This window comes from Rhinopithecus roxellana, chromosome 3 (assembly GCF_007565055.1).
Source record: "Rhinopithecus roxellana isolate Shanxi Qingling chromosome 3, ASM756505v1, whole genome shotgun sequence".
Classification (NCBI taxonomy): domain Eukaryota; kingdom Metazoa; phylum Chordata; class Mammalia; order Primates; family Cercopithecidae; genus Rhinopithecus; species Rhinopithecus roxellana.
In genome coordinates, this window is record NC_044551.1 from 165,883,849 (window position 1) to 166,021,609 (window position 137,761).

At 47.0% G+C, this 137,761-nt stretch overlaps 2 protein-coding genes and 4 pseudogenes across 21 annotated transcripts; 2 read left to right on the plus strand and 4 right to left on the minus strand.

Moving 5' to 3' along the window:
• Positions 1-18,457: 18,457 nt before the first annotated feature.
• On the minus strand, positions 18,458-21,215 carry LOC104676234 (annotated as a pseudogene).
• Positions 21,216-26,800: 5,585 nt separating this feature from the next.
• On the plus strand, positions 26,801-92,348 carry RUFY1 (RUN and FYVE domain containing 1). 3 transcript variants are annotated; one of them, XR_004056236.1, is made up of 19 exons: positions 26,806-27,108; positions 37,169-37,342; positions 37,991-38,108; positions 41,604-41,705; positions 44,057-44,180; positions 51,570-51,631; positions 54,358-54,423; positions 59,082-59,151; positions 62,771-62,872; positions 64,894-65,010; positions 66,730-66,897; positions 76,098-76,195; positions 78,476-78,595; positions 80,407-80,536; positions 83,867-83,961; positions 87,935-87,983; positions 89,641-89,718; positions 90,329-90,505; positions 91,706-92,348. XR_004056236.1 is itself a non-coding variant. In XM_030926691.1 (18 exons), exons 1-18 carry the CDS (start codon positions 26,811-26,813, stop codon positions 91,847-91,849), a joined length of 2,115 nt encoding a protein of 704 aa, XP_030782551.1. In that variant the 5' UTR covers positions 26,801-26,810; the 3' UTR covers positions 91,850-92,348. The 3 variants fall into 3 exon arrangements, 1 of the variants encoding a protein (XP_030782551.1); XM_030926691.1 differs by lacking the exon at positions 90,329-90,505 and having other exon boundaries at positions 26,801-27,108; XR_004056237.1 differs by lacking the exons at positions 87,935-87,983; positions 89,641-89,718; positions 90,329-90,505; positions 91,706-92,348 and adding an exon at positions 81,370-81,588 and having other exon boundaries at positions 83,867-83,960.
• Positions 46,386-48,378, plus strand: LOC115896378 (annotated as a pseudogene).
• A 3,797-nt stretch (positions 92,349-96,145) lies between the features above and the next one.
• On the minus strand, positions 96,146-105,977 carry HNRNPH1 (heterogeneous nuclear ribonucleoprotein H1). 17 transcript variants are annotated; one of them, XM_030926705.1, is made up of 14 exons: positions 105,840-105,976; positions 105,239-105,366; positions 103,445-103,600; positions 103,095-103,238; positions 101,479-101,617; positions 100,357-100,535; positions 100,201-100,272; positions 100,011-100,144; positions 99,411-99,546; positions 98,944-99,003; positions 98,791-98,850; positions 98,025-98,117; positions 97,518-97,567; positions 96,146-96,926 (listed from the first exon to the last, which is right to left on the minus strand). In XM_030926705.1, the coding sequence occupies exons 2-13, from the start codon at positions 105,333-105,335 to the stop codon at positions 97,518-97,520; spliced, it is 1,320 nt and encodes a 439-aa protein (XP_030782565.1). In that variant the 5' UTR covers positions 105,336-105,366; positions 105,840-105,976; the 3' UTR covers positions 96,146-96,926. The 17 variants fall into 17 exon arrangements, with proteins under 17 accessions (XP_030782565.1, XP_030782563.1, XP_030782564.1 ...); XM_030926703.1 differs by having other exon boundaries at positions 98,761-98,850; XM_030926704.1 differs by having other exon boundaries at positions 98,761-98,850; positions 105,850-105,952.
• Positions 105,978-116,996: 11,019 nt separating this feature from the next.
• Positions 116,997-118,520, minus strand: LOC115896338 (annotated as a pseudogene). Its single transcript, XR_004056226.1, has one exon. The product of XR_004056226.1 is annotated as a nuclease-sensitive element-binding protein 1 pseudogene (transcript).
• Positions 118,521-119,875: 1,355 nt separating this feature from the next.
• Positions 119,876-120,434, minus strand: LOC104676231 (annotated as a pseudogene).
• Positions 120,435-137,761: the final 17,327 nt, after the last annotated feature.

Genomic DNA, 137,761 nt, shown 5'->3' on the forward strand with positions numbered 1-137,761 from the left:
TGTTTATTTCTTAACGATAATGGAATTTTTACATGGTGATATCTAGATGGAATTAAAAACAATAAGAAGCAATAAAGGGCAAATGCCTGTATAACTATGAATTATATCTTTGCTGAAACCAACATATTTAAAAATATGATTGGATGAATTAATTGGATGAAATTTTGCTTTGGTGTGAGAGTTAAAACTTGTATCCTCTGAAAGAACCATATGATCATTGATTGTAAACCTACATTACTTGATAATTAAGTAGAAAAGACTTCCTATGTCAATAGAAAATCATCTGCATTTATTTTGGTGTAGTAAAGAACCCTAACAAGACAAAATAAAGTTCTCATAAAGCTACAATGTTCTTGATAGGAGAAAGAAAGAAAGAACCCAATGTAGACATAAAACTACTATACTCATTGGGGAACATGAAAAAAAATAAAGCATCAGAACAGCAACTTTCACAAAGAGAGTTTTACAGCTCCATATTAACATTAATCATTCTTCAAAAACAAGTTGCTCCAATTCCTTGTAGATTTCCAAATGTCCTAATGCATGGTCTCTGGCGTTCTAAATTGCTTATTAAACACTTCAGAATATACTTCTGGAAATAGCTATAATGAAATAGGGTTAGTGCAACAGTTATTTCAGTACCTAGAATCTACTTTATCACATGCACACACTCTAGACACATGTGTTTCAGAATACGATCATTGCTTTTACTTTTCAAAAGTCCACTGGTATAATTTTCTCTATAACATTTGTTTCTGACACGTAAAAATTTGAGATCCCAAGAGGCAGATTCCCAGAATAAATAAGGCTTAGCCAGTGATGCCCCCCACTGTGACAATGTCAGCATTCTAACACAATGTTAGAATTACAAACACAAATGCACGCGATGTGCAGAGCATCGCAGTGCTGGGTGCGCTGACATCCAAGACTCCAGGAATTACACAGTTTAGCAAAGAGAATGTTTTTACCTAGGGCGGATCAAGATGGCCGAATAGGAACAGCTCCAGTCTCCAATTCCCAGCACGAGGGACACAGAAGACCGGTGATTTCCGCATTTTCAACTGGGGTACTGGGGTCATCTCACTGGGGAGTGCCGGACAATTGGTGCTGGTCAGCTGCTGCAGCCTGACCAGCGAGAGCTGAAGCAGGGCGAGGCATTGCCTCACCTGGGAAGCGCAAGGGGGAAGGGAATCCCTTTTCCTAGCCAGGGGAACTGAGACACACAACACCTGGAAAATCGGGTAATTCCCACCCCAATACTGCACTTTAAGCAAACGGGCACACCAGGAGATTATACCCACACCTGGCCGGGAGGGTCCCACAGCCACGGAGCCTCCCTCATTGCTAACACAGCAGTCTGCAATCTAACCGCAAGGCAGCAGCGAGGCTGGGGGAGGGGCACCCGCCATTGCTGAGGCTTAAGTAGGTAAACAAAGCCACTGGGAAGCTCGAACTGGGTGGAGCTCACAGCAGCTCAAGGAAACCTGCCTGTCTCTGTAGACTCCACCTCTGGGGACTGGGCACAACTAAACAACAAAAGGGGAAGCAGCAGAGGCCTGTGCAGACGCGAACGACTCTGTCTGACAGCTTCGAAGAGAGCAGTGGATCTCCCAACACAGAGGTTGAGATCTGAGAACGGACAGACTGCCTGCTCAAGTGGGTCCCTGACCCCTGAGTAGCCTAACTGGGAGACATCCCCCACTAGGGGCAGTCTGACACCCCACACCTCACAGGGTGGAGTATACCCCTGAGAGGAAGCTTCCAAAGTAAGAATCAGACAGGTACACTTGCTGTTCAGCAATATTCTATCTTCTGCAACCTCTGCTGCTGATACCCAGGCAAACAGCGTCTGGAGTGGACCTCAAGCAATCTCCAACAGACCTACAGCTGAGGGTCCTGACTATTAGAAGGAAAACTATCAAACAGGAAGAACACCTATACCAAAACCCCATCAGTACGTCACCATCATCAAAGAGCAGAGGCAGATAAAACCACAAAGATGGGGAAGAAGCAGGGCAGAAAAGCTGGAAATTCAAAAAATAAGAGCGCATCTCCCCCTGCAAAGGAGTGCAGCTCATCGCCAGCAACGGATCAAAGCTGGTCAGAGAATGACTTTGACGAGATGAGAGAAGAAGGCTTCAGTCCATCAAACTTCTCAGAGCTAAAGGAGGAATTACGTACCCAGCGAAAAGAAACTAAAAATCTTGAAAAAAGAGTGGAAGAATTGATAGCTAGAATAATTAATGCAGAGAAGGTCATAAACGAAATGACAGAGATGAAAACCATGACACAAGAAATACGTGACAAATCCACAAGCTTCAGTAACCGACTTGATCAACTGGAAGAAAGAGTATCAGCGATTGAGGATCAAATGAATGAAATGAAGCGAGAAGAGAAACCAAAAGAAAAAAGAAGAAAAAGAAATGAACAAAACCTGCAAGAAGTATGGGATTATGTAAAAACACCAAATCTACGTCTGATTGGGGTGCCTGAAAGTGAGGGGGAAAATGGAACCAAGTTGGAAAACACTCTTCAGGATATCATCCAGGAGAACTTCCCCAACCTAGTAGGGCAGGCCAACATTCAAATTCAGGAAATACAGAGAACACCACAAAGATACTCCTCGACAAGAGCAACTCCAAGACACATAATTGCCAGATTCACCAAAGTTGAAATGAAGGAAAAAATCTTAAGGGCAGCCAGAGAGAAAGGTCGGGTTACCCACAAAGGGAAGCCCATCAGACTAACAGCAGACCTCTTGGCAGAAACTCTACAAGCCAGAAGAGGGTGGGGGCCAATATTCAACATTCTTAAAGAAAAGAATTTTAAACCCAGAATTTCATATCCAGCCAAACTAAGTTTCATAAGTGAAGGAGAAATAAAATCCTTTACAGATAAGCAAATGCTTAGAGATTTTGTCACCACCAGGCCTGCCTTACAAGAGACCCTGAAGGAAGTCCTAAACATGGAAAGGAACAACCAGTACCAGCCATTGCAAAAACATGCCAAAATGTAAAGACCATCGAGGCTAGGAAGAAACTGCATCAACTAACGAGCAAAACAACCAGTTAATATCATAATGGCAGGATCAAGTTCACACATAACAATATTAACCTTAAATGTTAATGGACTAAATGCTCCAATTAAAAGACACAGACTGGCAAACTGGATAAAGAGTCAAGACCCATCAGTCTGCTGTATTCAGGAGACCCATCTCACACGCAGAGACATACATAGGCTCAAATTAAAGGGATGGAGGAATATCTACCAAGCAAATGGAGAACAAAAAAAAGCAGGGGTTGCAATCCTAGTCTCTGATAAAATAGACTTTAAACCATCAAAGATCAAAAGAGACAAAGAAGGCCATTACATAATGGTAAAGGGATCAATTCAACAGGAAGAGCTAACTATCCTAAATATATATGCACCCAATACAGGAGCACCCAAATTCATAAAGCAAGTCCTTAGAGACACAAAGAGACTTAGACTCCCAATACAATAATAATGGGAGACTTCAACACTCCACTGTCAACATTAGACAGATCAATGAGACAGAAAGTTAACAAGCATATCCAGGAATTGAACTCATCTCTGCACCAAGTGGACCTAATAGACATCTATAGAACTCTCCACCCCAAATCAACAGAATAGACATTCTTCTCAGCACCACATCGAACTTATTCCAAAATTGACCACATAATTGGAAGTAAAGCACTCCTTAGCAAATGTAAAAGAACAGAAATTATAACAAACTGTCTCTCAGACCACAGTGCAATCAAATGAACTCAGGATTAAGAAACTCAATCAAAACCGCTCAACTACATGGAAACTGAACAACCTGCTCCTGAATGACTACTGGGTGTATAATGAAATGAAGGCAGAAATAAAGATGTTCTTTGAAACTAAGGAGAACAAAGATACAACATACCAGAATTTCTGGGACACATTTAAAGCAGTGTGTAGAGGGAAATTTATAGCACTAAATGCCCACAAGAGAAAGCTGGAAAGATCTAAAATTGACACTCTAACATCACAATTAAAAGAACTGGAGAAGCAAGAGCAAACACATTCAAAAGCTAGCAGAAGGCAAGAAATAACTAAGATCAGAGCAGAACTGAAGGAGATAGAGACACAAAAAACTCTCCAAAAAATCAATGAATCCAGGAGTTGGTTTTTTGAAAAAATCAACAAAATTGACAGACCACTAGCAAGACTAATAAAGAAGAAAAGAGAGAAGAATCAAATAGATGCAATAAAAAATGATAAAGGGGATATCACCACAGACCCCACAGAAATACAAACTACCATCAGAGAATACTATAAACACCTCTATGCAAATCAAGTAGAAAATCTAGAAGAAATGGATAATTTCCTGGATACTTACACTCTTCCAAGACTAAACCAGGAAGAAGTGGAATCCCTGAATAGACCAATAGCAGGTTCTGAAATTGAGGCAATAATTAATAGCCTACCAACCGAAAAAAGTCCAGGACCAGATGGATTCACAGCTGAATTCTACCAGAGGTACAAGGAGGAGCTGGTACCATTCCTTCTGAAACTATTCCAATCAATTGAAAAAGAGGGAATCCTCCCTAACTCATTTTATGAGGCCAACATCATCCTGATACCAAAGCCTGGCAGAGACACACAAAAAAAAGAAAATTTTAGACCAATATCCCTGATGAACATCGATGCAAAAATCCTCAATAAAATACTGGCAAACTGGATTCAGCAGCACATCAAAAAGCTTATCCACCATGATCAAATGGGCTTCATCCCTGGGATGCAAGGCTGGTTCAACATTCTCAAATCAATAAATGTAATCCAGCATATAAACAGAACCAAAGACAAGAACCACATGATTATCTCAATAGATGCAGAAAAGGCTTTTGACAAAATTCAACAGCCCTTCATGTTAAAAACGCTCAATAAATTCGGTATTGATGGAACGTACCTCAAAATAATAAGAGTTATTTATGACAAACCCACAGCCAATATCATACTGAATGGGCAAAAACTGGAAAAATTCCCTTTGAAAACTGGCACAAGACAGGGATGCCCTCTCTCACCACTCCTATTCAACATAGTGTTGGAAGTTCTGGCTAGGGCAATCAGGCAAGAGAAAGAAATCAAGGGTATCCAGTTAGGAAAAGAAGAAGTCAAATTGTCCCTGTTTGCAGATGACATGATTGTATATTTAGAAAACCCCATTGTCTCAGCCCAAAATCTCCTTAAGCTGATAAGCAACTTCAGCAAAGTCTCAGGATACAAAATCAACGTGCAAAAATCACAAGCATTCTTATACACCAGTAACAGACAAACAGAGAGCCAAATCATGAATGAACTTCCATTCACAATTGCTTCAAAGAGAATAAAATACCTAGGAATCCAACTTACAAGGGATGTAAAGGACCTCTTCAAGGAGAACTACAAACCACTGCTCAGTGAAATAAAAGAGGACACAAACAAATGGAAAAACATACCATGCTCATGGATAGGAAGAATCAATATCGTGAAAATGGCCATACTGCCCAAGGTTATTTATAGATTCAATGCCATCCCCATCAAGCTACCAATGAGTTTCTTCACAGAATTGGAAAAAACGGCTTTAAAGTTCATATGGAACCAAAAAAGAGCCCGCATTGCCAAGACAATCCTAAGTCATAAGAACAAAGCTGGAGGCATCATGCTACCTGACTTCAAACTATACTACAAGTCTACAGTAACCAAAACAGCATGGTACTGGTACCAAAACAGAGATATAGACCAATGGAACAGAACAGAGTCCTCAGAAATAATACCACACATCTACAGCCATCTGATCTTTGACAAACCTGAGAGAAACAAGAAATGGGGAAAGGATTCCCTATTTAATAAATGGTGCTGGGAAAATTGGCTAGCCATAAGTAGAAAGCTGAAACTGGATCCTTTCCTTACTCCTTATACGAAAATTAATTCAAGATGGATTAGAGACTTAAATGTTAGACCCAATACCATAAAAACCCTAGAAGAAAACCTAGGTAGTACCATTCAGGACATAGGCATGGGCAAGGACTTCATGTCTAAAACACCAAAAGCAACGGCAGCAAAAGCAAAAATTGTCAAATGAGATCTAATTAAACTAAAGAGCTTCTGCACAGCAAAAGAAACTACCATCAGAGTGAACAGGCAACCTACAGAATGGGAGAAAATTTTTGCAATCTACTCATCTGACAAAGGGCTAATATCCAGAATCTACAAAGAACTCAAACAAATATACAAGAAAAAAACAAACAACCCCATCAAAAAGTGGGCAAAGGATATGAACAGACATTTCTCAAAAGAAGACATTCATACAGCCAACAGACACATGAAAAAATGCTCATCATCACTCACCATCAGAGAAATGCAAATCAAAACCACAATGAGATGCCATCTCACACCAGTTAGAATGGCAATCATTAAAAAGTCAGGAAACAACAGGTGTTGGAGAGGATGTGGAGAAATAGGAACACTTTTACACTGTTGGTGGGAATGTAAACTAGTTCAACCATTATGGAAAACAGTATGGCAATTCCTCAAGGATCTAGAACTAGATGTACCATATGACCCAGCCATCCCACTACTGGGTATATACCCAAAGGATTATAAATCATGCTGCTATAAAGACACATGCACACGTATGTTTATTGCGGCACTATTCACAATAGCAAAGACTTGGAATCAACCCCAATGTCCATCTGTGACAGACTGGATTAAGAAAATGTGGCACATATACACCATGGAATACTACGCAGCCATAAAAAAGGATGAGTTTCCGTCCTTTGTAGGGACATGGATGCAGCTGGAAACCATCATTCTCAGGAAACTATCACAAGAACAGAAAACCAAACACCGCATGTTCTCACTCATAGGTGGGAACTGAACAATGAGATCACTTGGACGCGGGAAGGGGAACATCACACACCAGGGCCTATCATGGCGGGGAGGGGGGAGGGATTGCATTGGGAGTTATACCTGATATAAATGATGAATTGATGGGTGCTGATGAGTTGATGGGTGCAGCACACCAACATGGCACAAGTATACATATGTAACAAACCTGCACATTATGCACATGTACCCTAGAACTTAAAGTATAATTAAAAAAAAAAAAAGAGAATGTTTTTACCTGAGATCCAGGTATTCAAAATAATTTCTCCAATCTGCTCTAGCCTGTTATTATGTATGTATTCTGTTGTAAATGAGAAACAAGACTTATTTTCTCCAGAATAATAGAACCGTAGTGACACTGAAAGTACGCCCAGATTCTTTCTTTCTCTTTCTCTTTCTTTTCTTTCTTCCTTTTCTTTTCTTCTCCCCCTCCTTCTTCTTTGTCTTCTTCTTCTCCTTCTTCCTCTTCCTCCTCCTCCTCCTTCTGCTTCTTTCTCTTCCTCTTCTTCTTCCTCTTCCTCCTCCTCCTTCTTCTTTCTTCCTCTTCCTCTTCTTCTCTCTCCTCCTTCTTGTCTTCTTCTCCTTCTTCCTCTTCCTCCTCCTTCTGCTGTTTCTTTCTTCCTCTTCCTCTTCTCTCTTCTTCTTCCTCTTCCCCCTCCTCCTACTCCTCTTTCTTTCTTCCCCTTCCCCTTCTCTCTTCCTCTCCTTCTCCTCCTTCTTCTTCTATTTTTTTGAGACAATGTCCCACTCTGTCACCAGGCTGAACTGCAGTCGCAGATCAGTGCTCACTGCAGCCTCCAACTCTTGGACTCAAGTGATCCTTCTGCCTCATCCTCCTGAGTAGCTGAGACTATAGGCATGCACCACCATGCCCAGCTAAATTCTTTTGTATTTTTTGTAGAGATGGGGTTTCCCCATGTTGCCCAAGCTGGTCTTGAACTCTTGGGCTCAAGTGATCTGCCCACCTTGGCCTCCCAAAGTGCTGAAACTACAGGCATGAGCCACTGCGCCCAGCCTATCATTATTATTAATGATTATTTAAAAGACTAAGATTTCCGCTGGGCGTGGTGGCTCACAACTGTAATCCCAGCACTTTGGGAGGCCAAGGCGGGTGGATTGCGAGGTCAGGAGATGGAGACCATACTGGCTAACATGGTGAAACCCCGTCTCTGCTAAAAATACAAAAAAATTAGCCGGGTGTGGTGGCGGCACCTGTAGTCCCAGCTGCTCGGGAGGCTGAGGCAGGAGAATGGCATGAACCTGGGAGGCAGAGTTTGCAGTGAGCTGAGATCACAATCATGCCACTGCACTCCAGCCTGGGCGACAGAGTGAGACTCCATCTCAAAAAAAAAAAAAGACCAAGTTTTCCTTTCAGGGTCCGCTTTTTCTTTGTATTTTAAACTTAGGATAGCATTTCTAGTATCATTTTTTAAACCACCAAAGCTAGTTTTCAGAATCTCCTATATCGTTTCTAATCATTTATTCATTATTTCACAGTGTGATTTGAGAGTTTTTTGGGCTGAGAATATGGCTCTAAAGGACTGATGATATCAATTATTCGGGAGTACAGAATGTTACCATTCTCGATTCGGTTATCCCCTTCACACTCTAATTTCCACATGGATATTAATAGCATTATTTGAAGTAGAGGAAAAATGAATTCAGTGAGTAGCATTCCTTCAGAATTCTGTGGCAAGCCTAAAAAAAATCACATTTACAAAAACAGAGTTAATCGTTACCCTCTTAATTTATGTCAATACCTTCCTGTAATGGTCTGAATTCACACGCTTTGCAAAGTGATCAATTTACCAAAACAATTATGATTTTCCTGGCTGGGCACAGTGGCCACGCCTGTGATCCCTGCACTTTGGGAGGCCGAGGCAGACAGAACACAAGGTCAGGAGACCGAGACCATCCTGGCTAACATGGTGAAATCCCGTCTCTACCAAAAATACAAAAAATTAGCTGGGCATGGTGGCGGGCACCTGTGGTCCCAGCTACTCGGGACGCTGAGGCAGGAGAATGGCATGAACCTGGGAGGCGGGACTTGCAGTAAGCCAAGATCTCACCACTGCACTCTAGCCTGGGCGACAGAGCAAGACTGTGTCTCAAAAATATACATATATATACATATGATTTTCCTGCATTCATATGAAATACTTTAACACACCATTTTATGTGTGTGTGCGCTCATATATGTATACATACACACTAAGGAACAAGCTAGAAATCTTTTTTTTTTTTTTTTTTGAGATGGAGTCTCACTCCATCACCCAGTCTGGAGTGCAGTTGCACCAATCTCTGCTCATGGCAAACTCTGCCACCCGGGTTCAAGCAATTTTCCTGCCTTAGCCTCCTGAGTAGCTGGGATTACAGGCACGTGGCCCCACACCTGGTTAATTTTTTTGCTTTTTTTCTGTTGAGATGGAGTCTCACTTTTGTCACCTAGGCTGGAGTGCAATGGCGTAATCTGAGCCCACTGCAACCTCCACCTTCCGGGTTCAACGGGTTCAAATGCTTTTCCTGCCTCAGCCTCCCGAGAAGCTTGGATTACAGATCCCCACCACCACGCCCAGCTAACTTTTTTATATTTTTAGTGTAGCAGGAGGAGCTGCAGACAAAACTCCTCAGACATCGGATTAAAGAAGGAATAGGTTTTTTTATTCGGCTGGGATCATCAGCAGACTCACGTCTTAAGAGCCGAGCTCCCCAAGAAAGAAATACTTGGCCTTTTTAAAGGCTTACAACTTTAAGGGGTCCATGTGAAAGGGTCGTGATAAATCGAGCAAGGGTGGGAAACGTGACTGGGGGCTACATGCATCAGCTAACAGAACAGAAAGTTTTACAATGCTTTTTTCATACAGTGTCCGGAATTTACAGATAACACAAGTAATTTAGGTCAGGGTTTGATGTCATTATTATTACTTTGTTTAACTCCTAGGGCTGGGTGGTGGTGCCAAGGTTGTCTGGCTATTGATCTTACTTTTGTTTCTTTTTCTCTTTACTCTTGTCTTGTGAACTAGGCAAGGTGGGGGGCGGAGGGCAGCAGGAGTAGTACTGGTCTCCTTCCTTATCCCCTCCTTTGAGAATTTTCACTAATTAGTGGGAGTTCTCACTTTTGTTTTTACTTTCTGAATCTCTGTACAAGACAGAACGATAGTGTTTTATGTAATATACTTGTGCTGAAGTTTTCTGATGAACCATGGTAGCTACAAAACCTTTTCTCATTTGAAGGAACAAGTGTAATACACAAGGGAGCAGCAAGCAAATTTCTATTATCAGTAATATACTTATAATAAGGGTTTTTAATTTTTATAGCTGGAAACTATTTTCTAAATGAAGACCTAGGATCAAACCTGTGTTAAACCTGTACAGGCACATGTATCAAGTTTGTCATGTCCCAAGCAGGTTAGTTTTGTCACTGGGTCTGAAAAGCTTTTTCTTAGCGAGTAACACAGTATTTTTTAATAACAGAAGTTTTTTTTTTTTGAGGCGGAGTCTCGCTCTGTCGCCCGGACTGGAGTGCAGTGGCCGGATCTCAGCTCACTGCAAGCTCCGCCTCCCGGGTTTACGCCATTCTCCTGCCTCAGCCTCCCTAGTAGCTGGGACTACAGGCGCCCGCCACCTCGCCCGGCTAGTTTTTGTATTTTTAGTAGAGAGGGGGTTTCACTGTGTTAGCCAGGATGGTCTCGATCTCCTGACCTCGTGATCCGCCTGTCCGGCCTCCCAAAGTGCTGGGATTACAGGCTTGAGCCACCGCGCCCGGCCAATAACAGAAGTTTTTTTCTTTCTTTATTTATTTATTTATTTATTTATTTTTATTATACTTCAAGTTCTAGGGTACATGTGCATAACGTGCAGGTTTGTTACATATGTATACTTGTGCCATGTTGGTGTGCTGCACCCATCAACTCGTCAGCACCCCTCAATTCATCATTTATATCATGTATAACTCCCCAATGCAATCCCTCCCCCCCCCCCTCCCCATAATAGGCCCCAGTGTGTGATGTTCCCCTTCTCGAGTCCAAGTGATCTCATTGTTCATTCCCAGCTATGAGTGAGAACATGCGGTGTTTGGTTTTCTCTTCTTATGATAGTTTGCTAAGAATGATGGTTTCCAGCTGCATCCATGTCCCTACAAAGGAAGAGCCAGATGCTTGAACTTGTGGCATCTGTTTGGGGAAAAAGTTAAAATAAAGTTATCTTGAGGCATTAACTCTTTTGCTTTTCAAGGCCGTTGGTCTCTTATGTTAACCTTTTTATAAACATAACAGGAAGAAACATCCAGGCTGCCAGCAATGTTTTCAGCCAACTGACCAAATAGGCTTTTTCTGTTTTTGCTAAAGGAAGAGGTTCTGGTAACTTCCGGTTTATATGTTTAAAGAATGGTTGTAAGACTCGGAATTGTTGCTGGGCTGGATGGGTCTGGGTTTCCTAAGTAATATGTGTACAGTGGGGACACCTTATATAGGTGTTTCTTCTAGCACAGTTATGGGGGGTAACAACAACAAAACAATGTACAGCAAGGACAAAAGAGGTCCTTACCTGGGAAAAAGGTTGAATACAGCAGCAGAACAATAGGGAAACAGTTAGTATTGCAGGAAAACTCTTAAGATTTTCAACTACATTTACCTGCTTGATGAGTCCTCAAGCTTCGGCCGTGCATAGACTAGTCAGCTGCTGGTGTTGACTAGAGCAGGGCTTGTTGTCTCCTCAAGCTTCAGTCATGCGCAGACTGGTCAGCCTCCAGAGTGACCAGAGCAGGGCTGTTGTCCTCAGCAGCAGCTTGGTCTCGTCTCAGAATCAGTCGGGTTGAATGATCTGTGTCCTGCTGGCTGGTCCACTTCTCCTGAGCTGCCGGTGTTAGCTGACTGTGGTGGATCCAAGACACCACACCTGCAAGTTTAACAGCAGTGGGACTGGACAAGGTTACAGTATAGAGCCCATCCTATATGGGTCCTAGAAAAATTAGATTTTACTTTAAACAGAGTCACTAGATTGAAAGGGGTGTCAGGCTTATAGGCATTTCTATTTATTTAATTATGAACACTTCGTATGGCTACTTTTAAAACCTGCAGTTGCTTTTTTAAGGTTCTTTAGTTTCTGGAGGTCACCTTTAATTTGACCTATGATTTGGGGGTGGCCGACCAAATAAAATCTTATAGGGCAAATACCTAGTTTGTTTGGTGGGGGTGCACCTGACTCGGAGACCATAGGCAAAAACCTGGTTTTATCTTAAACGAGCAAACAAGCACTAGCATGTACTGATAGTCTCCAGCACAGGGCAGTTCTGTAAAGTCTATAGGCAAGTTTCACAAGGTATGGCTCTTTTTACTGTTTTAAGTTTCTTAGAGGAGGGGTTCTTCTCCCCCCATCCCCCCACCTTTGTAACCCTATTTAGTGGCTTAGCCTTCAGTGAGAAATTGGAATCCAGATACAGCAGAATCTTGCTGCTTTTAACTTCTAATGTGACCATGGGCTCCTGGGAGCCTAATGAGAAGGTGTCGGGTCTGCCCTAGTCTTTCCATTCTTCAGCTCCTGTCAGCCTGAACAGATCAGTATTTGGTTCCTCCAAGGTGCGGCGGCCCATGGCCGATGGCCTCTTCGTCTTGCGGCCTTGGCCATTTCCTTCATTGACTTTTGAACATTTACTCTCCTAGTGCCCTTTCTTTTTGCGTCTCGCATATTAATCTCTCTCTTGCCTTGTCCAGCTCTTGAATCCTTGCCTAACTTGACTTCTTTCATATCTACATCCTCGTCCACGTCCTCTTACATTGCTAATTTTTTTTTCACACTTACTTTTAGTCTTTCTTTTTCTTTTGTTCTTTTCCAGTTTTGTTTCTTGGTCACAGCTAACATACACCTTGGTGGCCACTTTCATAGACTAGGTGGTACTCGTGCCTGCAGCTTCTGCTTGATGTTACCATGGGCTTGCTTTACAAATGAAGTATTCACTATATACTGATGTTCAGCAGCCTCAGGGTTAAATGGGGTGTAAAGCCAGAATGCTTTATAGAGTCTCTTATAAAACTGACTTAGGCTTTTGTCAGCTCCTTGAAGCATTTTTGAAATCTTTTTTTATATTACTTGCTTTTTTCTACCAACTCTTAGCCGCTGCAGAAGTGCTTCTCAGTACCTCTGCAAACGCTGAAGCTGAGTTGCATTCTCTGGGTGTTTTTTCCCCTTTTTTCTAGAATTTAACAGGCTCTTTTCTTTATATAATTCTTTATACACTTGGAGGGTTAAACAGGTATACCGAGAGTCAGTGTAAATGTTTAGTCTTACCTTCACTGAGTTCTAAGGCTCGAATTAAAGCAATAAGCTCAGCTTAACGACAGTATCCAGGGTTACCACCGCATATTCTGCACATCGCTCTCCTTGTGGGTTGATGAAGCTGTTCCCGTCCACGTATAGCTCCTAGTCTACTGATGCCCAAGGCTGGTCCCGGAGGTCAGGTCTGCTAGAGTAAACTTGAGTCCAACACCTCTACACAGTCATGCTCGACAGGGCTCTAGCTGCCAGGAGCAAGGTGGCAGGTTCAGGTTGTTTCCAGTTTAGTAGATCAATGGTTGAAAAGGGCTGGTAGATGAAAGTCTGCTGTCCCCCCGGATGTGGGCCTGGTCATTGTAATAGACAGGTCCTCGCAGCTTCCTGAGAGGCATTGGCATAGCTCGAGCAAGACCAGATCTGAGACGGCCACTTGACTATCTTGACTTCCTTCCTTGGCCTATTGAGACCTGGGGCGTGTTAGCTCCTGAATCTCATTTCTGAGGGGGCTGTTGGCCTCAGTAAAGTGGGGTTGGCTGGGACATATGGAGAAAGAATTTCTATGATCTCTGGAGGCTCCCGCCAAACTGACTTCTCCTGCTGTTTCTGGGACTCCCTTTTCAACTCTGTGTCTGCTGGCGAAGCTGCTCTTACTTTTACTTTCAGCTTTTTTGCAATAAGCTGTTAAACAGGGCTAAATTTATGCTGGTTTTGTCTATATTATATTTAACCATGAGTCAATATAAAGGAATTTGATCTAGGTACACTGGCTGTCCTATGACCCCTGTCACCACCTTAAATACATGGCCAGTTGTTCCCTGTCTATAGTTCCTTCGGTGGGCCATCCAACACCAACAGAGGGCAATTCTAATTTACACAGAGATCTTAAGCTCTAGGGGGTTAACTTAACTCTATAATCTCCTGCAAAACCTTTTTTAAGGTTCTATAACACGCATTTTAATAGAGTAAGTTTTGATGATTTGATGACTTTCATTTTTTTGAAATTTTTCTTTTTGAAATGTTTTAACACAGTTCCTGGCAGAGTAGGCTTACTTTGTGTCTGACCTATTTTTTTCTAGAGACAAAACAACATTTACACTACAAGAAGGAAAGGGTAAAAGGTCACTCACTCATCCAAGTTACACTAAATTAAAATCAAAACTAAAACCAAAGTGTTGTTAAAGGCACACCTGTTGGTCAAGCAATTTAAGCCAAGTCAAAATCAGAACCAAAACCAAAGTGCCAATAAAGGCACGCCTGTTTATCAAGCAATTCAAGTCAAGTCAAAATTAAAACCAAAGTATCAAGCAGTTAATTCAAGTCAAGTCAAAAACAAAAACCAAAGTATCAAGCAATTAATTCATAATTCAAGTCAAGTCAAAAACAAAAACCAAAGTATCAAGCAATTAATTCAAGTCAAGTCAAAAACAAAAACCAAAGTGCCGGTACAGGCACGCCGTGGGTGATCAGGCCACGCTTCCACTCAAATGGAGTGGGCAAGTTCCAAAGACCAGTCTTAGCAAGTTTCAGATGTCCAGACTTAAAGTGCCAGTACCTTCCCGGTGTTCAGCCACTGCGTTGATCCTCCGCGGGGGCCTGCTGTGCACTGCTCTGAGGAGGCGTTCCACCAGGGCAAATGCCTACCCGGCAGCGCTCTCAGGATCCGCATCGCTCAAGCTGGCCAGAGTCCCCCGCAGGGATGCTCTACAGGGCAGGCATAAGCTGCCTAAGGGGCTGCCTCCACCATCTGTTAATCACCTTGCTTCCTGGTCAGGGAACCAAGAAATGTAGCAGGATGAGCCGCAGACAAAACTCCTCAGACACCGGATTAAAGAAGGAAGAGGTTTATAATTCGCCCGGGAGCGTCGGCAGACTCACGTCTTAAGAGCCGAGCTCCCCGAGAAAAAAATACTTGGCCTTTTTAAAGGTTTACAACTTTAAGGGGTCCACATGAAAGGGTCGTGGTAAATGGAGCAAGTGTGGGAAACGTGACTGGGGGCTACATGCATCAGCTAACAGAACAGAAAGTTTTACAGTGCTGTTTTCATACAGTGTCTGGAATTTACAGATAACACAAGTAGTTTAGGCCAGAGGTTGATGTTATTATTATTACTTTGTTTAACTCCTAGGGCCGGGTGCTGGTGCCAAGGTTGTCGGCTATTTATCTTTCTTTCGTTTCTTTCTCTCTTTCCTCCTGTCTTGTGAACTAGGCAAGGTGGGGGGCGGAGGGCAGCAGGAGGAGTACTGGTCTCCTTCCTTGTTAGTAGAGACAGGGTTTTACCATGCTGGCCAGGTGGGTCTCAAACTCCTGACCTCAGGTGATCTGCCCGTCTTGGCCCCCCAAAGTGTTGGGATTACAGGCATGAGCCACTGCACCTGGCCATTTTTTTTTGTATTTTTAGTAGAGATGAGGTTTCACCATGTTGGTCAGTCTGGTCTCAAACTCCTGACCTCATGATCCACCTGCCTCAGCCTCCCAAAGTGCTGGGATTACAGGCGTGAGCCATCACACCCGGCCAAGTTGCTCCCACCTTTTATCTATTGTGAATAACACCGCTATCAACAGGGATGGGCGAGTGTCTTGATTTCCTTGCTTTCAATTTTTGGGGGATATATGCCCAGAAGTGGAATTGCTGGAGTGTCCTTAGGTATAATTTCTCGAGGAACTGCCATACTGTTTCCTAGAGGGGCGGCACTGTTTTACATTCCACCAGCAGTGCACAACGGTTCCAGTTTCTCCACATCCTCACTGGCATTTGTTATTTTCTGGGTTTTCTTTGATACTAGTCAATGTAGTAGGAGTGAAATGGTATCCTGTTGTCATTTCCATCTCCCTAATGATTAGTGATGCTGAGTATGGAGAAATGTCTATTCAAGTCCTTTGCTCATTTTTTTTTTTTAAGACAATCTTGCTCTGTCACCCAGGATGGAGTGCAATGGCATGATCTCGGCTCACTGCAACCTCCACCTCCTGGGTTCAAGTGATTCTGTCTTAGCCTTCTGAGTAGCTGGGACTACAGGCATGCGCCACCACACCCGGCTAATTTTTATATTTTTAGTAGAGACGGGGTTTCACCATGTTGGCCAGGCTGGTCTCGAACTCCTGACCTTAGGTGATCTGCGCACCTCAGCCTCCCAAAGTGCTGGGATTACAGGTGTGAGCCACTGCGCCTGGCCTTGCTCATTTCTTAATTTGATTGTTAGGTTTTTCTTGTTGACTTTTTTTTTTTTTTTTTTTTGAGATGGAGTCTCGCTCTGTGGCCCAGGCTGGAGGGCAGTGGCCGGATCTCAGCTCACTGCAAGCTCCGCCTCCCGGGTTTACGCCATTCTCCTGCCTCAGCCTCCGGAGTAGCTGGGACTACAGGCACCCGCCACCTCACCTGGCTAGTTTTTTGTATTTTTTAGTAGAGACAGGGTTTCACCGTGTTAGCCAGGATGGTCTCGATCTCCTGACCTCATGATCCTCCCATCTCGGCCTCCCAAAGTGCTGGAGACTTTTTTTTTTAATTGAAGCATAATATTCATACAGAGAAATCACCAATCCCCAGTGGGCAGCTTGGCAGATTATCGTAGAGTGAATACGTCTGAACACCAGCCCTCAGATCAAGAAATAGAATATTATCAGAGCCACCCTCCCCCAGAGCACTAAGACAATTGCTATCCTGACTTCTCACCAGATGTTTCTTTTGCTTGTTTTAGAGCTTCACAGAAACAGAATCGTGCAGTACCCATTCATTTGTGTCTGGCTTCTTCTGCTCAGCATTATGTTGCTGAGATTCACCAACTGTGCATGGCAGCTGTTAATCCATTTTCAGTGCTGTAAGAATTTTACTCTATAAATACACTGAGAGGTACTTATCCATTCTCCTGTTGGAAGTTGGAGCTATTGTGAATTGTGCTGATACAAACATTCTAGTGCACATCATTTGGTGAACACATGTACAGTGCACAGTTCCTTTGGGTCTATGCATAGGAGTGGAATGTGGGGATCACAGGTGTGGTCTCCTTCAGTAGGCATTACCCAAGGGTTTTCCAAAGTGGTTGTGCTATTTTACATTCCCAAAAGTAGTATATGAAGTTTCAGTTACTCCACATTCTTGCCCAAACTTGGTATCAAGTGTTTTTAATTTTAGCCATTCTGGTAGGTGTAACATTGGTTTCTCACTGTGGTTTAAATTTGATGGCTTATGAGGTTAAACATGTTTTATATGTTTTTTGGCCATTTGGATGTTCATTTGTTCTTTCCTCTCCCTTCCTCCCTCCTCCCTCCTGCTTCCCTTTTTTGTCCCTCTTCATTTCTTTCACCCATTGTCCTATTGGTCTGCCAGCTTTTTTAATTTTTTAAAAAATTTTATTTTACTATAAGTTCTGGAATACATGTACAGAACATGCAGGTTTGTTGCATAGGTAAACATGTGCCATGGTGGTTTGCTGCACTTGCCAACCCATCACCTAGGTATTAAGCCCAGCATGCATTTTTCTTATTAATGTACAGGTATTCTCTTTATACTCTACCTGTGATTCACCCTCCTCCATTTCCGCCTCTTTTTTTTTAAGAGACAAGAGTCTCACCCTGTCACCCCGGCTGGAGTGCAGTGGTACAATCACGGCTCACTGCAGCTTCAACCTCCCAGGCTCAAGTGATCCTCCTGCCTCAGCCTCCCAGGTATCTGGAACCACAGGCATGCACCACCACACCCAGCTAATTTTTCACTTTTTGTAGAGACAAGATCTTGCTAAGTTGCTCAGGCTGTTCTCTAACTCCTGACCTCAAGTGATCCTCCCACCTTGGCCTCCCAAAGTGCTGGGATTACAGCATGAGCCACCACACCCAGCCCCATCTTTTTACTCTCTTAATGATGAAAAAATTATTAATTTTACTATCACCCAATGTATCAATCATTTTCTTTGGGGATAGTGTTTTGTCTTATTAAGGAAAATTTTACCTGCCTCCTAAGAAGCCTTAAAAATCTCCATATGCCTACAAAGTCCCACTGTTCTAATGCCTATTTTGTGCTAGAAAATAAACGAGGCACTGTCCCAGAGGCTACGTCTATCTTGAGGGAAAACTGTCTTCATCATCATTTGCCAAGCCAGGAGATGATCAGGATGAGGACAATTTCCATGGCTCCCGGCATCTGAAACCCTTCCTGTATTAGAGAGAGCGGGCCTGATGCCATCGTGGGCCAGGCGGGTGCCCCATCCCCGCCTCACCTGCACCCCACAGGGACAGAGCATGAGGAATGGAGAAGGTGTGGTGTCCTTGGGCAGAGCCAGCTCAGAGATGTGGTTCTGCAAACAGAATGAGGGTACAGATGAGTCTGCCTGCATCGCCATGGGGCTCCAGGCAGGCGCTGCAGGAGGTGGGAGAGAAGCAGGTAGAGGAGGGATCCAGCAGGAAGAAGAGCAGAGCATTCTCCCTGGGAAGGGAGAAAGAAGGATGCACCTTTCGTTTAACAGCTCAGTGTTACAGGGACCGGAGGTGAGGTCACACCTGCTGGTTCCACAGCGCCTGTCTCTGCCATGAGTTGTTCAGATGTCAGAATTGGTGAAAAGTTTGAGATTGTACCAGCTGGTCCAGGAAAAGTAATGGGGGAGCTACAAAGCTTGTAGAAGGGCAGCAGGGCTGTCCTGTGCACAGGGGCTCCAGGGCACGTGAGCCACACTGTGGTTAGGGCCAGGCCTCCCAGGAGTGACCCAGACCAGCCTTTTCTTTCTCATTCTCTCATCCTCTGAATTCAAAAGCTTAAATATGCCATGAAAGGTCCATCCAATAAAAAGAAACTATTTGCCTCCTGGGCTCAGAAATGGTATGTAAGGAAATTGCAAATCTACTGACTGTGACAGAAAGCAAATCAGTGGCTGCTTGGGATGGGGTGGAGTGGGAGGGGCTGTAGGGAGGGATTCCAAAGAAGCATGAGGAAGCTTTGGGAGTCATGCTGCTCCTGGTCCTGACTATTGTCATGGTTTTGCCGGTGCGTACGTGTGTCAAAATTGATCAAAACAAAAATTTTTTTTCAGACGGAGTTTCACTCCTGTTGCCCAGGCTGGAGTGCAGTGGCACAATCTCGGCAGGCACCCACCACCACGCCTGGCTAATTTTTTGTAGTTTTAGTAGAGATGGGGTTTCACCATGTTGGTCAGGCTAGTCTCAAACTTCTGAGTGTGATTCACCCACCTCGGCCTCCCAAAGTGCTGGAATTACAAGTGTGAGCCACCATGCCCAGCCTTGTTCTCTTGTATGTCAGTTACCCCTCCATGAGGCTGCTAAACATCCTCCCAGCACACACACAGACAGACACACACCTGCCTGCCCTCACGCAGTTTGCAAGGCAGTAGTTGAAGTTACACTATAATCCCTCAAGCATGCTCACCTCGCTCTCCAAACCTGCCCTCTTGCAGGATCTACGGTTCTTCTAAGTGTCCTGGTCACAAGGCAGCTAGATCAACACTCAGAGGTACAGAGCAGGGCAGAATGTGGTCCCTGCATCTGTCTCGCCCCCACGATCTTGACACACAGAGACCTTCCCAGGAGCTGTGACTTGAACTTCACAATCTGCAGGGCCCACCCAGGAGCCGTGTCCTCCTCACAGGCAATGAGATCCCCTCCTCTCTCCACCTGTGTAGGAAGATTGGCAACAAAACAGAGAGAACGTGGGAGGTAAAACACTGAGGGGGTGGATGGACCACAGCTGAGAGTTCCCAGGGCACACATAAAAACTATTGGGATAGACCAAACCTGAGAGTCCCCAGCATGAGGTAAACACTAAAGGAATTAATAGACATACCTGAGGGTCTCGAGGATGGAGGTAAAACACTAAGAGGATGGATGAACCACAACGGAGAGTCCCCAGAATAGAGATAAAACACTTTGGGGATCGACCACATCTGAGGGTCCCAAGGCAGAGGTAAACGCTAAGGAAATGGATGGACCACACCTGAGGGTTCCCAGGATCGATGTAAACACTAATGGGATGGATAGACCACACCTGAGAGTCTCGAGGATCACGGAAAAACACTAATGGGATGGATTGACCACACCTGAGGGTCTCCAGGACCAAGGTAAACACTAATGGGATGATGGATGGCACCTGAGGGTCTCTAGGAAAGACGTAAAACACTAAGAAGATGGATGGATCACACCTGAGCATCCCCAGTACAAGGACCACACTAATAGGATTGACCACACCTGAGGATCTCCAAAACAGAGGGAAACGCTAAGGGAATGGATGGGCCACATCTGAGGGTCCTCAGGACAGAGCGAGGGACGGCTGTTGTTGGGATAGTAATTCCACATCTTTGGAGAACAAGAATTCCAGGTAGTTCTCTTCTCTCCAAACAGCGTGGTTATGAACTAGCTCTCACTCCAGGAGGCTTTAAAGCTTCAGATAACATCTGTGGTAATAAAGAAAAACAGGCCGGGTGCCACGGCTCACATCTGTAGTCCCAGCACTTTGGGAGGCCAAGGTGGGAGGACCACTAAGGCCAGGAGTCTGAGACCAGCCTGGGCAACATAGCGAAAGCCCATCTCTAAAAATAATTTCAAAAATGTAAAATAAATAAATAAATAAATAAAAAATAGGGGTAACTGTCACAACTAACATATTGTTACAAACAAAAATTTACACGAAGGTGAAAAAAATCAACTTTTTTTTTTTTTTTCACCAGAACGATGCCTCAGTCTAGGGAGAGGTATTTCCTCTACTGAAGCAGCTGAAGCCCTGAGCTGCTGTCCACAGGCGGACGGACTCTCCAGGAGCCCTCAGTGGGCCTCGGCTCCTCCACGTCAGCTCCTCTCTTGTCCCTCTGCTGGTCCACGGGCGCCGCTGCAGCTGGCCAGGTCTCTGGGAGTCAGAGAGGGCCATGGGTTCCACCCCAGAGCCCACCTCATCAGCACTGTGCTTTCACCATCTGAGCACCAGCCCGAAGGAAAAGGAGAAAGAAAGGGTGAGGCTGATCCCCCAAGCAAAATGGAAACGCCTCCGCCTCCCACCCTCAAAAGCAGCCAAATGGACCCTGGGCACCGGGGGCCTCATAGGGAGTTGTTTGCATCACAGTAAAATCTACAAAGTTCCCACGGCGCGTGAGTGGATGCTTCCTCGATACGGGAATGTCCGGCTGCCCCAAGGAATCTCCGGTAATGTCGAGATCTTTGAATAGGAGCAAGGGATCAAGGCCGACGGCATCTCTGAGGGCCTCAGTTTCCATCCATAATTTAATTTATTAGCACAAAAGCTAGTGTTAAAAATGTGTGTTAAAAATTGAGTCCAGGTGGGGCACGGTGGCTCACGCCTGTAATCCCGGCCCTTTGGGAGGTCGAGGCGGGCAGATCACTTGAGATCAGGAGTTTGAGACCAGCCTGGCCAACATGGTGAAACCGTTTCTACTAAAAATACAAAAAATAGCCGGGTGTGGTGGTTCATGCCTGTAGTCCCAGCTACTCAGGAGGCTGAGACAGGAAAATTGCTTGAACTGGGAGGCAGAGGTTGCAGTGAGCCAAGATGGCGCCACTGCATTCCAGCCTGGGCAACAGAGTGAGACTGTCTAAAAAAAAAAAAAAAAAAAGGGTCCCATCTGAGAAAATAAACTGAATATTTAAGTAAATTTCAAATCTTTTTTGCCACGTGATATTTAGGGGTTTCTACTAACTGACTTGGATGTTAAAGGGCTGTTTTTGTGATCCCAAAGCCATTGCCACTTACTTTGAACAAGTTGGACTTCTGGGGTACTTCAGAGCCAACTGTTTTCTCCACGCAGCCTGCTCCTTGCTGCTGGTTCCAAGTCCCTAAATGAAATCTGGGATCTTCATGGCTTACCTACTTACGTTCAGGAAAAAAAAAGAAAAAAGAAAAAAAAATCCTCCAGTCATCTCCAACAACAAGAGGTCTGATTTCAGTCATTAAACTGTGCAGTGTGATATCATAGCCAAATGGCCACACTGCATTGGAGAGCCAAGCTTCCTCTTCCAGAACAGCCTGCCTGGGCGTGGGCCACTATGCCCGGCTAATTTTTGTATTTGTAGTAGAGACAGGGTTTCACCATGCTGGCCAGGCTGGTCTCAAACTCCTGACCTCGTGATCCGCCCACCTCGGCCTCCCAAAGTGCTGGGATTACAGGCATGAGCCATCCTGCCGGGCTGCTTTTCGTTTTCAAAGAAGGTTTTCTTTATTTTTGCAATATCATTACTTGCGCTATTGACAAGTACCAAATGCACACTGTGTAACTACATCAAACCCATCCACCTAACAGCCCAATTCAACGTATTCGACTGTTCAGAGCCCTGAATGACATCTTGATAAAGCACCAAAAGTTGTTTCCATAAAGATCTTCAAGGTGTTTGACTCTGAGCACATCTTGTCAGACGCCCATAAAGGAAGTTGACTCTCACCGGGTTCCAGGTATTACGTGGTTACATCCAGAACAGCCCATCTGACAAGTGGCAAATACCTGTGGAAAACCAATTAACCATGCTCCTCAGTTTACCCTGGAGGATGGTGGGGGATGACGCAATAAGTTTGCTTGGAGCCTGCTTCAAGTTCCAGCTTCCTTGGAGTTAGTCCTATTTACAATTTAAAACACGCAAAAATCCACGCTTGTGCATGAAATATGTGTTTCTTCAGAACATGAGGCTAAGATAACATGCATATGATGGGATGATGGGCTGTTCGCAGAGAAATCCCCGTCCAGGGCACACTCAGGCCTGGCGCCTGGCCTGCCCCTCACCTGACAGGAGGAAGGTTTCTCTGGGTGGTCCCAGGCGGCACAGGTGACCCAGGGCGAGGAGCCTCTGGGGGGCTCAGCGAACCCAGCGTCCACTCAAGCTCGTCCTGCGCCTGCAATCCACGCGGTGCCGGGTCCCCCCACCCCGCCAAGTGCCTGGGGCTCCCCGCTGCTTTCGAGGTCTACAGAGTGGGTTTCTTGCAAATCACATCCTTCAGCTGGAGGACCCCAGAAAGGCAGAGCTCCCGTTCGGAGTGTGCTGGTCCCGGACGCAGACCTGCTCCCAAATGCCCTGGGGTCGGGGCTTAAGGCCTGGGGATCGCAGGAGCCTGGTTTCCTCACCGCGGTGCTCACAGCCGCTGCCTCTTCCCCGGGCGCCCAGTCTGAGGCCGCCGGGTCTGTGGACGCGGATCCGAGGCAGAGCTTCCCGAGGATGGGCTCCGCTCCAAAGTCACTCCTGAGGAGTCTTCTGCATCCTGCCCTTTGTCAGCGCCGGTCCTCATTCCACCGGCCCAGGGCCTTCAGGAGGGGCGGCACTCTCCGGCTGCGGGCGGCCCGGCGCTCGCCCCCCTCGGCCCCAGGTCCCCACTCGCCCCTCTCGCCCCGCCTCGTCCCGCCTCGCCCCCATCGCCGTCCTTGGCCCCCTCGCCGTCCTCCGGCTTCCCGCCCCTCCCCGGGGCTCTGCGCTTGCGTCCGAGGCGCCCTCTCCGGGGACAACGGGCCGTTGCTCCGCAGGCTGCAGTCAGGGCTGACTTCACCGGGCGAGGATGGGCGAGGCGCTGGGCCGAGAGGTATGTTTGAAACGATTCGCGTATGTGAATCTACTTTTTGAATTGTAAATTGTATGAAATCTAAATACAAATCATGTATTTTTTATGAAAATTTCGTGTCTGAATTAGGAAGTGCTATCAATATAAAATATCAGATTTCAAAAACGTAGTGCAAAAATAGAAGGTGAAATATTTCATTCATGTTTATGTTGATACATGTTGAAATGACACTACTTAGGACATATTGAATTAAATATATTAAAATTCATTGCACATATTTCTCTTTTTTAAGTGGCTACTACAAACATTAATCATGTGTGTTCTTGCATTATATTTCTACTGGACCGTGTGCTGTACAAGAAAATGGAAAAAGTATAAAAATTATCCAGCTCAGTCCAGGCGCAGTGGCTCACACCTGTAATCCCAGCATTCTGGGAGGCTAAGGTAGGTGGATCACGAGGTCAGGAGATCCAGACCATCCTGGCTAACACAGTGAAACCCTGTCTCTACTAAAAATACAAAAAATTAGCCGGCATGGTGGTGGGCGCCTGTAGTCCCAGCTACTCGGGAGGCTGAGGCAGGAGAATGGCCTGAACCCGGGAGGTGGAGCTTGCAGTGAACCAAGATCACTCCACTGCACTTCAGTCTGGGCGACAGAGCGAGACTCTGTCTTAAAAAAAAAAGAAAAAAGAAAAAGGGCATTTTCCTACGTAAGCATAATCCATTATCACATTTAACAGAATTTACAGTAATTCCATAATGTTATCTAGAATATCTAGTCCATATTCAAAGTTCCCCAACTAAAAAAATGTTTTTCCCAGCAGATTGCTCTGATCTCATCAGGGTTGTTCCTGGGGTTTACAACAGGTGCTGTTTTAACTTCCTCCTTTCTTCTCTACATTTTCTGCAAACTAAAAGCTAGATCTCAAGCTGTGCTGGCCACAGTACGGTAGTCACTAGCCACATATAAATTTAAATTAACTGAACTGAAGTGAAATTCAGCTCCTCAGTCAGGCAAACCACATTTCAAGTGCTCAGTAGCTGCTTGTGGCCACTGGCTGTCATACTGGACAGTGCAGAGGGAGAACATTCCCATCACCTCAGAAGGTTCTGCTGGACAGTGCTGCTCCTGATATCCGATGTGTTTTTAAGCAAACTTTTTTTTTTTTTTTTGAGACGGAGTCTCGCTCTGTAACCCAGGCAGGAGTGCAGTGGCATGATCTTGGCTCACTTCAACCTCCACTTCCCGGACTCAAGCAATCCTCCAGCCTCAGCCTCCCAAGTAGCTGGGATCACAGGTGCCAGCCACCACGCCTGGCTAGTTTTTGTTTTTTGTAGAGACAGGTTTTCACCATGTTGCCCAGGCTGGTCTCTACTCCTGACTCAAAGCAATCTGTCCATCACGACCTCCCAAAGTCCTGAGACTACAGGCGTGAGCCACCATGCCCAGCCTAGGCAAACATTTTTGGCAAGAAAACTTCATATCGCATCGTTCAGAAAATGATTTCACTGGCCGGGCATGGTGGCTGACACCTGCAATCCTAGCACTTTGGGAGGTTGAGGTGGGCGGATCACTTGAGGCTAGGAGTTTGAGACCAGCCTGGTCAACATGGCGAAACCCTGTCTCTACTAAAAATACAAAAATTCCAAGTGTGGCGGCAGATGCCTGTAGTCCCAGCTTACGGGCTGACGCTGGAGAATCGCTTGAACCGGGAGGCAGAGGTTGCAGTGAGCTGAGATTGTGCCATTCCACAAATTCCCAAAACACTCCTAGATGAAGTGGTATCCCTTCACTGAGAACTGGCCTTTCAGGGAACAGACATACCATGCAACCTAGTGAACTGGGCTGGACCAAGACAGGTCCAGGGAGCAGGTGGGCTTCTAAAGGGGCAGCACAGTTCATTCCCAAATTTGTTGCCATCAGGGAATATACCATGACTTACCAAACCTTCCAGTGATTCCAGAGAAAGCTAAAATCCAGATTCTTATGTGAAATCTTTTGATTTCTACATATCGGCAACAACTTTTAAGATTTTTAAACATTCTGGGAATCAAAACAGTTCTGCTGGTTTGGTGTGGCTCATGTTGCCTCACTTTGCAAAGTGTTAAGTGCTAGTGAAATTTTAGTGTTTTTTGAGACAGGGTCTCACTTTGTGGCCCAGCCTGGAGTGTAGTGGCCATGATCTCCGCTCACTATGGGCTCGACCTCCTAGGCTCAAGCGATCCTCCCACGTCTCAGCCCCCCAGGGAGCTAGGAGTGCAGCTGCCCCGCCACAATGTCCGGCTTTTTTTTTTTTTTTTTTTTTTTTTTTGGTATTTTAGTAGAGATGGGGTTTCCTCCTGTTGGCCAAGCTGGTCTGAACTCCTGGTGTCAAGTGATCCGACCGCCTGGGCCTTCCAAAGTGCTGGAATTACAGGCGTGAGCCACCGCACCCGTCCAAAATTTTCCTTTGAAATTCCCTTCTTTTCCAAGTGAGGAAACAGACTGAGTGTATAGTGACTTAGCCAGGCCACATAGTTGGATACTAGAGATAGTAGTCACAATCGCTAACATCTGCCATGTAGTCCTTACTGCAAATCTTGGTTAATAATGAGGTCGGCTTTTTGTTATCCCACTTAACTAATTAATAGGAGAAGCCAGCTCTGATTTCCGGTCCACTATCGTGCACTCTTTCTTGCCAAGCCGTCATAGTCATTAAAAAAAAAAAAATTCCCGCTTTCCTGCCTCGCCTGCGCGTTTCCTTAGTTGCCCTTTCGGGGCTTGTTCTGATGAGTGCTGCAGAAAAATGACGAAGTGGAAAATATAGAACATGAAATGAAAATTTAAAAGAGGAAATGGTGTCACAAAGAAAACGACGGCCACGGGACACCCCCTCCCCCCCCCCCCCCCCCCGCGAAGCGCCGCAGGGGGCACAACGGTCCTGGGAGAAAGTTCAAGAGGAACTTCCCCGCGAACACGTCCTGCCTGCGCCAGGGAATATGCACACTTTTTATGTTATTGGACCTTCCCGAACCTTTCGAAGCTGAAGGAAGGCGAGGCGGGTAGTGAAGAGGAAGAAAAATCTCGCCTATCGAAGGGAAAGGCGGTGGCCGGCCGCGCCCACCCCGCGCCCGCCCGCTGGGTCACGTGACACGGCCAAGATGGCCGACGAGGAAGGCGGCTGCGCTGCGGGGCGGGAGCTGGAGCTGGAGCCGGGGCAGGGGCCTGGGTCAGAGTTGGAGCCGGGAGAAGAGTTTGAGATTGTGGACCGAAGCCAGCTGCCCGGCCCGGGCGACCTACGGAACGCAACGAGGCCGCGGGCGGCGGAGGGCTGGTCGGCGCCCATCCTGACCCTGGCACGCAGGGCTACCGGGAACCTGTCGGCGAGCTGCGGGAGCGCGCTGCGCGCGGCCGCGGGGCTGGGCGGCGGGGACAGCGGGGACGGCACGGCGCGCGCAGGTAGGCTCGGGCCGGGTCTGTCCCATGGCTGACCCGCGTGTCCCCGCTGGCCGCTGGCGCGGGCGCGGGCGCGGTGGGGGCCGGGCTGGGAGGGCGCTGGCTAGTCGGGGAGGTTACGCGAGCTGTTTGTTGGCCGGCGGACGGCGCCTGGCTGCGCGTGGGTCTTTACTCCGGCGGCCCAGCCGAGACCGCCCCCGGCAGCCCCGCGTGCCTGAGCGCGCTCCGGCTCCCGCGCCTCTGTGCTCTCCCACTAACTAGGTGACGGACGTGTGCGCGTCCGGGCTTCGAAACTCTGTAGTAACTCTCCACACGGCACGGAGCCAGCACTGTTCTGCTTTTCAGTGGCTCAGTGCGGGAGTGGATCGCTGGCGGGTGTCGGGAGGGCGCGGGCCCGGTGCGCAGCGGACCAGCGGCGCCTCGGCTCACCTCTGCCTGTGAGATGGCGATTTTACAGTCACCCGATGATCTCTGAAGGACTTTTCAGCCCTTGTAATGAATAGAGTGCCAGCATATCAGTGATAGTAAGATTTTAACTTAGCCCTCCAACGCCAGACATCCAGAGCTGTGCTATCCAATACAGCAGCACGCATGTTTTTGTGTGTGTTTTTGTTTTTTGTTTTTATTTATTTTATTTTTTTTGAGACCGAGTCTTGCTCTGTCGCCCAGGCTGGAGTGCAGTGGTGTGATCTCGGCTCACTGACACCCCTGCCTCCTGGGTTCAAGCTGTCCGCCCGCCTCAGCCTCCCGAGTAGCTGGGACTACAGGCGCCCACCACCATGCTCGGCATGAGCCACCCCCCGGCCCCGTATTTTTGGTCGAAACGGGGTTTCACCATCTTGGCAAGGCTGGTCTTGAACTCCTGACTTCGTGATACACCTGCCTCGGCCTCCCAAAATGCTGGGACTACAGGCTTGAGCCACCGCCCGCAGCTGAATTCCTCAATTTCTAACTGAATCAAATTGAAACTGAGTACTTTTAAATTGAATTAAAAATTGAGTTCCTGGGCCGGGAGCGGTGGTTCACGCCTGTAATTCCCAGCACTTTGGGAGGCCGAGGCGGGCGGATCACGAGGTGAAGAGATCGAGACCATCTTGGCCAACACGGTGAAACCCCGTCTCTACTAAAAATACAAAAAATTGGCTGGGCGTGGTGGCATGCACCTGTAGTCCCAGCTACTCAGGAGGCTGAGGCAGGAGAATCGCTTGAACCCGGGAGGCGGAGGTTGCAGTGAGCCGAGATCGCACCACTGCACTCCAGCCTGCCTGACAGAGCGAGACTCCGTCTCAAAAAAAAAAACAAAAAAACCCCGGAGTTCCTCGATTACAGCGGCCACGTTTTAAGTGCTCAGTAGCCTGTGTGTGGCCAGTGGCTACTATATGAGAGAGCATAGCATAGAACATTGCCAACTTCATAGAAAATGCTGGGACAGAGCTGAGGAAAGGTGGTGGTGCCTTCCAGGGAGCATCATAGCACAGCCTTGAGGCCTCCTGATTCCTCCCCATCCACTGGTACCTTTGCTGTAGATGCACTGACCCCCAGGTAGTGAATTGTGAGATTTCCAGTGGTCAAGAAGGATTAATGAGTAAAGTTGAAAGGCTGACTGGTTTTGAGATCCTAGCAGTGGAAAGTAGTATTAGAGGGTGATGCGAGCCTGTGCAGCCCGGGAATCTACTTCCCTCTAGCTTGACACCTTTTCCGGAGATTTCCACACATCAGTGGATGCTGAATTGCATACTCGTTGACAGTAAATACTGAAAGTCAAGGCATGGCATCCCCTGGAGGCCTCTTAGATATTTCGTGGCAGGAGTAAGCAAATAATAAATGTTAATTCTTCCCTGATAGAATTTCTTTCCTTTAATGCAGAATCAAGGAAACAAAAAGATAAAATGATATGTGTCAGTACCTGGCACAGAATAGTAAGTGTTTGCTGAACAAATGCGTATTTGAAAAATACCTGTTTTCCATCTATGGAAGTGATATAAACAATAGCCAACACTTATATTGTCCTTCAAAGGTGCCAGGCATTAGTCTTAAATCTGTACAAGTATTCATTTATTCCTCACAACAACCCTATGTGATAGCAGGACTAGCTTCATGGGTGTACGGTCAATGCAGGCTTTGATCACTCTGGTGGAAAGGGCCAGGCACTCAGAAGTATCCCATGCTTGAAATTCTTAATTTTATCTTTGAATTTGTGTTTTTTAAGTGAAGGCAAATGGGACAGGTTCTCAGCTGCCCTGGCCCCCTAGAGCTGCCCTGGGGCTTCTCCCTAGCCTCCCTGATCCCACTCTTGCCCAGGCAGCGTTGGGATTGTACCCTCTGAATCTCAGGGCAGGGTTGTGGGTGCCACAGCACATTAGGCAGGCAAGTGGGCAGGGCCTCTCACCCGCCCCATCCCTGCAGGGAAGTTGCAATCCATTAGGGCTGTAGTAAGGGGGAGTCTGACTTCCACGCTCTGCTCCAGGCCAGGAATTTTGCACTGAGCCTTGTAAATTATGCAGATGGCACAGAGTGATGAGTACCATTATTATCCCCGTTTTATAAAGAGGTAAACTGAATTAAAGAGAAGTAACTTCATCAACTGCAAAATGTCAATATATATGCCCCATATGGATTTTAAAAAACTAGGCCAGGCATGGTACTCACGCTTGTAATCCCAGCATTTTGGGAGGCCAAGGCGGGTGGATCACCTGAGGTCAGGAGTTCGAGACCAACCTGGCCAACATGGTGAAACCCCATCTCTACTAAAAAAAAATACAAAAATTAGCCGGGCATGGTGGTGCGCACCTGTAATCCCAGTTACTCAGGAGGCTGAGGCAGGAGAATTGCTTGAACCTGGGAGGCGGAGTTTGCAGTAAGCCAAGACCATTCTACTGCAAGACTGTCTCAAAAAATAATAGTAATTAACTCGATTTAAGGAAAGTATTAATAACTGCCACTCACTCTAGCAAAAATGGTGACCATGGCTTAAAAAGAGATGAAATCTGGGGAACTGCTGGGTAGAGCCATGTGGCTGGTCCCGAAGGTCACCAGGATTTGAAGCCATCAGGTAGGACAGGAGCAGAGGTGGGGAAAGGAAATGGGCCAAGGGCGGTATGCTCTGCAGCGACACAAGAAAAACAGGTTGGGAGAAAGACAGTGACACCACTTCAGCCAGGCCCAGGCCCAAGGCTGACTCATGGTCTATTTCCCCACTGATCTGCCTACACAAGCACTGTGGACAGGCAGGACTTTCAGAGGGAGCAGTTTAGGAGCAGAGATTGAATGTGAGCAGCACTCTTACTGGATAATATTTTTTCAATGGTAGAAGCTAAAGGAAATGCTGCAGAATGTTTTGAATACTTGTTTTAAAATGTCCCGGTCAGGCACAGTAGCTCACGCCTGTAATACCAGCACTTTGGGAGGCCGAGGTGGGTGGATCACCTGAGGTCGGGAGTTTGAGACCAGCCTGACCAACATGGAGAAACCCCATGTCTGCTAAAAATACAAAATTAGCCAGGTGTGGTGGCGCATGCCTGTAATCCCAGCTACTCAGGAGGCTGAGGCAGGAGAATCTCTTGAACCCGGGAGGTGGAGGTTGCAGTGAGCCAAGATCGCGCCATTGCACTCCAGCCTGAGCAACAAGAGTGAAACTCCGTCTCAAAAAGAAAAAAGGTTGTCCCATGTGGGGTCTGGTATGTGATTGCATTGTCCATAGGTGTCCTGTTTGGTTCTGGAGGATTTTTTTTTAAGGTAATAAGTGAACATGATTTTTAAAAATCAAACCATACAAAAGCACATTCGGACAGGCGTGGTAGCTCATGCCTGTAATCCCAGCACTTTGGGAGGCCGAGGCGGGTGGATCACTTGAGGTCAGGAGTTCGAGACCAGCCTGGCCAACATGGTGAAACCCCATCTCTACTAAAAATACAAAAATGAGATGGGCATGGTGGCACACACCTGTAATCCTAGCTACTCGAGAGACTGAGGCAAGAAAATTGCTTGAAACCAGGAGGCAGAAGTTGCAGTGAGCCAAGATCGTGCCACTGCGCTCCAGCCTGGACAACAAGAGTGAAACTCTGTCTCAAAAAAAAAAAAAAAAAAAAAAGGGCAAATACTAAATCCTCCTTCCCAGAAATTTTCCGCAGTACTATTGTATCTTTGAGCTTTTCTGCACATCACACATGTGCTTTCCTCTCTCAACACTGGCTGTTTCCACACAAACAATAGGATGTACCCACAAGGAATACATCTTGCTTTTCAGAGAAATGCTTCCTAAAGGATGAGTAACAAACATGCGTGTTTTAAGAATTAACATGCTGGCGGGGTGCAGGTGGCTCACGCCTGTAATCCCAGTACTTTGAAAGGCCAACGAGAGAGGATTGCTTGAGCCCAGGCAAGCAATGGGCTTGTCACTTATTGCCAGTCAAGAGACTGGCCTGGCAATTTATTTAGCAATTCAGTAGGTGTAGAACTTCGTGATATTCTGTGTGTCATGTTGAACTATTATTAATGAAACTTAGAGATGTGAATGGTTTGGCCAAGGTCATAAAGCCATAAATTGAGAGATGGAACCGCTAAAAGATCATTCCGGGTTTAATTTTCCATGCCTCTAACTTGAGTACTAATGGGAACAGGTCACCCACAGTAGAGGATGCATGAGATGGCAAAATACTGCCAGCAGCACTTCCAGAGACAGCACCACTCAGCGCTGATTGCCTGGAACACTGGTCTTAACATTTTTTGCTCATGTAACCCCCTAAGAAAACTGCCTTTTTTTTTTTTTTTTGAGCCAGAGTTTCGCTCTTGTCACCCAGGCTGGAGTGCAGTGGTGAGATCTCGGTTCACTGCAACCTCTGCTTCCCAGGTTCAAGCGATTCTCCTGCCTCAGCCTCCCAAGTAGCTGGGACTACAAGCATGCACCACCACGCCCAGATAATTTTTTGTATTTTTAGTAGAGACAGGGTTTCACCATGTTGGCCAGGCTGGTCTCGAACTCCTGACCTCAAGTGACCTGCCCGCCTCAAGTGATATGCCCGCCTTGGCCTCCCAAAGTGCTGGGATTACAGGCATGAGACACTGCTCTCAGCTGAAAACTCCAACTTTTAAAGTTAACGTATAAGATTCTTCATCATATTTTAAAGTTGCTCAGAATTCATTTTCTGGCATAGTGTAAATATTGACTTTTTAAAATAAAACTGTTACATTGTGTTTTGAAATGTGTCAAGTGGTATGTAAATACCTTAATGAATTGATAATTACCACCATCCATCTTTAAAATAGGAAGTTATTTAATATTTGAAAATTTTACATTTTCCTTTTATTCATTGAACTTGAATTTCCATTCCACTTCTGCCATAGAATTAATGTAATAGATTTGTATGTTTTTAAAAGTGTTATTGGTCATCCTATAAGTCTCAGCAAAAAGTATGTAAATAAGTTAAAGTTTAATAAATTTTTATTATGACTAAAGCTCTAAGTGTATAAAAATTTTTCTTCTGGAGTGAATTATCATTAAGTTTATTAGTAATGCTACATTGGTAACAGGAACATAAATATAATTTTTATAAAGAATTATACATAAATTTTTCTTGAATTGCATTTTTTTTTGAGACAGGGTCTCATTCTGTTGCCCAGCCTGGAGTGCAGTGGCGCAATCTCGGCTCACTGCAAGCTATGCCTCCTGGGTTCAAGCGATTCTCCCACCTCAGCCTCCCCAGTAACTGGGACTACAGGTGTGTGCCAGCACGCCTAGCTAATTTTTGTATTTTTAGTAGAGACGGGGTTTTACCATGTTGTCCAGGCTGATCTCGAACTCCTGACCTTGTGATCCACCTGCCTCAGCCTCCCAAAGTGCTGGGATTACAGGCGTGAGCCACCACGCCCAGCCAATGAATTGCATCTCTTAATGAGATGAATGGTGTTGGTTTTTGTTATTAGCATATATCTGTAGACAAATACATATGATTTACTGCTAAAGTGTGATAGAATTCAGCATCAGTTTTAGTCCTGTTTTTTGTTTGTTTGTTTTAGTAATGTTGGTCATCTCTGAACTCTTTCCAAGTTATATGCCCCAAATCACACTGATCTAATGCCAAAAATTATTTTTTGTTCCCTTATTTTCTTTTTTTTTTTTTTTTTTATTTTTTTTTAATGTTTCTTTTTTTTTTTTTTTTTTTTTTTTTTTTATTATACTTTAAGTTCTAGGGTACATGTGCATAACGTGCAGGTTTGTTACATATGTATACTTATGCCATGTTGGTGTGCTGCACCCATCAACTCGTCAGCACCCATCAATTCATCATTTATATCATGTATAACTCCCCAATGCAATCCCTCCCTCCTCCCCCCTCCCCCCTCCCCATGATAGACCCCAGTGTGTGATGTTCCCCTTCCCGAGTCCAAGTGATCTCATTGTTCAGTTCCCACCTATGAGTGAGAACATGCGGTGTTTGGTTTTCTCTTCTTGTGATAGTTTGCTAAGAATGATGGTTTCCAGCTGCATCCATGTCCCTACAAAGGACGCAAACTCATCCTTTTTTATGGCTGCATAGTATTCCATGGTGTATATGTGCCACATTTTCTTAATCCAGTCTGTCACAGATGGACATTTGGGTTGATTCCAAGTCTTTGCTATTGTGAATAGTGCCGCAATAAACATACGTGTACATGTGTCTTTGTAGTAGACTAATTTATAATCCTTTGGGTATATACCCAGTAGTGGGATGGCTGGGTCATATGGTACATCTAGTTCTAGATCCTTGAGGAATTGCCATACTGTTTTCCATAATGGTTGAACTAGTTTACAATCCCACCAACAGTGTAAAAGTGTTCCTATTTCTCCACATCCTCTCCAGCACCTGTTGTTTCCTGACTTCTTAATGATTGCCATTCTAACTGGTGTGAGATGGTATCTCATTGTGGTTTTGATTTGCATTTCTCTGATGGCCAGTGATGATGAGCATTTTTTCATGTGTCTGTTGGCTGTATGAATATCTTCTTTTGAGAAATGTCTGTTCATATCCTTTCCCCACTTTTTGATGGGGTTGTTTGTTTTTTTCTCGTATATCCTTATTTTCATTCAAAGCAAATAACTGAAAATTGCCTGACCTGCAGCCTAATCATATTAAGGAAATTTCTCAACTTTTGGGAGTTACCAAAAAAAATTTTACCAAGACTTATCAAGTGTGAGCCAGGCACGGTGGCTCACGCCTATAATCCCAGCACTTTGGGAGGCTGAGGTGGGTGGATCGCCTGAGGTCAGGAGTTCAAGACCACCCTGGCCAACATAGTGAAACCCCGTCTCTACTAAAAATACAAAAAATTAGCCAGGCATGGTGGCGGGCGCCTGTAATCCCAGCTACTGGGGAGGCTGAGGCAGAAGAATCTCTTGAACCCAGGAGGCGGAGGTTGCAGTGAGCCAAGATCGCACCATTGCACTCCATCCTGGGCAACAAAAGCAAAAGTCTGTCTCAAAAAAAAAAAAAAAGAAAAGAAAAGACTTATCAAGGGATCATTTCACTTCTTATTCTTTCACTTAGGCACTTTGTTTAACCCAGAATACTCAGAATGGTTGCAGACATCTGAATATTGCTTATTTCATTCACCTTTGCCAATACAATACTTTTTGACAAAAATACTTTTAGTTTATCATGTATTTCAAATCCATTTTCATCAAAAACTTAGCTGCAGTTTGCACTCGTTTAATTTATGGAAAATGGCCATCAAGCTAATGGCATATCTTAGGGTTGTGGATAGCGACTGGTTGAACATAATTACATAGATTTGTGGGGAGAAAAATTTAACTTTCTAAATTCAGGATACCCAAGCAGAGGGTTAGAGACCACCCCTCTGCCCCAAGCCCAAGCTTAACTAAATACCATAAAGCAGTAAAAGATAGGTCTTCACATTTTCGGTTACTTAATCATCAAGGGCGACTCCCCCTCCATTCGGTGTGTGGAACCTAGTGCACCCCAGGTCACTGTATCAAGAGGAAGACAGGTTATGGAGTGAGTTGGCCTTCTTTAGAGGGAGGAGAAAGAGTGCCTGTGAAACTTGAAAATCTGGAAATTGAGTTCCTTAAAACATCTGGGCATACCTAGCTTTGGCAAGACTGCTGTATATGTATTCCAGTTTCAAGACCACTAGATTATAGAACTGGGCTTGGTGTCTTTAAGGATAGATCTTTACAAATTGCTTTTATGGTTATTGCTCTCTTCAGAGTTTCTCCCTTCTCTTGATGAAGTTTTACAACTTTTATTTCCTTTGCCAATCATCCATTAAAGTTTTAAAATTTATAAATGTAATACATAGGCTTCTCTCGAAGTATAAAAATAATTATACTGGCCTGACGCGGTGGCTCACACCTGTAATCTTAGCACTTTGGAACACCGAGGCGGGCGGATCACCTGAGGTTGGGAGTTCAAGACCAGCCTGACCGACATGAAGAAACCCCGTCTCTACTAGAAATACAAAATTAGCCGGGCGTGGTGGCACACACCTGTAATCCCAGCTACTCGGGAGGCTGAAGCAAGAGAATCGCTTGAGCTCAGGAGGCGAAGGTTGCAGTGAGCCAAGATCGCGCCATTGCACTCCAGCTTGGGCAACAAGAGTGAAACTCCATCTCAAAAAAAAAAAAATTATACCACCCCCAACCAAATGCTTTACTTAACCCACTTTTAACCCTCTCCACAACCAAGGTGAAATGCTTAGGCTGTTTCTTCTTGCCCGTCAGCTCTCCCTCTACCTTCTTGGGTTTTGCTGAGATAATTTTGAATTTTTAGTCCCAGGATGTCTCAATATTTATTTAAGGCCTTTACTACAAGTTCATGGCCATAATATTATCGTTCTTTTAGATTTAACTGTAGTTAACTATAAAAATATAGTACGTATAAATATGTTCTTTAATTGTCCATATTAATCAATGCTGGTGAAATAAAATAGGTAAACAAAGGATTAATATCCAAAATATGCAGGTCAGTAACACAAAGGCAAGCAATTCACAGAAGAAATACTAGGAGACAATAAAGAGAAGTTATTTAACCTCAGTAGTAATTGGACAGCTGCAAACCAAAAACAATACGATCCCCCGCCCCCAATCCAATTGGTAAATATTTCGAACACAATGTAACCGCGCTCCCGGGTGAGGGCCGCGCTTTGCACCTGGGGTTTTCCTGCCAGGACTCTTATTTTGGGACTCTTTGCACCTGGGGTTTTCCTGCCAGGACTCTTACTCTAAACTTTTCGTTTCTAGGATACCAGCTTACTGGGTTTAAGAGAACGTTTGGCCAGCACATATAAATATCTGATGATAATTGCAGACAGTATTATACCCTCAAAACAGTGCGACAAGATAATGGGAGTTGAAATGGAACTCTCTGAATTCATTTGACTCCAACGGTTTTCCTTACCAAAAAAAGAAAGTGTGCGTAAAACCTAAAATTGTCCACTAGTAGCGGACGAAAGATGGGCAACAATAATTTGAGCCTGGAACTGAGGGGAAGATGCTTGCCTGCAGGCACCCGGCTGGCACTATCCGGCAAGAGAGAAGGCTGGAAAAGCCTTCTGGGCGGGGTGTGCATCCGGCCCCGTGCGGGCCAGAGGATGCAGAATGGCGCCCACTACCTCCGTAGGCGTGGCCTTGGGCTGGACTCGCCCAATAGGAATGTCTGGGGGCGGGACGCTTTCCCAGCACGACCTCTAAGAGCTTGGGGCAGGGCTTCCTGTAGGTAGCGCCCTTCCATTGGTCGAAAATGGAACGGAGGTTGCGGGAGAAGCCAAACGCGGCGAGTCTTGCTGGAGCCGTCGCCGTAGCAACGCGCGGAGCCGCCTGGGAGAGGCCTCTGGAGCAGGAGGCCGAGTGGCTCTTCCGACCCGAGGCCCCGTTGGCCAGCTGGCGGGCTGTGGCCTCTAGGGATCAGGGACTACTTATCTGCGAATCCCGGTTATCCGCCCGCCAGCACGTCCGTTCCCTAAGCAGACCGCCTGGCCTCTTGCCTGACCCGTCTTCTCACTGTGGCCCGGAGTCTGACCTCCCCACACTGAGTCCACTAACGAAGCTATCCCTGCGCCTGCCCCACAGCGTCTAAGTGCCAGATGATGGAGGAGCGTGCCAACCTAATGCACATGATGAAACTCAGCATCAAGGTCTTGCTGCAATCGGCTCTGAGCCTGGGCCGCAGCCTGGATGCGGAGCATGCGCCCTTGCAGCAGTTCTTTGTGGTGATGGAGCACTGCCTCAAACACGGGCTGAAAGGTGAGCCTGAGGGGGCGTTTGGGAGCGTGGAAGTTCGGGCTGGGTGTTTGCTCAGCATTTTTTCATCAGTGCCGGACATCCTTCTAGGTGCTGAAATGCCAACAGTGTACAGAACAGACAAGGTTCCTGTCCTCAGAAGCGACTTTCTAGAGCAGCGCTGGACAATAGAAATATGCAAGCTACATAGGCAATTTTAAATTTTCTAGTAGCCAAGTTTCTTTAATAGTGTTAGATGAGGCCGGGCGCCGTGGCTCACGCCTGTAATCCCAGCACTTTGGGAGGCCGAGGCGGGCGGATCAGGAGATCAGGAGATCGAGACCAGCCCGGCCAACATGGTGAAACCCCATCTCTACTAAAAATACAAAAATTAGCCTGGTGTTGTGATGGGCACCTGTAATCCCAGCTACTCAGGAGGCTGAGGCAGAGAATTGCTTGAACCCGGGAGGCAGAAGCTGTAGTGAGCTGTGATGGCCCACTGTACTCTAGCCTGGGCGATAGAGCGAGACTCCATCTCAAAAAAAAAAAAAGGATTAAGCAGTGAAGTTGAGCAGCTTTCACTTTCACTTGGCTTTTGGGGGAGAGGCTGTGGGTCCCTGAAGAAATTTTGCAACCTGTTCTTATGAATAACACTTTTGTTTTTCCTTTTAGTTAAGAAGAGTTTTATTGGCCAAAATAAATCTTTCTTTGGTCCTTTGGAGCTGGTGGAGAAACTTTGTCCAGAAGCGTCAGATATAGCGACTAGTGTCAGAAATCTTCCAGAATTAAAGTGAGTGAGAAGTAGTTATGCCGATTTGATGATTTTAAAAACTCCCTCGTATTTACTCATTTCTCAATTCCTTGCTGATGAAGCCCTTTCTAATTGGAAAGAGCTCTACTGCTCATTATCCACATGATCTCGAGCAGGATTTGACTCTCTCTGAGCCTCAGTTTCCTTTTCGTTAAAATGGGGACAGTGATTCCTGCTTGCCACACCAGCCAAATAGGTTGAAAAGGTGTTGTCAACCAAAGGGCACTCACAGGAGGAAAAGGAACTACTGGTACACTCCTGGAATCACTGCTTCAGATACAGGTGGGCAGTTTTCTGAATAATACATTTTGGGCCAGATTGTAGATTCCAGGCCAAGGGACATTTGTAATTTGTTAGAGTGGGACTAACAAATTATTTGCCATGTCTGGATTTGTCCTTGGGATCGCTATGCTTAGGCTCAAAATCAAAACACAAGTAAGTCATCTTCATGGAATTTGGCATCTAGAAAGGGTCTTAGGGATCCGTGAGCCAATGCAAAAGAGCCCTCTGCACAGTTTCCCAGAGGGGACTGGACTGTTCAGCGTTTATTTGACCCTTCTTCTAGGGAGCCAGCCTATTCCATTTTCAGAGAATAATAACAGTCACTGCCCTCAGGGCCTGCTCTCTGACAGGCATTGTGCTGAGAACATTCCTTTTCATGATCTCATTTAATCCTCCACAACTGTCCTCTAGGATAGCTGTTAGTGTCCTCATCTACAAGTGTGGGAACTGATTAGAGTGGCTAAGTAACTTGCCCAAGGTGCCTCAGCAGGTGAGTGATGGAGCAGGAAGAAGACACGGGTCTGTTAGGCCCTGAAACCCTCTAAATCCCATGCAACTCCATTGCTGCCAAGTCCTGTGCATTTTTCTCAAGATTAGATTTAAGTCTTCTATGCAAATTCTGCCTGCCCAGCCTACGTGGCATATATTTAAAGTCTTTTGCACCTGTCAACCTTTCAAATGTTTATTTGATGACTTTTTTTTTTTTTTTTTTTTTTTTTTTTTTTTTTTTTTTTGAGACAGAGTCTCACTCTATCGGCCAGGCTGGAGTGCAGTGGCGCAGTCTTGGCCCACTGCAGCCTCTACCTCCTGGGTTCAAGTGATTCTCATGCCCCAGCTTCTTGAGTAGCTGGGATTACAGGCATGAGCCACCACACCCAGCTATGTTTTGCATTTTTCGTTGAGATGGAGTTTTACCATATTGGCCAGGCTAGTCTCAAACTCTTGACCTCAGGTGATCCACCCCTCTCGGCCTCCCAAACTGCTGGGATTACAGGCGTGAGCTACCGCGCCTGGCCTACAATATCATTTTTTAAATGGCCAAATAGTATTCTGTTGTATATCTAATTTTGTTTAACCCCCCTTGTGGCTGTCTTCAAATTCTTGTTACCACAAACCGTGATAATGATGTGGTGACCATCCCGAAACATACATCTTTGTGTCCATCTTCAGTTATTTCTCTAGGATATATTACTAAATGTAGAATTTTTGGTAACCTGTTGTCATCAAATTGCCACTAAAAAGTTGCACAGTTGACCAGGCACAGTGGCTCACGCCTATAATCCCAGCACTTTGAGAGGCTGAGGCGGGAAGAATGCTTGAGCCTAGGAGTTTGAAGCCAGCCTGGACAACATGGCGAAACCCCATCTCTACAAAAAAAAAAAAAAAATTAGTTGAGTGTGGTAGCGTGTGCCTATGGTCTCAGCTACTCCGGAGGCTTAACACAGGATTATCACTTGAGCCTGGGAGTTCCAGGCTGCAGGGAGCCATGATCATGCCATTGCACAGCAGCATGGATGACTGAGCAAGACCCTATCTCCAAAAAAAAAAAAAAAAAGGAAGTTGTAAAGTTTACAGTCTCACCAAGCAGCACTTGAGAGGCCTTTTTTCTTTTAATGTTTAATGCAGGCCTGTTCTTTCTTTCTTTTCTTTTTTTTCCTCTTCTTTCTTTTCTGCTTCTCTGGAGATAATGCTAGAATACAGAGAAATTACACCTTCAAGATTGGGGCTGGGCGCAGTGCCTCACGCCTGTAATCCCAGCACTTTGGGAGGCCAAGGTGGGCAGATCACTTGAGGTCAGGCGTTGGAGACTAGCCTGGCCAACATGGTAGATGGTAGAAACCCCATCTCTACTAAAAATACAAGAATTAGCTGGGCGTGGTGGCAGGTGCCTGTAATCCCAGCTACTCGGGAGGCTAAGGCAAGAGAATTCCTTGATCCCTTGAGGTAGAGGATGCATTGAGCTGAGATCACAATGGTGAGCCAGGATTGTTCCACTGTACTCCAACCTGGGTGACAGAGTGAGACTCCATCTCCAAAAAAAAAAAAATTGGTTCCACAACATTGTGAATGTACTTAACACTACTTAACTGTAAGATTAAAAATGGTTAAGATGGTAAATTTTATGTTCTGTGTATTTTACCACAATTAATAATAAAACATAAAATTGTACCTTTAAGGCCAGGTGCAGTTGCTCATGCCTGTAATCCCAGCACTTTGGGAGGCCAAGGCAGTCTGATCACTTGAGGCCAGGAATTTGAGACCAGCCTGGCTAACATGACAAAGCCCTATCTCTACTGAAAACACAAAAATTAGCCAGACGTGGTGACGCACGCCTGTAATCCCAGCTGCTCGGGAGGCTGAGCCACGAGAATTGCTTGAACCCAAGAGGCGGAGGTTGCAGTGAGCTGAGATTGCACCACTGCACTCCAGCCTGGGTGACAGAGCAAGACTATCTCAGAAAAAAAAAAAGAAAAAAATTGTACCTTTGAGCTAACCCCTTGGAGATTTTATAAGCTTCAACACTTTAGCAAGCACTAAGTTCTCTATTAGTCTTTTTTTTTTTTTTTTTTTTTTTTTTTTTTTTTTTTTTTTTTTTTTGAGACGGAGTCTGGCTCTGTCGCCCAGGCTGGAGTGCGGTGGCCGGATCTCAGCTCACTGCAAGCTCCGCCTCCCAGGTTTACTCCATTCTCCTGCCTCCGCCTCCCAAGTAGCTGGGACTACAGGCGCCCGCCTCGTCGCCCGGCTAGTTTTTTGTATTCTTTAGTAGAGACGGGGTTTCACCGTATTAGCCAGGGTGGTCTCGATCTCCTGACCTTGTGATCCGCCCGTCTCGGCCTCCCAAAGTGCTGGGATTACAGGCTTGAGCCACCGCGCCCGGCCTCTATTAGTCTTTTGAAAGAATGTTTATCCATTACACAAATCTAACCTGATATTTTCCTGTGATATTTTATGACTATAAGCAAAGCATTATCTAACTGTATTTGTAATAGTACTCAAAGGTGTGCAGTGAGCCATTTTCGATGCCTGCCCAGGCCACGTGCCTCCCTCCCCAACCCCAAACAGCCATTCTTTAGAGTATCCTCTGCATTTACAAGGGTGTGCTTCCTATGTATCTCCCTAGCTAAATCAGGTTTCTTTTCTGTGTTTGTTGTTGTTATGTCACAATAGTTTGATGCTCTGTTTGAATTCTAGGACAGCTGTGGGAAGAGGCCGAGCTTGGCTTTATCTTGCACTCATGCAAAAGAAACTGGCAGATTATCTGAAAGTGCTTATAGACAATAAACATCTCTTAAGGTATTTCATCAACTAGGTTTGCTTATCTTTTGCTTGGTAAATAATTAGAACATAGGCCGGGTGTGGTGGCTCAACGCCTGTAATCCCAGCACTTTGGGAGGCCAAGGCGGGTGGATTGCTTGAGGTCCAGAGTTTAAGACCACCGTGGCCAACATGGTGAAATCTCGTCTCTACTAAAAATACAAAAATTAGCCAGATATGGTGGCGGGTGTCTGTAATCCCAGCTACTCAGAAGGCTAAGGCAGGAGAATCGCTTGAACCCAGGAGGTGGAGGTTGCAGACAGCCAACATCGCGCCACTGCACTCCCGCCTGATCGACAGAGGAAGACTCCATCTAAAAATAAATAATAATAGGCCGAGCGCTTGGATCACACCTGTAAACCCAGCACTTTGGGAAGCCGAGGTGGGCAGATCACAAGGTCAGGAGTTCAAGACCAGCCTGGCCAACATGGTGAAACTCTGTCTCTACTAAAAATACAAAAATTAGCTGGGCGTAGTGATGCATGCCTATAATCCCAGCTACTCGGGAGGCTGAGATAGGAGAATCACATGAACCTGGGAGGCGGAATTTGCAATGAGCCAAGATCGCGCCATTGCACTCCAGCCTGGGTGACAGAGTGAGATTCCTCCTCAAAAAAATAATAATTAGAACATAGTTCTGTAGATCATTTTGAATTAAAATAAGTGTATCAGCCAAGTGTGGTGGCTCATGCATGTAATCCCAGCACTTTGGGAGGCCAAGGCAGGCTGATCACTTGAGGTCAGAAGTTCAAAAACAACCTGGACAACATGGTAAAACCCCATGTCTGCTAAAAATGCGAAATTAGCTGGGCATGGTGGCATATGCCTATAATCCCAGCTACTCGGGAGGCTGAGGCAGGAGGATTGCTTGAACCCAGGAAGCAGAGGTTGCAGTGAGCCAATACCACACCACTGTACCTCCAGCCTGGGCAACAGAGCGAGACTCTGTCTCAAAATAAAAAAATAAGTATATAATATTTACAGAAATTTATGACTGGTTCATTTTTCATATTTATAACTAAGCAAACATCATTATAAAAGGAATTTTCTCTAGACTATGGTGATTTATGAGGGAGGACTCTTTCCAGAGTTAAACCTCTGTTGTAATTGAGAGACATACTTTACAGCATAGCCTAAAACCCAAGCTTTTCAGTGTTTTCAAGGCATGGCTCATTATTGAACATATCTTTACACGACAAACACTGATTTACAATATTTCACGTACTCTGAGTACAGTTACACTGAGTAAGTTTGAGTTACAGATTTTGTTCTAATGAACTAATTCTTTTTCAATTAATTTTTTATTTATAATCAATACAAAATTATACATATTTGTGGGATACTGTGTGCATGTATATACTATATAATGATCAAATCAGGGTAATTACCATATTCCTCACTTTACTAATTAACTAATTCTTTTTTTTTTTTTTTTTTTTTTTTTTTTTTGAGACGGAGTCTTGCTCTGCCACCCAGACTGGAGTGCAGTGGCCGGCTCTCAGCTCACTGCAAGCTCCGCCTCCCGGGTTCACGCCATTCTCCTGTCTCAGCCTCCCGAGTAGCTGGGACTACAGGCGCCCGCCTCGTCGCCCGGCTAGTTTTTTGTATTTTTTAGTAGAGACGGGGTTTCACCGTATTAGCCAGGATGGTCTCGATCTCCTGACCTCGTGATCCGCCCGTCTCGGCCTCCCAAAGTGCTGGGATTACAGGCTTGAGCCACCGCGCCCGGCTGAACTAATTCTTAAGGGAAAAGTTCTTATGCACACACACACAGTGGCCTGGATGCCACTGGATTTGGTACACGAGCAAGTCATCGCTGACCAGAGCAGTATCAGGCAGGGGATGGACCCCCCCCCCCCCGGCAAATGGTCACGATGACTGGGCAATAAGGAAGTAAAGCAGCAGATGTTGCTCCGTGGGACGCAAGAAGGAGAAGTGTTATGCTTGGATGTGGGATCCCATTTCCTGTTTATATGGACATAAGTGGAGAAGTAGTTCATATCAACACAGACGAGGAGCCAGTGGAGACACAGGTGGGGAGAGTGACAGGAGTCAAGAGGAGATGAGGAGAACTGGGGTCCAGGGTCTGCATGGAGGAGTTCACTTCAGACAGCAGGAGGGACGAGCCCGTTCTAAGCCACAGGAAGAAAAGAGAGGACGGGAGAAAAAGCAGCCGTTGAAGCAGTGAAGGGAAATGAAAGGGAGGGAGGAAATCCACAGTAGTATCTTCTGGCTCCAGGGCACAGTTGAAAAGGCAGTTCAGGGTGGGGAAGGAGTGGGGATGGTGAAGCTGTTTCTGAGCATCCCGCTGTCCTGTCCATCTCTTGTAGCGAGTTCTATGAGCCTGAGGCTTTAATGATGGAGGAAGAAGGGATGGTGATTGTCGGTCTGCTGGTAGGACTCAATGTTCTCGATGCCAATCTCTGCTTAAAAGGAGAAGACTTGGATTCTCAGGTAAAACGGAATTTTGGCTCTAGACAGAACACTCATTAGCCAGGGACTTTACCTATGATCTGCAGGCAGGTACTGAACCCAAAGAAGGGCAGATGGCAAAGAGCCCACTGGTAGAGGACCGGCCAGGGGCAGGTGGGGAAGCAGCGGGGAAGGTCTTGGAAGGGTGAAGAAGTTGCATAGCCAGAGGTACACTTGGAAAGCTTGGCAGGTGTGGGAACAGGCAGACAGCTCTCCGTGGCTGGAGCAGAGGATGCTCTGTGGCTGAGGTGAAAGTGGAGGCTGGGCCTGGTTGTGAGGCCATGGGTGCTATGCTGAAGGGTGTAGCTGGAGTGCAGTGGTGCGATCTCAGCTGACTGCAAGCTCCGCCTCCCAGGTTGGCGCCATTCTCCTGCCTCAGCCTCACGAGTAGCTGGGACTACAGGCACCCGCCACCACGCCTGACTAATTTATTTTGGTTTTTTTTTTTGTTTTTTTTTTTTTAGTAGAGATGGCATTTCACCATGTTAGCCAGGATGGTCTCAATCTCCTGACCTTGTGATCCGTCCACCTCAGCCTCCCAAAGTGCTGGGATTACAGGTGTGAGCCACCGTACCTGGCCTGAAGGGTGTAGCTTTTATCCCCCTTTATCCTGAGCTTTAGGAAGCTGTTGGAGGTTTTTAAGAAGTAACTGAAATGATCATGCCTGGGTTTGAGAAAGCTCAATCTAGCAGCCACTCAGGTTATGAGTTAGAAGCGGCCAGGAATAGATATAGCAAAAGACTTGAGGTCGGGCGCGGTGGCTCACGCCTGTAATCCCAGCACTTTGGGAGGCCAAGGCAGGTGGATGACGAGGTCAGGAGATTGAGACCATCCTGGCTAACACGGTGAAACCCCGTCTCTACTAAAAATACAAAAAGCTAGCCAGGCATGATGGTGGGCACCTGTAGTCCTGGCTACTCGGGAGGCTGAGGCAGGAGAATGGCGTGAACCCTGGAGGTGGAGCTTGCAGTGAGCCGAGATCACACCACTGCACTCTAGCCTGGGCGACAGAGCAAGACTGTCTCAAAAAAAAGCCTTGAGTCTAGTCTAGAAGTCCCGCAAGGCTGGATGGGGAGTAGGAAGATAGAGTCAGGAGAGATTGGGAAGTCAGGTTGATAAAATGGCGCTAATGAGGGTAACCAGTAAGGTGTAGAGTCCTCTGTGGGAAGGACAGCCCTCTTGGGATGGGCTTTCTTCCTGCATGGGAGCTGGTAACCAGATCCAGGGCCTAAACTCCTGGTTGGCAGGGACTGTAAATGTGTGAGGGGGAATAGGCACGCTAACCCATTCCTCACTTCCACCCCCTCTTCAGGGCATCTGCAGCTGTGGCTGGGCCACTGCTAAGAAAAAAAGAGATTATTTTACACTGTCTAGCAAAATTCCCAGCCTTTTTCCTGTATTGTGTTTGATGAATCTAAAGATTCCCTGATCCCTCCATGTGCAGGTCAATGTTTTTTTGTAACCTCTCCTCCCTTAAAAAAAAAAAAAAGTTTGTCTTTGCATGTTGAAAAATATCTTTTTTTGAATTCAGAGAAGTATTTTTGAAAAGCCACTAAACATCACACATATTCTCATTACTCTGAGACAGATAATTCAGGGTTACGTTGTGGTATACATCCTTCCAGCACATGAATAAAGGTGTGTGCATGCATGTGTGTGTGTATATGTTTGTGTATTTTAGAGTGAGATGTTTGGAGGGTTTCTTTTTTTGTGAAACCAAATTATGATTATTTTAAGCACACCATTTTGTAATTTTTAAAAATGTAACTATGTTCTACACAGTTCTCAATAACAAGAGATATAAACCATTTTAGATGACTGTAGTTTTCATTTTTTAATGTACCATTATGTAACCAGTACCTTATTAATTTAGATCATTTCCTTATTGTGACAGTATTATTGCTGGGCACATGGCTCACACCTGTAATTCCAACACTTTGGGAGGCTAAGGTAGGAGGATCACTGGAGCCCAGGAATTTGAGACCAGCCCAGACAACATAGTGAGACCTTGTCTCTACCAAAAATAAAAAAAATTAGCCAGGCATGGTGGTGTGCTGCCTGTCATCCCAGCTACTCTGGAGACTGAGGCAGGAGGATTGCTTGAGCCTGGGAGATCAAGGCTGCAGTGAGCTATAATCATGCCACTACCATACACTCCAGTCTGGGCAACAGAGCCAGACTCTGTCTGGAAAAAAAAAAAAACCCACCAATATTATAGACATCCTTAAAGTAAAGTTCTCTGTACTCTTGTCCATTTATTTCCTTAGCATAATTTGGGGTTGTTGTGTCAAAGTATACAGCCTACATTTTGCTGGATAATGTAAAACCGGCCTCCGGAAAGGTCTTTGTGATAACCACCCACCAGCAGCGCGGGAGCCCATTTCCTCCCGACGCTGGATGTGGTGAGCATTCTTGGTCTTTTTCAGTCTCATGGATGAAACAACTCATCATCTCGAATTTACAAGTATTTTTGTGTTTTATTTGCCATTGGGGGTTTAGCATTTGTGATCATCTTTTCATACTTGGTCCATTTTTGAGTTTTCTTTCTCTGCTTCTTTATTAAAGACTAAGCACATTGACCTTTCTTCAGAATTATTTGTTATAATTTTTTTTTTTTCTGGTTTCTCAGGGGTGGTGTGCCCTGTACATTTTTTATTTTTAATTTTTGGCAACCAGATTGAGCAGGTGTTTCCTTTATACCTTCTAAGGGATTGTGCTGTGAAGGTTCTTCCCTATCTAAAGATTACCCTAACTTTTACAATCAAATGTGGGGCACCGGAACGCGGGTCCACGCGTGTGTTTGTCCGTCTGTCCAGCCTTTACCCCCATAGCTTTCAGTCATGGCCTCCGGTCAGTCACAGCTCGGAAAGCCAGCCCCTGACTTCAAGGCCACTGCCCTGGTGGGTGGCGCCTTCCAGGAGGTGAAGCTGTACCCTCTCGACTTCACTTTTCTATGGCCCACAGAGAGCATCGCTTACAGTGACCTTGCCGAGGATTTCCACAAGCTGGGCTGCGAAGTGCTGGGTGTCTCGGTGGACTTAGTTCACCCACCTGACTTGGATCAACAGCCCCCAGAAGTAGGCAGCCCTGGGCTCCCAAGCATCTCCCACCTGCTGACATGATGGGAAGCTTGTCTGAGGATTACGGTGTGCTGAAAACCCATCAGGGTGTTCCTACCCTGCCTTTTTATCATCGATGGCAAGGGTGACCTTTGCCAGATAACTGCTATTGATTTGCCTGTGGGGTGCTTCATGGCTGAGGCTCTGCGGCGGGGCCAGGCCTTCCAGTGCGTGGTCGAACACGGGGAAGTTTGTCTCACTGGCTGGAAGCCTGGTAGCAACAGTGAAGCCCAATGTGGATGACCAGGGATACTTCCTCAGTATTCCTTGAATACTGGAACTAGGCTGGCCAATGGATAGTGAGCTTGTACCCCTACCTGGGTACCCTGTGCTGACCCAGAAAAGGCCAGACCTGCCCCTCCAATCTCCACAGTCTGGGACCCTGGAGGGCTAGGCCAAGGCCTTCTGCTTCCACCTGGGTAATTTTTTACACACTTTATGTGTAAAAAATTTGTAAATTTTACACATTTTTGCCATTTATTTTGGCATAGTGTGAAGTAGGAATCTAAATTTCTTTTATAAATAGTTAACCAGTTTTCACAATATCATCATGTAATGTATTTTTTTTCTACTAATTTGAAATTCCACTTTTATCATATGGGAAATATCCATAATATGCATTCGTTTACTTCTGGACTCTTCTGTTGGAAATCTGAATCTCTGTTCCTATGCCAGTGGCACATTGTTTTAATGACTGGAGCCACATAGTATATTCTAGACTCTGGTAGTTAAGTACCTGCCTACTCTACTGTAGTTTTGTTTCAGATATTTCTGGGCCATCCGTTCTGCCAGATGAACTTGAACATTTTGTCAAATTCCAGAATAAAAACTCCATTGAGATTTTAATTAATTAATGGACGTGGTGAGCATTCTGGTCTAGTGCTGTCTTGAATGACAGTGCCTATAGTGTGTTGCCATAAAGTATACATGTTTGCTGCCGATGTCTGAGGGATGCTATGTCTCACGTTTAGAGAGTGCTATTCCACTCCAGTTTACTTTGTGTTTTGTTGTTGTTGTTTTGTTTTTTCTTTTCTTTGAGATGGAGTCTCACTCTATTGCCCAGGTTGGAGTGCAATGGCGCAATCTCCACTCACTGCAACCTCCGCCTCCCACGTTCAAGTGAGTCTCCTGCCTCAGCCTCCCGAGTAGCTGGGATTACAGGTGCCTAGCAACACGCCCGGCTAATTGTTTGTATTTTTAGTAGAGATGGGGTTTCACTATGTTGGCCAGGCTGGTCTTGAACTCCTGACCTCGTGATCTGCCCACTTCAGCCTCCCAAAGTGCTGGGATTACAGGCATGAGCCACCGTGCCTGGCCTACTTTGTGTTTTTATTAGAGATGAATGTTAAATGTGGTCAAATACTTTTTTTGGATCTATCAACATGTCATACCTGTTTTTAACCCATAATTATAATTGAATTAATCCATAGGTTTCTTATTGAATACTATCCCTGAATTTCTAAAATAATCACCACTTGATCATTGTAAACTCCTGGATTTCATATGTTTACTGTTTGGAATTTTTGTGTCTCTGCTTGTAAGTGAAACTATTCTGAATTTTCTATACTGCCTTTGCCACCTTTCGGTGTCAGAATTATATTAGCCTCATAAAATTAGAAGGCTGGGTACAGTGGCTCACACCTATAATCCCAGCACTTTGGGAGGCTGAAGTGGGCAGATCACAAGATCAGGAGGTCGAGACCACCCTGACCAACATGGTGAAACCCCATCTCTACCAAAAATACAAAAATTAGCTGGGCATGGTGGTGTGTGCCTGTAATCCGGGCTACCCAGAAGGCTGAAGCAGAAGAATCGCTGGAACCTGGGAGGCAGAGGCTGCAGTGAGCTGAGATCGCGCCATTGCACTCCACTCTGGGCAACAGAGCAAAACTCTGACTCAAAAAAAAAAAAAAAAAACATAAAACTAAAATAAACTTGAAAATAGCCTTCCTTTTCTTGTTTTCTACCACAGTTGATTAGATCAGGAATTATTTTTTCTGTGCAGGCTTGCTAGAACTTACTGGTATGAGCACTTCACCCTTATGCCTTTTTTGGTCTTTGTTCTTTGATCACTTTAACTTTTAGCATAGTTTTGATCAATTTATAGGTTTCCTAAGTCTTAAGACAATTTTTAAAGTCATTTATAATTTTTTTAGAAACCATTTCATTCAGATCTGTTAAGCTAGAGTTGTATGAAGGTATTCTCTTACAGCTTTTGAAAAATCTCACTGTTCTCATTTATAATGTGTATTCTAAATATGGATCACACTTAGTAGAAATATGTCTACTTGGTTGAACTTTGACAAACCAGCTCTCTTATTTATCAATTCTACTTTGGGAGTAGGGCTTTATTTGCTTTCTAATCTATTAATTTTTGCTTTGGGTATTAATTCTCATCTTTCTGTTGTTGGTTTTTTTCCCTGCATTTTTTTATGATTTTTTTTTTATTATAAAAGAAATACTTGCTTGTTGAAAAAAGTTAGGCAATACCAAAGTACATGATGTGAAAAGAGATGTTGAACCTCCTCACCCAATCCCCCATCCCAGCCCCAGTCCTTCTCCCTTTCCCACAGGTAATGGTAAAGATTCTGGGGGAAATTTTTCTAGAAGCTTTTCTACTTTTTCTACACATTTATGTTCACATAGGTTTTGTTTTAAATTAAATCTTTTCTGATCTTCTATTACTGTGTAACAAGTCAGCAACAGCACTTCAGCCGTAACAATCATGGTGTCTTTCACAGCTGGGGGCGGACTGGGTTCAGCTGGTTGGTTCTTGTTCCTGAGCGCATGTGATTACAGTCCGGGTGGCTGGGGCTGGAATCACCTGAAGGCTTGCTCTCTCCCGCGTCTGTCTGCCGTGCTGAGACCAAGGAGCTGGGGGCTGGAATGGCAGGGGTTTCTTGGACATCTCTCTGTGTACATGGTCTCCAGCATTGTGGCTTCAGGGAAGTCAAGACTTTTTACATGAAAGCTCAGAACTTCAAACGCATATGCCTCAAGAAAGAGCTGGGTGGAAGCTGTATTGCCCTTTTTAACCTACCTGCAGAAGTCACACGGCATCATTTCTACTGCATTTTACTCATCAAGACAGGTACTAAGACCTCCCAGAGTTGAAGGCTGGAAATATAGATTCCTTTTGGTAGGTGTGTCAGAGGTTGCAGACATGTGTTAGGACCATTACACATAGCCTTGGTTGCAACATAAGTAGGATTGTTATAATGAGATTGTACATATTATTCTTTAACTTGAAATTGTATCCTGTAGTTTTGTTGGGTTTTTTTGTTTGTTTGTTGGTTGGTTGGTTGGTTTTTTAAGGCACTGTCTCTCTCTGTCACCCAGGCTAGAGTGCAGTGGCATGATCTCAGCTCACTGCAGCCTCAACCTCCTGGGCTCAAGCAATCCTCTCACCTCAGCCTCCCAAGTAGCTGGGACTACAGGCATGTACCACTGCACCCAGCTAATTTGTGTATTTTTGTGGACACAGGGTCTCACTGTGTTGCCCAGGCTGGTCTTGAACTCCTGAGTCCAAGCCATCCACCCGCCTCAGACTCCCAAAGTGCTGGGATTATAGGCATGAGCCACTGGGCCCAGCTTTTCTATATTACTGCAAACGTATCGACTGCATTCTTTGTTATAGTTGCATCGGTTCTGTGATATGGCTGTAACATGATTGATTTCAACTTTATTGAACATTTAGGGTGCACCCAATTTTCCTGTATTTCACATAAGAATGACCTCACTTATTCATTTTCAAGTGCTTTATTTCTTTGCAAAGCCATTGGTGTTCAGATGTGTAAGGGGTCTTGGTTCTCCCTTGTACCTAAGGGGTGGAGAATTTTCCTGAAATACTGATTAGACCATTTTACCAAGATCTGGGGGAAGAAAGACTCAGAAATGTCAGTTAAGGTCACCAGTTTAGAGATCCACATCTTTTTTTATTATAATTACTTTGTACACAATTTTGTTGATCGTTGTAAACAATGTGATTATTGAATAAACAAGAAAACTAAACTAGGTCGTGAAATTTCAGAATAGTCTCTGAAATCTGATACTTACTAAGTTTTTCTTCTAAAAGGTGGTAGGGTTAGGTTTTTTTGGTTTGTTCAATTGATTGCCACTTCAAAGAGCTGGTTGGCCTAATTAAATGTTCCTAGGAAAGAGATAAGAATTTAAATACCCTGAATTTCAAAGGTTGTAAGGTTTATGAAAAATAGGACACTTTATTTAAACTTGTGCATTTTATTTCATTTAGGTTGGAGTAATAGATTTTTCCCTCTACCTTAAGGATGTGCAGGATCTTGATGGTGGGAAGGAGTAAGTACTGCGTTGTATGTCACTTTTTTTTTTTTTTTTTTTTTTTTGAGACGGAGTCTGGCTCTGTTGCCCAGGCTGGAGTCCAGTGGCACAATCTCCACTCAGCGCAACCTCCACCTCCGGGGTTCAAGCGATTCTCCTGCTTCAGCCTCCTGAGTAGCTGGGACTATAGGTGCACGCCACCACGCCTAGCTAATTTTTGTATTTTTAGTAGAGACGGGGTTTCACCATATTGGCCAGGCTGGTCTCAAACTCCTGACCTCGTGATCTGCCCGCCTCGGCCTCCCAAAGTGCTGGGATTACAGGCGTGAGCCACCGCGCTCGGCCACGTCACATTTTTAATAAAATTCTGGCAAAGGCGGGACTTCTGGCCTAGCCGAGCACCAGGTCTCCGGACGGAAATTGCCGAAGACTAGTGGAGGCCCCGAAGCCAGGAGTGGTGGGGCAGGAGGGGAGGGTGGGGGTGGGGAACTTCTTGGGCCCGGTGGGGGTGGGCTGGGCAGGTTAGGTGTGGCCTCTCTCCACACTGGCAGTGGGGCCGGAGGAGGCGGTAGGAGCGCTGGGGCTGGAGGTGTGCACCCTGGGTGGTGTTCCCCGCCTGCAGAACGGGTAATGAGGCTCTTCTCTGCAGCAAAAAAAAAAAAAACACTTTTCTTGTTTTTGCTTTGAGATTTTAGATTTTGTTTAGTTATTTTTAAGTACAGAAGCAATGCATTATTCTCATTGTTTAAGGAATTTGGCTCTGCAGAAGAATAGAGTGTACAGGTGAAATTTCCCCATTCACACTGTCCGCTTGCCTCCATGTCAATCCCATTCTTCCCCTCAGAGGAGGACTGTTTAATGCCTTGCAGGTATTTGTTTGTTGGTCGTGTATTTTGCTTTACCATTTGTTCAAATATAAATGGGATAGTAGTATATAAGTTGCCCTTGGACTTGTTCTTTAATCATAGTGTTTTAGATTTTTGTTTTGTTTTGTTTGAGATGGAGTCTCGCTCTGTCACCCAGGCTGGAGTGCAGTGGTGCAATCTCTGCTCACTACAACCTCCGCCTCCCTGGTTCAAGCTATTCTTCCGCCTCAGCCTCCCGAGTAGCTGGGATTATACGCATTCACCATCACGCCCGGCTAATTTTTTTTGTATTTTTAGTAGAGACGGGGTTTCACCATGTTGGCCAGGCTGGTCTCGAACTCCTGGCCTCAGGTGATCCGCCTGCCTTGGCCTCCCAAAGTGCTGGGATTACAGGTGTGAGCCACCGCACCGGGCCTAGATGTCTTTTTATGCCATTATGAAGCTCTCCCTCACCCTTGTTAACAAGGGTATTCTTTTAAAATAAGTTACCCAGGAGAAAAAATAATAATAACAACTATATATAACATACTGCCATTTATATACATATATATATTTTTTTTTTTTTTCTTTGAGACTGAGTTTCGCTCTTGTTGACCAGGCTAGAGTGTGGTGGCACGATCTTGGCTCACCACAACCTCCACCTCCCGTGTTCAAGCGATTCTCCTGCCTCAGCCTTCCTGAGTAGCTGGGATTACAGACATGCACCACTATGCAAGGCTAATTTTGTATTTTTAGTAGACATGGGGTTTCTCCATGTTGGTCGGGCTGGTCTCGAACTTCTGACCTCAGATGATCCGCCCACCTCAGCCTCCCGAAGTGCTGGGATTACAGGCATGAGCCACTGCGCCTGGCCCCATTTATGTTATAATAAAAAAGGATATACATACATATGTTTTACTTCCATATGTATTCATGGAACATTTCTAGAGTGGCATATCAGCCTCACAGTAGTGGTTGCCTGTGGAGGCAGGCATGGAAGGGGTTTTTCACTGTAAACCCTGCGATTGCGTTTGAATATTTTACCTCGCACATATGTCACCTGCCCTTCCATGTCTTCCCGAGGACTCTCCCGGTCTCAGTGCCTGGCAGTGCACCTTACCAAAGAATGGACCAGCAGGAACCACACTAAAGCTTCATGCATCCTAAGTACAAGGGCTCAACCACTTGAAATTTAACAAAATATATTCTTTTATTTCATATTAGACCAAATACTTCAAAGGAACAAAATATATTCCTTTTTTTTTTTTCTTTTTTTTTTTTTTTTTTTTTTTGAGACAGAGTTTCGTTCTTGTTGCCGAGGCTGGAGTGCAGTGGTGCGATCTCGGCTCACTGCAACCTCCACCTCCCAGATTCAAGCAGTTCTCCTGCCTCAGCCTCCCGAGTAGCTGGGACTACAGGCGCCCGCCACCGCGCCAGCTAATTTTTTGTATTTTTAGTAGAGATGGGGTTTCACTGTGTTAGCCAGATGGTCTCCATCTCCTGACTTCGTGATCTACCCCCCTCGACGTCCCAGCCACCGCACCTGGCCAGTTCTTTTGTTTGTAAGTCCGGTGGGCTCGTTTCCTTCAGTATAATAAGGGTTGTGTCAAAGCCATTTGCATGTGGCAGGTTGGTATTTTCACCTTGCTTGCTGATCCTGAAACCTTGGTCTGCAGGGAATCCACTCCCCTGGCAGCCTGGCCCTGGAGACGCTGGCTACAGTGCCCCAGGCCGGCTTTGCTGTCTGTACTCTGAGACTGGATGTTACTAAGCTCTGGCTGTCTCTTGGTTTCTTGAAGACACTGGTACTTCTACAAGGTGATTGGAAGGTTGGGGAACAGTTACAAAGTATTAATCATTAATTAAAAAAGTTCTCACTTTTTATGCTCCTTTTAAAAGGCATGAAAGAATTACTGATGTCCTTGATCAAAAAAATTATGTGGAAGAACTTAACCGGCACTTGAGGTAAGACTCCTTTTTTTCAATGTGACAGTTACATGCGTGGTATCCTGTCATTGTTTCATGGAACCTCTTTGAGTTGCCACATACTTATAAATAGCTTGTTTCCAAACCAAGACAAAAGGGTCATCATTCAGGCAACATTTATTTGTACAAACGGGAGAAGTATGATTTCTTCTTGATAAACTCTTGGGAAATCTTTATTCTGTGCTTTCTGCAGTTATATAATACAGAGAGGTAACTACATTAAACCTTGACTCTCTCCACTCCTCACCCCACAGCCACGTGGCTGGAAATCCCTTCATGGCAAGCACTGTTGCTGCTGGAATCAGCACACAGTACCCAGTGCATTAGGCCAGGAAAGAGAGTTGAAAACCACTGGGCTAGGCCCTCCAGAGCAATGTACTAGTGATCACAAGCATCTTTATCTTGATTTTTTTTTTTTTATCTTTGCTGGAGATCTGTGGATGTGTTTCATGAAACACTAATCCTTGGAGGTATTCGTGGGGAATGTGGAGAGACATGTTAGAGGGTACATTGCACATGACAGTTCTCCACAAGGGCAGCCTCTCTGGCCCCAAAAGCCAGGTGAGGAAGCTGGCATGTTCCTCCCAGTGTAGTCAGGGGCATATCGCTCTGGGGCTTTTTTCACTTTTGTTTTGTTTTTTTTTTTTTTTTGACAGGGTCTCACTCTGTTGCCCAGGCTGAAGTGTAGCGGCATGATCTCGGCTCACTGGAGCCTCGAATTCCCAGGCTCGGGCAATTGATTCTCCCACTTCAGCCTCCTAAGTAGCTGGGACTACAGGCGCATGCCACCCCTCCTGGCTGGTTTCTGTACTTTTTATAGAGTCAGCGCTTTGCCATGTTGCCCAGACTGGTCTCACCTGGGCTCAAGCAATCCTCCCACCTCAGCCACCCAAAGTGCTAGAATTACAGGCGTGAGCCACCACATCCAGCCTGGGGCTCTGCTTAACTGTGATGTTGGCTGTTTTTTGAAAGTTTTTTGATCAATTCCTAGTTTATTGAGAGTATTTATAAGAAATAGATATTGAATTGTATCAAATGCCTTTTAGTGTCCATTAAAATAATCATGGTTTTTATCCCTTAATCTACTGATGTGGTGTATTTTATTCATAGACTTCTTCATACTGGACCATTCCTGTGTCACAGGGATAAACACCACTTGATCATATTATTTTAATTAGGATTTTTTGAGACAAGGTCTTACTCTGTCACCCAGGCTGGAGTGCAGTGGTATAATCATGGCTCGCTGCAGCCTCCACCTCCCGGGGCTCAGGTGATTTGCCCATCTCAGCCTCCCAAGTAGCAGGAACCATAGGCATGCACCACTACACCTGGCTAATTTTTTGTGTTTTTTGTAGAGACAGGGTCTCACTTCGTTGCCCAAGGTGGTCTCAAACTCTTGGCCTCAAGCCTTCCTCCCTGGTTAGCCTCCCAACTGCTGGGTTATAGGCGTGAGCCACCTTGCCCAGCCAGGATATAGTTTTAATAATTCAATTATCCTTTTAATATGTAACCTGGCTGGGTGCAGTGGCTCACACCTGTAATCCCAACACTTTGGGAGGCCGAGGCGGGTGGATCACCTGAGGTTGGGAGTTCGAGACCAACATGGAGAAACCCCATCTCTACTAAAAATACAAAATTAGGCAGGCGTGGTAGCACACGCCTGTAATCCCAGTTACTCAGGAGGCTGAGGCAGGAGAATCGCTTGAACCCAGGAGACGGAGGTTGCGGTGAGCTGAGACTGCACCATTGCATTCAGCCTAGGCAACAAGAGCAAAATTCCATCTCAAAGAAAAAAAACGTAACCTGACTTGCTGGGAATTTCATAGTTTCCTTTCTCCGCCCTCATGTCAGGGTTATATAGTGTTGCAAAACAAATTAGTGAGCTTTTCCTCATGCCTGTGAACAGCTGGCTTCTAGATCATGGGCATTATTTGCCCCTTGCGAATATGAAGCAGCCAGGCGATTGTAATCCCAGCACTTTGGGAGGCCGAGGCAGGCGAATCACCTGAGGTCAGGAGTTCAAGATCAACCTGGCCAACATGGTGGCCATCTCTACTAAAAATACAAAAATTAGCCAGGTGTGGTGGCGGGCACTGGTAGTCCCAGCTACTCGAGGCTGAGGCAGGAGAATCACTTGAACCTGGAAGGCAGAGGTTGTAGTGAGCCGAGATTGTGCCACTGCACTCCATCCTGGGTGACAGAGACTCCATCTCAAAAAAAAAAAAGAATTTATGAAGCTCAGTGTTTATGAGGCAATACGTTGCTAGCTTTTCAGTTTTTACTTAGTTGTTCATCAAAAAAATATATAAATATATAAAATATATTTTTTTTTTAGACGGAGTCTCACTCTGTCACCCAGGCTGGAGTGCAGTGGCGCGATCTCGGCTCACTGCAAGCTCCTCCTCCTGGGTTCACGCCATTCTCCTGCCTCAGCCTCCCGAGTAACTGGGACTACAGGTGCCACCACCACGCCCGGCTAATTTTTTGTATTTTTGGTAGAGATGGGGTTTCACTCTGTTAGCCAGGATGGTCTCTGTCTCCTGACCTCGTGATCCACCCGCCTTAGCCTCCCAAAGTGCTGGGATTACAGGTGTGAGCCACCGTGCCCGGCCGGTCATTTATATTTTTAAGAAAAATATAAAATTTGGGGGTATTTTCTGAATTACCAAGTTGGCACAGAATTGACAATTATATACTCTTAAAACTTTTTACTCCCTCTGTATCTTTTGGTTTTTTTCCCTTTTTCATTTTGTGTCTTTGCATTTTTATATTTGCCCCCTGGTTCCTAAGCCTTGGTTCATCAGCCTTGCCAAGTTTCTTTCTTTGTGCCCCACTCACTGGCAACAGGGACCGGTGTTTGGCAGCATGGCCTGTCGCCCAGACGTGCAGGCTCTAAAGCCAGATTCCCTGGGTTCAGAAGCCAGCACCCCTTTGTAGATGTGTGAACTTGAGTGAATTCTTTTATATAAAATTATGGCTGCCTTGTCTGTCAAACAGGCTGACAATAGGATCTACCTCATTGAATTGTGGGGAAGATTAAATGAGTTGATGCATTTAAAGCGCTTAGAGGCCAGGTGTGGAAGCTCACACCTGTAATCTCAGCAGGTTGGGAGGCTGGGACGGGAGGAGGATCACCTGAGCCCAGGAGTTCAAGATCAGCCTGGGCAACATAGTGAAACCCCACCTCTACAAAAAAAAAAAAAAATACAAATATTAGCTGGGCCTGGTGGCACAGTGAGAGGCCAAGGTGGGAGGATCATGAGCCTTGGAGGTCGAGGCTGCAGTGAGCCACGATCACACCACTGCACTCCAGCCTGGGCAACAGAGCAAGACCCTGTTTCAAAAACAAAGAACAAAAAAAAAGTAGTACATATTATTAAGGAGTATTTTTTAAATGGGGAATGTGTAAAAGGGATTTTAAAAACATGTTGGGGCCGGGTGTGGTGGCTCACGCCTGTTATCCCTGCACTTTGGGAGGCTAAGGCGAGTGGATCACGAGGTCAGGAGATCGAGACCATCCTAGCTAACACGGTGAAACCCCGTCTCTAGTGAAAATACAAAAAATTAGCCAGGCATGGTGGCGAGTGCCTGTAGTCCCAACTACTCAGGAGGCTGAGGAAGGAGAATGGCATGAACCCGGGAGGCGGAGCTTGCAGTGAGCAGAGATCGCACCACTGCACTCCAGCCTAGGCGACAGAGCAAGACTCTCTCAAAAAAAAAACCAAAACAAACAAACAAAAATAACACCTTGGATCCTTCTACCCAAAAATAACAATACCATGTTAATGAATTTTACTTTAGGTATACGAATGCCAACATATTTTGGTTTCTATCACCTTTTGTGTTGGGAGAAAAATATTCTGTTTCCAGATGACTAAAAAAGAAATAGGCTCATCACAGTGGTTCATGCCTGTAATCCCAGCACTTTCGAAGGCCAAGGTGTGCAGCCTCACCTGAGGTTAGGGGTTTGAAACTAGCCTGGCCAACATGGTAAAACCTCATCTCTACTAAAAATATGAAAAAATTAGCCAGGTACAGTGGCACACACCTGTAGTCTAGGCTATTCAGGACGCTGAGGCTGGAGAATCGCTTCAACCCGGGAGGCGGAGCTTGCAGTGAGCAAAAAAAAAAAGATTCCTTTTTTTTTTTGAGACAGAGTCTCGCTGTGTCACCCAGGCTGGGGTGCAGTGGCGCAATCTCGGCTCACTGCAAGCTCCGCCTCCCGGGTTCATGCCATTCTCCTGCCTCAGCCTCCTGAGTAGCTGGGACTACAGGTGCCCGCCACCACGCCTGGCTAATTTTTTGTATTTTTAGTAGAGACGGGGTTTCACCGTGTTAGCCAGGATGGTCTTGATCTCCTGACCTCGTGATCCGCCCGTCTTGGCCTCCCAACGTGCTGGGATTACAGGCGTGAGCCACCGTGCCCGGCCAAGAAACATTAAATTTTAGGGATAAAACTTATTGAAAAATATGTTGCAAATGTGTATTTAGAATTCTCATCTTCTCTGAGTTAATTGGAGACCCTTTGCTTTTCCATTTCATACAGGAAATCTAGGAATCTGTCTTACTGTTTCCAGTTTGAGAAAACAGTCAGCTTTTATAAGTTTGTGTTTACCTAATATTATTATTTTCTACAGCTGTACAGTTGGGGATCTTCAAACCAAGATAGATGGCTTGGAAAAGACTAATTCAAAGCTTCAAGAAGAGGTTTGTAAGTTTTATTGAAATTTTTAGACAAAACAGAATGACCCAAGGTTAGAGAAATGGTGTAGTCGGTCTATGGAAGCAGAGCTTCTTGCTGGTAGGAAGGGGGCTTGCTAACCTCCAGTTGCCCCACATAGGACAGGGGATTGTCTGTGTTCTGCCCTGTCCGAGGCTCCCAGTGAGACACTGCAGCTGATCACAAGCCAGTTCTAAGTGACTTAGATTTTATCACCTCAGAGTCATCCCATAGAAGGAAATTGCTCTTTGGAAAAGCCCAGCTTCTGTTGTGGAAGAGCCGCGTCTTCCTCTTTTTCTTCCCTTCCTGTGATGCCGTGTGCCTCCCTGCTGCCCCAGAAAACACAGACTCTTGTCGTTAAGGAATAAGTATCCTCGCCCACCCCTTCTGCTTCGGCCTCAGGAGCATGCAGCCAGCCTCCCCACAGCGCGGTCTTGCTCTGCTTTCTCACTAGGAAGATAAGGAAAGGACAGGACAAAGGAGGGCTGAGCCGAGGAAGAGAGCTTGCTGCCAGCTGCCCGGCAGGCTCCTTGGTGGACACATCTTGTCTCCTGTTAGCAGGAGGAGGTGCGCAGCCCTTCTGAGGCTCTCCACAGGCGGCAGTCCCCGGCTGCCCAGGCCTCCCACCTAGAAGGACGAGGGCTGAGAGGGGCTTGAGAAGGAACATCTCCCCGGCATGGAGGTGGGTCACAGCAGAAAGGAGAGCCTCAGAGCCCACCTCTGTCACGAGGGACGCCGTGTAAGGCTCCTTAAAGCTGACTGCTCCCTCCTGAGGTGCCGGCCCTAACGGCTTTCAAGAAAGGAGCTCATATGCTGTGAGGAGAAGGAAATTCAAGACAGCGTCTTAGATGGGGGTGTCATGGGGGAAACTTCATGGAACTTAGGATTGGAGGCTTCACAGTCACCTTGGTAGGCAGGCCTTTGATCCTCAGGCTAGGTAGGTCGGTGGTTGAGCTCACTTTTCTCACCTCCAAATTAGGTAATAATACATACTTTACAACACTGTTGCAAAGATTAAGACTCATATCTTAGGGCAACGCTTGCCACATGGGAGCACTCGAGTTGTTTGATTTTAGCGCAAGCAGATTCACTACTTCTCAGTCAAGATGGCGTGCTTTGATGAAGGTCCGATTTAGCTTTTGAAACTAAACAGAGTTATGTGGGGTTTTCTGCTTTTTCAGACAGGGTCTCACTCTGTCACCCAGGCTGGAGTGCAGTGGTGCAATCGTAGCTTACTGTAACCTCAGACTCCTGGGCTCAAGAGACCCTCCTGCCTCAACCTCCCAGTAGCTGGGACTACAGGTACATACCACCAACACCCGGCTGATTTTTTAACTTTTTGTAGAGACAGGATCTCACTTTGTTGCTGAGGCTGGTCTCAAACTCCTAGGCTAAAGTGACCCACCCACCTTGGCCTCCCAAAGTGCTGGGATTACAGACGTGAGTCGCTGAGCCCAGCTTCGGTTATGTTTTCTTTTTTTCTTTTTTTTTTTTTTCCTTTTTTGAGACAGAGTCTTGCTCTGTCGCCCAGGCTGGAGTACAGTAGTGACGTGATCTCGGCTCACTGCAAGCTCCGCCTCCCAGGTTCATGCTGTTCTCCTGCCTCAGCCTCCTGCGTAGCTGGGACTACAGACCCCCACCACCACACCCAGCTAATTTTTTTTTTTTTGTATTTTTATTAGAGATGGTGTTTCACCGTGTTAGCCAGGATGGTCTCGATCTCCTGACCTTGTGATCTGCCTGCCTCGGCCTCCCAAAGTGCTGGGATTACAGGCGTGAGCCACCGCGCCCGGCCAGGTTATGTTTTCTTTAAAGGCAAATGATTGTAATGGAAAATGCTTCAGCCAGGTGTGGTGGCTCATGCCTGTAAATCCCAGCTCTTTGGGAGGCCAAGGTAGAAGACTTGCTTGAGCCCAGGAGTTTGAGATCAGCCTGGGCAACATGGCAACACTCTGTCTCTACAAAAAATGTAAAAATTAGGTGTGGTGACACACACCTGTACTCCCAACTACTCGGGAGGCTGAGGTGAGAGGATCACTTGAGCCTAGGAGTTAGAGGCTGCAGTGAGACAGAGTAACACCCTGTCTCAATTACAAAACAAAGAAATGTGCTTAGTGAAAAGCATCGCCCTCTTCAGGGTGTGCTCTCTGCATCTCCAGAGAGTAGAATGGGAATTAGCTTATGGTTTTTGCCTGCTTCTTCCCTTTGAGCAACTAACACACCCTTTGAAGCCTTGATGTTTGTTTTTTTGGGCACAGCAGTTATGTGTAGAAACCCCAGGCCGGGTTCTGAGTCTAAGTGGAGAGTAATTCTCAGGAGTTTTAGACACTGTTGACAGAGAAGGTGAGGAGTTAGTGCTTCGAGTCCCTCCACTAGCGAATGATGCTGAGAGCCAGCAAAGCACCAAGGACAGAGATCTTACTTCTTTCTCCTCAGCTGCACCTTCCTCTCTGCAAGCTGGGTGATGAGGCTGGAGTGAGGAGGGGCTGGTTTGTGTGTTTACTCATCTGCCTTGCCTCTTGAGACAACCTCTCCTTAGGCAGGTCCCTGACAGCGTCCTGCTTCTCTATGCTTTTCCCTCAGCCATGAGAAGTCCTTCCAGGGGAAGAAGAGGTCCTCTCGGGCATAACTCCAATGATTTGTTTTTTATTCCTCCCTGCAAATTCTTTAATCCTCCCTCTAGTGATTGAAATATACTTTTACTGATCATTAGCCTGAAAAACTGGAAAGAAAGAAGAGTCAGGACAAAAGCCCATAAGGCCTTCACTAAGTGACAGCTGTTCTTACCATTTTATTATTTGATATGTGTTGTTCCCATCTTTTCTTTTTTCTTTTTTGAGACAGGCTCTGGTCACCCAGGCTGGAGTGCAGTGGTGTGATCTCAGCTCACTGCAACCTCTGCCTTCTGGGCTCAAGCCATCCTCAGCCTCCTATGTAGCTGGGATTACAGGCGTGAGAAATCATGCCTGGCTGATTTTTGTGTTTTTTGTAGAGATGGGGTTTCACCATGTTGCCCAGGCTGGTCTCTAACTCCTGGGTTCAAGCCTCAGCCTCCCAAAGTGCTGGAATTACAGGTGTGAGCCACTGTACCCGGCCACTCCATCTTTTCTTAAGCATTTTTAACCTAGTTGATTTTTTTTAGTACAGGTGACAGCATACCATATGACCTTTTTTCCCTATTAGTATTATATCTTAAGTATGTTCTCAAGTGATTAAAAGCTTTTGTAAACATTTTATTGACGACATATTTATTTTATGCTTCCACTATGATTTGACTATTTCCCTAATAGTGAACATTCAGGCTGTTTCTTATTTTTTGTGTCTGTAAATCTTTGTCCACATTAAGCAGTATGCTATCATTTTTGTAGAGGGAGAAAATCTGGAGAGGGCAGAGATGGCTAGGGGCAAGGGCAGAGGAGAGATTTTACTACATATATTTTCATGTCTTTGGAATTTGGAACCATGTATTATTACCTGTTGAAAACAAGGAAATAAAATATCAAACCTGTGAACATTGTCAACTGTGAAGATGCCAAATTAATGTTTTTAATTTGAACAGTAAGATGAATTTTGATGTTAAGAACTATAAAAATTTTCCTTAATCAGCTTTCAGCTGCAACAGACCGAATTTGTTCACTTCAAGAAGAACAGCAGCAGTTAAAAGAACAAAATGAATTAATTCGAGAGAGAAGTGAAAAGAGTGTAGAGGTGAGAAATTGACCTTACAGCTGGGCAGCGTGTTCCTTCCTCAGACACAGCCATTGTCAATCTCAAGCTCATAGCTTAAGAACAAGCCCGTCTTCAGAATGCAAAGGTGCCTTGCTTAATGTCAGAAAGTGCCTCTCACCACCTTCCCTGCCCACATCACTCTAAGACCACCTGGATCACTTGGACGGTGACTCCCTGCCTGACCTGTGGGCCTTTGCATGCCAAAGTTCCTACTCGTTGTTCAGCATCCACTCACCTGCCATGTCCTCCGTGATGTCGTCCCGGGGGCCATGGGCAGTCATGGGCCATCCTCCCGCATTCCCGTTGCTAGAAACCACGCCTGGGCCGGGCACGGTGGCTCATGCCTGTAATCCCAGCACTTTGGGAGGCCGAGGTGGGCGGATCACGAGGTCAGGAGATCGAGACCATCCTGGCTAACACGGTGAAACCACCCCTCTACTAAAAATACAAAAAAATTAGCCGGGCATGGTGGCAGGCGCCTGTAATGCCAGCACGTTGGGAGGCCAAGGCGGGCAGATCACGAGGTCAGGAGATCGAGACCATCCTGGCTAACACTGTGAAACCATATCCTTACTAAAAATACAAAAAGTAGCCGGGTGTGGTGGCGGGCGCCTGTAGTCCCAGCTACCCAGGAGGATGAGGCAGGAGAATGGTGCGAACCCAGGAGGCAGAGCTTGCAGTGAGCCGAGATCGTGCCACTGCACTCCAGCCTGGGCGACAGAGCGAGACTCCGTCTCAAAAAAAAAAAAAAAAAGACCATATCTGATTCACTTATAAATTCACTCAGTTCTAAAAACATGTTCATAAGTACTGGATGATGGGCTGAATGAGGGCTTTTCCTGCTAATGAAGTCTTGTTCCATTTTTTTTTGTTGTTGTTGTTGTTTTCTTGAGACGAAGTCTCGCTCTGTCACCCAGGCTGGAGTGAGTGGCGCGATCTCGGCTCACTGCAAGCTCTGCCTTCCGGGTTCACACCATTCTCCTGCCTCAGCCTCCCGAGTAGCTGGAACTAAAGGCACCCGCCACCTCGCCCGGCTAATTTTTTTGGTGTTTTTAGTGGAGACGGGGTTTCACCGTGTTAGCCAGGATAGTCTCGATCTCCTGACCTTATGATCCACCCACCTCGGCCTCCCAAAGTGCTGGGATTACAGGCATGAGCCACTGTACCTGGCCAAGTCTTGTTCTGTTTTAAAGAACACTGAATTTAAATTGCTTTATGAAAGTCACTTTTTTTTTTTTTGGAAACAGAGTCTTGCTCTCTGTCACCCAGGCTGGAATGCAGTGGTGCAATCTCAGCTCACTGCAACCTCCACCTCCCAGATCCAAGCGATTTTCCTGCCTCAGCCTCCCAAGTAGCTGGAATTATAGGTGCATGCCACCATGCCCAGCTAATTTTTATGTTTTTGGTAGAGACGGGGTTTCACCATGTTGGCCAGGCTTGTATCAAACTCCTGACCTCAAGTGATCCTCCCGCCTCAGCCTCCCAAAATGCTGAGATTACAGGCATGAGCCACCACACCCAGCCTATGAACTTAACCTTTCAAATATCTATGGACTTACTCTCATTCTTTTTTTTTTTTTGAAACGGAGTCTCGCTCTGTCGCCCAGACTGGAGTACAGTGGCACAGTCTCAGCTCACTGCAAGCTCCGCCTCCCGGGTTCACGCCATTCTCCTGCCTCAGCCTCCCGAGTAGCTGAGACTGCAGGCACCCACCACCATGCCAGGCTAATTTTTTGTAGTTTTAGTAGAGACAGGGTTTCACCGTGTTAGCCAGGATAGTCTCGATCTCCTGAGCTCGTGACTTGCCCACCTCAGCCTCCCACAGTGCTGGGATTACAGGCGTGAGCCACTGCGCCGGGCCAAATTTACCTTTTTCTATCTTGCTTAAAAAATAAAAATTACTTTACATTTTTTAAAATTGTGGTATATTTTTAAGTACTTCATAATTAGCTTGCTTTCCACAAGCAAACAATTCCTCTTGGTGTCCTTGTTTGATACAGATAACAAAACAGGATACCAAAGTTGAGCTGGACACTTACAAGCAAACCCGACAAGGTCTGGATGAAATGTATAGTGATGTGTGGAAGCAGCTAAAAGAGGAGAAGAAAGTCCGGTTGGTGAGTGTGTAAGACTGAGTGTCTAAGAGTTTCCCAGTAGCCCTCTAAGTTAATTCTGTCAGCACTTTTCAAAGATATGCTTAACCATCCTGATGCTTATGGAAAGTCAGAAGCTGTTCATTTTTAAAAAAGTTATTTTAAGCCTATGGTTACAACTCAGTTGTGCATTGTCACTTATATATTTTCCCATTTTATAAATCTTTATTTTTGTTTGTTTGTTTTTTGTTTTTTTTCAAGACGGAGTCTCACTGTGTCTCCCACGCTGGAGTGCAGTGGCGCAATCTCGGCCCACTGCAACCTCTGCCTCCTGGGTTCACGTAGTTCTCTGCCTCAGCCTCCCGAGTAGCTGGGAGTGCAGGCGCCTACCACCACGCCCAACTAGTTTTTTGGTGTTTGGTTTTTTTTTGAGACAGAATTTCACTCTTTTCACCCAGATTAGAGTGCAGTGGCACGATCTCGGCTCACTGCAACCTCCGCCTCCCAGGTTCAAGCAATTCTCCTGCCTCGGCCTCCAGAGTAGCTGGGACTACAGGCACACACTACCACGCCCGGCTGATATTTGTATTTTTAGTAGAGACGGGATTTCACCATGTTGGCCAAGATGTTCTCCATCTCCTGGCTTTGTGATCCTCAGCCTCCCAAAGTGCTGCAATTACAGGCCTGAGCCACCGTGCCCAGCCAGTTTTTTGTATTTTTAGTAGAAACGGGGTTTCACCATCTTGGTCAGGCTGGTCTTGAACTCCTGCCTCAGCCTTCCAAAGTGCTGGAATTACAGGTGTGACCCACTGTGCCCAGCCATTTTATGAATCTTTTACAGGGATTGCTATGAGACCAGATTGATGGTTTATTTGACAATACAATTCTCTCAGTCATAACCTCTGACCTATTCCACTCAACCTGTGCATCAGTGACCAGGTTACTTGTAAACACTGTTCTTGTGCCTGCTTTATTTCTTTGCTTTTTTGCATGAATACAAAGAGACATGTCCTGAGTCAGGACGGAACCATTTCAAAATGGTTGCACTTTCATTGCTATAAACTAGCAAATCATTCTAGAAATTCTAACATTGCACTATCAGGTCCCTTCCAGCACTCAGATGAGACAGATATTCTTTGAGAACATGCATTCTGATCTGTGGGTATGGAAAACTTGGTTGCTGGAACCTAGGCTCATCCTGCCACTGACCAGCTTTCTGTTGACTTGATGTGGAGCCAGCTTTAACCGTACAGTGAGGAACAGGGGAAACAGCATCTAATCCTGCTCCAGACAGACTCTTTTCAGTCTCCCTAACTTATTCTCACCTTGTTTGTTTTGTTTTGGTTTGGTTTTTTTCTTTAAGACAATCTCACCCTGTCACCCAGGCTGGAGTATGATGGTGGTGTGATCTCGGCTCACTGCAATCTCTGCCTCCCGGATTCAAGCAATCCTCCTGCCTCAGCCTCCTTAGTAGCTGGGATTACAGGTGCATGCCACCACACCCAGCTAATTTTTGTATTTTTAGTAGAGACGGGGTTTCACCATGTTAGCCAGGCTGCTCTCGAACTCCTGGCCTCAAACGATCCGCCCGCCTCAGCCTTCCAAAGTGCTGAGGATTACAGCCATGAGCCACCACGCCCAGGCTTCAGTTTGTATTTTAAGCACTACTTGAGATTCAACCCCAGTTAAATACATTTCTGTGATCTATTTTAATAATATTTTCCTTGTAAATATCCTTTTAAGGAACTGGAAAAAGAACTGGAGTTACAAATTGGAATGAAAACCGAAATGGAAATTGCAATGAAGTTACTGGAAAAGGACACCCACGAGAAGCAGGACACACTAGTTGCCCTCCGCCAGCAGCTGGAAGAAGTCAAAGCGATTAATTTACAGATGTTTCACAAAGCTCAGGTGGGAGTTGGCTTTGTGTGTGTAGCACATCCTGGTTTCTGCTGCTCGTCAGTCTTGTGTCATTCTTCTTACAGAATGAGCGAGGAGACACATGGAGCCCCTCGTATGTGTCAGACCTGCTCGTATGATGATTTTGATCCTCATGGCAGTCCCTGAGAAATGGGGGGAAATGTAAGTGGCAAGGCAGAGCCAAGTCACTAAATCACATGCCCCTGGTGGCAGCTCATAAGGGGAGACGTGGGTCTTTTTAACCCAAACCCAAACTTTGTACATCCACCTTCGCTGTCCCTACACTGTCTGTTTCCTTCTATTTCAACGATTTACTGTTTACACCAAGCATGGAGGAGTGAATTAAAGATGTCATTTAGGGCTGGGCACAGTGGCTCACGCCTGTAATCCCGGCACTTTGGGAGGCTGAGGCGGGCAGATCACGACGTCAGGAGTTCGAGACCAGCCTAGCCAACATGGTGAAATCCTGTCTCTACTAAAAGTACAAAAATTAGCCAGGCATTGTGGCACGCACCTCTAATCCCAGATACTCAGAACGCTGAGGCAGGAAAATTGCTTGAACCCAGGAGACAGAGGTTGCAGTGAGCCGAAATCATGCCATTGCGCTCCAGCCTGGATGACAGAGCAAGACTCCGACTCAAAAAAAAAAAAAAAGTTATTTAGTATTGTCTTTTCAAACTTTGCCATTAAGTTAATCTTTCTGAGTGTTCTGGGCCACATAGGTAGCTGGTTGCCTCTCCTCTGTCATTTCATGGTGGTCCAGGGGAACTGTCCCAGACAGAACCAATCATGCCAGAGTTTGAAAAACAGCATCTAGGCCGGGCGCAGTGGCTCACGCCTGTAATCCCAGCACTTTGGGAGGCCAAGGCAGGCAGATCACGAGATCAGGTGTTCGAGACCAGTCTGGTCAACATAGTGAAAACCCGGCCGGGCGCGGTGGCTCAAGCCTGTAATCCCAGCACTTTGGGAGGCCAAGGCAGGCAGATCACGAGATCAGGTGTTCGAGACCAGTCTGGTCAACATAGTGAAAACCCGGCCGGGCGCGGTGGCTCAAGCCTGTAATCCCAGCACTTTGGGAGGCCGAGACGGGCGGATCATGAGGTCAGGAGATCGAGACCATCCTGGCTAATACGGTGATACCCCGTCTCTACTAAAAAATACAAAAAACTAGCCGGGCGACGAGGCGGGCGCCTGTAGTCCCAGCTACTCGGGAGGCTGAGACAGGAGAATGGCGTGAACCCAGGAGGCGGAGCTTGCAGTGAGCTGAGAGCCGGCCACTGCACTCCAGCCTGGGCGGCAGAGCAAGACTCCGTCTCAAAAAAAAAAAAAAAAAAAAAAAAACATAGTGAAAACCCATCTCTACTAAAAATACAAAAAATTAGCTGGGGGTGGTGGCGGGTGCCTGTCATCCCGGCTACTTGGGAGGCTGAGGCAGGAGAATCCCTTAAACCTGGGAGACAGAGGTTGCAGTGAGCCGAGGTCGCACCACTGTACTCCAGCCTGGTTGACAGAGCGAGATTCCATCTCAGAAAAAAAAAAAAAAAAAAAAAGGAAAAGAAAAACAGTATCTAAAAATTAGAAAGCTTTTATTGCCCAGAAGCTCCTCAGAAGGGGACCATTCTGCATCTTTCTCAAAACTTTTGACATTCTGGTTCCTATTTTCTTGCCAAAACAGTCCCATTTCATTTTCCATGGATATAGCTTCACTCTTACTTCCTGTAACATCTGTGTCACAGATAGTATGAGACAGCAATAATCTGTTATTTTTTCCTATCTTTTTAAAACTATTAATCAGTCGGGTGTGGTGGCTCACACCTGTAATCCCAGCACTTTGGGAGGCCAGGCGAGCGGATCACCTGAGGTTGGGAGTTTGAGACCAGCCTGTCCAACATGGAAAAACCCCATCTCTACTCAAAATACAAAATTTAGCCGGGCATGGTGGTGCATGCCTGTAAACCCAGCTACTCAGGAGGCTGAGGCAGGAGAATCCCTTGAACCTGGGAGGTGGAGGTTGTGGCTCGTGCCACTGCACTCCAGCCTGGGTGACAGAGCAAGACTCTGGCTCAAAAAAAAAAAAAAAATTATTAAGGTTATAATAGTAACAATAACAATTGAAGTAAAACAAAAGAAGAAAGGAAGAATTTGCATCTCTTCCCCAGTAATTACAAAAAAAAATTAAAGGAAGGAAGAAAGGCCAGGCACGGTGGCTCACACCTGTAATCTCAGCACTTTGGGAGGCCAGGGCGGGCAGATCACAAGGTCAGGAGATCGAGACCATCCTGGCCAACATGGTGAAACCTCGTCTCTATTAAAAATACAAAAAATTAGCTGGGTATGGTGGCGTGTGCCTGTAATCCCAGCTACTCAGGAGTCCCAAGTGGGGGAATCGCTTGAACCAGGGAGTCAGAGGTTGCAGTGAGCCGAGATTGTGCTACTTACACTCCAGCCTGGTGACAGAGCAAGACTCAAAAGAAAAAAAAGCAAGGAAAAAATAGGAAGAAAATAGTTTCACCCTCCTGATAAATCATCTTTTTTTTTTTCTGAGATGGAGTCTCACTCTGTCACCCAGGCTGGAGTGCAGTGGCGCGATCTCGGCTCACTGCAACCTCCGTGTCCCAGGTTCAAGCGATTCTCCTGCCTCAGCCTCCTGAGTAGCTAGGACCACAGGCACGCAACACCATGCCCAGCTAATTTTTGTGGTTTTTTTGTTTTTTTTTCCTTGAGACGGAGTCTGGCTCTGTCACCCAGGCTGGGGTGCAGTGGCCGGATCTCAGCTCACAGCAAGCTCCGCCTCCCGGGTTCACGCCATTCTCCTGCCTCAGCCTCCCGAGTAGCTGGGACTACAGCCGCCCGCCACCTCGCCCAGCTAGTTTTTTGTGTTTTTTAGTAGAGACATGGTTTCACCGTGTTAGCCAGGATGGTCTCGATCTCCTGACCTCGTGATCCACCCGTCTCTGCCTCCCAAAGTGCTGGGATTACAGGCTTGAGCCACCACGCCCAGCTGAATTTTTGTATTTTTAGTAGAGACGCGGTTTCACTGCGTTGGCCAGGCTGGTCTCAATCTCCTGACCTCGTGATCTGCCTACCTCGGCCTCCCAAAGTGCTGAGATTTCAGGCGTGAGCCGCCACACCTGGCCATCTATTTTAATTTTTTAATGTTTTCTTCTGATGTTGGTTAGTAAATAGACATAATGTAAATATGTGTTCGTTGGCCGGGCGCGGTGGCTCAAGCCTGTAATCCCAGCACTTTGGGAGGCCGAGACGGGGGGATCACGAGGTCAGGAGATCGAGACCATCCTGCCTAACACAGTGAAACCCCGTCTCTACTAAAAAATACAAAAATCTAGCCGGGCGAGGTGGCGGGCGCGTGTAGTCCCAGCTACTCGGGAGGCTGAGGCAGGAGAATGGCGTGAACCCAGGAGGTGGAGCTTGCAGTGAGCTGAGATCCCAGGCGACAGAGCGAGACTCCGTCTCAAAAAAAAAAATATGTGTTCATTAGGGGAAACTAATCTGCTGTGAGAATTTAGCAGACCCCAAAATAGAGTAGCTTAAAAGTATGGGAATTTGATTCTATTCTTGAAGGCGATGAAGAAAGAAAAACACACACACGCACACACACATATATATATATGGGTGTGTGATGTATATGGGAATTTGTATGGGAATTTGTATTTCTATTATGTAATGGTTGCAAGATGGGCATTTCAGGCTAGCAGTTTTGTTCCCTGCAGTCATTTAGGGCCCCAGCTCTCCAGGCCACTCTAGTTGTCACCATTCCTGCCATTGCAAGGTGGGGGAAAAAGCAGAGTCCAGAGCCGGGACCTCCTCTCAGGCAGTGAGACGGAAGTTGCACACAGTGCTTCCAGTCAGTTCCGTAGGAAGGGGTTGTCACCAGTGGCACACATTGGTCCGAGGGGGACCTGGGAGCTCCTTTTTTCCGGAGCTACAAGCCCACTGAAGGGCAGGAGAAATGTTGGTAGACAGATCTTTGTCTCTACCAGAGTTGGCCCACGGGAACTGCGTGACATCCCGGCTGGACCCTGCATCCTCCTCAAGTCTGCAGTCCCTGGCTGATGTGTAGCCCTCTCCAGCAGCCCACGGGACCTGTGGCCCAGAAGGCCAGCGTCTTCCTCACGTTAGCCTGTCACCCCCAGCATGAAACGGTGGAGGAGAAACAAGACGTATATAGTGGAAGTGCCCGTGTGGAAAAGGGAGACACACAGCAGTCGCCGGCCCCATTTCTTAGCATGCCTGGCCACACTGGTTCTGCCTTTGCAGGAATTTCTTGATCAGCTGACCCCACAGCCCCTCAGAGGTCTGCCATCATCCATGGCCACATCTGAAGGGGGCTCGGAGCATGCCCTCCTCAGAGCCTGCGCAGCTTTTTCGACCAGCTTCTTCCAGGTGTCTCTTGGCCAGCCTGGCGGTTGTAGTGGGCATCAGTCAAGGTGTTTTTCAGATCAGACTTGATGTCTTTGACAAGGCAGTTGCCTCAGTCGCAGTCTCTTTTCGGTTTATTTCCCCTTGGTCTGTGTGTCAGTGACCAGAGTTCCTCCCTGAACTCAACTCAGTTCTTGTTCCTGCCTTACTGCTTTTGCTTCTTTGGGGGGTGTGTGTGTGTGTGTGTGTGTGTGTGTGTGTGTGTGTGTGTGTGTGTGTCTGTGTATGTATGTCTCTTCCTTTCTCCCCCTCCCTCTGTCACTTTAATGACCAATCATCTGAAACAACAGATTTAGGTGTGAGAGAAGCACCTTTGATCTGATCTTCGCTGCAGGGCTGTTCTGTAGCACCTTCATTGCTATTCTTAGTCTTGTCTATTTTAGAGTCCAAAAGCAGTTGACGTTTCTGGTTCTGTGAAGTCCCTACCTTTGGCCTCTTTATTCCTGTGCGTCTCTCTGTGCCAGGCAGCTGACTTCACCTGCGCACGGCCCTTCCTCACAGCGCCTTATTCGGACAACAGGATAGCCAACGTGCAGTAGACTGACTCCTGCAGCTCTTTCCATGCATTGCTGGCACTGCTGGCCTGTGCTGTTTGCCAAGCTTAGGCAAGTGACAGTTGTACCCAGCGCTTTGCCATAGCTAACAGGGATCACCAGCTTTCCAGCTGCCAGTATCTACTTTGACAACACCCACCCCTGCCTCCCAAGTCAGTGCCGCATATGGTCAGTTTTATTTTTTATTTTTTATTTATTTATTTATTTTGAGACAGGGTCTGGCTTTGTCGCCCAGGCTGGAGTACAGTGGTGGGATCTCAACTCACTGTAACCTCTGCCTCCCAGGTTCAAGCAGTTCTCCTGTTTCAGCCTCCCATGTAGCTGGGACCATAGGCATGTGCCACCACGCCCGGCTAATTTTTGTATTTTTGGTGGAGACAGGATTTTGCCATGTTTCCCGGGCTGATCTTGAACTCCTGGGCTCAAGCAGTCTGCCTGCCTCAGCCTCCCAAAGTACTGTGATTACAGGTGTGAGCTGCCACACCTGGCCCAATGTGGTGGGTTTTCATTTGGGAAGCACCACACACCAAGAGACCCTCTCGTACTGCTAGGCTCGTATCATCTTGTTTTCACTTCAAAGCCTTTTTCCCCATTGGGCTTCCAATGTAGATGATTGAGTCAGTCATAATCTCTTTTTTTTTTTAAGACGGAATTTCACTCTTGTCTCCCAGGCTAGAGTGCAATGGTGCGATCTGGGCTCACTGCAACCTCCGCCTCCCAGGTTGAAGTGATTCTCGTGCCTCAGCCTCCTGAGTAGCTAGGATTACAGGCATACGCCACCATGCCCGGCTAATTTTTGTATTTTTGGTAGAGATGGGGTTTCACTGTGTTAGCCAGGCTAGTCTATAACTCCTGACCTCAGGTGATCTGCCCTCCTCGGTCTCCCATAGTGCTGGGATTACAGACATGAGCCACCATGCCCAGCCTTTTTTTTTTTTTTTTTTTTTTTCCAATAGAGACTGGAGTGTCACTGTGTTGCCCAGGCTGGGCTCAAACTCCTGAGCTCAGGTGATCTGCCCTCCTCGGTCTCCCATAGTGCTGGGATTGCAGACATGGGCCACCGTGCCCAGCCTTTTTTTCAGTAAGAGACTGGAGTCTCACCATGTTGCCGAGGCTGGTCTCAAACTCCTGAGCTCAAGCGATTCTCCCACCTTGTCCTCTCAAAGTGCTGAGATTAAAGGCATGAGCCTCCGAGCCCAGACTGTAATATTCTTTTACAAAATTTTAAAATCTCTTTCATTCAGCATTTTTAGTTGCATTTTCTGCCTTTCTTCCTTACTGAGTTTTACCAAAGGTATGTCTCTTTTAATAATCTTCCCGGCCAGCCGTGGTGGCTCATGCCTGTAATCCCAATACTTTGGGAGGCCGAGGCTGGCAGATCACGAGGTCAGGAGTTCGAGACCAGCCTGGCCAACATGGTGAAACCCCATCTCTACTAAAAATACGAAAATTAGCCGGACATGGTGCTGCATGTCTGTAATCCCAGCTACTCGGGAGGCCAAGGCAGGAGAATTGCTTGAACCTGGGAGGTGGAGGTTACAGTCAGCCGAGATCACACCATTGCACTCCAGCCTGGGCGATAGAGTGAGACTCCATCTCAAAAAACAAACAAACAAAAACTTCCCCAAAAAACAACTTTTTTATCCTAATGTTTTTTTGTTTTTGATTTTGTTTTTGTTTTTTGTTTTTTGTTTTTGAGACAGAGTCTTGCTCTGTCACCCAGGCTAGAGTGCAGTGGCATGATCTCAGCTCACTGCAACCTCCAACCCCCGGGTTCAAGCAATTCTCCTGCCTCAGCCTCCCGAGTAGGTGGGATTACAGGTGTGTACCACCACACCTGGCTACTTTTTGTATTTTAGTGGAGATGGGGTTTCACCATGTTGGTCAGGCTAGTCTTGAGGGGCTCGTGGGAAGCCCCAGTGTATAGCTGCCTGGTCAGAAATACAGTGGCCATCTGAGGCTCCCAGCTGGTGGCTCAGCGGGGGCAGTCTTGTGGGACTGAGCCCTTCCTAACTGTGGATTCTACACTGACCCTGAGTAATTACAGTAGTATCAGAATTGAATTGTAGGACATCCAGTTAGTGTCAGAATTGGTTGGTGTGGAAAACCCACACAGCTGGTGTCAGTAATGTGCCTGGAACAGCTCACCCTCACCTTTGTGTTCTACTTGCTTTTTTTGGGTTTGCTCTGTAGCTCATTTTCAGCTTCTGAAATGCATACTTATTGCATTAGTTTTATCACCGTTTCCTTAAAAAATTTCTTTAAAGTTGAAAATTGCTCACAAGAACTAGTTTAGCTGCATCTCCCAAATTGTGACTGAAGTATGTCATCATTGCAGAAGCCCATTTTCCCCATTTTAGCGTATCGGAAATTGAGATGCAGCTTTTAGTCAAGATGGTATATCCTGTTTCAATCAGCAGCTTTTTCCTTTCTCGGTGGTGTATGAAATGGTGTTTCCTAGACTCAGTGGCATGTTCAGTGCAGTGAAATATCATATGGTGTTTGCATTGTCTTTTAGCTCTAAGTATTTCATAATTTCCTTTTTTTTTTTTTTTTTTTTTTTTTTTGAGACGGACTCTCTGTCGCCAGGCTGGAGTGCAGTGGCGCAATCTTGGCTCACTGAAACCTCTGCCTCCCGGGATCAGGCGATTCTCCTGTCTCAGCCTCGTGAGTAGCTGGTACTACAGGTGCCCGCCACCACCCACCACACCCGGCTAATTTTTGTATTTTTAGTGGAGATGGAGTTTCATCACATTGGTCAGGATGGTCTTGATCTCCTGACCTCGTGATCCACCTACCTGCCTTGGCCTCCCAAAGTGCTGGGATTACAGGCGAGAGCCACTGCACCCGGCCCATGATTTCCCTTTTTTTAGCTCAATCGTTTCTAGTAATATGCTATTTAGTTTCCAGATACGAGGTGTTTCTAGCTGTTCTTTTGTTGGCTGTCTGATTTTATTACATTAAGGTCAGAGAATACAGTCTGTATGGGTTTTTTTTTGTTTGTTTGTTTGTTTGTTTGTTTTTTGAGACGGAGCCTTGCTCTGTCGCCCAGGCTGGAGTGCAGTGGCGCGATCTCAGCTCACTGCAAGCTTCACCTCCCGGGTTCACACCATTCTCCTGCCTCAGCCTCCTGAGTAGCTGGGACTACAGGCGCCTGCCACCACGCCCGGCTAATTTTTTGTATTTTTAGTAGAGATGGGGTTTCACTGTGTTAGCCAGAATGGTCTCGATCTCCTGACCTCATGATCTGCCCACCTGGCCTCCCAAAGTGCTGGGATTACAGGTGTGAGCCACATGTGCCCGGCCTCTGTATGTTATTTTTCATGAATTTATTAGGACTTTTGTCTTCAGGCTTTTTTTTTTTTTTTTGAGACAGAGTCTCACGCTGTTGGCCAGGCTGGAGTGCAGTGGCACAATCTAGTCTCACTGCAACCTCTGTCTCCTGGGCTCAAGCAATTCTCCTGCCTCAGCCTCCGGAGTAGCTGGGATTATAGGCATCTGCCACCATGCCTAGCTAAGTTTTGTATATTTAGTAGAGATGGGGTTTCACAATGTTGGCCAGGCTGGTCTCGAACTCCTGACCTCAGGTAATCCGCCCTCCTTGGCCTCCCAAAGTGCTGGGATTACAGGCGTGAGCTACCACGTCCGGCCTGTCTTCTGGCTTTTTAAGGGTGTCTCTTGTAAACACACAGGAACACACAGTGCCCGCTCCTGGCCGCTCTGTGTCTGTCATGGCTAAAAGCTGTACTTAGAGAAAACCACACAGATGTGGGTGCGAACCCAGTTCCACCCCTCATTTGCCCTTAACCTTCATCAGTCACTTTCTTCTGAGTTTCTCAGTGGGAAAAGTGGGGTGACCACATCTTCCTTGAGAATCGTCAGGGCTTAGATGAACCAGTGGATGTGCCTGGCACGTGGGGACAGCTGGGGAACACTGAGTCTGACCCGACTCTGGAATACGCTGTCAAACATGAGCAAAGACTCCAGGACCTACCTCTCTGCCTTTCCTTCTGCTGACAAAGCTGAGAGCCTTGAGTCAGTTTGTTTTCCAGGGCTCTGGGGACGAGCAGCAATTAGCAGAATACTGTTGAAAGTGTCACAGAGGTACAAGGTTAACAAATAAGCCCCGTTTGTAATCCCGAGCAGGCGCAAGGATGCAGGACAGGCAGAGTATGAACCCCTCCTTTGCTTTTGTAGAATGCAGAGAGCAGTTTGCAGCAGAAGAATGAAGCCATCACATCCTTTGAAGGAAAAACCAACCAAGTTATGTCCAGCATGAAACAAATGGAAGAAAGGTAATCACTTCCCCTGGCAGATATTCTCTGGAAGGTGCCAAGCATTCCCTGGGCCTGGAGACTTATTCAGACTCCCTCTCCAAAGTGCAGGGCAGAGGCTGGGCGCGGTGGCTCACGCCTGTAATCCCAACACTTTGGGAGGCCGAGGCCGGTATATCACTTGAGGTCAGGAGTTCAAGACCAGGCTGGCCAACATGGTGAAACCCTGTCTCTACTAAAAATACAAAAAATTAGCCAGGCTTGGTGGCACACGCCTATAATCCCAGCTTCTTGGGAGGCTGAGGCAAGAGAATTGCTTGAACCCAGGAGGCAGAGGTTGCAAGTGAGCTGAGATCGTGCCATTGCACTCCAGCCTGGCCAACAGGAAGAGACTCTGTCTCAAAAAAAAAAAAAAAAAAAAAGGCCAGGCACGGTGGCTCACGCCTGTAATCCCAGCACTTTGGGAGGCCGAGGCAGGCAGATCACAAGGTCAGGAGATTAAGACCATCCTGGCTAACACAGTTAAACCCCGTCTCTACTAAAAATACAAAAAATTAGCCGGGTGTGGTGGCATGCACCTGTAGTTCCAGCTACTCAGGAGGCTGAGGCAGGAGAATTGCTTGAACCTGGGAGGGGGAGTTTGCAGTGAGCCGAGATCACGCCATTGCACTCCAGCCTGGGCGACAGAGCAAGACTCTGTCTCAAAAAAAAAAAAAAAAAAAAAAAAAAAACTCTCAAAGCTCAGCAGTAAACAATCAATCCAATTGAAAAATGGGCACAAGCTTGGCGCAGTGGCTCACACCTGTAATCCCAGCACTTTGGGAGGCCGAGGCGGGTGGATTGCCTGAGGCCAGGCGTTCAAGACCAGCCTGGCCAACATGGTGAAACCCCATCTCCACTAAAAATACAAGCATTTGCCAGGTGTAGTGGTGCATGCCTGTAATCCCAGCTGCTTGGGAGCCTGTGGCAGAAGAATCGCTTGAACCCGGGAGGCGGAGGTTGCAGTGAGCCAAGATCATGCCTCCACTCTATGCCAGGGCAACAAGAAAGAAACTTCATCTCAAAACAAACCAAAAAACATGGCGGGGCAAAAGACTTGAACAGATACTTCATCACAGAGAACATTTGGACAGCAGAAGAGTACATGAGATGATATTCAGACCATGAGCCATCAGAGAAATGAGTGGCACAATCCCACCGCACATCTGTTAGGACAGCTGTGGTTTCTTGTTTTGTTTTGTGTGTGTTTTTTTAATTTTTTTGAGCCAGAATTTCGCTCTTGTTGCCCAGGCTGGAGTGCAGTGGCACGATCTCAGCTCACCACAGTCTCCACCTCCCAGATTCAAGCAGTTCTCCTGCCTCAGCCTCCCAAGTAGCTGGGATTACAGGCATGTGCCACCACACCCGGCTAATTTTGTATTTTTGTAGAGATGGGGTTTCTCCATGTTGATCGGGCTGGTCTCGAACTCTTTACCTCAGGTAATCTGCCCGCCCTGGCCTCCCAAAGTGCTGGGATTACAGGCGTGAGCCACCGCGCCTGGTCAGCTACAGTTTCTTTAATGACAACACCAAGTGCTGATGAGGACACGGAGTTAATGGATCTCTCATACATTATTGGTAGGAATGCAAAATGGTGCAACCACTTAGGAAAACAGTTTCTCAAGAAGCTAAACGTCCTCTTACCATATAATCCAAATAGAAACGAAACCAAGACCAGTACATATGTTTATAGCAGCTGTGTTCATAACTGCCAAAAACTAGAAGCAGTCCCAGTGTTCTGCATTGGGTGAATGGATAAAGAAAGTGGTAATCTGTGCAGTGAGACAGCTCAGCCGTCATCTGTGCAGTGAAATACAGCTCAGCCATACAAAGGAATGAACCACTGCCCTTTGAGAATGTTCAGAGAGGAAACAAAAGGAATGAACCACTGACATACACGGAAACTTGGATTGATCTCAACGACATTATTCTGAGAAAAAGCCAGTCTCAAGGTTATATAATGTATAATCACATTTAGATTACATTCTCAAAAAGCCAAAGCCATATTGTTGCAGAACAGATGAGTGGTTGCCAGGGGCTGAGGTGGGGAGATCGTGTGGCTCCGGATGGCAGCACTGGGGAGTTTTGGGAGTGGTGGGACTGTCCTGTATCCTGAGTGTGGTGGAGCTGACTCTCCACGTGTTAAAACTCAAGAGCTAATTTTACTGTATGTTAATTTTAAGAAAGAATTTCAGCCAGCAAAAGTCATCCTTTCCTTACAAAGATTTGCTTCATTTGTGCTCTTGCTGGTGTCGCATCCAGGTTGCAGCACTCGGAGCAGGCGAGGCAGGGGGCCGAGGAGCGGAGCCACAAGCTACAGCAGGAGCTGGGCGGGAGGATCAGCGCCCTGCAGCGGCAGCTCTCCCAGCTCCATGAGCAATGGTAGGGGCCCTGCAGGGAGCCTGGGCTGGGTGTGGCTCAGGAGGGACTGGGAAGAACTGGGGGCAAGTAGTGTCCTGCTTCAGCACTCACCCCTGCAGGGTTCGTATGTTATCCCTAGGGAGCTCCCTCCCCGCAGGACGACTCACGTGGTCCAGCTCACCCCCAGAAGGTCTGGCCACGCTCAGACCGTGGTCCCAGGTCACAGCCTTTATTGCCCTTAACCACCCTTTCTAAAAAGAAACAACCGTGTGTCAGTGTTGAGCAGAAAGCCACCTTTCACCTACCCTTTGCTGATGCAAGCTGCGTATAATTTTGTGCACAGTTCGTCTACAGATTTTTTACTTTTCATTTATTTATTTATTTTTTTTTGAAACGGAGTCTCGCTCTGTCACCCAGTCTGGAGTGCAGTGGCCGGATCTCAGCTCACTGCAAGCTCCGCCTCCCGGGTTCACGCTATTCTCCTGTCTCAGCCCCCTGAGTAGCTGGGACGACAGGCACCCGCCACCACGCCCGGCTATTTTTTTGTATTTTTAATAGAGATGGGGTTTCACCATGTTAGCCAGGATGGTCTCGATCTCCTGACCTCATGATCCGCCCACCTCAGCCTCCCAGAGTGTTGGGATTACAGGCGTGAGCCACTGCGCCTGGCCTAATTTTTGTATTTTTACTAGAGACAGGGTTTTGCCATGTTGGCCAGACTGGTCTCAATCTTCTGGCCTCAAGTGATCCACCCGTCTTGGCCTCCCGAAGTGCTGGGATTACAAGTGTGAGCCACCGTGCCTGGCCTATAGATTTTTTGAGATAGTATATATGCCAGATTAAAAGCCTGATGTTGAGAGAAGAGAGAGAAGAGACATCTTTATTCCTACAGAGAGAGAGCAGACTCCAGGGGGTCCAGCAGTGCCCCCAGGGCCACTCAGCTGGCAGAAGGGAGGAGTCAGGTTCAGGCCGGGGCTCACTCCTGGCCTCTTCTCCCTCCAGGGTTCTCTATCGTGAGTCTGGCCGCAGGTTATAGAAAGCAGAATGAGGCTGGGCACGGTGGCTCATGCCTGTATTCCCAGCATCTGGGAGGCCGGGGCAGGGAGATCACGAGGTCAGGAGTTCAAGACCAGCCTGGCCAACATGGTGAAATGCCATCTCTAGTAGAAATACAAAAAATTAGCTGGGCGTGGTGGCACATGCCTATAATCCCAGCTACTCGGGAGACTGAGGCAGGAGAATCGCTTGAACCTGGGAGGCAGAGATTGCAGTGAGCCGAGATCACACCACTGTACTCCAGCCTGGGCGACAGAGCAAGACTCCATCTCAAAAAAACAAAAAGAAAGCAGATTGAATTGGCCAGTGCTGTGGCTCATGCCTGTAATCTCTGCACCTCGGGAAGCTGAGGTGGGAGGATCACTCGAGCCCAGGAGGTTGAGGCTGCAGTGAGCTGAGGTTGCGCCACTGCGCTCCAGCTGGGGTGACAGAGCTAGACCCTGTCTCAGAAAAAGAAAAGAAGGAATTTTGAACTTCCTTTCCTCAGGTCTCCGTGTCAGGGGCGCATTCTGCCTCTGTGGTCCTAAGTGTTCCAGAGCTCTCCCTTCTCTCCTGCATAAGAGTCGAGTATGGCCCTGCAGGCTTTTCTCCCCCTGGTTCCTGCTCTTTCCTGTGGAAGGGCAGGTGACCCTGGGGGAGAGGAAAGCCTTGCCGAAGGGTTTCAGTGCTCAAGTGGCAATTCAGAGAGCTCCCCGTTTCCTGGGCAGTGAGTAGGGTTGTCGGTCCTCCATGAAGATCTCCCACGAGACTAACTCAAGTTCGTTTTATGGAAACAGCTCAAGTCTAGAGAAAGAACTGAAATCAGAAAAAGAGCACAGACAGGCTCTTCAGCGCGAATTACAGCACGAAAGAGACACTTCCTCTCTACTCAGGACGGAGCTACAACAAGTGGAAGGATTGAAAAAGGTGAGGTGGGCCATCCTGGGGCAGGAGAGCCTCTGGCAGCCTCCAGAAGCCCCTGGCAGGCTCTTCTCCCCGCACCCTTTGTGTGGGGGCCAGGCGGCTCCAGGGTGTGGGGAGGCTGTTAGGGGGCTCCTGTTTTAGGAGCAAAGACAAATCATAAATCACTAAGCCTGCTGGCCAGCTCAGATAAAGGCGAGTGCCATGAAGAGAATAAAGCAGAACAGTGTCCTCACCCGTATGCAGGGGCCTGGGGAGGGAGTGACCGGTGAGCAGAGGCTCCAGTGAGTTAGGCCCTACAAAGCACCGCTTGGGCAGAGGCTGCAGGAGCAGCCAGGAGTGTGAGGAGCAAAGGGGAGGCCTCGGCGGCAGGCATCAGGAAGCCCTTCATGGGCCCTGGGAGCCAGCGGAAGGAACGTGGGTTTTGTTTTGAGCACAGTGGGAAGCTGGTGGAGGGACAGGATCCATTTCGTTTGCGGACGGTCATTGGTTCTTGTGTGGAGAGTGGGTGGTAGGCTTGCAGGAGAGGAAGCTGGGAGGAACCAGTCAACATCTCCCACCACATGGTAGTCGTTACCTCAGCCACTGTGCCCAGGGTGCAGACTGGGCCCAGTCTGACCCTGGGAAGCAGACTGACCCCAGCCCTCCACTTCCCCATCACCTCAGTCCCCGGAGGCCCCTCTTACTTGGAGGCATGGCCTGGATGCAGTGTGCTTCAGAGGGCGAGAGAAGTGGGGTCCGGCAGGCCTTCGCTGTCTGGCTGTGGAACTAGACCTCCCAGGAAATTCCGAGGCCGTGTGGAACATTCGCCCTAATGTAAAATCATTGACTTTTCCCAGAGAGGAAGAGGCTCTGCAGTCCTGGACGGGCTGACTGCAGCCTGGGGCGCTGTGAGGGGCTCCTCCCATGTGGGGATGGTGTGCCCTCTTCTCAGGCCCCTGCACTACCGAGCACCGCAGCGCAGCTGAGCCCAAAGCGGGCTTCCCTCGGCAGCTTCCCAGGAGGGGCCTTCAGGGCTGGGGTGGCTTCTGGACCTGGATTTTGTGGCGTTGAACACGGTAATGGACACCACTGCACGATCCGAGGGAGTCAGGAAAGGCGCTGTTGATTTCCGTCGGAAAGTGCCTGGAGTTGTTGGGGAAGGGAGAGCTTCCTCACGAGCCAGGTCAGGCTTGGAGAGTGGAAGGGAGGAAGTGCAGGGCAGAAGAGGACTTGTAGAAAGTTCTGCCTCGTCACGGGGCATACCTCCTTTATTCTGCTTCAAAATGCTTTGGTCAAAAGATTCGAATGACACAATGACAGCCCGCCCCAACAATAGGAACAAAACAATGTCTAGTATCCCCAGTTAAGCCACAGCGTGCCTTGCAAGCATGTACACAGAAGCAGAAGCTGCGGCACGGGGTGTGCGGGGAGCTACCCCGCCACTCGGGCCTCAGCACCACCGCTGTTCCCCGTGGTCCCCAGTTACTTTCTGGGTCTCCATCCTGGCCTTACCAGACTGGCTCAAGGTGCACTGGCCGCAGGTGTCAGTGCCGTTGTCCCCTGGGAAGTCTGCTCCGTGCAGGGCTCCTCGTGGTCCAGCCAGCCTCCGGGTTGTCTAGCCATGAAATGAGGTCCCAAGTCACTGCCTTCATCATCCTTGACCAGCGCTTTCCAAAACAGCTTTTTCAGAGTTGAACAGGAAACCACCTTTCAAACTAGTCTTTGCTGATGCAAAGTGTGATTTTTGTGCACAGTTCTTCTATAGATTTTTTGAGATAGCAATCTGGTTTTTTTTTTGGTTTTTTTGTTTTTTTTTTTTTTTAGACGGAGTCTCGCTCTGTCGCCCGGGCTGGAGTGTAGTGGCCGGACCTCAGCTCACTGCAAGCTCTGCCTCCCGGGTTCACGCCATTCTCCTGCCTCAGCCTCCCGAGTAGCTGGGACTACAGGCGTCCGCCACCTTGCCCGGCTAGTTTTTTGTATTTTTTAGTAGAGACGGGGTTTCACCATGTTAGCCAGGATGGTCTCGATCTCCTGACCTCGTGATCTGCCCGTCTCGGCCTCCCAAAGTGCTGGGATTACAGGCTTGAGCCACCGCGCCTGGCAGCAATCTGTTTTGTAAAAAGTTTATATTTTAAAAAGAAGCTCAAATAGGCAAAGCCTCATTTGTCCTATGAGGGTAACTTTTTTTTTTTGAGACAGACTCTGTTGCCCAGGTTGGAGTGCAGTGGAGCGATCTCAGCTCACTGCAACCTCCGCCTCCCCAGTTCAAGCGATTCTCCTGCCTCAGCCTCCCGACTAGCTGGGATTACAGGCATGTGCCACCATGCCCTGCTAAGTTTTGTATTTTTACTAAAGGAGGGGTTTCGCCATGTTGGCCAGGCTGATTTTGACTGCCTGACCTCAGGTGATCCGCCCACCTCAGCCTCCCAGTGCTGGGATTACAGGTGTGAGCCCCTGTGCCCGGCCGAGGGTAACTGTTTTTAATGTGGCTGATGAATGTAACTATCCTGTCCCATGTCTCTGTCCCCAGCTGCAGAGCCCTCGTAGAGTGCCTGCCTTCGAGCTGCCCAGTGTCGAGAGTAAGCTAGCAAGAAATAATCTTGAATGACATTAATACAGGACTGCATTTTGCTTTTTTTTTTTGAGCTGGAGTCTCACTCTGTCGCCCAGGCTGGAGTATAGTAGCACGATCTCGGCTCACCACAACCTCCGCCTCCCAGGTTCAAGCAATTCTTCTGCCTCAGTCTCCCAAGTAGCTGGGATTACAGGTGCCCACCACACCCAGCTAATTTCTGTATTTTTAGTGGAGACAGGTTTGCACCATGTTGGCCAGGTTGGCCTCAAACTCCTGACCTCAGGTAATCCACCCGCCTCGGCCTCCCAAAGTGCTGGAAGTACAGGCATGAGCCACTGTGCCCGGCTGCCTTTTGCTCTTGAAAAACATTCTGATCTGCTTGTTGCTCTGGTTGCTAAATCTTTAAAAAAAAAAAAAAAAAAAAAAACCGGCCGGTGCAGTGGCTCACACCTGTAATCCCAGCACTTTGGGAGGCCAAGGCAGGTAGATCACAAGGTCAGGAGTTCAAGGCTATCCTGGCTAACATGGTGAAACCCTAGCTCTACTAAAAATACAAAAATTAGCAGGGCATGGTGGTGTGCACCTGTAGTTCCAGCTACTTGGGAGGCTGAGGCAGCAGAATCACTTGAACCCAGGAGGCAGAGGTTACAGTGAGCCAAGATGGTGCCACTGCACTCCAGCCTGGCGAGAGAGCGAGACTCTGTCTCAAAAAAATAATAAAATTTTTAAAAAGGCCCGTGAATCCTCTGTCCAGCGTCTGGTTGGTTTGTTCATTTTAGGAGTTGCGGGAGCTTCAGGACGAGAAGGCAGAGCTGCAGAAGATCTGCGAGGAGCAGGAACAAGCGCTCCAGGAAATGGGCCTGCACCTCAGCCAGTAAGAACCCCACTCCCCTCATCTGCCTCTGCAGGCATACCAGTCTACCCCCCACACCCCTCAGGCCCCAAACCTACTTCCTTTTGACGAAAGGAGGGGGTGCCATTTAGGAGCCCAGTCTACTGTTCACAGATGAGGTCTCAGGAAGCCAGGCCTCAGAGGGACCAAGCACTGATTCCTGCTAACCCCCTGGGGATGTCAGTCAGCTCTTAGTTAATTCATCAAGCACACTCATTCCTAGTGACCAGGACACTCTTATTCCTTAGCTTCATATCCAGGGCCTTAGGGAACAGATGGGCAATGAGAGGATTGCTTGGTCAGTCTACAGTCAGGCCAGAGGGAGCGTGGCAGGTTTGAGAATGGAAGCCTGGCACGATAGAGGTGCGCTCACCGGCCTTGCACAGCACAGCCCCCTTCCTTTCGGGGAACTGGCCACCGCATCCGCCAGAGTCTGTCTGTCTGCTACAGATGCTGATGGGTGCAGATCCTGGTAGTTCTGCTCTCCTCTGACTTGACAGCTCCCCTCCTTGGTGTCCCAGTCTGGACACGTTGCTGTGGACACCTGGGCCTTGGGGTGGATCACACTTCGGATTGTGGAACTTGTCCATTTGTGTGATGATTTTGCATTTTCAACACAGTGGGTAGCCTTTTCTTCTCGAGTCAGGACTCTTGGTTGCAAGTAACAGAAATCCAACTCAAAGTGGCTTAAGCAAAAGAAGCCATCAGGAATCGGTCTCTGTTTCCTACCTCTGCTATCCTGTCTACCTCACAGGTGGGTCTGGACCCTTCAGGGGCAAAACAGCACTCAGCAAGGCCATCTGTCAGAGGAACAAAGTCCCTCTTCTTTCTGCATAGCTCCCAAAATCACCCAAGGTTGACTCTGCTCCCGAGTACCCATGCCTGATGCAAGCACCATGACCAAGGAGATGGGGCTCTCCTGGGCTCAGGTCCAGCACTGCATATATTTGACCAGAAAAGGTCCACACATGGAGATCAAAATGAGAATCAGCTTGAAACACACTAGTGTATAGATGTGTGCAGCCTTAGAATTTTTCTTGCAGTCTGGAAATGTGTAGAGTCTAGTACTATTAAGAAAATAGGCCGGGTGTGGTGGCTCATGCCTGTAATCCCAGCACTTTGGGAGACCAAAGTGGGCAGATCACCTGAGGTCAGGAGTTCGACGCCAGCCTGGCCAACATGGTGAAACCCCGTCTCTACTAAAAATACAAATATTACCCAGGCATGGTGGCAGGCGCCTGTAATCCCAGCTACTCGGGAGGCCAAGACAATAGAATCACTTGAACCCAGGGGGCAGAAGTTGCAGTAAGCCGCGATTGTGCCACTGCACTCCAGTCTGGGCGACAAAAGTGAGGATCCATCTCAAAAAAAAAAAAAAATAGCTGGTCAAGGAATCTGATGTCTGTGGTGGGAATGCGGTCTGCCCACTCCCAAATGCAGGTGTTGGCCACTCGCCATCTCTCCTGTGCCCCTTACCTTTCTACATCAGCCCATGGCTGCTACTCCCTCCCCTCCCACCCTCCGCCCTGCCTGCCACCCACTCAGCTGAGTGCCCTGTGCTGCTCTCGTCTGGCCTGTCAACTTGCCATGCTCTGGCCCCTGTTCCTCCCCAACCCCCAGGGAGCTCCTTGAGCGACGCAAGGCCCAGTGTCTATCCCTATGCTCAAGAGCACAGGCCAGCTGTGAGGGCATCCCAAGAGCACTCACCAGAAGCAGACATGGAACAGAGGCTGGCATGGAGCTGGCTTTTGGGGTTTGCAGCCAGTGTTTTCCTCTTTACATTGGATGGATGGCAAGGCAGTGTCACAGGTCCCCTCCTAGTGGACCATAGACCTCGAAACTGTGGATGGTCTCTGATCTTTAAAATGTATCTTTGTGGCCGGGTGTGGTGGCTCATGCCTGTAATCCCAGCATTTTGGGAGGCTGAGGTGGGCGTATCACCTGAGGTTGGGAGTTCGAGACCAGCCTGACCAACGTGGAGAAGCCCCGTCTCTACTAAAAATATAAAATTAGCCAGGCGTGCTGGAATGTGCCTGTAATCCCAGCTACTCAGGAGGCTGAGGCAGGAGAATCACTTGAACCTGGGAGGCAGAGGTTGCAGGGAGCCGAGATCGCACCATTGCGCTCCAGCCTGGCCAACAAGAGTGAAACTCTGTCTCAAAAACAAAAAAAAAAATGTATTGTTGCACTTTGTGGCTGCCTGGCATTACCGGCTACCCTAGCTTCCGAATTCCAGTGTGAGCTGCCTGGCCGCCACCACTCCCAGCAAGTGCTGTGCGTGTGACAGCATCAGGTGTATGCAAACCCAGACGGGGCTACCTGAGGAGTTGCTTTTGTGCTCTCTCTCCTCTTCCCTTCTTCCTCTTGCAAGCCTATGCCGGATGACAGAGATGGCAAAGCCTCTTCGCAGACCCTACATTAGCTACAGGAACAGTTTTCCAGTTTCATTATCTTGGGAACATCTGGATTCTTCCTAAATTGTGTTTCCCAGAGTTCTTGTATGTTCAGTTTGCCATCTTGACCTGGCTTCCCAAGGTCTGTCCATCTGGGCAGCCTCTTCTGATCCTGTCAATCTGCTGGCCTATTTCCTGTTTCTGCAGCCGGACCAGGAAGGGAAGGAGCTGCCTCCCAATCTTTAGCAAAAGCCACAGGGATTTTTCTAAATGCCCTGATGCTGTTTTCTAAGTCTAGCCTGTGTTTCCCAGAGACCTGCCATTTTCTCACTTTGATTAGTCTAATCTGATGATAGTTCAGACTGAGCTCAGTTTTTAAGAAAGGCTCAGACCAGGCTGGCGTGGGGGCTCACGCCTATAATCCCAGCACTTTGGGAGGCCGAGGCAGGTGGATCGCTTGAGATCAGGAGTTCAAGACCAGCCAGGCCAATATGGTGAAACCCCGTCTGTAGTAAAAGTACAAGAAAATAAGTTGGGCATGGTGTCAGGCGCCTGTCATCCCATTTACTTGGGAAGCTGAGGTAGGAGAATCACTTGAACCCAGGAAGCAGAGGTTGCAGTGAGCCGAGATCACACCACTGCACTGCAGCCTGGGCGACTCAGCAAGACTCCATCTCAAAAAAAAAAGAAAAAGAAAAAGAAACGCTCAGGCCTATAATCCCAGCACTTTGGGAGGCTAAGGCAGGCAGATCACTTGAGGTCAGGAGTTCAAGACCAGCCTGGGCAACATGGCAAAACCCCACCTCTACAAAAAAAATACAAAAATTAGCCAGGCATGATGGCTCGCACCTGTAGTCCCAGCTACTTGGGAGAATCACTTGAGCCCAGGAGGTCAAGGCTGCAGTGAGCCATGATTGCATCACTGCACTCCAGCCTGAGCAATATAGCAAGACCCTGTCTCAAAAAAAAAAAAAAAAAAAAAAAAAAGATCACACTGTTTCCCCACATCACACAAACTGCCTCATTTTATATGGTTTAGTTCTGCCAATTTAATCCGTGTTCAGTCCTGTCTCTTACATAAACAAAGGAATTGTTCTGACACTAACAAGAATGGAACAAGAACAAATGGCTCTGCCCTCTGAGCCTGCCCGTTCCAGACAGCAGGCAGCAGATTGGAGGCCAGGGAGAAGCCTGCAGACTCAGGTTCCTGCTGGGGAGAGCGGTAGAGACTAGCGCAGAACAGGGCCAGGTCTTGGACTTCTGGCCTCAGGCCATCCTCTCGCCTCAGCCTCCCTCGAAGTCGTTTTGAGCCCCTGCAGGCTAAGCCGTGTGTTCTTGTGCCAGATGCAATCCCAGGCTCAGCCTCAGCCCCCAGCAGACGGGAGCCAGTGTGATGAGGCGACTCTGGGATTGTACAGAGGCAGAAGGCATTTTAACAACCCATGTTCTGGGTCTCCTCACAAGTCCGGTATCTTCACAAAGCTAGTCATGAGAGCCAGCTGTGTTAGGGAGTCAGCACCTCTCTCTCTCTCACTGCTGTCTAATGGCCTTTTCTTCCTTAGGTCCAAGCTGAAGATGGAAGATATAAAAGAAGTGAACCAGGCACTGAAGGTACTGGCTTGCTAAGAACCACTTCTTCGCCATCAGCTTGTGCTGATGGCCTGTGTGCTCGTACGTTTAAGTATCCCAACAGTCAGGTGAAAGTGTGTGGTCGAGGCAGTGGTGGTGATGACGTATTTAGAGAAGCCAGATGCTGCTCAGAAACGTGTCCCTCAGCTGAGGGATGCTGACAGGTGGCAGGGCCAAAGCTGAACCTAGGTCTTCTGACTCCAGTTCTGCCATCAGCTGTGCTTTGAAAATAGGCCTGATGGGTCTTCCTAAAGGGGGAAGCAGGTGGCAGAGAGGAGAGACCCGCGGGTATCTTTAAACAGTGAAAAACAGGCCCTTCTGTTGAAGTGAAGGGCCAGAGGCCAGCCAGCCCCACTGCAGTGCCCTGTGCCATTGCTAAGGACCACTCAAGCCAAGCCCTGAGTTGGGCCAGGTTTCCACACCCTTGTGGGGAGGGCAGAATAACACATTCCACTGAAGAGCAGGAGCTTGCAGGTGCCCTGGTGCAGGTGCAGGTGCCAGGCTGAGCTGCAGGGTGGAGAGCGTGGGAGAGGAGGCAGACATTCAGGGGCACGGCAGCCTGGCCTACAAGATGGCTTTGCCTGCAGGAGCATCCAGCCATCGGCCTCAGCTGTGCTGTGGCAGCGATGCAAAAGCAGTCCCTTTCCACACTCTCCCACGCGGTGCAGAGCAGGGACCCTAATGTCTCTGGGCATCTAACTTCCAAGTGTCAGGTTAGGGGCAGCAATTAACAGCAGCCTGGACTGCTAGGTAATATCAGTTTCACAGTATCAGGGAGGATAAAAATCGTAAAACAGGACTCTAGAGCCGCCAGAGCTCTTTGATGTCAGGATGAACGTCCTGGGCACACACTGGCAGCCCTAAGGGTGTGTGACTCTAGCTCAGCCTATGAGGATCTGTTTGTCAGCAAGAAAATCACATCCAGCAGATGCTAACAGGCCAGAAAAGTACCTCATGCCTTTGACTCCTGGAACACCCCAGTCCCTAAGCCTGAATAAATCACAGGTGCTGCCTCTCCCTGAGAAAGCCCTCCCAAGAGCCACCTTTCAAAGCCTCAGCCGCCTCCCCTGTGGAATGGAGTCCATCTGCTCCCCAGGGCTGTTCAAGAATCAGGGCTTTGGCCCGCAAGGAGAAGCGCTTCCTCAGGCCTGTGGGATGCAGTGCCCGCTGTCCATCACCTTCTGTCTCCACAGCGATCAGCGTCAGCAAGTGTTCCAGTCTCACTCAGATTTGGCCCTTCCGCCACGCCTGCCAGTTCAGCTAGTCCCTTCGACCAGTGTCTCAGGCAGGGTCTAGGGTTGCAGGCACCAGAAGCTCGCTCTGCTTACTTCAGCCAAAGGGAACTGATGGAAAGTGGGGTTGTGCCTGAGTGAGCGGATGCTGGAGACTGCCTTGAGGCCCCAGGGCAGCCTGCAGAGCCAGGTGGAGCGTGGAGCTAGGACGCAGGAATCCTGGCTGCAGCCAGACCGGGAAAGGGCCCGTTGATGACAGTCCTGTGAGGCCACATCTGATGGAGAAGAAACAGTGCCTCACTAGGAAACAGGTGCTGTGAGGGACAATGGATGCAGCCGGAACACAGCTACGCACTCATCAGGGGCTTAGACAGAAAGTAGATTCTAGAATGTCCTTTCCTCCTCAGGGCCACGCCTGGCTGAAAGATGACGAAGCGACGCACTGTAGGCAGTGTGAGAAGGAGTTCTCCATTTCCCGGAGAAAGGTATGTGTGTGGGGGCTCCACCCACCCTCCCAGTGCCCTGGGTCATTGCCCGCTGAGATTCCCCTTTCTCTGGTTCCAGAAAGCCTGCATCAGACCAGGCCCACTGACCTGACTGTGCTCACTGGCTGGCAGATGGGCAGCCCCGCCTCCCCTGCTTGCCTCTGCAGATGGCTTTCCATCCTGGCACCCTCTTTCTGGGAAGCCTTGGCCAGTCAGAGGCCCCTGGTCTCCAGCACATCCTTTCAGTAATTGACAATGATTTTTGGGGAGATAGGGCTCCTTGTGCCAAGCTGCTCTAGGGGATTGTCATTGAAAATTCTCTGTGTGCGGCAGGACCAAAATCTGGCCCAACTTAGGCAAAAACAGAATCTATGGGGAACCTACAGGGCAGGAGGTCACCAAAAATCACCGGTGATCTAGGCAGGGTGCTTGTCCCCGTCTTCTAGGTTCTGGAAACAAGGCCCTAGGCTCACCCTGGGGTCTAGGGTTGACAGGGCCTTATTAATAGTCTCACCAAGACCAGCTGGGTAGGGGAAGAGTTAGATATAAGCAAAACTGGGAGCTAAAGGAAACACTGCCACCACCATGTTCTGTCTGTTCCCATCAACAGCCTAGCTCTGGAAAAGAGGAAGCCACAGCCACCCCCGACGCCCCACCCCGAGTTTCAGGCAGTGCCTTGCAGTGAGCTCAGAGCTAGAAACCACGGCCTGAGGCTGCCTGAGATCACGTGTGTCTACAAGGCCTGGCTGTTCCCATCTGTGGAACCACAGAAGCAGAGGCTGCACAGGTGCTCATCTCCGTGTCTTATCAGGCACCTAGGGAACCTGTTTAGAAAGGGGAAGACCCACTCCCACCCCCTGGAATGCAGCAAAGAGAACAAACCAGACTCTTCCCGTAGCTGGCTGGCTTAATGATGAAGTACAGCAAAAGTAAACTTTTTGTCTTAAGACCCTTAGGCTGGGCACGGTGGCTCACGCCTGTAATCCCAGCACGGTGGGAGACCGAGGCGGGTGGATCACGAGGTCAGGAGTTCAAGACCAGTATGGCCAAGATGGTGAAACCCCATCTCTACTAAAAAAAATACAAAAACTAATTGGGCATGGTGGTGGACGCTTGTAATCCCAGCTACTTGAGAGGCTGAGGCAGGAGAATCGCTTGAACCCGAGGCAGAGGTTGCAGTGAGCCAAGATTATGCCACTGCACCCCAGCCTGGGCAACAGACTCAAAAAAAAAAAGCCGGGCGCAGTGGCTCACGCCTGTAATCCCAGCACTTTGGGAGGCCAAGGTGGGCGGATCACAAGGTCAGGAAATCGAGACCATCCTGGCTAACACTGTGAAACCCCGTCTCTACTAAAAATACAAAAGGCACCGGGCATGATGGCGGGCACCTGTAGTCCCAGCTACTCGGGAGGCTGAGGCAGAAGAATGGTGTGAACCCGGGAGGTGGGGCTTGCAGTGAGCCCAGATCGTGCCACTGCACTCTAGCCTGGGCGACAGAGTGAGACTCTGTCTCAAATAAAATAAAAAATAAAAAAACCTATTTGCACACAGCCCTCACCACTCCACAGAAACGTAAGAACCCATTCCAGGCCGGGCGCGGTGGCTCATGCCTGTAATCCCAGCACTTTGGGAGGCTGAGACAGGCGGATCACGAGGTCAGGAGATGGAGACCATCCTGGCTAACACGGTGAAACCCCGTCTCTACTAAAAATACAAGAATTAGCCAGGCGTGGTGGCGGGCACCTGTAGTCCCAGCTACTCGGGAGGCCGAGGCAGGAGAATGGCGTGAACCCGGAGGCAGAGCTTGCAGTGAGCCCAGATCGTGCCACTGCACTCCAGCCTGGGCGACAAAGCGAGACTCCGTCTCGAGAAGAAAAAAAAAAAACCCATTCCTAACAAACGATGTGCTTCTGGGTTAGGAAGCAGGGAGGGTGTGCGGATGGCTTTTCCCTGGGTGTCCTGTGACTGCCTTCTTCCCGTCCTCTAGCACCACTGCCGGAACTGTGGCCACATCTTCTGCAACACCTGCTCCAGCAACGAGCTGGCCCTGCCCTCCTACCCCAAGCCGGTGCGAGTGTGTGACGGCTGCCACACCCTGCTCCTGCAGCGCTGCTCCTCCACGGCCTCCTGAGCGTCCGTCCTCGGGAGCACAGCCTCGCGGACAGCGCCAAACCCTGTGGGTCTCCAGGTGCTTGGGAAATGTGTTCTTTCCCAAGAAATCGAAGGAAAGAATCCAATTTCTCGCCCGGCCTCTGGCACTCCAGAGGACAGCGTGCCAGAACCAGCTGCTCTCACCTGGCCGTGATTCGTTCCGAATTAACTCCTCTGGATGGAAACGTCCATCTTACTTGGTTATATCACGGCTCTGGTTCAGATACAACTTCGTGATTTTGCTACTATCATTTTTCACTTTTCAAAGAATTTAACCTGTTTTACAGCAGTTCAGTTCTGCTAGTGAGTGGTTTCCCTCTCCCACCTCCCTTCTAAAAACCTGACTTGTGTACAGCGTTTAACAAACATGGGGTCTGTCAGTGTGCCTTCTCTGCTTCAGTCAAGAAATCACCATTTCATGCCCTTGTGACTACCTATCGTTGGTCCAGCAATAAAATCATTTATTTTTCACTTTGGTACATGCAGAAGCTCGTGTCAACTTCCAAAGAGCCCACCGTACTGTACCGGAGGAGGCCTCAGCACCCCTCGTGCCCGAGCCCAGTGTGAGCAGGAGGCTGTCGGTGCTGCCCCAGAGCCTGCAGGGCTGTGCCTGGTGAGCCTAAGGGCAGTTTGCAGGGGCAGCCTGCCACCAACAGGCAGAGGAAGTGACCCCAAGCCTGTCACCAAAGTGCAAGAGTAGTTCACATACATAATTGGGAGTTTGATAGGTTACAGATGGAGACACCTGTGGAAAGGCACTTGGCAGACAGTCATTTTTTACATTTCAAATGCAGTGCTAAGACTGGCTTCCAGTCCCTCCCTTGGAGGCCCCCACCCCCAAACAGCCAATGGCCTGGGGCTCTCTTCCGGTCAAGTCCAGACAGGCAAGTGTCAGTCTTCCAGGCCTCATCCTTCACCTTCTATACATACACCTTGTCCAGGACCCTACCTTCCCTTCCCACAGGCTCCCTACCCTCACCAAATCCAGGCCTCAGGATCCCACCCCTCCTCTGGGCTCCCCGACCTGGTCAGCCCTGGTAGATGCTTGCATGGCACCCTCGACTGAGTTTCCTCCTCTGCCGCTCCCTCCCTCAAACCGCTCTCAAGATGGAAAAGGTGGGAGCTTCGGCAAGGCTCAATTCACCCAGCATCCTATACAGCTTAGGACTGTGCGGCCAGACTTCAAGACGAGGTCTGCCCTGCTCCAAAACCATGTCCTAGCAGGTTTCCAACCCTATTAGGGAAGCACAGTGGCAGCCCTCCCCCCCTTCCCTCACCTCACCGTAGCAGCTGCCATCTCATACAGGGCCCAACTTTGAGGAAAAAACTGCCTCTCAAACTACCCCTAACTGGCATATATGACATCTGTGCCTTTTCAACACACCCAGTGTGGACCCCTAACTTGCTCGGCAGCCTTAGGCAAGTCGGTTCACTTGAGTCTTAGCTTTCATCTGCACACACAAAAGCAGAGTAATCCATCCCTCCCCTACTTCAAGTCAGTTCTGGCAGCTCAGTATAAAAACATGCAGGAGGTTCCCACCTCTGTGCCTGACACTTGTGTTTGTGACATTTATCACATCCATTTTCAAAGTTGGCAATATTTGGTGAAGATAACTTCCCTACTCACAAATTCAAACACATTCTAAGCCCTAACTTTGGCATCTCCAGTCCCTGGTTTGGTACCATACCACCTTTACCCAGCCTGAGAAGCGAAGGACAGATGTTCTAAGGCAGCACTTCCTAAGTCAACTGAGGTAGAGGTGGTCAGGATTTTGTTTAAAATGCAGATTCCAATTGACAAGGTCAGGAGGTTAATTAAGTCACTGCAAACAAGCTATGGAGCACAAGATTCCAAAGAACCATAATGCGTGTAGACTTCTTTTTGAAACAGGAATTTCTCTCATCGCCCAGACTAGAGTACGATGACGTGATCTTGGCTCACTGCAACCTCTGCCTCCCCGGTTCAAGCAATTCTCCCCTGCCTCAGTAGCTAGTATTGCAGGTGTGTACCAACACGCCCAGCTAATTTTTGTATTTTTTAGTATAGACAGGGTTTCCCCATGTTGGCCAGGCTGGTCTCGAACTCCTGACCTCAGGTGATCCGCCCACCTCAGCCTCCCAAAGTGTTGAAATTACAGGCGTCAGCACCGCCCCTGGCCTAGACTAACCGTATGGCTCTGGATTTAGTTTAACCTTACTCCAAGTTCCTAGTTCTAGCCCCTTCTCTAACAGGGCAAGCTTTATCCCTAAATGTACCACAGTTAACTCAGGACCCAGAGAAGGAACCCTCAATCCTTCTCAATACTGGGCCTCAGTACCAAACTACTAACACAAGATCTCAAGGGCAGTAACCAGGCTTAGAACACAGCTCAGCAACTCTCAACACTGCCTCCCCCGCCAACTGCTACTCTCTCGAAGACAAAACCAACAATACATACTCCAGATCCTTCCCTCTGCTAGTGTCCAGTCCTGATGGGGCAACGTGGTAGGGCAAGCAAGGTAGGATCTGCAAAGCCCTCCCTCCATGTCTCCTGCATGCACTGCTCCTGTGGGCAGATGGTTAGAAATGACCGATACTAAGCCACTCTGTCCAACCTACCTAGCCCTACCCCAACAACAAACCCAAGAGAAAACTTATCTACACTTTGCTTTAAAGGGCACAAGCCTATCTGACAGCCTAGCTCAGATGCTACATTTATTCTCATTTCATTATCAGGGACTTGAATCTAATGGGATGAGAGTAGCTGCCGAGCCCCTAAGCATCTACTGAAGGAACTCTGGGACCGTCCTTTCCAGGACTGCTTTTCTAATACCCAACCTTGTATTGAGTGAACAGACTCTCCCTTAGACACCTAATCTTGTTTTTAATATGAACAGGCTCTCCCTTAGCTGAGAAAGCCGGACGGCCTCCATTTGGCTCCTTCATTTACGAGATATCAAGGGCTCCTCACCCACCTGCTTCCTCAAGGACTTAACTTGTGCAAGCTCTCAGCATATCAGAGTGCAATTAACTGATAAGGTGCTGAAGCAAGCAGTTCCCAGCAATTTACTCGGAGATGGTACCATAAAGCCCCGTTTGTCCCATAGGTTAACGCCAGAGCCCCCACGTCTATCACCTTGTGATGAATTTAAAGCCCCTGCACCTGGAACTGTTTTCCTGTAACCATTTGTCTTTTCAACTTTTTTGTCTGTTTTTCTTCTGTAAGATTGCTGCAGCTAGAATCCCCCTCCCATCTCTAAACAAAGTATCAAAAAAAATCTAGCCCCTTCGGAGAGAATTTCGTGCCTTAGTGGTCTCTCGGTCGCCGGCTAATAAAGGACTCCTGAATTCATCTCAAAGTGTGGCACTCAGGTACACTTACACTTTAAAGCAGCTTGAATACTTCCTAGCATCATGTTGGAGCTCTGAACTACCAAAACGGGGATATATTTAGAGTTCATTTAAACTAGTCACATTAGCTCTCAATCACTACCTATCACTCTATCTCAGGCAATTTACATGTAATTCTGCTTCCAAGTGAAACTGATTTTTAGGAATGAGCCAAAAATATAAAAGTTCAAAACCTCAAGTTGAAAAACCATCTGTGAAGGCTGGGAACAGTGGCTCAAGCCTATAATCCCAGCACTTTGGGAGGCTGAGGTGGGCAGATCACATGAGGTCAGGAGTTGGAGACCAGACTGGCCAACATTGTGAAACCCCGTTGTCTACTAGAAATACAAAAAAATTAGTCTGGAGTGGTGGCGGGCACCTGTAACCCCAGCTACTTAGGAGGCTGAGGCAGGAGAATGGCTTCAGTCTGCAAGGTGGAGGTTGCAGGTGAGCCGAGATCACGCCACTGCAATCCAGCCTGAGACGACTAAGACTCCGCCTCAAAAAAAAAAAAAACACCCCACCGGTGAGCTAGAAGAAACCCACATACACATCATTACCTCCCTTGCCTCCAGCACCTTCCCAGCCAAGCATGAAGGCCTCATAGACATGCAGGCCATGCAGTGAGGGCACTGGCACCTCCCCCTTTGCTTTGTGCAAGTGCTTAACAAGTTATAGGCAAGTTAAGATCAGGTCCTGTGCAGCCAAATGACATACAGCCCTTCCACAAGGGCCCCAAAGACGAGTTTACCTTCAGTTGCACTGGAGGGAAGTCTGAAGACATCTACACAACAGCCTCAACTGCCAAGCCTCTCTGCCACAGCCAGAGATGTGGCCCTAGGCCCCAGGTGGGCACAGAGCACCAAGACTCAGTCCACATGACACTGAAGCACAGACAAGACAGAGTGCAGTTTTTAAAAGGAGGATTTATTTGACAAGTTTCACTTAGCGCAATATACCTAAAAGGAAATCACAATACAATGAAAGATTTAAATCAAGGCCTCAGAATTTCATACAAACACCAAGACCAAAATCCTAAAGTACTGGTATTGCGTCTCAAAATTTTCCCATTAACTTAAAAAAAAGGAAAGAAATAAAAGCTTAAACTTACGTGCCTTACAGGTTATTAAATGAAACTAGAATTAACGAACATGCCAAAATGTTTCACTTTTAATTGTAGACATAGCTCCTATATTGAGTTTTACAAAAAAATAAAAGCATGTCTTTCAACATGCATCCAAACAGTGTTCAATGTAACGTGGCAAAGGGCAACATTTAACATAATTGAACTGCTTTTACCTAAATACGCTTACTGCTTAAGTACATCCTATAACTAACTTGAGAAAAGCTGGAACTTAAGTTTAACAGTTATAGTTTACTCAGCTTCACTGTTACATCCTAGATTGAGTATTGTATTCAAAAATACTGGGCCTTAAGTCTTCATAACAATCCTGATTTCCACTTAGAGTAAGCATAAATCACAAGCTTGTATTGCAGAAACTGTTAAACTGAAGTTTTTTTTCTTAAAAAAAAAAGTTGACCAAGAGTCAGTGATCAGGATAGATCAATTACATTCCCCATCCACCACTCATACTGGACATGCTAGACATCCCTCCCATTCCGTTCACGCCCATAGATGCACGGCTTCCACTACTGTAGTAGCTGCTGTTCATTGCTCCTTGGTTACCTGTAAAGAGATCAATTTGAAAAGTTAGGAGTAATGTCAGACTACCAGTCAAATAAAATATAGTATTCCAAGAAAAAGTTTAAAAAGTATACGAGTACAAATGGCTGCTGTCCAAGTGGCGAGACGCATGTTTGGGAAAGGGGAATCCCGACTCCAAACAAGCCTCAATTAACCCCTTTTCTCTGCAGTACCAACTTGCCAGACTCTTGTGCTACCATTTTAACGGATTCTTCAGGATCAACATGAAAAATTAAGTTTAAAGGAAAACTAGTGTTTTTCAAAAATTGCAAAATTACTTCGTATTTTTAAGCTACACAAGGCATTTTTTAAAAAAATTTACCATAAACATTCACAATGTGTCCCTCAAATGGCATTTGAGAAAAAGGGAGCACAGGGGAAGTCTCTTGCTTTTCCTATTCACGGTGGGCAGGAAGTGAGACAACCAAGGTGGACTAAAGGCAACTCACTGTGCCCAAATGGCAGCCTCCATGGAGTTAAGTCAGAGCCATTGACTGCTATAGAAAGTATTATTACAACATATCAGTATTTGCTATTGGGAATTTAAATTATATTTTTTGAGAAAATATTTACCTATGCAATGTTTGATTGAAAATCACTGGAGTTTTCCTGTAAAACTTGGTCTGCAAAAGGATTTTGTAGGGTAAGACTATAATACCAAAATCACCATTCTTTAGACCAATTGAAAAAAAATAAATAAAACCAATCCTAGGTTAACTGACTAATAAATACGGTCCTGAACCCAACCACCATTCTACTATTCCAAATTCCCCATCTAAAATTGATGTAATGCTAACCAAAAGACAAAAAACCGAACAACTTTATTTAATGTTTTAATAAATGGAGGCAGATATTTTCTGGCTCGACAGTATTCCAAAGTTGCAATGACTAGTTTTTTATTCACAGAACACTTCCCCCTCCCAATGATTGTTTCTGAAAATTAAGCTAGTAAAAACAGTTACATTTGGATTGAAAGCATACATTTAATAACCCAATTTCACCAAAAAGGAGCCTCCATCTTCCCAACTAAAGAAACCTGCCTAAAACTTAATTCTAAGTATATTAAAAAAACAGGCTTACCGTATCCACTCATGCTGCTCTGGCCACCATAGCCGCCTCCATAACCACCACTCAGCTGCTGGCTGGCTGGGCCACCATAACTGGACTGGTTTGCTGTTAAGTTAAGAAAACTTTAGAACCTTGTTCCTTATGTAATGTGGTACCTGGTGGTACCCGGCTTGTAATTCTATATCTACATTTTCCAGTCTTGATCTTTTATTACTATAACCCTCTGCCTCCTTCTGCCAACTGTCTATAACCGGGCTACCCTTCTATCCATCATCTGAGCTACTCAAATATTTATAAACCAAAGTGCTAACAGTATATACATCAGCAGGACTAAAATCCACAAGATTCCCTAAGTAGAGGCATTTTGTGAAGATCTTATGAAACTGCTTGACTGGATTTAGTGGGGTTCCCCCTTAGATATACCAAAGGCATGTCAATACACCTAATTATGCCCACATTTATCTTAATCCTATTTTGCTACTTTAAACTTTATACTCAGAAAATTTAAGTAGTTTCACTCCGTAGTCCCCTCCCCCAAGAGTACTTAAATCTAATGTGAATTATCTATCCTAAGGAACTTCGTAACACAAGGATTTAAGTAAGCCAGATACAAAATTCAAGTATCAAGAAACTGCTTTCTTTGCCTAAGTTTGTTATGCTAAACTTATTAAATAAATAGATTAACAACTTATAATTGACTTATACAGATATAAACGTTTTGGTTTTTAAAAAAACTAACGATATTTACACAAGCCCATGCCTCCCATCATTTGGCTACCATAAGCACCACCGCTTGCTCCTGCTGTAGAATTCAAGAAGAGTTCTACATATCTGTGTTCTGAAATGAGAGAAAAAGCATACAAGGTTAGCTTAAAAAAAAAGACACTAAAGTGATATTTACACAAACCCATGCCTCCTAGCATTTGGCTACCGTAAGCACCACCGCTTGCTCCTGCTGTAGAATTCAAGAAGAGTTCTACATATCTGTGTTCTGAAATGAGAAAAAAAAAGTTTGAAAATGTTTGTTGGTGAAACAAAACAGGATAAGCACTTTTATAAAGCTTTTAAACAAGTAAATCTGTGAACTTCAAATACTTTGGCAAAGAAAATTCTAGCTACTTCTCTTAGGTGATCTACTTTAACTCCAATATCTAGCCTTTACATATTCATCTATATTGTCAATTAAGGATATACACTTCAAGATGTGCGTATCACAAATCCATTATACTAATTTTTAAAACCCAAAGCTTCTTCAACACACTGCCCCCCCATTCCCCAATAATTAATCTATTACTGGAGAGGACACTTCTCATATATCCTTATTTTTCCATTTCTCTATTGTAAATGTTAGTCATGCAATCACCTGTTAAGAGCCCACAAACGCTCCATCACACTTACGCATATTTGCTTTGTCTTTTGACATAGCTGCCACGGCATCTTCATGAGTTGCAAACTCGACATCTGCTTCACCAGTTACTCTGCCATCAGGACCAATTTCAATGTGTACTCTCACAGGATTGAGTGGTGAAAAAAACTACAACACAAGGCATTTCAAAGAATTAAATCGGCCGGGCGCGGTGGCTCAAGCCTGTAATCCCAGCACTTTGGGAGGCCGAGACGGGCGGATCACGAGGTCAGGAGATCGAGACCATCCTGGCTAACACGGTGAAACCCCGTCTCTACTAAAAAATACAAAAAACTAGCCGGGCGAGGTGGCGGGCGCCTGTAGTCCCAGCTACTTGGGAGGCTGAGGCAGGAGAATGGCGTAAACCCGGGAGGCGGAGCTTGCAGTGAGCTGAGATCTGGCCACTGCACTCCAGCCTCGGCGACAGAGCGAGACTCCGTCTCAAAAAAAAAAAAAAAAAAAAAATTAAATCAACTTTCTAATGTTACAAAATAAAACCACAATTTCTAACACAGTGCTCACATTTATAGAGTAAGGCTCAGACTTTTACTGCCATACTGAAATACTGACTTGCGAGTTCATCCTACACTTACATTATAAATGTCATTCTCAGTAGCTCTGTAAGGTAATCCACGCATGTGTACACAGTGTCCTGTTGTGCTCTGGAAAGTAGAGCCACCATCCCCGTATCTGTGATCAGACATTCCTGAAAAACAGTAATTGAGGTCTAGATGGACAAGAGTGTAAGCATCCTTCAACTGAGAAATTCAATTCTTACCTTACCTCTTCCAAATCTATCTGACCCAAATCCATAGCCATCATTATAGCCATTGTAATCGTCATAGCCTCCATAGCCTGAAAGACAAAGTACAATCCATCAAACAAAACACCTAAACAAAGGAACAGACTACTTGCCAAACCTTGCAAATCCTCACATACCTCCACCATAAGCACCGCGCCTCATCCTCTCAAAGCCAGCTCCTCTGCCAATGCTGTTATACCCTCTGCCAGCCCCAGGTCTGTCATAGGGACCTGGCCGCTGCATGGCCATAAGCTTTCGTGGTGGATCATAATGAGTTCTAACTTCAGCTCTACTGCTCTTAAAGATCTCAATATACCTAAAGCATCGTTCGTAAGGAAGGGGTAGGGAGGGGAGAGAAAACATTAGTTCATTTTATACAGGTATTTAGTTATACAAGAAATACAATCTAGTCATAGCCATGAAACTGACTAATATTTAAAGCCAGATTTCTTATATTTGCATAGGCAATGACCAGAAATTCACTCAATAAATAGTAAGACAATGTAAACTTTACAGAAAAAAACACTCACTCCTCTTGAGGCAGAGCCCAACCTTAGGGGTAGAGAGGAGTACGGTAAATGAATGTTTTAGGAGGGAAATAATTCCACTCAACTTTCAACATTTCAAGTCTTAAATCCATTGGCAGCATGTATAGCAAGTGGGCTAAAAAGCCAGCCTCCACCAACAGTCTAGCCCACACTACACATTTCCTTTCGCCAATAAATACCCCAGCCTATGCTTTTAGTAAGAATCAGCATAGGTAAGCGCATGCTTCAATGAAAAATAGTCACAAGCAAAGAGAATAAAACCTTTTGTGACAATTTCTTGAAAGCTATGCTTATTAATACTATGCAGAATATTTATATACAGCAAGAAAAAGTTTGTTGCATTTCAACTTTAAAAACAAGATCAGAAAGTATCACATTTTCTTATGGTAATATTAATTTACTCTAGGTGGGTGTTATTACAGCTAAAGCCAGGTTTGCATTAATTTTTTAAAGCCATAGTCTCTCAACTCTATTGATTGGGATTAATAAGACTCACAAAATTGTCAAGTAGACCAATTAACTAGGGACAAATTTTAAACCTAAAATTTGGTTTGCAACATGGGACTGACACAAGAAAAGTTTGGAAATCATGGCAAAACATCAATTACCTAGGACTACAAAACATTAATTTCTTCTTTTAAGCAGAGAGAATATGGATTTAACTGTTTACCATAAGAAAAGTGACATATCCAACCAACCATCCATCCCCACCTGTGCCCTATTCTTTCCTTGTGTTTCTTTAGAGCCTTTTCAGCTATTTCCTGTGAAGCAAACTGCACGAAGGCCTCCCCCGTACTCCTCCCCTGGAAGTCCACCGGCAATGTTATCCCATTTGGCACGATTTCCAACCCTTCAACCCAAGGACAAATAACCCCAGTAGGGGGGCAATATTAACATCACAAGCCCAGAAATGATTCTTCTTATAGCTTTAAATAAACCAGAATTTTTAACTTTAGGTGAATGGTATGCTTTCAACAAGTACTCTTTAAATATGCATTGCAATAATATGAAGTTCCATTATTACCAAGTGTAACTATTCTTAACACACCCGTGGTACAGTATATATTAAAACAAAAAACTTGCTGAACACAGGATGCATTAAGAATTCAACAACTTAAGAACACATATCTATGCAACTTAATGTTGAGAATTATACAAGAATTCAATTAAGTTTTAAGCATTAAATAACAGTTTTACTAAATTCAAAACACCTTTTACCTCATTTTATATTTCAATGCTTTAAGTTATTGGAACTTCAAGTCTTTAAAAAGGTATACATTTAAACATTTCATATAAAAACTAAAACATTAAATTATAATTGACAAACAACAATCTAAACTTTCAACAAAACTGATCTACACAGCACAATCATGCATGCTTATGCTCTAACAGTAGTTATGATTCACTTCTGGAAATTCCGTCTATGAAAAATCCTTTCCGTGGATACATTCCCAAGCTTACAAAAAGGACTTAAAGCACTTTCCTAGAAGATATGAAATTATGTTCATATTTAACGTTGACAGATAGCATTCAATTCTCACCAATTTAGAGTAAAAACAAAACAAGACTTGATTTTTAAAATTCTGACATTAGGACTTGATACATATATAAATTTTTAACATACTACACTAAACCATGAAAGGATTTCTTGCTTCCAGTGTATCACATCATAAATATTAATATTTAAAATATACGATATCTAACATTGTTAAACATGCAATCTTATCAGCTCTTCAGCATAAAAACATTCAAATACTTTAGGCCCAGGAACAATTTCAAAACACGTTATTTCAGATACTGAGACTACAAGCATTCAAACTACTCTCACTACATCTGATTTTCAGTAAGTTTATATCACACTGGTTAAACAGTCTTTCATAAATCGACTTCTGTATTAAAGAGAATTAGACCATTCTGGTCACATGACCCAAATATGTGTCTCTTGCAACAATACAGACACTTTCCATAATTTACAACAACCTAATTCATCACACTAATCTGATGTTAAGGGATCTTACCTTTAACGTGAGGTACTTAGCTGGACACCAATGTGAGGAAAAGCAGTTAAGCTGTTGAGGGCAATCCTCAATGAAAGATCTACTCTGAACTATAATACTAAATATAGGCAAAATTAACATTTTGGAAGTACTTCATTTCCACCTTTAAGATGGGCTTAAATTATTTGAAGGTCTCTAGGAAGAAAACATTAATTCATTGGCAATTTACAACCTATTCAAATACCTAAGCTACTCAACTTTAAAGTCTATTAAATCACCTTGCAGAAGCTAGCCAAAACTCACTGCTCATCAACAAACATGACTACATACCTGAGAAGAACTGAACAATTTCTTCCTTGCTACATCCAAAGGGAAGTCCTCTAAGCCGTACAAAGCCATCATTGGCCGTGTCAGGACTATTTGGACCAGTATGCTTCAACACCCAATCCATTTCAACGTTGTTTGACTTGAATACTGAAAAAGGTGCTTAGAATTAGTCACTTTTGGAAAATTAGGTAACAAAGTTCAGACTTCCTGGGTCTTTAGATAAGCTAGGAAGAGCTGCCACAAACTCCCTTAGATGACCATTTCCATGCAGTCAAATACCTAAAATTCAGAAGGGGTAAGACCTCTATTGTTTAATGCTTTATTTACTGGAACTAGGGCAATGTAAATCAAACCTTCAACATATCTGTGTCCCATAGTTTCTCTGTCTTTTTTCAGGGCCAATTTGACTTCATCTTCTGATTCAAGTTCAACAAAAGCCTCGCCACTTGGTCTGCCTTCTCTGGTGTAGATGAAACGAATACCTTGAGCCCCATTTTGAATTTTGCAGTCTGGAAAGAAAACAACCGTTAATATGGAATTTAAAACCTAAAACCAACTCTGGGTGACACAGATGAAATGTCTATTCCAGGTCCCCACTACAAATTACATAACTTGTGAAGCCTTCATATAATGACGATATTACCAACTCCTGGAACTCCAATAAAAAAAAAACCTCATTCCCAAGGTGATGTATTTCCAACCCATCAACAACATACAATATTCAAAGCAGTTTCAGAATGAATTTCTCTCAAGTCCCTGCTACTTATGTCCCCATCACTCATCTTTTATCAATTTCTTGATAATTTTATCAATTATCAAGCCTGGACTTTGTGACTTTATGGCAAACATACTTCCTTGCGAGTTGTTTTGGTCTGGCGCATTTGTCAGTTTTACCTTACCAGCAGCCACATTACGGTTTCTGATTCAAATCCAAATTACAGGCCCAATACTCACCTGAAAGGGGATCAGTGTTACCAAGCTAAAATGCTCCAAGTTGCACAGGTGAAGCCAAACCCAGTGTTGCCCCCTGCAAGGTGGCTTCCAGTGTACTTGGTTCTTGTTTTACAGGTCGTTTTCCGTTACCAATGCTAAATTCAGATAGTAAGTCAACACTACAAACGTCTTGCCAAAAGCTGTCAATTTCATACAAGTAGAATTTTATCACTCTAATTTTTCCCAGTCTAATAATGGGAACAAGGACATTCTGATAGAAAATATTCAGGAAACCTAGGGACTGCAAAAACACTTCCCTGGATTTCAGTGTTTTCAATTGTATAGTGAGCCAAATTAAGAACTAGATGAGCAAACACTCTTCAATTACCAAATCTTGATTAGGAAAACTGAAATTAAGACATGACATTTTAACTTTCCGAAAAATGCTCCTTTTCAAGGAAACACCAAAACTGGAAACAAGAGGTTACACTTCAAGATATTGAAAAACATTACTATTATTTGTCTAATTACTCGGCGATTTTCTCGAGATTGAGGCGGAAACCCACTTTTGCCAATTTATCTTTTCGCAAAAAGACACTCGGGCCAGGCGCGGTGGCTCACGCCTGTAATCCCAGGATTTTGGGAAACCCGAGATGGGCTGATCACCTGAGGTCAGAAGTTCGAGACCAGCCTGGCCAACACGGTGAAACCCGTCTCTACTAAAAAAACAAAAATTAGCCGGGCGTGGTGGTGAGCGCCTCTAGTCCCAGCTACTCGGGAGACCGAGGCAGGAGACTCGCTTGAACCCAGGAGGCGGAGGTTGCAGTGAGCCGAGATCGCGCCACTGCACTCCAGCCTGGGTGACAGAGACTCCCAACGCAAAGGAAAGAGAGAAAACGACACCCATTAAAGAAAAGTTGGTGTTCGAAGGTAGTAAAGAAATCAACAAGTCAGCCAGATCTGCCGCACTCCCCCAAGGGCCAGGAGGACGGGCGGGGCTTTCGAAAATTCCATTGCGTAACAGCTGCCGGCCGGGCGCGAGCCACACGCGGTGAGTGTAGTCGCCCGCGCCTCGCCAGGGGGCGCCCCGGGTCCCGCCCGGCCCGCCCCGCCCCGCCCCGCCCCGCCCCAGCCCGGCTGCCCGCCAGCCCGCCCGCCCGCCCGCCCCGGCCTCGAACTCGAACTCGAACTCCCGCGTCCTAGTTCTAACTCACCAGAAAAAAACCTCTGCACTTCATCGGCCGAGCAAGACCAGGGCAAGCCCCGGACCTTCACCACGAATCCCTCTCCGCCTTCGGTGCCCAACATCATCGTCTCTTACGGGGTCCGGCGTCGAAACAAACTGCCAGGCAGGGAGAAGAACCAGACCTGAGAGTGCCAATTAAGCCGTCCTCCGCCTCCGAGGCGCCCCCGGGCCCGCACCGGCCCCCCGACGAAGCAAAAACCGGGCGGATGCACCCACCCCGGCGGCTCCAATACCCAACACCTCCTCGTCCGGCGGCCAGACCCCCAAAAGCTGTTCTGAGCAGCAACTCTCAGCGCCCCGAACCGTGGGGACCCGGGCCGAAAGCCAGCGTGGAGGAAAGGAAATGGCGGCGGCCGCTTCCGCTCCGCCTCCTCCGACTTCTCACACAATAGAGTCGGCGCGGCCTGCAGGCCTCAGCTGCGGTGCCGACATTCAGCGAACCACTCGCGGCTCTCGATGGCAGCCCGCAGCTCGCCAAGATCCCTGTGGCCCTCCCAGAGGTATGAGGACGAACAATCCTCGCAAAAACGGGACCCACGGTGGTCGCTGAACTGCAAGCGAGGACTCACCAAGACTCACCCAGAAACCGGACTCCTGCGTGGCTAAGACGAAATGGCCAGCGGGCGCCTGCGCAACCTAAATAAGGCCCTTTGTGCGAGTTCTGCGCACGCGCAGCCAGCTGCCCGCACCGCCCCGTTGCGTCACAAAGAGCTCTAGCGCATGCGTAGTTTCAAGAGCCAGCCCACCGTCCGCCGGCGGATTATTTCACGCTTGGGTTTTGGGCGCAGCATCCCCACCCATAAACCCGCCGGGCTTTTTATTGCGCATGCGCCTTCCCGCGAATATTGAGTCTTAGCGGTTTATAATTGTTTCATGCGCATGCGTCTTCCTCGAAACCGTTCTCTAGCCTTACCCGCCAGCGTGGGGGAGGGGAATGGCGGCCGCCTGTTCCCTATGGGACTGTATAGGAGTCCCGAGCTCTGGGTTGAAGAGGTGAGCGTCTTTCTACCCCTTGCCCCCTGGCTCTTACCGTTCCGCTCCTGGCCGACCTGAAAGGAGAGGCGCGGCCTTCAGGCGTTTCCACTCCCCGCGCCGCCTGTCTCCCCTTTATCCCCAAACCGGCCGAAGCTGATCAGCCGCAGATGGTCGAGCGTCCTGGGAGCTGCGGGGCTGCGGACGTCCCGCGCCCGAAGCCACCCGGATGGTGCCTGGGGCACGTCCTAGCCATGTGTGCCTCCACTTCCCCTTACCTGCGGTCGTCGGGCCTAGGGCCCCGGTCGGCGCGAGGGTCCCGTGCCTGTGGCTCGCGCCTGTACCGAGTTTTTGCCTAACGAACTCGCACCCTGTGTACTCCTTGACCCGCCGCACGGTCGGCGGGCCTTGCATGCCCTGGGGCTCTGGCACGAGGAAGAATCGCGAGCGCGGGCTCCTCCACGGGTGCGCGCCGGCCTCTGCTGGGTAGGTTACCGCTGAATCTCCCAGGACAGAATTGGTAACAGTGCGTTCAATCCCCAGGCGGAGACGCCGCATTCGAGGAGGCCCCCGGCTCACCCCATGTGCACACATGCTGCCAGATGAGTAATGTACGTGGTTTCTAACAGCACTGCCCAACACCAAAGATGCCGTAGCCTCCCAGGCCTCCCCAGGTCTGATCTGGCTGCCCTCCTCACCCCAGCTCTAGTGGACACAGACAATAAACAAATTAACAATAAGGTAGTGTTGGACCCTGCCGCAGGGCTACCTTAGCTAGTGCAGGCCTAAGTGCCACCCTGGGAAGATGCAGACAAAGCATGTTTCCAACCCCAGGGCCACGGAGTCCGAATCCAGTTTTGACAGGTTTAAGAAAAGTAGAGAGGACATCAAAAGAAAGACAGGAGCCCACAGCTAAGCAGGGCCTGATCTTCAAAAGCCACTTAGGCCTTGGCAAGGATGTTAACTCCGAGAGAAGGCTTTGGCGGGTGATCAGCAGGGGAGCAATAAGCCCTATGTAAAGGAAAGCTTGCTGGATGTGAAGGGGATGCAGATGGAGCAGGCAGGGTGAATGACGGTACATGCCATGCCCTCTACTACAAACGGGACTGGAAGCACACAGCTGTGGTACCATTTCAGAAAACACTTTGGCGATGGTAATCAAGAAGAGAGACTGGCCAGGTGCGGTGGTTCACGCCTCTAATACCAGCACTTTGGGAGGCCGAGGCAGGCAGATCACTTGAGGTCAGGAGTTTGAGACCAACTTGGCCAACATGGTGAAACACCATCTCTACTAAAGATACAAAAATTAGGCCGGGCGCGGTGGCTCAAGCCTGTAATCCCAGCACTTTGGGAGGCCGAGACGGGTGGATCACGAGGTCAGGAGATCGAGACCATCCTGGCTAATACGGTGAAACCCCGTCTCTACTAAAAAATACAAAAAACTAGCCGGGCGACGAGGCGGGCGCCTGTAGTCCCAGCTACTCGGGAGGCTGAGACAGGAGAATGGCGTGAACCCGGGAGGCGGAGCTTGCAGTGAGCTGAGAGCCCGCCACTGCACTCCAGCCTGGGCGGCAGAGCAAGACTCTGTCTCAAAAAAAAAAAAAAAAGATACAAAAATTAGCTGGGCATGGTGGCGCACGCCTGTAACCCCAGCTACTCTGGAAGCTGAAGCAGGAGAATCGCCTGAACCCAGGAGGCAGAGGAAGCAGTGAGCTGAGATCACACCACTGTCCTCCAGCCTGGGCAACAGAGAAAGACTCCCTCTCAAAAAAAAAAAAAAAAAAAAAATTAGCCAGACGTGGTGGCATATATATGTAATCCCAACCACTTGGCGAGACTGAGGCAGGAGAAGTGCTTAAACCCAGGAGGCAGCGGTTGCAGTCAGCTGAGATCATGCCATTGCACTCCAGCCTGGGCAACAAGAGCGAAACTCCATCTCAAAAAAAAAAGAATAGTAGTGAGGTGGAATAAATTTCATACATTTATAGCCAATGCTCTTATATATAAATTGTCCAACTTATATTAAAACAAGGTTTTTAAATATTATTTATTTATTTATTTACTTACTTTTGAGAAACAGCCTCACTGTCACCCAGGCTGGAGTGCAATGGTGCAAACATGGCTCACCACAGCCTCTACCTCCTGGGCTCAAACAATCCTCCTGCCTCAACCTCCTGAGTAGGTAGGACCACAGGCATGTGCCACCTTGCTCAGATAACTTTTTTATTTTTCTTTTTGTAGCAATGGGGTTTCATTTTGTTGCCCAAGCTGGTCTTGAATTCCTGGACTCAAGGAATCATCCCACCTCAGCCGCCCAGAGAAAGTGCTGGGATTACAGGTGTCAGCCACCATGTCTGGCAATGAAAGAAGGTTTTTTTGTTTGGTTTTGTTTTTGAGACAGTCTCACTCTGTCACCCAGGCTGGAGTACAGTGGTGCAATCTGGCTCACTGCAACCTCTGCCTTCCAGGTTCAAGGAATTCTCGTGCCTCAGCTTCCCAAGTCTAGGAGGATTACAGGTGTGTGCCACCACACCTACTTTTTTTTAATTTTTAGTTGAGATGGGGTTTTGCCACGTTGGCCTGGTCTGGAACTCCTGAGCTCAAGTGACCTGCCTGCCTCAGCCTCCCAAAGTACTGAGATTACAAGCATGAGCCACCACGCTCAGCCAAAGGTTTTTTAAAATAAAAAGTTAGGCCGGGCGCGGTGGCTCAAGCCTGTAATCCCAGCACTTTGGGAGGCCGAGACGGGCGGATCACGAGGTCAGGAGATCGAGACCATCCTGGCTAATACGGTGAAACCCCGTCTCTACTAAAAAAATACAAAAAAAACTAGCCGGGCGACGAGGCGGGCGCCTGTAGTCCCAGCTACTCGGGAGGCTGAGACAGGAGAATGGCGTGAACCCGGGAGGCGGAGCTTGCAGTGAGCTGAGAGCCGGCCACTGCACTCCAGCCTGGGCGGCAGAGCAAGACTCCGTCTCAAAAAAGTAAAATAAAATAAAATAAAATAAAATAAAATAAAATAAAATAAGTTCATCATCAGCCCAGGCGAGGTGGCTCATGCCTGTAATCCCACCACTTTGGGAGGCCAAGGCCAGTGGATCACGAGGTCAGGAGTTCGAGACCAGCCTGACCAACATGGTGAAACTCCGTCTCTACTAAAATTACAAAACATAGCCGGGTGTGGTGGCAGGCGCCTGTAATCCCAGCTACTCAGGAGGCTGAGGCAGGAGACTCACTTGAACCTGGGAAGTGGAGGTTGCAGTGAGCAGAGATTGTACCACTGCACTCCAGCCTGGGCCACAGAGCGAGACTCCATCTGAAAAAAACAAAAAAAAATTCACCATCTTGCCTCAGTGGTCTTTATGTCTTGGTATACTTGTTATAGTTTACAGAGCTCTTTGTTAAGGCTGTTAGCCCTTAGGATAGTTGCCCCAAACATTCTTCTCAGTTTGCCTACCTTTTAATTATTTTTGTGGTTTTGTGGTGGTATTTTTTGTTTGTTTTACAGACAATGTCTTGTTCTGTGCCGTGACACAATCATAGCTCACTGCAGCCTTGAACTCCTGGGCTCAAGCCATCCTCCACACTCAGCCTCCTGAGTAGCTGGGGCTACAGGCACTTTCAACCAGGCCTGACTAATTGTATTGTTTTGTGGTGACGGGGGTCTCACTATGTTGCCCAGGCTAGTCCTGAATTCCTGGCGTCAAGCAATTCTCCCACCTTGGCCTCTCAAAGCACTGGAATTATTCTACATGTGAGCCATGATGCTCGGCCCTGATTTATGATTGCTTTTTTTTTTAAAGACAGGATCTCACTTTGTCACTCAGGTTGGAGTGCAGGTATGTGATCTCGGCTCACTGCAACTTCCACCTCCCAGGTTCAAGCAATTTTTGTGCCTCAACCTCCCAAATTGCTGGGATATGCCAGGCGCAGTGGCTCACTGGCTCACACTTGTAATCCCAGCACTTTGGGAGGCCGAGGTGGGTGGATCTCCTGATGTCAGGAGTTTGAGACAGCTTGGCCAAAATGGTGAAACCCTGTCTCTACTAAAAATACAAAATTAGCCAGGCGTGGTGGCGGGCGCCTGTAATCCCAGCTACTTGGGAGGCTGAGGCAGAAGAATCACTTGAACCCAGGAGGTGGAGGTTGCAGTGAGCAGAGATCCTGCCAGTGTACTCCAGCCTGGGCAAGAGAGGGAGACTCCATCTCAAAAAAAGAAGGAAAAAAGTACCAAATAGCTGGGATTACAGGCATGCACCATCACACCCAGCTAATTTTTGTATTTTTAGTAGAGATGGGGTTTCACCATGTTGGCCAGGCTGGTCTGGAACTCCAGACCTCAAGTGATCCACCCATCTCAGCCTCCCAAAGTGCTGGAATTACAGGTGTGAGCCACTGCACCCAGCCTATGATTGCTTTTTAATATTTGGACATATAGAATGTTTACATTTATTGATGTCAAAGCCATGGATATGTTCCTTTGAGGTTTGTCTTTAAGTTTAGAAAGCCTTTTCCCATCCAGAGATTAAACACATATTTGTTATCTTTGGTATCATTTATAAGACACATTTAGTACAGCTTAGCCTTAATGAGATAGGAATGTGCTTTATTTATTTTCTTTTGCTTTTTTTTTTTTTGCGGGGGGGATGGAGTCTTGCTTTGTCACCCAGGCTGGAGTGCAATGGCGTAATCTCAGCTTACTGCAACCTCCACCTCCCGGATCCAAGCAATTCTCCTACCTCAGCCTCCAGAGTAGCTGGGATTATAGGCGTCCGCCATCACGCCCAGCTAATTTTTGTGTTTTTAGTAGAGACGGGGTATCGCCATGTTGACCTCAGATGATCCACCCACCTCAGCCTCCCAAATTGCTGGGATTATAGGCATGAATCACCTCACCTGGCCAGGAAGTTGTTTTAAAACCAATGATATTGCCGGGCACGGTGGCTCAAGCCTGTAATCCCAGCACTTTGGGAGGCCGAGACGGGCGGATCACGAGGTCAGGAGATCGAGACCATCCTGGCTAACATGGTGAAACCCCGTCTCTACTAAAAATATAAAAAACTAGCCAGGCGAGGTGGCGGGCGCCTGTAGTCACAGCTACTTGGGAGGCTGAGGCAGGAGAATGGCGTGAACCCGGGAGGCGGAGTTTGCAGTGAGCCGAGATTACGCCACTGCACTCCAGTCTGGGCGACAGAGCGAGACTCCGCCTCAAAAAAATAAAAAAAAATTGAAAAAAACCAATGATATCAGCTGGGCGTGGTGGCTCACCCTGTAATCCTAGCTCTTTGGGAGGCCATGGTGGGCTGATCACTTGAGGTCAAGCATTCCAGACCCACCTGGCCAACATGGTGAAACCCCATCTCTACTAAATTGTCACATCTCATCCTTTGAGCAAAGATCAAGTGTAGTAAAAAAGATAAATTAACCGGGTGTGGTGGCACACACCTGTAATCCCAGCTACACAAGAGCCTGAGGTGGGAGGATGGCTTGAACCCTGGAGGCAGAGGTTGCAGTGAGCCAAGATCACACCACTGCACTCCAGACTAGGTGACAGAGCAAGACTCTGCCTCAAAGAAAAGAAAAGAAATGCAATCATAAATAACACGGCTGGGCGTGGTGGCTCACACATGTAATGCTAGCACTTTGCGCGGCCGAGGCAGGCAGATTGCTTCAGTTGAGGAGTTTGAAGCAAGCCTGGGCAACATGGTCAAAACCCATCTCTACAAAAATACAAAAATTAGCCGGGCACAGTGACAAAGTGAGACCATCTCAAAAAATAATAATACAGTCAGGCGCAGTGGCTCACGCCTGTAATACCAGGACTTTGGGAGGCTGAGGCGGGCGGATCACGAGGTCAGGAGATAGAGACCATCCTGGCTAACACGGTGAAACCCCGTCTCCACTAAAATACAAAAAAATTAGCTGGGCATGCTGGCGGGCGCCTGTAGTCCCAGTTACTTGGGAGGCAGAGGCAGGAGAATGGCGTGAATCCGGGAGGTGGAGCTTTCAGTGAGCCAAGATCACGCCACTGCACTCCAGCCTGAGCGACAGAGCAAGACTCCATCTCAAAATAATAATAATAATAATAATAATAATACTATGTCGCCCAGGCTGGAGTGCAGTGGCACGATCTTGGCTCACTGCAACCTCCCCCATCCAGGCTCAGGTGATCCTCCTGCCTCAGCCTCCCAATAAGTAGCTGGGACTCTAGGCACATGCCACTATGCCAGGCTAATTTTTGTATTTTTAGTAGAGACAGGTTGACCAGGCTGGTCTGGAACTCCTGAACTCAGGTGATCTGACTGCCTCGGCCTCCCAAAGCGCTGGGATTACAAGCCACCATGCCAGGCCAGAATTTGTGTGTAGTAGTGCAGAAAATAATGGTGGGACTTAAAATTGATATTTTAGATTTGATGGAAACTGTTATACTCCAATTATTTTGTGTGATGACATGTTACAGCCATTAAAGTTATATTTTCGGCCGGGCGTGGTGGCTCAAGCCTGTAATCCCAGCACTTTGGGAGGCCGAGACGGGCGGATCACGAGGTCAGGAGATCGAGACCATCCTGGCCAACACGTTGAAACCCCGTCTCTACTAAAAATACAAAAAACTAGCCGGGGCGAGGTGGCGGGCGCCTGTAGTCCCAGGTACTAGGGAGGCTGAGGCAGGAGAATGGCCTGAACCTGGGAGGTGGAGCTTTCAGTGAGCTGAGATCCAGCCACTGCACTCCAGCCTGGGCTACAGAGTGAGACTCCGTCTCAAAAAAAAAGAAAAAGAAAAGAAAATATGCAGATGATCCATAGGCTTGAGAGGTGTCCCTTTGAGTGGTAACCAAAGAAATGCTAATTAAATAAAATAACGCAAAGCCTTTGCAACTAATTTTCAAGTTAGTGATCATTTAAAAGAGTAATTAAGACAGCTGGAAAGGATGCAGGGAGATGTCATCGAGGTACATTGTGGTTGGAGTGTAAATCGGTACATCCTCTCGCTTAGGGCTATTTGCAGTATAAATACACACACTTCATTAAAACATTCATTCCATTCCTACTTTTGCACTGATTTAATTACAAGATTGTTCATGGCAGCATGAAATAGGGAAGCTTTAGAAAACAGCTTAATGTCTAATGAAGTATGGAATAAATTGTGGTATGAGTGCATGGGGTAGTGGGATGGGGAGGCTGTGAGGGGGAAGGAAACAAATCTTAGGTAACACAATGGTTTGTTGCCTTCCAAAGGGCCACAGGACATAAAAAAATCATACGTTACAGTATCTCTATGTTATTAAAATGTCATGCGGTGGGGAACTAGGAAAAAAGATCTAGAAAGGATCTTTAAGATGGTGATCATGAAAAAAAGTTGAGAAAAAATGATCTAGGTTCCCTGTGATAGCTCACGCCAATGATCCCAGTACTTTGGGAGGCCAAGGCAGGCACATCACCTGAGGTCAGGAGTTCCAGACCATCCTGGACAACATATTGAGACCCTATTTCTACAAACATTTAAAAACATGCTGGGCGCGGTGGCTCACGCCTGTAATCCCAGCACTTTGGGAGGCCCAGGCAGGCAAATTACCTGAGATCGGGAGTTCAAGACCAGCCTGGCCAACATGGTGAAACCCCACCTCTACTAAAAATACAAAAAATTAGCCGGGTGCAGTGGCGCAGGGTTGTAATCCCAGCTACTCGGGAGGCTGAGGCAGGAGAATTGCTTGAAGTCAAAAGGCGGATGTTGCGGTGAGCCGAGATCGCGCCACTGCACTCCAGCCTGGGCAACAAGGGCGAGACTTCAGTCTCAAAAAGAAAAAAAAATTTAAATATTAGCCAGGCCTGGTGGCACATGCCTGTAGTTCCAGCTACTCAGGAGACTGAGGTGGGAGAATCGCTTGAGCCCAGGAGGTGGCGGATGCACTGAGCTGAGATCGCGCCCCTTAACTCCAACTTAGGCAAAGTGGGGAGACCTGTCTCAAAACAAACAAACTTTAAATTTCTGAGTGATAAATAGCATCGGCCGCCTCCGGGACCTGCTCGGGTGGTACCCTCCAAGCTGCCCTTAAGAAAAGGGCATCTCGGTTGGAGCCCGGGTATGGGGTACCACCCCCTCCCCCGCCACGGCCAGGCAGCGCGGGCCGCCCTTCCGGCGGGGATCCCCGCGTCTCTCGGCCTTTCCTGGAGCCCCACTGTTGTGTTGAAAGAGACCGCCCTTCCGACGCGGAGTCCGGCTCCACAACCCCGTAAACAAATTGTGGATTCAGACACCACGAGCGGCGGAAACAAAGGCGTCCCCACAGTGTCCCGCCGCCCGCTGAGAAGGGTCCGCCCGACGCAGAGCCGGGGAGGGACCGAGCGCGCGCCCTCCCGCGCACGCCGCGCGCCTCCTGCAGGCGGACAACTCACGGTCTGTTTTGAACTTTCTGGGTGCGAACCTCCCAAGGCTTCAGCCAAGTCACTCACTGTCTTCAGCCAAATCAAATCTTCAAAACGTACTGCCGGCTAATTTTTTTTTTTTTTTTTTTTATACGGAGTCTCGCTCTTGTTGCCCGGGCTAGAGGGCAGTGGCGCGATCTCGCTCACTGCAGCCTCCGCCTCCGGGTTCCAGTGATTCTCCCACCTCAGCTTCCCGAGTAGGTGGGATTACCGCCCCACCACACCCGGCTAATTTTTTGTTTGTTTGTTTGTTTGTTTGAGACCGAGTCTCGCTCTGTCTCCAGGCTGAAGTGCAGTGCGCGATCTTGGCTCACTGCAATCTCCACCTCCCGGGTTCAAGCGATTCTCCTGCCTCAGCCTCCCGAGTAGCTGGGACTACAGGCTCCCGCCACCAAGCCCGGCTAATTTTTTGTATTTTTAGTAGAGACGGGGTTTCACCATGTTGACCAGGATGATCTCAATCTCTTGACCTCGTGATCCGCCCACCTCGGCCTCCCAAAGTGCTGGGATTACAGGCGTGAGCCACCGCGCCCGGTTAAATTTTGTCTTTTTAGTAGAGATGGGGTTTCACCATGTTGGCCAGGCTGGTCTTGAACTCCTGATATCAGGTAATCCGCCCGCCTCAGCCTCCCAAAGTGTTGGGATTACAGGCGTGAGCCACCACGCCCGGCTTTTTTTTTTTTTTTTTGAGACAGAGTCTTGCTCTGTTGCCCAGGCTGGAGTGCAGTGGCACAATCTCGGCTTACTGCAGCCTCTGCCTCCAGCGTTCAAGTGATTCTCCCACCTCAGCTTCCCAAGTAACTGGGATTACTGCCCCACCACACCCAGCTAATTTTTGTATTTTTCTCAGTGACTGGGTTTCACCATGTTGGCCACGCTGGTTTCGAACTCCTGACCTCATGATCCGCCCACATCAGCGTCCCTAAGTGCTGGGATTACAGGTGTGAGCCACCACGCCCAGCTCGAGTCTTCATAATTTCATTCTCCGTTTGGAAGGATGCTTGGCCCACTGCTTACCAGCTCCACATTTGTGTCTTCATTTCACACATTTGTCCATCGGGTGAATGTTCAAGTACATTCCATTTGCCTTGTCCTGGGATGACCAGAGGAGAAAAGATCCCTTTCCTGGAGAAGCTTCGAATCTAGCAGGGAGATGAAGAAAAATGAATAATTTTACAATACAGTCCACAGCTACAAGTTTCAGCAAGTGCTATGCACTACAGTGAGAGCCCCTAACTGGGAACGATTTGGGAGTTGGGGAGAGTTGCTGAGAAAGTGATGCATAACCTGGGATTTGGCAGGTGATAGGGCCTGGTCAGGCAGAGGGAAGCAGGCTTTGAGGCTAAGAGGCCAAGGGCCTGGAGCAGTAGCCTCCAGGCTGGACAGGCAGGGAGCAGATTCTACTTGGAGGACAACCACTGAAGGCTCAAGCAGCACAGTGACACAATCGAATTCATGTCGGTTATTTTATTTTTTTAAGGATGGGGGCTAAGGCAGGTGGATCACTTGAGGCCAAGAGTCCGAGACCAGCCTGGGCAACACAGCAAACCCCATCTCTACAGAAAATACAAAAATTAGTCAGGCATGGTGGTGTATGTCTGTGGTCCCAGCTACAGGGAGGTTGAGGCAGAAGGACTGCTTGAGCCTGACAGGAAAAAAAAAAAAAAAAATTAGCCAGTGGCTCATGCCTGTAATCCCAGCATTTTGGGAGGCCGGGGCCAAGGGATCGCTTGAGGCCAGGAGTTCGAGACCAGCCTAAGCAGTGGTAGTGAGCGCCTGTACTCCTAGTTACCCGGCAGGCTGAGGTAGGATAATCACTTGAACCCAGGAGGTGGAGGTTGCAGTGAGCTGAGATCACGCCACTGCACTCCAGCTTGGGCAATAAAGTGAGACTCTGTCTCAAACAAACAAACAAAAAGGCCGGGCGTGGTGGCTCACGCCTGTAATCACAGCACTTTGGGAGGCTGAGGCGGGCGGATCATGAGGTCAGAAGATCAAGACCATCCTGGCTAACACAGTGAAATGCCGTCCCTACTAAAAATAAAAAAACAAAATTAGCCAGGCATGGTGGTGAGCACCTGTAGTCCCAGCTACTCGGGAGGCTGAGGTGGGAGAATTGCTTGAACCCAGGAGGTGGAGGTTGCAGTGAGATGAGATCATGCCACTGCACTCCAGCCTGGGCAACAGAGCGAGACTCTGTCTCAAAAAAAAAAACAAGAGAAAGGGAGGAAAAGTAATCGAATGTATGAACTCATGCTGTCATAATTTTAATGTCTAGCTATAAAAGCATATGGTTGTAGCAATAGCTATCTAAATTTTTTTTTTTTTTTGACAATTATTCAAGACCTTTATTAACAGGTGCTTGCAGTTTGTTGACTTTTTTGAAAAAATCAAGTTGTAAACTTTTATTACAAATTAAAAATGAAGTTCTTAAAAATCTCAACTTGACCAGATATGAAACAATTTAAAAACCTTTAAAGGCGTATTGAGAAAAACCAGGCTTTTTTAAAAAACACGTTTGTTATTACCAAAAAGAGACGTCTCTAGGTAAAAATAATAAAAACCCCATGCTGCATAGATAATGCAAATAGTTCTATTTATCTGGTCAACGGGCAAAAAGCAAGCACTTAAGGTCTTCAGCTCCAATCTTTTGTTCATTTCTTATTGCTGGAATTTCGTATTTCTTCTTGTTGGATGACTAAACCGGATGATGGTAGAGATGGTAAGCCGGCATTTACTCAGCCCCGCCCTGCTCAGCCTCGGGAGCGGACGAATTCTCAGCTGGTGGATCGGCTACTTTTGTCTCTTTGCCATCTTGTGGTTTAGGGTTTTCTGGGCGTCTGCGTCGGTAATTGAAGTTGCGGCGGTACCGACCGACGTTGAGGTGGCTGCTGACCTTGGGTCTCATCTCCTTGATTTTCTTTATCTTCTTCATTGCCGTCCTCTCTAGGTTGTCTTTGGCAAGGAGGGCCCCTGCGGAATCGTGGTCTATATCCCCGATACATATTCTGCCTCACTGGTCTACCTTGTTCTCCTGCACCCTGGTTGTCAGCACCCTCCATCACTTCTCCCTGCACAGGAGGGTTGGAATACTGTGGTCGACCCCCATAGGGTCACCGCATGTAGTAAGGTGGGAACCTTCGCCTGCGGTAGGGCCGGCGTTGTTGGGCCTGGCCTTCAGGAGCACTCTCCGATCCCTCCTTCTTTTCCCCACCCTCACTATTCTGGTAATTTTGCTGGTAATTGCGTGGAGGACCCCCTACGACGTGGATAGCGTCTATAATGGTTAAGGTCTGCTGCATATTTACTGCCTTGAACTGGAACACCACCAGGACCTGTAACATTTGCTGCCTCCGCACCCTTTTCTCCTTCAACAACATCAAACTCCACAGTCTCTCCATCTCCTACACTGCGAAGGTACTTCCTGGGGTTATTTTTCTTTATGGCAGTCTGGTGTACAAATACATCTTCCTTGGTGTCATTCCTGTTGATGAAACCATATCCGTTCCTTACAATGAACCATTTTACTGTTCCCAAAACCTTCCTTGCGATGACCTTCTTGTCCCCGCCGGCAGGCGCCGCCGATGTGAGGCCGCCCGGGCCACCGCTCCCTGCGCCGCTGCCCGTTAGTGCCGGGCTTGGTGTCGGTTGCGCTGAGGGCGGGGGCGGGGGGGGGGGGGCGGCGGGCGGCTGCTGGGTCTTGGCCTTGCTGCTCATGGTTGCCGTGATGGTGACTGGGGCCGGCTGCGGCAGCTGCGGCTCCTCCCGGGGTGTCATGGTAAGTAGGCCGGCGGCGGCGGTGGGGCTGCTCAGGGCTCTCTGGGGTCCGCTCTCCGCTCCCGCTACCGATCGAACTCGCTATCTAAAATTTTTATGAGCTACAGTAGCTGTATTCCATTTTCATTACAATTTTTTAAAGTATTTGCTTGGTTATCTAAAGATGTTGTTCAAATTTCAAAAGATCTACTATTATCGTCCTCCTTGTGCCCTTAAGAAATTGATAAAATGCACATTCATTTCCTTCTTTCTAAATGTTCCAGTTATAAACTAGAAAATAACAAAATGGGAAACATTTTCTTGGGCCATTTTTGTTTTCACTGTAACAACAAAAAATGTGCAAGATAAACAGAACTCAAGTTTTGTTTTATTTTTCTTTTTGTCTGTTTATTTTTTAACAAGTCTGTCCAGAATACTACAGGTTTAATAGCTGTAACCATCTTAAGGAAAATGACATTAAGTTTGCAACAAATACTTGCTGGTGGAAACACATTACTATCATTTCAAAAATTTAACAAAATATCCTAAACAGCTATCTTTATATTTGTAAATGAAGTATAAACAACTGGCTTAACCAGTTTCCACGCCTCATCAAACAGGTGGCAAAGTGATAGAGATCATCTTTGATTTCTAAAGGAGAATAATAAAAACTAATTTATATCCCACACATTACAATTCTAGGGGATTAGGAACAGAATAATACATAATGTCATCTACTTTAACAGCCTTTTCATTTACTTGTATTGTCTTGATACTTTACAATGATTTTTTTTTATTCCTATAACAGTATTGTTGCTGTAAAAGCCATACTTCTTTTATTTATTTATTTATTTATTTATTTATTTTGTATTCCCTTAAAGAAATAGTGTGATCCATAGGCCGGGCGCGGTGGCTCAAGCCTGTAATCCCAGCACTTTGGGAGGCCGAGACGGGCGGATCACGAGGTCAGGAGATCGAGACCATCCTGGCTAACACGGTGAAACCCCGTCTCTACTAAAAATACAAAAACTAGCCGGGCGAGGTGGCGGGCGCCTGTAGTCCCAGCTACTAGGGAGGCTGAGGCAGGAGAATGGCGTAAACCCGGGAGGCGGAGCTTGCAATGAGCTGAGATCCGGCCACTGCACTCCAGCCTGGGCGACAGAGCGAGACTCCGTCTCAAAAAAAAAAAAAAAAAATAAGAAATAGTGTGATCCATTTCCCATTAGATTTCATAAACACACATGAAACTTCAGACATAATAGGTGGATGGTGGTTTTTTTTCAGTTTCTGAGGCCTTCTCTCTGAAACATCAGAGCGTTCGGCCTATACACGCATGCTGCCATAGATAATTGGGTGGTACCTGCACCTCCTATTTCAAAAACACAAGCAGAAAGTAGGTCCGGACAAGGGCAAACTGCAACTCAATTTCTGCTGCAACCCCATCTCAGCTCAGTTATGTTTCTTCCTTCACTTTGCTGATAGTCAGTGAGTCTGTTGAGGCCTTCCTCCTGCGGTTGCAGGGCATCAGGACAATGCCCATTGGTGTCCTCTTCAAACATATTCCTTCCATTTTATTCTCCAGTGCGTTCCTGAGGTTCCACAGTCTCAACGATACACGGATAAACATCAAAACCAAAAGAAGTGATGCCAAACACAAAGACCATGACTCCTCCAAACTTGGATATAAGGAAATAGCTGGTGAACATGACCACCATAAGGAACGTCGTGGGGTGGCGCTTCTTCATCCGGCGAAGGACGTCTTTATTGTTGGCTGCTCACACAAGCACTGTGAACACCAGCACCACCACGATTCCTCCCAGGATCATGTTGAAGGGACTCAGAAACCCCACGACGGAAATCACCATGGCAGCCACTACCAGGTAGTTGGTCTGGCAATAGAGCAGGTTGCTCACCACGTGGTTGTTCCGTTTGCAAATGTCCCTGAAGTCCGGCCAGGCAAAGTGATCTGAGCTCGGGAAGAAATCGTCCCAGGCGCGGAGTGGGGTGATATTCTTTTCTTTTCTTTTCTTTTCTTTTCTTTTCTTTTTTTTTTTTTTTTTTTTTGAGACGAAGTTTCGCTCTGTCGTCAGGCTGGGGTGCACTGGTGCAATCTCGGCTCATTTCAACCTCCACCTCCCCTGTTCAAGTGATTCTCCTGTCTCAGCCTCCTGAGTAGCCAGGATTACAGGTGCCTGCCACCATGCCTGGCTAATTTTTGTAGTTTAGCAGAGACGGGGTTTCACCATGTTGGCCAGGCTGGTCTCAAACTCCTGACCTCAGGTGATCCGCCCGCCTCGGCCTCCCAAAGTGCTGGCTATGTTTTTATTTCTTAAAATTTTTTTGTGGAGATGGGGGTCTTGCTACATTGCCCAGGCTCGTCAACTCCTGGCCTCAAGTGATCCTCCTGCGTCAGCCTCCCAAAGCACTGGGATTACAGGCATAAGCCACTGTACCTGGCCACATTTGCATTTCTTTGACACACTGTTAACTGCATACTCAATATCCAGTACCTGTTGTACTAATGGAACCTTGATTTTGTTCGTTGGCTTAGCCTACGTGAGATACCCATGTTTGCAACCTCCCGGGCAGCCTGGGGTGCCATGTGGCATAGTTCTAACCAATGCGCTGTAACCAAATGTGTTGGTGCTTCTGGGAAGTCTTTTGCTTTCCTCAGTATATGGAAAAATATAGCTAATGATCCATGTCCTTTTTCTTTTCTTCCTGTTTTGACTGTACATGTGATAGCTGGAGCTAGGGCAGCCTTTCTGCCATTATAAGATGACAAGCATGAGGGAATGGTCAAGGTAAATGACCCTATTTAAGCCACAGTAACTCTCCTAGTTGCCGCTGAAAGTGCACCTGAATGATGAACCAGGCTGGCTGAGCATCAGTTTGGATGCCGTATGATAGTCCTTCGTTTGTCTCTCTGACTCCTCTCTATAGGGGGAGCTCCCTGGGACAAGGAACCACCTGACAATTACTCCCACTTCTGTGTTGCAGAATGGCTACAGAGTGAGTGCTCACGACCTGAGTCTGGTTTCTATTACTTATGAGAGGATACCTGAAACTGAAACTAGATATACCTAATTTATAAGGAAAAGGAATTTATGTATTTCAATTAGGAAGTCCAAGATTGAGAGGCCACATCTGATGAGGACCTTCTTGCTGGCGGGAACTCTGCAGAGTTCAGAGGGTGATGCAGGGCATCACATGGTGAGGGGCTGAGCGTGCTCACATGCTCGCTTAGCTCTCTCTTCCTCTTCTTATATAGCCGCCAGTTCTGACCTCTCTTCCTCTTCATATAAAGCGGCCAGTTCTGGCCGGGCTCCGTGGCTCACACCTGTCTTCCCAACACTATGGGAAGCTGAGGTGGGTGGATCACTTGAGGTCAGGAGTTCGACGCCAACCTGGCCAACATGGTGAAGCCCTGTCTCTACTAAAACTACAACAATTAGCTGGGCTTGGTGAATGCCTGTAATCCCAGCCACTTGGGAGGCTGAGGCATGATAATTGTGGAGGTTACAGTGAGCCAAGATCGTGCCACCACACTCCAGCCTGGGTAACAGAGCAAGGTTGTAAAAAAAAAAAAAAAAAAAAAAAAAAGCAGTTAATTTTCCAGGAATCCATTCATCTGTGGGAATAGAGCCCTCGTGATCCAATCACCCCTTAAAGGCCCCACCTCTCAATACTGTCACCTTGGGGACTGAGTTTCAACATGACCTTTGGCAGGAACCCTATTCAAACCCTATTCAAACCCATTCAAATCATCTTCAAACCATCTTCAAACCCTATTCAAACCCTTTTCCTACCCTATTCCAACCCTATTCAAACCCTATTCAAACCCTCTTGAAACCCTATTCCAACCCTGTTTCAACCCTATTCAAAGCTTATTCAAACCACATGGAAAAACATTCAAACCATCTTCATGCCCTATTCAAACCCTATTCAAACCACATTCAAGCACTATAGAAATGGTATGCAAACCCTATTCCAACCCTATTCCGACCCTATTCAAGCCCTATACAAACCATATGCAAACCATCTTCAAACCCTATTCCAACCCTATTCCAACCCTATTCAAACCATATGCAAACCATCTCCAAACCATATTCAAGCCCTATGCAAACCATCTTCAAACGCTATTCCAACCCTATTCAAACCTTATGCAAACCATCTTCTAACCCAATTCAAACCCTATTCCAACCATATTCCAACCCTATTCCAACCCTATTCAAGCCCTATGCAAACCATATGCAAACCATCTTCAAACCCTATTCCAACCATATTCCAACCATATTCAAACCCTATGCAAACCCTGCGCAAACCCTGTGCAAACCCTACTCAAACCATATTCAAATCATTGCACTCATTAAGTCTGTTTTGAAGGAAAGAGTGATATGATTTAATTCCATATGCAAACTGTTTTTCCACTGGAGAGTCCAGGAGGATTCTTTACTTTTCTAGGGTAGGTGGCTCTTCCTAGTCATTTCTTGACTCAATATTCTCAAACTTTATGGTCTTTTTACTCCTTTATTAGGACCAGAAATTCTCACTCGCTGAAGCTGTGCCTCCTAATCTTTTTCACATTATGATCCACCTGGCACATGGTACTATTTGTTGTATAACACAGCATTGTAAATGCTTGCTGCAGAGGTAACCCTTGGGAAGTCTGGCTCCCCCGAATTTTACCTGCTCATCTCTGAGCCAAGGGCATAATATCTCTGCATAGCTAAGAGCCCAGTGGCCACACTAGTCCAGACGCTCCACTCTGCTCTGCACAGAGATGAAAGTTCATCGACTTCTTAGTGACGAATATCATGAGTTCTTTAAAATTTATGCCAGTACAGGCCAGGCGAGGTGGCTCATGCCTGTAATCCCAGCACTTTGTGAGGCCAAGGCGGGCAGATCATTTGAGGTCAGGAGTTCAGACCAGCCTAGACAACATGGTGAAACCCCATCTCTACTAAAAATACAAAATTAGCCAGGCACGGTGGCAGGTGCCTGCAATCCCAGATACTCAGGAGGCTGAGGCAGGAGAATTGCTTGAATCCGGGAAGCCACTGCACTCCAGCCTGGGCAACAGAGCAAGACTGTTTCTAAAAAAAAAAAAAAAAAAAAAAGCCAATATAAAGACAGACACAACTACATAACAGTTCTAAATGTTTGGCTGCCACCTAGTGATTGAAAATGGATTTGGGTTTCTAATTATCTGGAATTTGACAGTATCCATTCATCCATCCATCCATCTGCCCTTCCACCCACTTATCCACCCTCCCATCCACCCATCCACCCACCCATCATCCACCCACCCACCCATCCATCCACCCACACACCCACCCATCCATCCACCCACCCACCCACCCACCTTCCCATTCTTCCATCCATTTATCTTTATCCACTTTTTTTCTTTTTAAACCCTTTATTTAAGTTCAGGGGTACATGTGCAGGTTTGTTACATGGGTAAACGTGTATCATGGGGTGGGGGGGTTGTTGTACATATTATTTCGTCACCCAGATATTAAGCCTAGTACCCATTAGTTGTTTTTCCTGATCCTCTCCCTCCTCCCACCCTCCACCCTTATGTTTATGCATCTTTTTTTTTTTTTTTTTTCTTGAGACGGAGTCTCGCTCTGTCGCCCAGGCTGGAGTGCAGTGGCCCGATCTCGGCTCACTGCAAGCTCCGCCTCCCGGGTTCACGCCATTCTCCTGCCTCAGCCTCCCGAGTAGCTGGGACTACAGGCGCCTGCCACCATGCCCAGCTAATTTTTGTATTTTTAGTAGAGACAGGGTTTCACCGTGTTAGCCAAGATGGTCTCGATCTCCTGACCTCGTGATCCGCCTGCCTCGGCCTCCCAAAGTGCTGGGATTACAGGTGTGAGCCACCGTGCCCGGCCTGTTTATGCATCTTTCAATACATCCATCATCCATATCCATTCTCCCATCTATCCATCCGTTCTGGCCTACATGCCTTAAGTGATCTGGCCCCTGCCAGTCTTTCTGATCCCGTTTTGTATCATTATCTGTGGATTTAAGTCTCCCATGATTTCTTTCTGTTCCTTAAACGCACCAACTCTGTTCTTTGCATGTGCAAAGAACTGGACTGGTTTTTCTGGACTGATTTTGTCCTAGTCTTGGCATGTCTGGCTTTTTATCATCATCATTCATATCCAAGCTCAATTAAACTTTTCAGACACACTTTTTCTAGCCATTCTAAAATAGGCATCCCTCCCAACCTCAAGTCCCTGTGCCATTTCGCACAGTTTTCATTTGTTTGCCGTTCTTATCACTTCCCAGTATTTTCCTGTTGGAGTTTTATTTGGTATTGTCTGCCTCCCCTCCTAGAATGTAGCTAGAAAACTACATTTCCTCTAGAAAGCTTGTCTGGGTTGCTCACAGCTGGATCCCAGTGCTCATAACAAACTGCCCTTAATGTTAGTGACTTTAAACAAAAAAAATTCATTTCATGTTGTATTAGCCTGTTTTTATGCTGCTGATAAAGACATACCTGAGACTGGGCAATTTACAAAAGAAGGAGGTCTCTTGGACTTACAGTTCCACGTGGCTGGGGAGGCCTCACAATCATGGCAGAAGGTTAAAGGCAAGTCTCACTTGGTGGCAGACCAGAGAGGAGTGTTTTTGCAGGGAAACTCCCCTTTTTAAAACCATCAGATCTTGATAGTGGGATTTATCAACTATGAAGAGAATAGCACAGGAAAGACCTGCCCCCATTATTCAATTACCTCCCACTGGGTCCCTCCCACAACAGGTGGGAGCTCAAGGTAAGAACTGGGTAGGGACACAGCCAAACCATATCACATGTTCACCCTGCACAGCCGCCGTGGCTTAGCACTGTTGCCCCACATCTCTCTCATTTAGAGACCTGGCTGGCCAAGCCTCCCCACTCTGGAACTTCCTTCATGCCCCCTGCAGGGGGAAGGGAACAGGGGATAGTGACGTGTCCCAAAAGGCACAAAGTGATCTGGGCTACTTTTTGCTCATGTTTCAGTTGTCAGAGTGGACACATGGCCGTACCTAACTTCAAAGGTGTGAGGAACTGCAGTCCCACCATGTACCTAGAAGAGGAACCAGACCCAGAGGTGACCAAGGCTCATGACTTCCACCTTGGTGAGGCAGCCACACGCAATGAGTGCCCTGAGGGGCTTTGTTGGAAGGGGCAGCTGAGTATAGACCCTCCTGATGCATGAAGGAGCCAGGGTCAGTTCTCCAGTGGTGGTGGGTGGTGTAGGAAAGGATTCACAGAGAAGCTAACACGGCTTGAGCCTGGAAAGAGCAGCGGCTGCTCACCTGTATGGTGGAGCTGGGGTGGGGGCAGGCACTGGGCAGAGGAGCCAGCCAGAGAAAAGGCATGGAGCCCTGCAGCTGCGCCAGGACCTGCGCCTGTGGGGAAGGGGTGTGTATGGCTTTGAGTGACGCAGTAGGTGGTGGTGAATCTGGAAAAATGGTCTGGGTGCAGGTCTTAGAGGGTCCCATGTGGACTTGATTCTTCATAAGTAACAGGGACAGTGTAGCTTGCAAAGTAGGGGAGGGATGTGCTCAGAATTGTGCTTCAGAAATGAGAATCTGGAGGCAGATGGGGTGATCGAGGGCAGGTGAAATCAAGGGCCTGTAGACGGTTGGGAAACTATCCACAGTCATCTGGGTGAGAGATGAGGACTGAACGGAGGCAGAAGCAGCAGGGATTTCACAAAGGAGTCGAAGACCACAGATGCTGGAGAAGGGCACTTTCCCCAGAGGAGCACAGGCTGGGCTCTTGTTCCCGTCCTCCCTGTCGCTCCTGACTCTGGGTAACCTTGGTGGACCCCTGTGACTGTCTGGCTCTAGGATTCCTCTCCTGCACAAGAGTGATGCTGCCTTGTGAGCTTGTGGGGACTCTCACATGCTGAGCTTTTTACCTAAAAAAATAGCACATGACTGCATGAGTATATTCTCTTTTTTTTTTTTAGTTTTTTTTTTTTAATTTTTTTTAATTTTTTGAGTTGGAGTATTGCTCTGCTGCCCAGGCTCCAGTGCTGTGGCACAATCTCCCCTCACTGCAAGCTCCGCCTCCCGGCTTCAGGCCATTCTCCTGCCTCAGCTTCCCGAGTAGCTGGGATCACAGGCGCCCGCCACCACGCCCGGCTAACTGTTTTGTATTTTTAGTAGAGATGGGGTTTCACCATGTTAGCCAGGATGGTCTCTCTCAATCTCCTGACCTCCTGATTCGCCTGCCTTGGCCTCCCAAAGTGCTGGGATCACAAGTGTGAACCACCACGCCCGGCAACTACATGAGTATATTCTCATTGCAAAAAATCAAAACACGGAAAAGGAAAAGTCCAAGTTTCTGTTCTCCAAACCTCCTTACCTGCCCCACCCCCCACCTGCCCAATTCCTTCCCTTCCCTTTCTGGGTATCCATATAGACAGTTTCCTTCGCATTTACTTACAGACACAGACTTATATGACAAATAGTTTTGTTTTTGGTGTTTCCCTCTAACATTTTGTCCAGAAAAATATACAGAAAAGTTGAAAGAATTACAGAATGAGCACCCTCATAACCACCTAGGCTTTAGAGTAAACACTTTGCTATACTGCGTTATCATGCCCCTCCTCATTTACCCACGCTTCCTTTCCTCCATCCATCCTTTCATGCTTTCACTTTAGCATGCAGTGAGTTGCACCAATCTGGAGTCAACATTGTGTAAGGGTTTTTTTGTTTTGTTGTTGTTGTTGTTGTTGTTGTTGTTGTTGTTGTTGTTGTTAGAGATAGGGTCTTGCTCTGTCTCCCAGGATGGAGTGCACTGGCACACATGATCTTGGCTCACTGTAACCCCTGCCTCCTGGGCTCAAGAGATCCTCCCGCCTCAGCCTTCTAAGTAGCTAGGACCACAGGTGCACACCACCACGCTTGGCTAATTTTTTTATTTTTTGTAGAGATGGGGTTTTGCCATGTGGCCCAGGCTGGTCTTGAACTCCTGAGCTCAAGCTGTCTGCCCACCCAGGCCTCCCACAGTGCTGGGATTACAGGTGTGAGCCACTGGACCTGGCCTATTTCTTTACTTTAAAACCTCAGAAGATAACTTATCTCAAATAAAAAAATTACTGAAATTAAGGATTTCTAATTGGCTGATTCTTTTTGTTTTTAGTTTGTGGTAAGAACATTTAACATGGGATCTACCCTCTTCACAAATTAAGCATGCAATGCAGTATTATGAACTCCAGGCACAACGTTGTGCAGCAGATCTCTAGAACACATTCATCCTGCATAGCTCACACTTTCTCTTTTTTTTTTTTTTTTTTTTTTGTTGTTGTTGTTGTTGAGACGGAGTCTCACTTTGTCACCCAAGCTGGAGTGCAGTGGCTGCACCTCAGCTCACTGCAAGCTCCGCCTCCCGGGGTTACGCCATTCTCCTGCCTCAGCCTCCCGAGTAGCTGGGATTACAAGCGCTCGCCACCTCTCCCGGCTAGTTTTTTTTTTTTTGTATTTTTTAGTAGAGACGGGGTTTCACCGGGTTAGCCAGGATGGTCTCCATCTCCTGACCTCGTGATCCACCCATCTCGGCCTCCCAAAGTGCTGGGATTACAGGCTTGAGCCACCACGCCCGGCCACATAGCTGAAACTTTCAACCCACTGAACAGCAACTCCCCACCTCCTCCTCCCCTCAGCCCCTGGAAACCACCATTGTACTCTCTGCTTCTGTGAGTTTGACTATTTTATTTTAATTAATTAATTAATTAATTTTTTTAGACAGAGTCTCGCTTCGTCGCCCAGGCTGGAGGGCAATGGCTTGATCTCAGCTCACTGCAACCTCCGCCTCCCCGGTTCAAGCGATTCTCCTACCTCAGCCTCCGAGTAGCTGGGATTACAGGCACCTGCCGCCATGCCCAGCTAGTTTTCACAATATTTTTAGTAGAGACGGAGTTTCACCATGTTGGCCAGGCTGGTTTTGAACTTCTGACATCAAGTGATCTGCCCACCTCGGCCTCCCAAAGTGCTGGGGTTACAGGCATTTCTTTTTTTCTTTCTTTCTCTTTTTTTTTTTTTAGAGAGAGTCTCACTCTGTCCCCCAGATTGGAGTGCAGTGGCATGATCTCAGCTCACTGCAACCTCTGCCTCCCAGGTTCAAGTGATTCTCCTGCCTCATCTCTTGAATAGCTGAGATTACAGGCATGCGGCACCACGCCCAGCTAATTTTTGTATTTTTAGTAGCAAGAGACTGGGTTTCACTATGTTGGCCAGGCTGATCTCAAACTTCTGACCTCCACCTCTGCCTCCCAAAGTGCTGGGATTAGAGGCATGAGCCACCGTGCCCAGCCAGCGGTTTCTTTCTAGGTAGATGGTGATATCATCTTCAAATTATGGCAATTTATTCTCACCTTCCAATCTTTACATCTTTTCTTTCTCTTTCTTTCCCTAGGGCATTGACTAGGACAATGTAGTTCTGTGTTAATCCATAGGAGATTACTGAGTATTTTTGTGCTAATTAATAATGACCTTAAAAGATTAATTACATCCTGGCTAACACGGTGAAACCCCGTCTCTACTAAAAAAAATACAAAAAACTAGCCGGGCGAGGTGGCGGGCGCCTGTAGTCCCAGCTACTCGGGAGGCTGAGGCAGGAGAATGGCGTAAACCCGGGAGGCGGAGTTTGCAGTGAGCTGAGATCTGGCCACTGCACTCCAGCCTGGGTGACAGAGCGAGACTCCTTCTCAAAAAAAAAAAAATAAATAAATAAATAAAAAAAAAAAAAAAAAAAAAAGATTAATTAATTAAGGATCTTTGCAATTTTCTTTTTTTTTTTTTTTTTTTTTTTTTTTTGAGACGGAGTCTCGCTCTGTCGCCCAGGCTGGAGTGCAGTGGCCGGATCTCAGCTCACTGCAACCTCTGCCTCCCGGGTTCTCGCCATTCTCCCGCCTCAGCCTCCTGAGTAGCTGGGACTACAGGCGCCCGCCACCTTGCCCAGCTAATTTTTTGTATTTTTAGTAGAGAAGGGGTTTCACCGTGTTAGCCAGGATGGTCTCGATCTCCTGACCTCGTGATCCGCCCGTCTCGGCCTCCCAAAGTGCTGGGATTACAGGCTTGAGCCACCGCACCCGGCCTGCAATTTTCTTTATCAAGTAAAATTTTGATGTAAGGTTTTGGTATATGAAATTTACTAGTTGTGAAAGTTTCTTCCAGTCTTAATTGGCTAAGAGGGAAAAAATCGTAAGTAGGCTTTGAATCCTATCCAATTTATTTCTGAATAGACTGAGATAATTATATGATTTTTTTCTTTTTAATGTGGTAGCTCACGTTAATAGATTTTTTTGATGTTGAAAAATTCTTCCCAGGACTTTGAGAGTCTGAAGCAGGAGGATCGCTTGAGTTCAGGAGTTGGAGACCAGCCTGGGCAACATAGTGAGATCTCATCCCTATTAAAATAAAAGAAAATATATGTGTGTATATAGATATATACACACATATATACCAATATAGACACACATATACATGTATATATACACATATAATATAAAAGAAAAATTCTTACATTCCTAAGCTAAGTTTTACTTGATTTTATATACAGTTGGCCCCTTGTATCCTGGGGTTTTACATCTCTGGTTTCAACCAACCGCGGATCAAAAATATTTGAAAAACAAAAGCAGTAAAAGATGACAAGAAAAAATAACACAAATAAAAACTCAATACAACAACTTTTTTTTTTTTTTTTTTTTGAGACGAAGTCTCACTCTGTCCCCCTGGCTGGAGTGCAGTGGCGCGATCTCGGCTCACTGTAAACTCCGCCTCCTGGGTTCACGCCATTCTCCTGCCTCAGCCTCCTGAGTAGCTGGGACTACAGGCGCCCGCCACCGCGCCCGGCTAATTTTTTGTAGTTTTAGTAGAGACGGGGTTTCACCGTGGTCTCAATCTCCTGACCTTGTGATCCGCCCGCCTCGGCCTCCCAAAGTGCTGGGATTACAGGCGTGAGCCACCGCGCCCGGCCACAACAACTTTTTTTGAGACAGTCTTGCTTTGTTGCCTAGGCCTGAGTGCAGCGGCACCATCATAGTTCAGTGCAGCCACGACCTCCCAAGCTCAAGTGATTCTCCCACTTCAGCCTCCTGAGTAGCTGGGACCACAGGCTGGTCTGGAACTCCTGGGCTCCAGTGATCCTCCAGCCTCAGCCTCCCAAAGTGTTGGGATTACAGGAGTGAGCCACTGTGCTCGGCCCCAGCAACTGTTTACATAGCATTTACACTGTATTAAGTAGTAGTAGTGTAAATAATTTAGAGGTGATTTAAATTATACAGAGGATGTACATAGGTTATACCCAAATACACATGCTCCTTGACTTACGATGGGGTTATAACCAAATGCATCCATCATACAGATTGACGATACGGCAAGTTGAATTTACAATGGGTTTATCCAGATGTGACCCCATTGTAAGATGAGAAGCGTTCTGAATGCCCATTGCTTTCACACCATTGGCAAGTCAAAAAATTCCAGTGGAAGCCATCATAAATTGGGGACTGACTGTACAATTGTATTTTATATAAGGGACTTGAGCATTGTGGATTTTGGGGGGGAGAGTCCTGGAACTAATGCCCTGTGGATACAGATGGACTGCTGTATATATACATCTACAGGGCAAGATAGTTTATTTTTTTAAATTATATCATGTCGATTGTGATGACTGGCAAACAGATTATGATGGTTTTTCTCTGATTTTATATACTAAAGTGCTTTGATAGGACCAAGAATGTTAGAGAAATAAAAATCTTAAATACAGTATGATAGATTAATGTATATACTATTTGATTCTGTTAGCTATATTTTGTTTTATATCAGTGATCATAAGTTTAAAATGGTTTTATTTTTATGTTAACCTTATCGATTTGAGAATTAAAAATTCTACTTTCATAAAATGAACTGGATAATTTTTTTTTTTTTTTTTTTGAGACAGAGTTTTGCTCTGTTGTCCAGGCTGGAGTACAGTGGCAGCAATTTCGGCTCACTGCAAGCTCCCACTCTCCCAGGTTCATGCCATTCCCCTGCCTCAGCCTCCTGAGTAGCTGGGACTACAGGCGCCCGCCACCATGCCTGGTTAATTTTTTGTATTTTTGGTAGAGATGGGGTTTCACGCTATTAGCCAGGATAGTCTCCATCTCCTGACCACCTCATCCACCTGCCTTGGCCTCCCGAAGTGCTGGGATTACAGGCATGAGCCACCCTGCCCGGCCTGAACTGGATAATTTTTATACTTTTTCTATTTTCTTGTAGAGCACACTGTCCAGTAGAAATATAATGCAAGAACACATATGACTTAATGTTTGTAATAGCCACTTAAAAAAGTAAAAATAAATATGTGAACCAGCACTTTGGGAGGCCGAGACGGGCGGGTCACGAGGTCAGGAGATCGAGACCACCCTGGCTAACACGGTGAAACCCCGTCTCTACTAAAAACACAAAAAATGAGCCGGGCGTCGTGGCGGGCGCCTGTAGTCCCAGCTACTGGGAGGCTGAGGCAGGAGAATGGCGGGAACCCGGGAGGCGGAGCTTGCAGTGAGCTGAGATCCGGCCACTGCACTCCAGCCTGGGCGACAGAGCGAGACTCCGTCTCAAAATAAATAAATAAATAAATGAAATGAATTTTAATATATTTAATTCAGTATGTCCAAAGTAGTGTCATGTTATCAACATAAACATGAATGAAATATTTCACCTTCTATTTTTGCACTACGTTTTTGAAATCTGATATTTTATATTGATAGCACTTCCTAATTCAGACACGAAATTTTCATAAGAAATACGTGATTTGTATTTAGGTTTCATACAATTTACAATTCAAAAAGTAGATTCACATACGCGAATCGTTTCAAACATACCTCTCGGCCCAGCGGCTCGCCCGTCCTCGCCCGGTGAAGTCAGCCCTGACTGCGGCCTGCGGAGCACCCGCCCGTTGTCCCCAGAGAGGGCGCCTCGGACGCAAGCGCAGAGCCCCGGGGAGGGGCGGGAAGCCGGAGGACGGCGAGGGGCCCGAGGACCGCGATGGGGGCGAGGCGGGACGAGGCGGGGCGAGTGGGGCGAGTGGGGACTTGGGGCCGAGGGGACGAGCGCCGGGCCGCCCGCAGCCGGAGAGTGCCGCCCCTCCTGAAGGCCCTGGGCCGGTGGAATGAGGACCGGCGCTGACAAAGGGCAGGATGCAGAAGACTCCTCAGGAGTGACTTTGGAGCGAAGACCACCCACGGGAAGCTCCGCCTCGGATCCGCGTCCACAGACCCGGAGGCCTCAGACTGGGCGCCCGGGGAAGAGGCAGCGGCTGTGAGCACCGCGGTGAGGAAACCAGGCTCCTGCGATCCCCAGGCCTTAAGCCCCGACCCCAGGGCATTTGGGAGCAGGTCTGCGTCCGGGACCAGCACACTCCGAACGGGAGCTCTGCCTTTCTGGGGTCCTCCAGCTGAAGGATGTGATTTGCAAGAAACCCACTCTGTAGACCTCGAAAGCAGCGGGGAGCCCCAGGCACTTGGCGGGGTGGGGGGACCCGGCACCGCGTGGATTGCAGGCGCAGGACGAGCTTGAGTGGACGCTGGGTTCGCTGAGCCCCCCAGAGGCTCCTCGCCCTGGGTCACCTGTGCCGCCTGGGACCACCCAGAGAAACCTTCCTCCTGTCAGGTGAGGCGCAGGCCGGGCGCCAAGCCTGAGTGTGCCCTGGACGGGGATTTCTCTGCGAACAGCCCATCATCCCATCATATCCATGTTATCTTAGCCTCATTGTCCGAAGAAACACGAATTTCATGCACAAGCGTGGATTTTTGCGTGTTTTAAATTGTAAATAGGACTAACTCCAAGGAAGTTGGAATTTGAAGCAGGCTTCAAGCAAACTTTATTGCGTCATCCCCCACCATCCTCCAGGGTAAACTGAGGAGCATGGTTAATTGGTTTTCCACAGGTATTTGCCACTTGTCAGATGGGCTGTTCTGGATGTAACCACGTAATTCCTGGAACCCGGTGAGAGTCAGCTTCCTTTATGGGCGTCTGACAAGATGTGCTCAGAGTCAAACACCTTGAAGATCTTTATGGAAACAACTTTTGGTGCTTTATCAAGATGTCATTCAGGGCTCTGAACAGTCGAATAGCGTTGAATTGGGCTGTTAGGTGGATGGGTTTGATGTAGTTATACAGTGTGCATTTGGTACTTGTCAATAGCGCAAGTAATGATACTGCAAAAATAAAGAAAACCTTTTTTGAAAACGAAAAGCAGCCCGGCAGGATGGCTCATGCCTGTAATCCCAGCACTTTGGGAGGCCGAGGCGGGCGGATCATGAGGTCAGGAGTTCGAGACCGGCTTGGCCAGCATGGTGAAACCCCGTCTCTACTACAAATACAAAAATTAGCTGGGCATGGTGGCCCACGCCCAGCCAGGCTGTTCTGGAAGAGGAAGCTTGGCTCTCCAATGCAGTGTGGCCATTTGGCTATGATATCACACTGCACAGTTTAATGACTGAAATCAGACCTCTTGTTGTTGGAGATGACTGGAGGATTTTTTTTTTCTTTTTTCTATTTTTTTCCTGAACGTAAGTAGGTAAGCCATGAAGATCCCAGATTTCATTCAGGGACTTGGAACCAGCAGCAAGGAGCAGGCTGCGTGGAGAAAACAGTTGGCTCTGAAGTACCCCAGAAGTCCAACTTGTTCAAAGTAAGTGGCAATGGCTTTGGGATCACAAAAACAGCCTTTTAACATCCAAGTCAGTTAGTAGAAACCCCTAAATATCACGTGGCAAAAAAGATTTGAAATTTACTTAAATATTCAGTTTATTTTCTCAGATGGGACCCTTTTTTTTTTTTTAGACAGAGTCTCACTCTGTTGCCCAGGCTGGAATGCAGTGGCGCCATCTTGGCTCACTGCAACCTCTGCCTCCCAGTTCAAGCAATTTTCCTGTCTCAGCCTCCTGAGTAGCTGGGACTACAGGCACGAGCCACCACACCCGGCTATTTTTTGTATTTTTAGTAGAAACGGTTTCACCATGTTGGCCAGGCTGGTCTCAAACTCCTGATCTCAAGTGATCTGCCCGCCTCGGCCTCCCGAAGGGCTGCGATTACAGACGTGAGCCACCGTGCCCTGCCTGGACTCAATTTTTAACACACATTTTTAACACTAGCTTTTGTGCTAATAAATTAAATTGATTAATTCTTTTTTTTTTTTTTTTTTTGAGACGGAGTCTCGCTCTGTCGCCCGGGCTGGAGTGCAGTGGCCAGATCTCAGCTCACTGCAAGCTCCACCTCCCGGGTTTACGCCATTCTCCTGCCTCAGCCTCCCGAGTAGCTGGGACTACAGGCGCCCGCCACCTTGCCCGGCTAGTTTTTTGTGTTTTTTAGTAGAGACGGGGTTTCACAGTGTTAGCCAGGATGGTATCGATCTCCTGACCTCGTGATCCGCCCATCTCGGCCTCCCAAAGTGCTGGGATTACAGGCTTGAGGCACCGCGCCCGGCCTAAATTGATTAATTCTTTACGAAAACCCCAATTGTGTGTACTTTAACAAGTGAAACTAAGTTGGCTATAATATGACAAAAATCCAAGCCATAATAATAGCAAAATGATCCAATAGGAACCATGCAAAGAGTTTATATTATAACTCATGTCCCCTTTTCTGCAATGTTATTAACTTCCATCCCCATTTTCAACATCAAGGAAATTAAGTTTGGAGACACTGAGTGACTCACCTAAGTCACAGATCTGGTAGGTGGAGAGTTTCTCTCACTTCAGGGACCACAATCTACAGAATAAACTTGCACATTCTACAAAATATTTGTTACCATTGGAAGTAGGTAGGCAAAGTGTTACTAGCATCAAATTATGGCAGGAATATAAAGAAAGGGTGGTGGGCTGGTCTTGTTTCTGCAGTTAAGGGGGATCCGTGCACTGAGATGTCTGGCTAAGTGGTCATTGTAACAAACGGCAGAGATCATGAAAACATCAGGGAGCAGGTGGTGGCCGTTCCAGTTTCTGATCTCAGGAGGAGGGAAGAACTGCCGATGTCTTTACTGTGAATGAGGGAGAGAAACACTAAAGCGCAGAAATGCTCAGAACCAAAGAGCTGGATCACTCATGCTTCTAGAAAAGACATTAGCATCTTCTCATTGCTTATCTACTGTGCCAGGCACAGCCTTATTTTCTAGCTTTCTGAATGTGAGTTCCATCCATATCCTTTGCATAATGGTGGTACCGGGCTGTGGAGAGCTTGGAATGTGTGTCCATGGGCAGATGGACTGTTCTGGTTATTATAAAACGGCCAAGGGAGGGCGCCATGGCACACCTCTGAGTAACCCAGGACACTCTCTCCTGTTTGGGAAATGCAAACCATCCATATGGCAGGGTCACAATTATAAAGCTTGATCCTGTCATGGGAATGATTTCAAATCTGACCAAGCTCATGGCACACATGGGGAAGCATGGTGAAACCCCTTCGTTCTCAGGGTCTGGACACGCTGTACTGCGACAATGGTTTGTGGGTGACAGAAAACGTAGCTGTGTCTACTGGGAAAGACAGGGGAGATTTCTTCCTGTGGAGTTCTTTATAAAGCAAGAATGCGTGAAACTGTCAGTAGTATTGTAGTCTATAAAGGGAAATTGCTCTTAGAGGCTAATATTGCGCAATGACTATTTTTTTTTTTTTTTTTGCTTATTTGGAAAAGATCTTTATCTCTTGTGAGTATTAAGAAGTCAACATATAATTGCCACCCTAAACATTGTGTTCTGGAATGCCTGATCTATTGAAATCAGTGTGAAACCTTTTTTTTTTCTTTCAGATGAAGTGTCGCTCTGTCGCCCAGGCTGGAGTGCAGTGCCGCCATCTCAGCTCACTGCAATCTCTGCCTCCCGAGTTCACGCCATTCTCCTGCCTCAGCCTCCTGAGTAGCTGGGACTACAGGTGCTCGCCACCATGCCCGACTAATTTTTTGTATTTTTAGTAGAGAAGGGGTTTCACCATGTTAGCCAGGATGGTCTCGATCTCCTGACCTCGTGATCCTCCCGCCTCGGCCTCTCAAAGTGCTGGGATTATAGGCATGAGCCACTGCACCTGGCCGGTGTGAAACCTATTTTAAACAAAAATCTAGTTCAAAACCAAGGCCAGACATGGTGGCTCATGCCTGTAATCCCACACTCTGGGAGGCTGAGGTGGGAGGATCACTTGAGGCCGGGAGTTCAAGACCAGCCTTGGCAATACAATCTTCACCAAAAAAAAAAAAAGGAGGGGGAGCAATTAGCCAGGCCTGGTGGCACAGACCTGTCTGTCCCAGCTACTCGGGGGACTGAGGCAGGAGGATCGTTTGAGCCCAGGAGGTCAAGGCTACAATGAGCCGTGCCGCGCCACTGCACTCCAGCCTGTGTGTGAGACCCTGTCTCCAAAAAAAAGAAGTCTAGGAATATTGATAAAGGCATAAATTTACACCCTGGAAGTTGGACACATAAATTATCTGCAGCCATGTATGGTGGACGTAGGTGCAGCAGATGATGGGAACGTTGCTTTAGTGCACACCGTGCACTGCAGTTTTGCACAACCTATTGAACTAAGAATTCCTAGTGAGGGACAGCGCATTAAACATGTCATAACAATAAACTATTATGGACAGTTGCTGTTTTCAGACATTGTGGCTACCCCAAACCACTTTAAGTGAAAAGACATGATCATTTAGTTTAACCCTGTTTAAAAGGGTACACTGCTCTGTAATGTATTTTCTGCAGAAATCTTTCCTAGTTGGTCCATTGTTCTGATGATTAAACATCTGTTGCACTAGAAACAGAATATAAGCCGACAGTGCACTAGAGGATACTCATGACCGTATTTCATCATTTTGTGATTCAATGACATTAAAGGGAGTAAAGTAGAAAATATAATAGGTATAAATGTGTAATTATAAGGAATAGGAGGGAAGTTCTTGTTGGAATAAATTGGCTTCAACGGCCCTCGTGTCGACTTTGCTCCTTTTGAAGAAAGTCATGTGATGCTTTCACCCTGAGGGATAATCTGAGAGACTTCACCAGGGACACATGCTTGACAGATGCTATGAAAGCAGACTTTAACCAGCCAACAACAGCAGCAAGAAATATACAGTCTCAACAAAGTGCATCCTTTAGAAAGTGCTGGGCATGTAAGTAGTGAGGGCTTTTGTTATTCTAATACACATGTGGACTAAATGGGCACTGTCTTCAATTCAGATGACAAGACGCCTCTTCCCAGTAGTTTGAATGGGCCGTGTATCTATCTCAACCATACATTCAGTGAGAAATTCTGTAAGATTCCAAGATATTTCAAGAATCACATTCTTTTTTAACCCTTTACTGAATATAAAATGACGCCT

What these genes read in the sequence shown, in the direction of transcription:
- RUFY1 (XM_030926691.1), top strand. Translation starts at nt 26,811, where the DNA reads ATGGCCGACGAGGAAGGCGGCTGCGCTGCGGGGCGGGAGCTGGAGCTG. An exon ending in GACAATAAACATCTCTTAAG is followed by an intron (nt 41,706 to 44,056) that starts GTATTTCATCAA and finishes CATCTCTTGTAG; the next exon opens with CGAGTTCTATGAGCCTGAGG. An exon ending in GATCTTGATGGTGGGAAGGA is followed by an intron (nt 51,632 to 54,357) that starts GTAAGTACTGCG and finishes TCCTTTTAAAAG; the next exon opens with GCATGAAAGAATTACTGATG.
- HNRNPH1 (XM_030926692.1), bottom strand. Translation starts at nt 105,335, where the DNA reads ATGATGTTGGGCACCGAAGGCGGAGAGGGATTCGTGGTGAAGGTCCGG. An exon ending in GGGACACAGATATGTTGAAG is followed by an intron (nt 103,239 to 103,444) that starts GTTTGATTTACA and finishes CACCTTTTTCAG; the next exon opens with TATTCAAGTCAAACAACGTT. An exon ending in GAGCAGCATGAGTGGATACG is followed by an intron (nt 96,927 to 98,024) that starts GTAAGCCTGTTT and finishes ATCTCTTTACAG; the next exon opens with GTAACCAAGGAGCAATGAAC.